Source organism: Schistocerca cancellata, chromosome 3, assembly GCF_023864275.1.
Source record: "Schistocerca cancellata isolate TAMUIC-IGC-003103 chromosome 3, iqSchCanc2.1, whole genome shotgun sequence".
Lineage (NCBI taxonomy): Eukaryota > Metazoa > Arthropoda > Insecta > Orthoptera > Acrididae > Schistocerca > Schistocerca cancellata.
In genome coordinates, this window is record NC_064628.1 from 770,806,031 (window position 1) to 770,950,209 (window position 144,179).

At 43.9% G+C, this 144,179-nt stretch overlaps 1 pseudogene; it reads left to right on the forward strand.

Moving 5' to 3' along the window:
* Positions 1-111,118: 111,118 nt before the first annotated feature.
* LOC126178708 (5S ribosomal RNA) lies at positions 111,119-111,236 on the forward strand (annotated as a pseudogene).
* Positions 111,237-144,179: the final 32,943 nt, after the last annotated feature.

The window sequence follows — 144,179 nt, forward strand, 5'->3', positions numbered from 1 at the left end:
AGGAGGCTACTGTGCCCGTGGAAAGAGGGGAACAACAGAAGATAGACTTCTATATTGTCACTGATGGTCGAGGGACTGAACCTAGTGGACTCATCACAACGATAAGTATAGGATCATATAAAGAATATCTGTGGCGACGAGAGTGCAGTCGGAAACGAGCACACGCGATGAATGACTCTACAGACAATATTAGCGAGATAAACAACAGTAGTAGAGGTGGTAGATAAGACGACATCATCACCAGCGACGACTGAGAAACATAAGATAAGAACTTAGTGTATAGTCGGCGGAGTATCACGAAGTATAGACCTATATCTCTAACGTCGATCAGCTGTAGAATTTTGGAACACGTATTATGTTCGAGTATAATGACTTTTCTGGAGACTAGACATCTACTCTGTAGGAATCAGCATAGGTTTCGAAAAAGACGGTTGTGTGAAACCCAGCTCGCACTATTCGTCCACGAGACTCAAAGGGCCATAGACACGGGTTCACAGGTAGATGCCGTGTTTCTTGACTTCCGCAAGGCGTTCGATACAGTTCCCCACAGTCGTTTAATGAACAAAGTAAGAGCATATGGACTATCAGACCAATTGTGTGATTGGATTGAAGAGTTCCTAGATAACAGAACGCAGCATGTCATTCTCAATGGAGAAAAGTCTTCTGAAATAAGAGTAATTTCAGGTGTGTCGCAGGGGAGTGTCATAGGACCGTTGCTATTCACAATATACATTAATGACCTTGTGGATGACATCGGAAGTTCACTGAGGCTTTTTGCAGATGATGCTGTGGTTTATCGAGAGGTTGTAACAATGGAAAATTGTACTGAAATGTAGGAGGATCTGCAGCGAATTGACGCATGTTGCAGGGAATGGCAATTGAATCTCAATGTAGATAAGTGTAATGTGCTGCGAATACAGAGAAACATAGATCCCTTATCATTTAGCTACAAAATAGCAGGTCAGCAACTGGAAGCAGTTAATTCCATAAATTATCTGGGAGTACGCATTATGAGTGATTTAAAATGGAATGATCATATAAAGTTGGTCGTCGGTAAAGCAGATGCCAGACTGAGATTCATTGGAAGAATCCTAAGGAAATGCAATCCGAAAACAAAGGAAGTAGGTTACACTACACTTGTTCGGCCACTGCTTGAATACTGCTCAGCAATGTGGGATCCGTACCAGATAGGGTTGATAGAAGAGATAGAGAAGATCAAACGGAGAGCAGCGCGATTCGTTACAGGATCGTTTAGTAATCGCGAAAGCGTTACGGAGACGATAGATAAACTCCAGTGCAAGACTCTGCAGGAGAGACGCTCAGTAGCTCGGTACGGGCTTTTGTTAAAGTTTCGAGAACATACCTTCACCGAAGAGTCAAGCAGTATATTGCTCCCTCCTACGTATATCTCGCGAAGAGACCATGAGGATAAAATCAGAGAGGTTAGAGCCCACACAGAATCCTTTTTTCCACGAAACAATACGAGACTGGAATAGAAGGGAGAACCGATAGAGGTACTCAGGGTACCCTCCGCCACACACCGTCAGGTGGCTTGCGGAGTATGGGTGTAGATGTAGATGAAAACCTGACGTTCATTAGACAGCAATATTAGGCTAAGAAAATGTTCCCATCTCTCGGGGTATGAGCACCCTTGAGCATAAAACTAAACCAAACTCCAACCGCACAGGCCATGAACGCCCAAAGCTACCGACTGGCCGCCGTGTCATCCTTAGCCCACAGGCGTCACTGGATGCTGGTATGGCTGGTATGGCTGGTATGGCTGGTATGGCTGGTATGTGGTCTGCACACCGCTCTCCCGGCCGCATGTCAGTTTACGAGACCGGAGCCGCTACTTCTCAATCAAGTAGCTCCTCAGTTTGCCTCGCAAGGGCTAACTGTAACCCGCTTGCCAACAGCGCTCGGCAGACCTAATGGTCATCCATCCAAGTGCTAGCTCAGCCCGACAGCACTTAACTTCGGTGGTCTGACGGGAACTAGTGTTAGCACTGCGGCAAGGCTGTTGGCACCCTGGAACATTGTCGAAAGTGATCGTTTTGTTGGTCCAGATGGTATGGAATGGGAAAGAATAATGTTACATGATCATAGTGACCTCCACTTCTTTGAAAATAGTACACTCTCCGGTCAGTGTTATTGACACAGTATATGTTCTCTATGTGCTAAAATCATTGGGGAAAGTGGCAACAAAACGACTATTCACGTTGGTGTGTAGAATATATGAGTCTGGCGATATACCATCTGACTTTCGGAAAAGCATCATCCACACAATTCCGAAGACGGCAAGAGCTGACAAGTGCGAGAATTATCGCACAATCAGCTTAACAGCTCATGCATCGAAGCTGCTTACAAGAATAATACACAGAAGAATGGAAAATAAAATTGAGAATGCGCTAGGTGACGATCAGTTTGTCTTTAGGAAAAGTAAAGGGACGAGAGAGGCAATTCTGACGTTACGGCTAATAATGGAAGCAAGGCTAAAGAAAAATCAAGACACTTTCATAGGATTTGTCGACCTGGAAAAAGCGTTCGACAATATAAAATGGTGCAAGCTGTTCGAGATTCTGAAAAAATAGGGGTAAGCTATAGGGAGAGACGGGTCATATACAATATGTACAACAACCAAGAGGGAATAATAAGAGTGGACGATCAAGAACGAAGTGCTCGTATTAAGAAGGTTGTAAGACAAGACTGTAGACTTTCGCCCCTACTCTTCAATCTGTACCTCGAGGAAGCAATGATGGAAATAAAAGAAAGGTTAAGGAGTGGAATTAAAATACAAGGTGAAAGGATATCAATGATACGATTCGCTGATGACATTGTTATTCTGAGTGAAAGTGAAGAAGAATTAAATGATCTGCTGAACGGAATGAACAGTCTAATGGGTACACAGTATGGTTTGAGAATAAATCGGAGAAAGACGAAGGTAATGAGAAGTAGTAGAAATGAGAACAGCGAGAAACTTAACATCAGGATTGATGGTCACGAAGTCAATGAAGTTAAGGAATTCTGCTACCTAGGCAGTAAAATAACCAATGACGGACGGAGCAAGGAGGACATCAAAAGCAGACTCGCTATGGCAAAAAAGGCATTTCTGGCCAAGAGAAGTCTACTAATGCCGGCCTTAATTTGAGAAAGAAATTTCTGAGGATGTACGTCTGGAGTAGAGCATTGTATGGTAGTGAAACATGGACTGTGGGAAGACGGGAACAGAAGAGAATCGAAGCATTTGAGATGTGGTGCTATAGACGAATGTTGAAAATTAGGTGGACTGATAAGGTAAGGAATGAGGAGATTCTACGCAGAATCGGAGAGGAAAGGAATATGTGGAAAACACTGATAAGGAGAAGGGACAGGATGATAGAACATCTGCTAAGACATGAGGGTATGACTTCCATGGTACTATAGGGTGCTGTAGAGGGCAAAAACTGTAGAGGAAGACAGAGATTGGAATACGTCAAGCAAATAATTGAGGATGTAGGTTGCAAGTGCTACTCTGAGATGAAGATGTTAGCACAGGAAAGGAATTCGTGGCGGGCCGCATCAAACCAGTCAGTAGACTGATGACAAAAAAAAAGTGCTTCTTTTCTGAAGTGCAGTCGGGAGTACTCTTTTATGGACGACACTGTACGGGCGCAGCGAACTGCGTAGGTGGACGAGCTCTGGGAGGGAGAGGATATTTGGCGAATGGACTGGCCTGTCCGTCCCTCGACTTCAGTCCTATCGAGCACATGAGGGATGGCGTTGTGTAGACGCAATGTCACACTTGCACATGCATCAACGACCATCCAGCAGTTGTCATCCTCGCTGGTGGAGGAACTGAACGCCCTACCACAAGAACTACTTGCCAACATTGTGCATGGGAGCACGCTGCAGATCGTGCACTGCAGTTCCCGGCGACCATACCCCATATTAAGAATCACGCCCCACCTTCTGTAATACCCAGATGAACATCATAAATCGCGGCGATTTCAATGTATCTGTTGCCTTGGAGTAAAAGTAAAGTTTTTGTTCATGTCATTACGCATTTCTTTCAGATTCCTTCTGTACTGTACTGTAGCAATTCTCTCTCTGTGTTTGGTCAAAACTTCACCCAGTTATATTAACTGGCAGCGACACATCATGTGAAAATTACTTTTCTCCTTAGGTTCCGCACACCACTGAAGTTCTAAAAATACAGCCATCTACTCACCACAGAACTCTCCATGTGAAAAATTAACATTATATTTCAAATACCCTTCATATATGGTACAGTACTTGAATACGTACAATGCGGAATATTTACAAACGCTACGCAGAACACAACCTCCTGTCTAAGAACAATAAAATCATTAGCAAATCGCGGAAACTGCTTACGGCATTCTCTGTTTCGCATTTCTTCATGTGATTCTAAAGTCAGACGCAGGACTGAAGTAGCGACGCAAAAACATTGCGTGCTCGTAGGTACCCTATTCTGTACGTACAACACTCTCTCCTAAAACAATTTTATGCTGTGAACACACGACCTGTCTTGGTTACTAGGTGACACGTCGTTTGCAAATGGCACGAAATAGAAATAAAAATAAATGTCTATGACTAGCCTTGTTTTACTAACTTCTTCACCTTTTGTTCAGTTTCTGCTAATCTATTTTCATAATTTCCAGCATTTGTTTCTTGACAGGCTGCAACCCGCTTCTCTCAGTCTATTTTCTCTCTCTCTCTCTCTCTCTCTCTCTCTACATTACTTCCAGTTCATTAATTTTCATTCTTATGATGAAGTAGTAAAGTAGTGTAGTGTGATGTGGTCTCGAGGTGCTGTTTCTCAAAGAATGAAACAAGTTCTTTTTTGTGCTATGGACTGTAATGATAAGAAAAACAACACTGAAATACGAACTGCAGTTACCACTAGGTTTGCAGGTCATATGTAGAAACATCGACAAATAAATAAAGACAATAAATAAGATACAATTACGGAAATATGGTTTTTCTTTAGTAAACACGAATTCTACTGGCTTAACTCCCAAACATGTTTCGGTAAAACTTCCTGGCAGACTAAAACTCTGTGCCGCACCGAGACTCGAACTCAGGACCTTTCCCTTTCTTGGGAAAGTGCTCTTTTTACATCTTACCCTCTGACCGAACACGCTAACGCTAACGCTAAGCTACCGTACTGACTACCGACTGAGCTGCCGAAGCACGATTCACGATCCTTCCTCACAGCTTCAGTTCTGCCAGTACCTCGTCTCCTACCTACCAAACTTCACAGAAGCTCTTCTGCCAGCCTTGCAGGATTAATACACCAGCCGGTCGTAGTGGCCGAGCAGTTCTATGCGCTTCAGTCCGGAACCGCGCGACTGCTACGGTCGCAGGTTTGAATCCTGCCTCGGGCATAGATGTGTGTGATGTCCTTAGGTTAGTTAGGTTTAAGTAGATGTATGTTCTAGGGGACTGATGACCTCAGATGTTAAGTCCCATAGTGCTCAGAGCCATTCGAACCATTTGAACTAGCACACCTGGAAGAAAGGATATTGCGAAGACACGGCTTAGCCACAGCCTAGGGATGTTTCCAGAATGAGGTTTTCACTCTGCAGTGGAGTCTGCGCTTATATGGAACTTCCTGGCGGATTACAACTGAAGGAGAGGTCGTGAGTCGTGCTTGGGTAGCTCAGATGGCTTTCGGCCGTGGAATCGTGGGGACCGGCTCCGCACGCCGGACAGCGCACCGCTGTTGTTTACTTCCGCTTCGCGGTAATTCGTGTTGTGTAGCGTCCACTACTACTGCACCTCATGGCGCACTGTTACCGCCGAGCGACACTGAAAGTAGCATTCCAAGCCGAACTTGCACGACAACACGCTTGTGAAATTGAACAATTCATTCGCGGAGAGCTACGTCTGAACCCCCCGGAAGTGATAAGTATTCACTTCTCTGTCATTGGAAGTATCGTCTACATTAAAATGACAACGGAGGAAGCATGTGCTGAGGTAGTTCCACAACATGCACACGCACTCAAGTTCAAGTATTCTGACGGGCGTATTGGAGAGGTCACGGTAGATCACGATGGATTTTGGTCTTCGTACAATTCGGGACTTTGAGCTCCCTTTCGAGGTGCCACAACACGCGGTCATAGAAGCTTTCCGACCATACGGAAATGTTGTGGGGCATATCGCGGAAAAATGACAGACTTTCACTACTACCACGTGTTGAATGGTCTTCACCAAATCAAACTCGAACTCTCCAAAGACGTACCATCCTATCTGCTGACAGGTGGCGTGCGAGTCATCGTTATGTATGATGGGCAGCCACGAATGTGTGCCGCTTGCTGACAAGAGAGCCATGTTTCGTCAGACTATTTCCGTCGACGTTAGTTCCAGGTTCCGACCAGTGACTCAGCTCCCACAGCGCCGATCATTTCTTCACTAGACAGCTACGCCACAGCCGTACGCAGCCCCAATGTGTCACTTCACTACTACCACGTGTTGAATGGTCTTCACCAAATCAAACTCGAACTCTCCAAAGACGTACCATCCTATCTGATGACAGGTGGCGTGCGAGTAATCGTTATGTATGATGGGCAGCCACGAATGTGTGCCGCTTGCTGACAAGAGAGCCATGTTTCGTCAGACTATTTCCGTCGACGTTAGTTCCAGGTTCCGACCAGTGACTCAGCTCCCACAACGCCGATCATTTCTTCACTAGACAGCTACGCCACAGCCGTACGCAACCCCAATGTGTCACTTCAGGAAGCTCCTGTTCTCCCCCCGGCACTCTCCACTGGAAATGACGGTGCTGCCACGGCCTCACTAGCACCATCTCTCCGACGGGTACGAGATCACCACCTCTCCCGAGCTAGATGAGGAGCCCGCCTACTACGATGGACATCGATGCGAGTGCAGTGCCTTCAGACGTGTGCAAACTCGGATAGTGAACGTCCACATTGTGATACAGAACAGCACCTCCGAAAGTAGCGGTCTCCTCGAAAACGGAAGAAGAGAAGTCAAACGTCATCTGACAACACACTTCTTCATGTGGTAATTATCTCCCTTCGAGTGCCCTGACAACAGGAACGGCCAGCCGGCCGGTGTGGCCGCGCGGTTCTAGGCGCTACAGTCTGGAACAGCGCGGCCGCTACGGTCGCAGGTTCGAATCCTGCCTCGGGCATGGATGTGTGTGACGTCCTTAGGTTAGTTAGGTTTAAGTAGTTCTAAGCTCTAGGGGACTGATGATCTCAGCAGTTAAGTCCCATAGTGCTCAGAGCCATTTGAACCATTTTTGAACAGGAATGGCTGCTCTTGATGTCCCATCTGAGGAACAATCTCATCCATCAACGATGTATCCCATGGAGGCAGAGTCCCTGGACCCCACAACAGCAGTGTCACCACAACACGTCCTCGATGAGTGCCACAGTCGCCTGCCACCTGGCATGCCGCTGGCTCTCCCATCAGGCACTCCCCCTTGGAGGTGCCTGACCCTCCTTCCACCCAGTGACTACGCCTACAGTGGCTGCGCCGGATGTTACATGCCAGCCAGACATCTCTGCCGGAACATCTGTGCCAATGGTGGAGCATGCCCACAATGCTACCACATTGCGACGATGAATCTGGCCACCATTTGGGCTTCCCACTGGCTACAAAGCACACATCTCCCATGATTCTGACAACTGTAGTGGAGTCGCCATCCTCCTGCGTTCTGAACTCCCTGCTAAAGATGTAGTACACCTTCCTAGTGCTAGACGTTTGACCCTCACTCTGTTCGGCGTACGCATCCTCAATGTATATGCACCGTCTGGCTCCCGTTGACGTCTTGACTGACACATCTTCTTTACTGACGAGGTAACGTCGCTTTTCGTGGGTCTTCTGGATGAAATGGTCCTCGGTAGAGATTTCAACTCCACATAAGGGCCTGATGACCAACTTCCACATCATTCCCCATGTGTGGCCTTCTCTGTCATCATCGACGGACTTCAGCTTGTTGACACGTGGACAAAGGTTCATGGTCCCTACACAGGTTTCACATACTACACGGCGCAGTCGTCCAGTCTCCTCTACCATATATACCTAACACTTTCACTTGCTGCCGGCACTCGACATGTCGAAGTAAGGCCTCTGGCTTTCTCTGACCACGATACCTACATCTGAGATGTCGTCCTCGCCCGCCAACAGGTGTGGCACAGCAGTGGCCCGTTGAAGTTTAACGTATCCCATCTGACTATTTCCGACTGCCGACGGATCCTTGAGGATGCGTGGGCCTTCTGTCGTCGACGTTGCCCTGCATACACATCCACCTTATCCTGGTGCCTATCCTGCACGAAACCATCCCTACGCAGCGCACTGAGGGGATATGCCGAAGACTTCAAAGCCTGGCAAAGGAGCACTATGGACTAGTATTACGCGGTGCTTCGTGAGTTCACTTCGATGGCATGCTCTCCTGTCTCTCAGGCGATAGTTCATCGTGCTAAAGCTCACATCACTTCACTCATGCGACGACGACTGGAAGAGGCTCTTATCAGATCCTGCGCCCATGACCATATGCCTCACGAAACACCGTCACCTCCTCAGAGAACGCCGAAGTCGTCGTCGAACTCTCATCGACGACCTCAACAAGAAGGAAGGACGACGATACCCTACTAAATGCGTCACTGGTCATGCTTTCTGTTCCTATTTCCGCCGGCTGTACGCTGCCGTCCCATATCCCCAGACCCTAACATAGGAGGTAGCAGCACTAACTGTCAACACCATGCCAGAAGATGTGCCTCAACAACTTCAGGAACAAGTTACCTTCGATGAAGCACTAGATGCTATCAAGGTGGGAGCTACCAACACGTCCCCTGGACCTGATGGCGTCCCCCTCGAATTTTACAAGTGTTTTAGCTATCATTTGATACCCACTTGGACGTCCATCTGCCCCGCGAACTGATGTCACCCACAACGACGATCCCAGCCATCTTCCTTGATAGCGTCACCCTCCTGGTCCCCGAGCCACATGGCCGATTACGGATCTGTGATTACCGGCCCCTCACTCTGCTCAACAGTGACATGAAAATTATTACCTGTTTGTTGGTCGCACGACTCAAGAAGGCAGCGAGATCACCATCCCTTGATCATACTTCCCTGTGGGGTGACAACAACATCCTGCCGTTACAGGGTCATGATCGCGCTTGCGCAATCGCAACGTTTACCTGACGCATTAGCATAGCTTGGCTTCAGTTTGGCATTCGACTGTGTCGACCATACCTATCTGAAACCAGTCCTCTAACACAGGGGTTTTCCGCCTCCTATAGTAAAAGTTGTAATGCGGCTCTTGAACGGCTCTTGAACGGCGCGGCTTCAAGAATACTCTGTAATGGTCACCTCATCGCGCATCTAGCTTCGCCTAGTGATCCTGACATAGCATGGGCACCGCTTCTGTTGCACAGCGTATGGTGAGAATCTAGTTCTCTACCTACGCAATGAAGACGATGTTCACGCAGCTCTGACTTAGGTGGCGACATGTGGGGAGGCATCAGGCAGTTTCCTAACATTTCCAAATCGAAGGTTCTGCTCATTGGTGATTGTCTCGCTGAGCGATATGTCGCTCCTCTAAGTGTGGCCACCAGCGTCCGCTGTTTGGGCATGGACTTTATGAATGACCTCCGTTGTTCAGTGACAGCCATCAGTAGACGTCTTCTCCAAACGACCAGGGCTGGTGGCCTTGTGGACCACCAGCTTAGATCCCTCGACACTGTACAGCGTGCAAAATACGTGAATGTTTACCACACCTCACGCTTCCGCTATATGGCACAAGTGTTCCCGGTCCCGATTACCCTCGCACGTCGTATGTTGATGGCACGTCTGTACCAGGATGTTACTTAAAGTTCAATATTCCTCCCTTGTCCCGCCGTGGGAGGTGGAGTGGGCTTATTTCATGTGCCAGATAGAGCTCCCAACTGGAAGTCTGGCGTCGCTGCCCGACCAGCGTGACCGGACTGCTTTTGCATGAATACGCACCAGTCTCCAAGTCAGCCCCAGTCATGTTATCAGACATTCCACCCTACTTTTATCACTTTCGGCGCTTCTTTCTTGAATTAAGTTACATCTTGCACTCCTTTCCCCATTCACATATACTCCAGACAAAGACTGTACACGACAAATTACAAATGTGTCGAACCCCCAATCCCATCGAACGCAAGTTTCGCCAGATCATATGGCATCGCGTGTGGAAAGCGGTGCATGATGGTTATCTCTACACCAGCATCCATCCACCTGGTATATCACTGTCAATGGCAAACAGGTCAACCAGTTTCGCTTGCATTGTATCCCCCTCGCTGACACAACCCTCCGTGTTCAACGTGGTGTAGAGGATACGGACGCTCATCGATTCTCATGTGGTCCATCGTCTGACGTCTGGAGACACGCGCAGCCTACCTTGGCTTTCCTAAACTGACAGACACCTCCTCAGAGCACTTTCCTGACGCTTTTATTTCCGGATGTGATACATTACCCCGCAACAAAGACGAACGCTGAGAGTTGGATACGCGGTCATATGGCCTGCTATATTTTTTGGTCCTGACGAGAAATCAGAACAGGGTCATTGGACGTACTTTAAGGATCGACACTGGGCACTTGTTCACAACCCCAGATATAAGCAGTTCTTTTCAAATTTTCTATGGAGCGCCTTTCATGACCCACCTTCCAGCTGGAACGTCCAAGCCATTAGATGATGATACTTTCTTGCTGACTTAATGTTTTGAACTCAGTATAAACGGAATCTCTATTAAATTTTCGAGAAGACACGTTTTGATGTTCTGCCACTCAGAAGGCTCTAGTGACTCCTGGAATTCTGGTACATAGACTAATTTAATTAAAACAAACTTTTAAAAAAATGAAAAATTATAAAGTAAATAAATAAAAGCCAAAAAAAAATAAGGAAAAAGAAAAGAGATGGAAGAGCACTTGCCCGCGAAAGGCAAAGTTCCGGATTTCGAATCTCGCCCGGTTCAAATGGCTCTGAGCACGATGGGACTTAAACACGTAAGGTCATCAGTCCCCTGGAACTTATAACTACTGAAACCAAACTAACCTAAGAACATCACACACATCCATACCCGAGGCAGGATTCGAACCTGCGACCATAGCAGTCGTGCGGTTCTGGACTGAAGCGCCTAGAACCGCTCATCCACAGCGGCCAGCTCTCGGTCCAGCACACAGTTTCAATCTGCCAGGAAGTTTCATATCAGTGCACACTCTGCTGCAGAGTGAAAATCTCATTGTATGTTTCGGTAAAGTTTTACCACTTTCAGTGTGTTCATTTGTCGTCTGTGGAATAACGTGTAAAGAAATCATGCATTATGATGCATATAATCTTGATATTACGGTGTTCACACTGATAAAATTGAAAATTTGTAGCTTTATCACATACTAATTTTTATGTGGCTGTCTCACATTAGCAATGCACCTGCTACTTTGCTCCAGTTTGCTGTCTGTATCTACTCATAATTTTTCAATACTTTCCAAAACATTTGGTCTAAAATGAAAGTGTTACTTTTCCTGCTTTGCTAATGTTCGATTATAATACTATCATTGTATTATATCCTTCTTGGAAACAGAGTTGTTCATTTTTCACCATGTTTTGTTAGTTGAAAGCAATAGTTCTCGAAAATGTTGTATGGATATGTAATTTTGAATTAGCTCTGTAAATTTGTAAGTTGAAGGGCCAGTTTATTTAAATTGAATGCCCTAAATTTTTTTTAAATTCCGTTTCCTCATTCCTCTACAAATTACGTAAATTGTAATTTCTAACGTGCACTGTCACTATTTGTTTTATGTTCTCTGGGTGTGAATTTAAAACGACGTAATGGCACTAGGGTTATGTGTGTGTGTGTGTGTGTGTGTGTGTGTGTGTGTGTGTGTGTGTGTGTGTGTGTGTATGTATTTTATGTGCCAGGGTTTGGTGTGTGTGTGTGTGTGTGTGTGTGTGTGTGTATTTTATGTGCCTTGATCTTCTCATAGACCTTTTGTAGCTAAGAATAGTGTTCCATTGGATAAGACTGTGTGTTTTTTCCCTTTATTTTTATTTCATCCCCTTTGCCGCATTTGGGTGGGAGGAGCGGGCGGGGGGGGGGGGCGGTGGGGGGGGTGGACTATTGGTGGTACAGTATTCTGCTTCACATCCAAGTGAATTATAAAATATAAAATGAGAAACAAAAATTGGGCCTTTTTCGTATTTTAAATTGAGAAACTAAAGACAGGCACCTGAAAAACGCAAATATGTATGCTTAAAAACATATCATGGAATGGTGAAATTCTTCTGAGGAAACTCATTGAGCACCGCAATTTCACTTAAAATCTAAAGGAACTGTATTGGGTGTGAAGTATTCTGGAGGAGAGAGTCTGTTGTTCCATAAAGTTGAGTAATGTGGGTAGAAGAGGTAGAAGCAGTTACTTAGAAAAGCCATGGAGATGAAGGTAGGGGTTCAGATGGATATTGGGAATATAGAAGGTGAGAAAGACATAACATGAGTAGGAGTATGGTGTTGGGTGGGGTAGTCGTAACAAGAGTAAAGGGTTGGGGATGCCTAGAGAGGGTAAATGAGAGGGGAGCCGTCATGTAGAGCGGGATAGATGGGAAGACTGAGGTTGGTAGGAGGGATAAATATCATAAATATCTGGGTAGATCTCATCGTCTGGGAAAAGGAGTTTGTTGAAGTTTTGATGAGATAGGATATGATGCATCTGTAGGTGTAGGCACTGTGGGATGTGTTTGCAGAGGTGCGGCAGCATACCAGCGTTAGTGATGAGATGGGCTTATTGGCATCTAGCCTGCGAATAATCTAGGAGGATCAGAGGTTTTCGATGTGGGTGGGGAGAGGTGCGAATTTGATGAGGTGGTAGAGGCTCCACGTCGGGGAAGGCAAACTGATGCAGAAAGGGAGATGAAATGCACGGCATTCAAAGATTTGGAGGGACTTATAGAAATTAGCAGAGGAGCGGTCAGATCAGGGTTTTGTAGGTATGGAGAACAATGTAGGGATTTATTCCCCAAGTTCACTTAGCAGACGAGCGGTCAGATCAGGGTTTTGTAGGTATGGAGAACAGTGTAGGGATTTATTCCCCAAGTTCTTTTTGTCTAGTGTGGGCTTGTAGTTGAATGATTAGTAGCTGATGTTATGATGATAGTTATGGTACAGGTCTACTCCGAGATATTTTAATGTGTTGGTTAACTGAATAGGAAGATCATAAATGGTAACATAAAAGTGAAGGAGACAGAATGTGTGGGTATTCTATCCTAAAACTATTGCTTAGGATTTGGAGGGGTCGACCTTGTAGTGTCATCAGTTACACGAGAAGGTAAATTAACTGAGGTGTATGTGGAGGTATAATTGGGGTTTAATATTGTGGTTTTTCCCTTTGTTGTTATTTCATTCCCCCACGTAGGGGTGGACTGGCAGCAGCAATGTAACCACTCTTCAGCCCACAGTTTCGATACATCACAGTTGTATTGAAACATAGAATGATGTGTATTGTAAACGTCCAGTGATGATGATATAGTGGAGTTTGTGTTTCATGGCGAGGGCGAGCTGCCTAGAGGGGGACTAGTTGCAGGATATGATGATGATGAGGCATGGAGGGTGAGGGATGGATGGAAGAGATTGTGGTGGCACTGAAGTTGCAGAAGAGAAGGAATGGTTGTTGGTCTGGTGTTGATGGAAGGGATCTAGAATGACATGTGGTTCAAGGGCTATTCACAGTTAGCATGGAACTCGGGAAAGAAGAAGTGAGGGTGGTTTTGGGAATATGTGGCAATGGTTTTGTATGGCATGAGCAATGAGCTGCCAGGCTGACCTAATACAGGGTATGTGAACGCTCAAATGGGTGAAAAAGGCTATATTTTTTTCTTTAAATTCACACCTGATACAGGTAGTCCAGCAGCGGCACATTACGCCGCTCTTGGGCCACAGATAAAACTAATGACACAAAAGAAGACAATCGCAGAACAGACAGGGTGTATATACAAACGTAGACATACAAAATGAAAACACACAGAGCCGTTCACGGGCGCAGAGTCCAAAATAAAAATGTTCAGACATGTGGACACACACAGAGATGACAGATGGCACACGCAAACGTTGGAGCACAAACGAGTAGCACTGGAACACTTCAACACGAATACGACGACACACACACAAACACTAGGCGATGATCTCCGGCGCGCAAAACTTTACTAGATGTGTGCGAATCTGGAGACCAGCCAAAAGACGAAAAAAGGGGGTGGAGGAGGGAGAGGGGACTGTGTGGATGCCAGTGGCAGAGAAGATGTGAGGGGGAGGAAAGAAGGTAGTGGGGGTCGGGGAATCCCGGGGGTGGAGGGAGGGAGGAAGGGAGGGAGGAGGGAGAGAAGGGAGAGAGGGTGCCGTCGGGAGAAAACACAGGGTGCGGTAGAGGAGGATCAAAGTTGGTAGGAGGGGTAGATGGAGGGGATGACGACATCTTCAGGGAAGGGGAGGAGAGGATATGGAGAGTGGATAGATGGGAGAGCAGGTGGGATGTGGGAATGCAGGTGCGGCAGCAGATGGGGATGGCAGAGGATGGGAGAGACAAGCAGGTGAGGGGGATCAAGTTTGCGAGAGGTGTAGAGGATCCGTATCCGTTCGAGGAAAAGAAGGTGGTGTGGGAACGTAATAAGGTCATAGAGGATCCGTGTGGGGGAGGGGAGACGGATGCGATAGGCGAGGCAGAGCACGTGGTGTTCTAGGATTTGAAGGGATTGGTAAAAGGTAGGAGGGGCGGAGATCCAGGCGGGATGAGAGTAGCAGAGGATAGGGAGGATAAGGAACTTTTACGTGTGGAGGATGGTGGAGGGGTCCAGACCTCATGTGCAGCCAGAAAGGAGCTTGAGGAGACGGAGTCTGGAAGGCTATACTTTTTTTTTCCTTTATTGTATTTCGATTCCCCCAGATGGGGGTGGGCTGGCAGCAGCTGATTACGCTGCTCTGCAGCCTACAGACTTTTTAAAACGTAAGAAAGAAGATAAGAAACAATAAAAGCAGGCGATAAAACGGTGACTAAAATTGTAAAACCACGGAAAATTGTGGAACGTTAAAACATAAGGCACAGGGGTGGTAAAGCTAATAAAATACACAGGAAGCAGACAGGGAACATAGTATACAGACAATTAAAAAACATGGCGACAGTCTGGTTTCTGTTCGCAAGAGATATAAAAATCACACCCAGTGACAGTATGATGTCCGTCCGCAACACGTCGGAAAAGACACACAGCACTGAACACTCACTGTAAACACTGCACTAAAATGTCGGCACAGAGAGGACACACCATAGCCTAGGGCAGACAGGGGGGTGGACCTGGACAGATGAGGGGGAAAACAAGGAGGGAGGAGAGGAAAAACGAAGGGGGAGGGAACCAAAGGGGGGGGGGTGAGGATCAGAGTTGATAGGAGGGATAAACGGAGGGAGAGAGGGCATCATCCAGGAGGGGGAGTTGATGGAAGCCACCATGGGAAAGAAGATGGTGTAGAGATGAAGGGTAGGGGGGACACAACAGTGAAGGCGTGACAGGGGGCGAGGACGGGAGAGGAGAGGAGCAACCAGGGGGTGAGGGGGATCAAGGCGGCGGGAGGTGTAGAGTATGCGGATATATTCGAGGAATAGGAGCAGATGGCGGAACGGAGTGAGGTCATAGAGGATCCGCGTGGGGGACGGGAGGCGTATACGGAAGGCGAGGCGGAGTGCATGACGCTCAAGAATCTGGAGGGACATAGCATTTGGGGGGGGGGGAGTGCAGATATCCAGGCGGGACTGACATAACAGAGGATGGGACGGATTAAGGATTTGTAGGTGTGGAGGATGGTAGAGGGGTGCAAACCCCATGTCCGGCCAGAGAGGAGTTTGAGGAGGCAGTTGTGGGCTTTGGATTGGATGGAGTGGAGATGAGGGATCCAGGTGAGGTGACGGTCAAAGGTGAGGCCAAGGTAGGTGAGGGAGGGGGAGAGGCGGACAGGACAGGCGCAGACGGTAAGGGAGAAATCCAGGAGCCGGAAGGAGCGAGTGGTACGACCTACGATGATTGCCTGGGTCTTGGAAGGATTGATTTTCAGGAGCCACTGGTTACACCATGCGGCAAAAAAGGTCAAGGTGATTCTGGAGAAGGCGTTGGGACCGTTGGAGGGTAGGAGCGAGGGCGAGGGATGCGGTGTCATCGGCATATTGCAAGAGGTGTACTGGAGGGGGGGAAGGCTAAGCACTCATTCGTTATAGTTATATTGCCAAGAAATTTTACTCCACCTGAGTACGACCCCAGTCTTCCGACATTTGTAAATTTTATTGTGTAGTTAGACCTTACGTAATGTTGAGGTCCTATCTTCCTGCGTTAGTAAAGTTACACAGTAGCAATCTCAGGGGTACGTCCGCTGCTGGAGGGGAAAGAGCAGGCAGCCGGAGAAGCTCTCGAGCAAAGCGACGTAATCATTTCCAGCGGTCGCCGCCAGGGGCAGCCGCCGCGGCGGCGCGCTATCAGGCGGCAAGACGCCGCATCCGTCTCCATTACGCGGCTACAGCGGCGTTTTGTCTGCGCGCCGGCTGGAGGACAGCGCCGGTCCGGCGGGTGGCCAAGAGGGCTACCGGTGAGGGGAGGAGGGGGGAGGGCGTGGCCGGCGGTCGGTGGGCAGCCGCTTATTGCCCTCGAGATGAATAATGCAGCACGCCGTAACTCACGAGTGTTTGTTGCGCGTGTCACCGGCAGGCGGCGGGCCGGGACGCTTTTAGGGCACGCGCTATCCCCAGGGCGCCTTCCCGCGGTTGTGCCGTGCTGTTCCGTGCTTCCCACCGGCTAACACTGTTGCCGCCGCACCTCCTCATCAGCGTCCATTCTCCCCGCGAATCCCCGGCAAAGTAAACAGCGCCCGAAACACAGCGGCCTCCTCCATTCACGGCAGCCGCTGCTTCACTTGTTGCCGCGTCCCGGTAATGACGTCTTCCCTTCCCTGATTGAGTGTCCAGCTTTTTGACATCGCGTATTTTCGTGGGCCCTCTTTACATACATGCAGGGCGTGGAAAATGTTTCTAAACGCTTTTAGTGCGTGATAAAATAGTTTGTTGCGTTTGTTATTTATTTGTTTGTTTGTTTGTTGTAGTCTTCAATCACTAACATACTTCCCCAACACCTTTATAATGCCTGAAATTATTATTCACCCGTTGTGTACGGATAGCGTATTTGACTGGTTATAAAAGTGTCCTCGTTCCGCGGTTCGAAACCCTCCACTGATTCAATTTTGAATAAAAATCTTCAGCATTGGCAGTGACTGAAGATTTCCCTGATAAAGTCACCCTCAACTTCTAACGGTCTTGACAAAAATAGAGGAGAAAAGAGTAAAGGTTCTTTCGCTCTTAGGGTGGGAAACTGCCCCTAGAAGGCCGAAGAATCAGCAAAGATCAACGGCTTTCGGATGCAGAAGGCAATGGAAACCACTGCCTCAACGACACATGACGTGTATCCGCAGGACTTGTGGCCCGTAATTGAAGAAGTATCATGATGATCTTTCCATTGGCAAAAGATTCCAGAATAGTCCTCCATTCGGATCTCCGGGAGGGGACTGCCAAGAGAGAAGTGACTATGACAAAACACTGAATAATAAACGAAAGGATAACGTTCTACTATTCGTAGCGTGGAATTTCAGAAGTTTGAACATGTTACGGAAGTTAGGAAATCTGAAAAGAGAAATCCTAAGGCGCATTCTAAATACAGTGGGGGTCAGTGAAGTGAAATGGAAAGAAGGCAAGGATTTATGATCAGAAGAGTATAGCGTAATATCAGTAGCAGCCGCAAATGATATGACGTGAAAGGGGTTCGTTATGGCTAGGAAGGTAGGGCAGTTCAGTGATTCGGTTGTTCTAATCACAATCGACTGCAAACCAACACCGACAGCCATAGTTCTGGTACACATACCGACGTCACAGTGAGAATATCAAGCGATGGAGAAAGTACATGAGCATATTGAAGGGGTAATTCGCTACATAATGAGAGATGTAATTCTAACAATCATGGGGGATTGGAATGCAGTTGTAGGGGAAGAAGTAGAAGAGCGGGTTACGGGAGAATATAGCCTTATTAGTAGCAATGGGAGAGGAAAAATACTAATTAAGATCTGCAATACGTTTCAGCTAGTAACAGCAAATACTCTGTCCAAGAATCACAAGATGAGGTGGTATACTTGGAAAAGGACGGGGTAAGGGAAAATTCTAGCTAAATTACATCATACTCAGGCAGAAATTCCGAAATCAGACACTGGAATGGAATGTGCACCCTGGAACATATAGACTCTGATCACAATTTAGTAATAATGAAGAGTAGTTATATTTAAAAGACTAGTCACGAAGAATGAGTGGGCAAAGAAGTACGGTACGGAATTACTAACAAATGAAGAGATTCGCCTGAAGTTCTCTCAGGCTAAAGAACTTGCGATAAAGAACAGCTCAGTCAGAATTTCAGTTGAAGAAGAACGGACAAATCTACAAAGGGCAATCTCGGAAGTTAGAAAGAGAACATAGGTACAAGGAAGGTAACTGCGAAAAAACCATATGCAACTGAAGAAATACATTAGTTGATCGACGAAAGAAGTAAGTACAAAAATGTTCATGGACATTCAGGAATACAGAAATACAAGTCACTTAGAAGTTAAATAAATAGGAAATGCAGGGTTGATAAGGCGAAATGGCTGCTTGAAAAAAAAAAAGTGAAGAAATCGAAAAGAAAATGATTTTCGGAAGGAGTGACTCATCATATAGAAGGTAAAAACAACCTTAGGTGGAATTAAAGACAAGGGCGGTAATATCAAAAGCGTAGTGCGAATTCCTCTTTTAAATGCAGAGGAGAGAGCGAATAGGTGGAAAGAGTACATCGAGGGCCTCTAAGAGGCGAGGGACACCTGAAATGTGATAGAAGAAGAAACAGGAGTCGACAGGGAAGAGGTAGTGCTTCCAGCATCAGAATATAAAAAGAATTTGGAAGAGTTAAGATCAAATAAGGTAGAATAGATAAATAACAATCCATCGGAATTTCTGAAATCATGGGAGGAAGTGGCAAAAGAACTGAACCTTGCTTGGTTGAAATGGCTCTGAGCACTATGAGACTTAACATCTGAGGTCATCAGTCCCCTAGAACTTAGAATTACTTAAACCTAACTAACCTAAGGACATTACACACATCCATGCCCGAGGCAGGATTCGAACCTGGGACCGTAGTGGTCGTGCGGTTCAGGACTGAAGCACCTGGAATCGCTCGGCCACGCCGGCCGTCTGTAAGCTTGCTGTGTGGAGCGTATGAGACTAGTGATATATATACACTCAAACGTTCGGGAAAACATCATCCATATAGTTCCGAAGATTGCAACAGCCGACAAGTGCGAGAATCATCGCATAATCAGCTTGACAGCTCATAGATCCAATCTGCTGACGAGTATATTATACAGAAGAGTGGAAAAAGAACAGAGGATCCGGCAGAAAACAATCTGTTTGACTTTACGAAAAATAAATAACAAGAAACTGTGGACATTAGTGACTTATGAAGGCTGCGCATAACGCATAACACTGACAGGAATGAGTATTGTATACACACTATTGTTGTTGTCGTTGTTGTTGTTGTTGTGTTTGGTGCTTATGGCCGTTCAACAGGAAGGTTATTAGCGCCCTTTCTGATATTAAAAGTACCGAATGTAGGGGAAAGTAGTACAATGTGACCATACACGTTAAGACAACGGGAAAGAATAAAAGATGGCCGGCCGCGGTGGTCTCGCGGTTCTAGGCGCTCAGTCCGGAACCGCGTGACTGCTACGGTCGCAGGTTCGAATCCTGCCTCGGGAATGGATGTGTGTGATGTCCTTGGGTTAGTTAGGTTTAAGTAGTTCTAAGTTCTAGGGGACTGATGACCACAGATGTTAAGTTCCATAGTGCTCAGAGCCATTTGAACCATTTTGAACCTGAATGAAACCCTCGTTTCCTTTAGTTCCGTGATACTTGAAAAATACTGTTCGGGATATCACAAGAATATTTTTGTAGGTTCGCATCTAAGTTTCGCATGCCATCTCTCAAGGGAAAACGCTGGGCTTGCTTTGATCACGCAAAATCTTGCAACAACCGGTTCGCGAGTGATGCGAGAGAAACTAGAAGTTTCAGTCCTTTTCTGCATGAAGTTCAGTGCGCGACCGGTCAGATTTTATCATCCATGATTGGAAAAGTTTGCTGTTTCGGTAAATGTGTTGCGCCACTTTGCAGCAGCAACAAGAGTTTTGTGAACACAGGAATGCGGCCACCATCGTTGTCACACAGCACGATAGGCGTCGCGACGATCTGGTCTGCGTCAGACAGAGAGAGAGAGAGAGAGAGAGAGAGAGAGAGTGTTTGTGTGTGTGTGTGTGTGTGTGTGTGTGTGTGTGTGTATGTCGGACAGAACAGAGACTACCCGTGTACATACACATTTCTGTGATAGCGTGACGTCTCCACGACATTTCCTTCAGCGTTGAGGCACTAATATTGTCTGAATTCCTGCGTGGATTCAATAATTTGCGAGTACGGGATTAATGGACGGGGTACGCTGCAATGCAGCGTGCAGTAAGTTGGAAATTTCGGACCGTGCCCGTATGGCAGAAGCGATTACGGAAACCGCTCATTAGCAGCGGTAAATCCGGGTGCGAGTTCGGATCCGGCAAAAATTTTCAACTTTCACCGCTGCATTTCGATAATCCCCTGTGCGGCTGGAAGTCACTAGTTTCCTCTCACACACTTTCCATTCCCTTCCCAGTCCCCTATTTCATATACAACTTTTAGGAATAGTTGTGAAGAGTACCTTTGTCCAGTACAAGGGCCTCGTGATCACTCTGCTTATCCAGCGCCTCTTCAAAAGACAAGACGACTCGCGAGTGATGGCACTGAATCAGCACACGTATGGTGGCCCGTTAAGCTACACATGCACCCCTCCTTTTTTTGACTCCACTAAGAGATGAATGGGATGGTACATTTCACCGGAGCCCCTTGCATCCCAGCGACGCCATTTAGGCCTGCTGACAGCGTCGAAGTTCTATTCCTGGGCGCACTGTCGTGTCCGCAGTAGAAGTAAACTTCCCACCAGTGTGCCGGCCGCGGTGGTCTAGTCCGGAGCCGCGTGACTGCTACGGTCGCAGGTTCGAATCCTGCCTCGGGCATGGATGTGTGTGATGTCCTTAGGTTAGTTAGGTTTAAGTAGTTCTACGTTCTATGGGACTGATGACCATAGATGTTAAGTCCCATAGTGCTCAGAGCCTTCCCAGCAGTGTCTCACTCAGGCCATTTTCGTAGGTAGCGTGTGGCACAAAAACATACTAGAATGAATACACATGAATGATCTGACAAGAGAACATAACGCATTTTCTTTATCTTTCTTCAAAACTGTTCAACCATTGCCTCACCGTCAGGGTGCGGGCATGCATCAAGCATTACTGATTGATCTGTTTCTATTGTTTATGTGATTTAAGATGACCATTTTCACCCTGTCCCTACACGTGTGTTGTCAGTATCATACGAGGGGTAGTCAAATGAAACCGCACACCTGCAGCAAGGGGTTCATGGAATAGTTCCATTCAAAAGTAGTCACCACACGCATTATCATAATTTTCCTACTGAGAGATGAGACGATCACTTCTTGTTTCCTGAACGCGGTCGGTCCACAACCACACCCGCTCTTACGTCGTCCCATTGAAGCCCACGACCACGCATGCCTTTCTTTAGGTCGCCGAAGCTGTGAAACTCACACGGTAACAGGTTCCAAGGCGTTGTAGCAGTGTTTCCCTACCAAACTACTGAAGCGTAGCTTTTGTCAAACCCGCAGCGTGGGAGCTGGATTTATCACGCAACGGGATAACTCTATGCGACAGCCCGGGGGTAAACAGCAAAGCCAACAGTGGAAACATCCCATATCTACCCGGCCAAAGAATTCCACTCATGTTCCGGTAAGAACATCATAACCTCCTTCTTCGACTACAGAGGCCATGTGCTAGTCGATTTCTTCAATCGTGGAAACACGATCAGTGTGCAGCCCTATGAACACAATTTGCAGTAGCTGTGAGGCGCCATTAAGTCACATCACCCAGTAATGGTGTCGGACAGAATTATCCTGTTGCGAGACAACGCCCGCCCCCGTACTACCAATCCCAACCAAGCAACGGCTTCAGCGATTTGGTTCGGAAACGCTGCAACATAATTCGTACAGTATGGATCTTTCACTGTATGATTTTCACATCTCTGGCGACCTGAAGTACGACATGCGTGTACGTCGGTTTCAGTCTGACGAGAAACTGCAAGAGTGGTTGCCATTGTGGATCCGTCAGCGTCCGACCGCGTTCACGAAACTACATCTACATCTACATCTACATCTACATTTATACTCCGCAAGCCACCCAACGGTGTGTGGCGGAGGGCACTTTACGTGCCACTGTCATTACCTCCCTTTCCTGTTCCAGTCGCGTATGGTTCGCGGGAAGAACGACTGTCTGAAAACCTCCGTGCGCGCTTAAATCTCTCTAATTTTACATTCGTGATCTCCTCGGGAGGTATAAGTAGGGGGAAGCAATATATTTGATACCTCATCCAGAAACGCACCCTCTCGAAACCTGGCGAGGAAGCTACACCGCGATGCAGAGCGCCTCTCTTGCAGAGTCTGCCACTTGAGTTTGTTAAACATCTCCGTAACGCTATCACGGTTACCAAATAACCCTGTGACGAAACGCGCCGCTCTTCTTTGGATCTTCTCTATCTCCTCCGTCAACCCGATCTAGTACGGATCCCACACTGATGCGCAATACTCAAGTATCGGTAGAACGAGTGTTTTGTAAGCCACCTCCTTTGTTGATGGACTACATTTTCTAAGGACTCTCCCAATGAATCTCAACCTGGTACCCGCCTTACCAACAATTAATTTTATATGAACTGGGGTTGATTGTCTCGTCTTCCAGTGGGATAAATGTCTTAACGCGTGTGCTGATTACTTTTGAATGTAATAATTTTATGGTCCCCTTGTGGCGGGTGTTCGGTTCTCATTTAACTGCCCCTTATAATACGAAACCAGTCTGTCAGTTAATTGACAGACTCCAATTGATCTCCTTCTCCTTTCATATGTGTTTCAGATTAGCTTTGTAAGATTAATCTTACCGTATCGTATTTGTTTTAACTGGTCAGAAGGTGTTCAAATGGTTCAAATGGCTCTGAGCACTATGCGACTTAACTTCTGAGGTCATCAGTCGCCTAGAACTTAGAACTAATTAAACCTCACTAACCTAAGGACATCACACACATCCATGCCCGAGGCAGGATTCGAACCTGCGACCGGAGCGGTCGCTCGGCTCCAGACTGTAGCGCCTAGAACCGCACGGCCACTCCGGCCGGCAAGGTGTTCAGAATTTAAGATAAACTTATCGTCATTACGAAAAAAATGTGAAAAAATACTTTTTTATATTATAGAAAGCTGAAGAATTGTTCTGGGTAACAGTTTCAGCATCTGGTACATTCTACTCTGGCTACAAAAGTGTCCTTCAGTGGTGCAAACAGACAATCACAGAGATATCCTTGAAGACATGTGGATAATCAAAACTTTATGTGAAGACTCTAGAAGCATCCAGTGTCATAAGGAAATGTACTGCAGTAAGCGTAAATAGGGAATATATCGTCGCCGATCAGTCTCTGAAATCACTCCAACTGAATGTCTAGAAATACAGATTCAGAATTACTTACTGTGAGATGATCAATGAGTTTAGCTGTAGTGAAGTATTCCATTCACCATGGAAGCCCTTCGTGAAAACTTAGCTTTTGACTTAGTATTCAGTACTTTTCTTCGGTTTAGAACCCGCAGCAGATTGTATTACCGAAGAAGATTCCTATATGACTCGACGACATAGCGCATAAGCATCACAGAAATTCTCAACAAATTCCAGTGGTGGGTGATAAGTGAAATACATAACACGTTAGAAAAACGCTTGCTTTCATGTTTGCAAGAGCACACCTTCTTTCCACCTATCTTCTGCAAATTAAAAATTCAGTGGGGACATCAGAGGAGCGATGAGTGAAGGTGTAAATCGCACAAATAAATCACATGCTCTCCAAAAGGCATCTATTAGAAGCTTTCGAAATACATTTTTGGATGCAGATGTATCAAAATAAACTAAATTTTTTGCACATGTTACCTAAATTTCAACTTGCAAACAGCAGAAACTGTGCAGACTAAGCAGCAGTCTTACAGTTCTACCTATTGAAGAAAATACTATGACCCTTTTCACTGAGGTGGCAAAAGTCATGGGATAGTGATATGCTCACACACACAAATGGCGGTAGTATCGCGTACATAAGGCATGAAAGGTCAGTGCATTGTCGGAGCTTATATATGCATGAAAGTGATTCATGTGAAAAGGCTTCCAACGTCTTTATGGCTGCACGACGGGAATTAACAACTATGATCGCGCAATGTTAATTGGAGCTGGACGCATGAGACACTTCGTTTCGGAAATTGGTAGGTAATACATTATTCCGAGATCCACAGTCTCAAGAGTGTGCAGAGAATACAAAATTACAGGCATTACCTCTCACCATGAACAACGCAGAAGGCAACAGCCTTCACTTAAGTACCTAGAGCAGGGGTGATAGCGCAGAGTTGTCAGTGCTAAAAGACAAGCAACATTGCGTGAAATAACTGCAGAAATCAATATGGGACGTGTGGCGAACTTGTTCGCTACGACAATGCAGGGAAATGTGGCGTTAATGGGCTATAGTAGCATACGACAGACGCGAGTGCCTTTGCTAACAGCACAACATCACCTGTAGTACATGTCCTAGGTTCGCGACCATATCGGTTGGATCCTAGACGACTGGACAACCGTGGCCTGGTCATATGAGACCGGATTTCAATTGGTAGGAGCTGATGACAGGGTTCGAGTATGGCGAAGACCCCACAAGCCAAGGCACAAGTTGTCAACAAGTTATTGTGCACGCTGGTGGCGGAACCATAATGGTGTGAGTTGTGTTTTTATGGAGTTGACTGAGTCCTCTGGTCCGACTGAACCGGTCTTTGGACACTGGATCTGCATTCGGGAGCACGACGGTTCAAATCCACGTCCGACCATCCGAATTCCTTCCTCATCCTTCCCTAATCCGATGGGACCGATGACATCGCCGATTGGTCCCCTCTCCCAAATTAACCAACCAACCAACCGATCTTTGAATAGAAATGGTTATGTTCGGCTACGTAAGACCATTTGCAGCCATTAATGGACATTACGTCCCCAAACATGTCACTGGACCACAGCTGTTCGCAAATGGTTTGAAGAACATTCAGGGACAATTCGAGAAAATGATTTGGCCAACCAGATCGTCCAACATGGGTTCCCATCTAACATTAAAGCACATAATCGGGAGGTCAGGTCGTCCACAAAATTCTGCAGCGGCAACACTTTCGCAATAGACGGCAACAGAGGCAGCATGGCTCTCTGTTTCTGGAGAGGACTTCCAACGAGTTGTGCAGTCTATACGACGTCGAGCTGCTGCACTACGTAGTGCAAAAGAAGGTCAGACACGACATTAGGAGCTATGAATATGGTTCAAATGGCTCTGAGCACTGTGGGACTTAACTGCTGCGGTCATCAGACCCCTAGAACTTAGAACCACTTAAACCTAACTAACCTAAGGACATCACACACATCCATGCCCGAGGCAGGATTCGAACCTGCGACCGTATCGGTCGCGCGGTTCCTGACTGTAGCGCCTAGAACCGCTCGGTCACTTCCGCCGGCCATTAGGAGCTATCCCATGACTTTTGCCATGTCAGTTTGTTGCATCGTTTACTAAATAAATCTGAGTAAAGTGTGCAAAATTTATGTCTAAATTTGAATAATGATTTTTTTTTTCTTTCCGACAATTTGGTTTATTGTGCTACTAAAAACAGCAGCATGATACTAACATTCCTTCCTTTAATGGTGCATTAAGAGTAATTTAAGTTTAAGAATGCACCAAAACTACTGAGTAACGCGACATTCGCCGCCTGTTTCGTGGCATGTTTAAAAGAACGGTCCATTCCGCTTCCCGACAGGGCAGTTGTTCTCGCAGAGGTCCGTGCACCAGCCGCCAACTGCGGGGCGGCCCATATAAATTTGTGCGTAATATCGAGACGACACGGAACATTGCGCTCGCCGGTCACGTATTTATTCTTCCCGCGCGTCGACAGATTTATTCGCCAGCCGCCGCTGCACTTGGCGCGCTGCCCGGACACGCGCCAGCAGCGTTCGTGGGTGGAGGGAGGGAGGGGGTTGGGCCGACGCATGCGCCGAGCGGGGGCGAGAGCGCGAGTGCCGCTAAACCGCTTCTCCAGTTCCGGCAGGGTGACTGGTGTGGGAACTCTGCTGAGCCTAGAAGAGTGCTGAGCAAGACTAGATAGTCCGCTCAGCTAGAAGCGTGTTTTGCAAGTCTTGACTCAACGCAAGATGTCACACTCAAACTGGGTTAAGGGGTTGATGGTTCCACTAATAAACGTCGGATCTAATACTGAGAGAAATGGCGTCGTCGGTCAATCGTTCAGTAGGAGGAAAGGCGCCGGTATCTTCCTGCAAATTGAAACATGAACTTTCGAATCAGAGCACTGCTTCATAAGCAACATGAGCTGTGGAAAAATTCTATCACGCTGATGTTACAAAAAATGGTAAAAATTAGACATTTAACATATGAAATGAGAACGTAGTGATATTAGTAAACCAATCGTTCCAAGGGGAGTAACGGTGAAAGGCCTCCAGCAATTAGAACGAGTACCAGAGTGGAAATATTTTTGTTAAAGCTATAATGAGACTAAGTAACATTATAGAGAATGGTAGTTGTATGGACAAAGAGGTGGAAAAGTTAGCACTTGTCAGAAAGCGTCGAGAAAATCAGGAAACAAGTCACTCAGTGACTTCTTAAATGTTAGAATGAAAGAGTCTGGGAATGGGAAACACTGACGATTGCCGAATATAAGCCGATGAACGAGTTTAAATACATGTACTTCCCAAAAACGTTTTATTCCGGTATATTACTATGTGGCTTTACTGTGATGTTTGTCCGCCACGAACTGTTTATCAGTGTGTAATGCTCGTCTCCTGAAATTAGCAGCTGAATACTGCAGACATTACCTTGAACCCATTTAAGACTGACATCCAACATGTAGGACGCTATGCACCATTTTGTTTAGAATCATGCTGTGTGATATCGTTAAGTGACCAGCTGTTGGTATCTACCGTAAGCCATCATTAGAAGTTTGAATTGGAGTAAAAAATTTGAATCCTTGCAGTAATGATTTGTATGTGTGACTGGAAAGTATTGGCAATGTTCCTGCGCTTGGAGAAATGGCAGAACACCATCGCATTGTGTATGAAACATTTGTGTAAGACGCATTAAGTTTATCTGTAATTATATTCACAACTTGGAAACAAGACCAATTGTTATGTTATGGTGTAAAACTAGTGCAATATCAGCAATGATCAACAGTTTTAAGTGTTATACAGGATGACGAAAAATGACACATTTGGAGATCGGCATGCTATTCCTCATCCAGGTTCAAGACAAAAGTTTATCTAGCAAAATCAGAGAGGTGTTGTTACCATAGAAAATTTTAATTTTTATTGTTGCTTTTGTGACCATAATAAGAGTCCAGGCTCCATAGGCAAACAGCCACCTGGCATTAAGAATTAGTCCACCAAGACGTACGGACAAGATAAGCGGCGGAGGCTGCCAAGTACGGCTTGTTGATCAAATAACTTAGTGTTTGACTTCCTGCCAGAGGAAGCAGCATGAATCAAACTTGCGCAATAGAAGACGCAAAGACCAGCGCGATAATACAGCAAGGGAGAGTGTCAGTCACGTGCGGAAAAGACTCATGTGGAACTAAATTAAGTTGTGTGCAGGTAGAAACGAAAGTGTCATGTGGAACCGAAAGCATTCTTGCACAAGCCGACCAGTTAGAAATGAAAGGGTTGTGTGAAGCAAATTAACTCGTGTGCACCCAAGTACATGAGAAACGAAATAAAAGGCCAGGCAGCGGAATAGCTAGAGGCAGAGATTCAGATGCAGATTCGGAGCCAGTGCCGGCAGTTTTGAGATTCCGCAGCGAGACACCAGCGGGGCTGAGTAGGCCCATAGCAGCCGATACAGTTGATAAAGACTTCAACTACGAGAAGACGGTGATAGACTCTGGTACACACTCAGGAACTGCAGGTCAAGTAGGGTTTTTAGAGTTTCATTGGAATGGTGTTGAACAGAGGCTGTCAGTCGTTGTCTCAATTACTTAGAGAGATTTCAGTGCTAACCAAGAATAAGTGATTGCTTTGTACTTGTTTCTTATATGTACCAGCAAGTAGCTTTGAAATAGCAAGTCCGAATAAATAGACTGAATCTTACTAAGGGGTTTATGGTCCAATACCTCACATAAGTATATGTGAGAATAAACTTGATAGAAACTAACCAATCTTTTCTGCCTATTGCAGTTCTGTAATCTATTTTCAGGAAACTTATTTTCTTCAAACCAAGGAGATTCTCTCCCTCTCATCTCCGATATAAAGGTTGACAGCAAGTTATAACTAACCCATTGTCGTTAACGTCCCGATTGCGCTAAGCAGTTCGCACTTACTTCATTCTGGTATAGTGAGGCTGTACCGGGACGCGACAGAGGGTACAGTTTTAAAACACATGCATAAAAAGGATGAGCTGGCAACGCTGTCACATCGTGAAATGCTTCAGTATGTACAGAGGAATGAGTAGCGCCCTGCAGTTCTCTAGCAGCCGTCAAAGCTCACTGACTCACGAGGAGCTATGGTTCAAATCTCGGTCAGGTTTGTTTTTCGTGTTTTGGTAGTCCGTTCCCTAGTTCTTGTCTTTTATAGGCAGGACATCATTCTGTCACATGACAACATTCTATCGTATTACAGTAGGATCCATTAAACTGCATGCACGCGTTCAACCACGCAGTCCACAACCATAACCGGTCTTGTGAAGTTCATATAGGACGGCTCGGAGAAGGAGTACACAAACGTTGAATACGTTGGCATGCTTTTGGTGCTGCTGCTGCTGCTCCTCGTGTCCTCAGAGGCACCAACCCGATAAGAATGCTTTCGTCGCCTGGAGCAACGCCTTCGAGAAACCGATAAGCTTAGTCCACAGAGGTCGTCTAAGGACTGGAGATACTTTACGAACAGAGAATGCCATTCCTGAAATCGTTCACCGATCACCTGGTGATATAACAAGGCAATTGCAGATGCCCCTAAGACTGGCTGTTGAATTGTTGCAGTATAAAGAACTATATCCATATCATTACACGTTAACTCAACACTAGCAGCAAGAAGACCGTATTTGACGAGTGTAGGTTTGTGAATGACTTTGGTACGAGATGGAAGACAACGAACATTTTATAAATAACGTGATATGCACTAGCGGATCTAGCTTCAATCGCGAAGGTATTTACAACGTCCACAACAGCCGTTATTGGTCCGAGCACGATCCACATGTCACCTATGACCGTGGATTTCAGTTTGGCAGAAATCAGTGGGCTGTCGTGGGAGGAGTGCTCTATTCTATAGGGTTTCAGTATGGATGAAGCACAGAGCACTTGGAAACGATTAATACAACGACGACGTCGCGCATGCCTGCCGCCATATTTTATTAACACCCCTTCCTCCAGTAATGCTTGTGATGTTGTGACTGATGAGGTTGCAGGCGACGAAAATATTGTAAATTTACGCAATTTATCGGGAATTCAACTGAGAACTGAAACAGAAGTGTAACTAATAATTGAAAGCGAACATACTGGAGGAGTGGGAGCAAGAGGAAAAAAGGTATGGGTAAGGAAAGGCAGACAGCATAAAAATGGTAATAGGAAGAGGAAGAAGATGTATCATTGGGAGAAATGTGATCTTACGGAGCGCAGTAATGAATGGTCTCAACAATACTATGTTCCCAACAAAAGAAGCCCTTTGCAAATATTTTGGTTATTCTTTGACGCTGATACTATTGACATTCACAGACCAGTATGATGCAAACACGATATACTAGGTGGTGTGACTTTAACTGAAATGAGATCCTTTATTGCAATACTTTTACTTAGCGGTTATGCTGAAGTACCGAGGCGGAATATGTACTGGGAAACAAGCCTGGGATGCTCATAATCTCGCTGCTGGGTAGCTTTTCCGTGATGAATTCCAATTCATGGTGTTCAACGTACACTTCTGTGACAATGGCAAGCTAAGTCAGTCAAACAGGTAAGTTTAGGCGATTATTTGACATGCTCAACATACGATTCCAGGAAAATGCACACCGTGAAAATATAGCGTTAATGAAACAATGATGCCTTACATCAGTAAACATGAATGTTAGCAGTTCATCAGGGGAAAACGGAAACAATAGAGCTACAAACTTTGGGAAGAACCTACAAGGACTGGTACATTGTATCGATAGATCCTGATTAGGGTTCGAGAACTACTACACTGGAGAATAACGAACACTTAGGCTTGGGAGAAAGTATCGTTCTGTAGTATGCCGATGTGTTTTTGAGTACGGAGATATATTTTTATCATTTGTTTTTTGACTGTTATTTCACATCATTTCGCCTCCATATAGAATTACATGATAAAGGAATAGGAGATACATTGAAAATTAGAGAAAACTGGATCTCAAAAGGCCCCCTCCCCCCCCCCCCCCCCTCCCTCCTTCCTTTCTTCTGCACAGTAAGAAGATGCAGGAATCCCCTCGGGGAATTAATTAATTCACAAGTGACACGTTTGGGAATATAGAAGTTGCAAGATGATATGGCAACAGTGTGGTCACAATAGCTTCCAACTCTATACCCGTGAAGCCACTACACACGGTAAAGCGATTTCCTCAGAGTGAGAACAAAAGTATAGCTATCAAAGAACCTTCAATGATTCATCTTCAGAATGAAAACAAAGGTGGTATTGATCAGGCTGATAAAAACATAAGCTTCTGCAGGACATAATTCAAAGGAAGAAAAATGGTACTTTAGTTTGACAGCACATTGCATTCATACAACCGAACAAAATGCTCCACAATTAAATAGGTTTGAAGACAATGAGGAAAAGGATCAGTCGCCATAATGTAACTTCCATCCTGGAAATAAATTCCCAAGCATGCAAGTTGTGTAAGGAGGCCATGAAATACGGAGCATGAAGACTTCAAATGTGAGAGAATACATCTGTAGGTAAAATGAAATGTCGTGCGGCGAGGGCTTCCCAGCGATTAGACCTGATCGTCGGGTGCCAGTCTTTTGAGGTGACGCCACTTCAGCGACTTGTGCATCGATGAGGATGAAATGATGAACACGAAGGCGAGAAGAGGAGAGGAGAAAATGGGCAGCTGAGCCGGGAATCGAACCCGAGCCCCCCGGCATGGCAAGCCTGCGCACTGTCCACTCAATTACGGTGGCGGACATCAGGTAAGTGGCTGATTGCCCGAGACAAGAATAGTCACTACACCTTCTGCGATGAAAAAACCACAACAAAGTGTGTAAAATGCGATGTTGGTTTGCATGTAAAGAGTTTCGTTACATGTCACTGCAATCAACGTTGACCTATCATAAATTTCAATGTGTGTGTCACAAATAACTTAATTATAGTATTTGGTAAACTTACTACTTGCATGACAGACGTTCGACATATAAGACCTTAATCGCGTAACAACTAGTTTTTAAGTATGAAACTACACTCCTGGAAATAGAAAAAAGAACACATTGACACCGGTGTGTCAGACCCACCATACTTGCTCCGGACACTGCGAGAGGGCTGTACAAGCAATGATCACACGCACGGCACAGCGGACACACCAGGAACCGCGGTGTTGGCCGTCGAATGGCGCTAGCTGCGCAGCATTTGTGCACCGCCGCCGTCAGTGTCAGCCAGTTTGCCGTGGCATACGGAGCTCCATCGCAGTCTTTAACACTGGTAGCATGCCGCGACAGCGTGGACGTGAACCGTATGTGCAGTTGACGGACTTTGAGCGAGGGCGTATAGTGGGCATGCGGGAGGCCGGGTGGACGTACCGCCGAATTGCTCAACACGTGGGGCGTGAGGTCTCCACAGTACATCGATGTTGTCGCCAGTGGTCGGCGGAAGGTGCACGTGCCCGTCGACCTGGGACCGGACCGCAGCGACGCACGTATGCACGCCAAGACCGTAGGATCCTACGCAGTGCCGTAGGGGACCGCACCGCCACTTCCCAGCAAATTAGGGACACTGTTGCTCCTGGGGTATCGGCGAGGACCATTCGCAACCGTCTCCATGAAGATGGACTACGGTCCCGCACACCGTTAGGCCGTCTTCCGCTCACGCCCCAACATCGTGCAGCCCGCCTCCAGTGGTGTCGCGACAGGCGTGAATGGAGGGACGAATGGAGATGTGTCGTCTTCAGCGATGAGAGTCGCTTCTGCCTTGGTGCGAATGATGGTCGTATGCGTGTTTGGCGCCGAGCAGGTGAGCGCCACAATCAGGACTGCATACGACCGTGGCACACAGGGCCAACACCCGGCATCATGGTGTGGGGAGCGATCTCCTACACTGGCCGTACACCACTGGTGATCGTCGAGGGGACACTGAATAGTGCACGGTACATCCAAACCGTCATCGAACCCATCGTTCTACCATTCCTAGACCGGCAAGGGAACTTGCTGTTCCAACAGGACAATGCACGTCCGCATGTATCCCGTGCCACCCAACGTGCTCTAGACGGTGTAAGTCAACTACCCTGGCCAGCAAGATCTCCGGATCTGTCCCCCATTGAGCATGTTTGGGACTGGATGAAGCGTTGTCTCACGCGGTCTGCACGTCCAGCACGAACGCTGGTCCAACTGAGGCGCCAGGTGGAAATGGCATGGCAAGCCGTTCCACAGGACTACATCCAGCATCTCTACGATCGTCTCCATGGGAGAATAGCAGCCTGCATTGCTGCGAAAGGTGGATATACACTGTACTAGTGCCGACATTGTGCATGCTCTGTTGCCTGTGTCTATGTGCCTGTGGTTCTGTCAGTGTGATCATGTGATGTATCTGACCTCAGGAATGTGTCAATAAAGTTTCCCCTTCCTGGGACAATGAATTCACGGTGTTCTTATTTCAATTTCCAGGAGTGTATTTACCTTAATTATTGGACACGACAGCTACGCCATGGAAATCAGAGAAAAAACTGTAACAGTGGAGAGGTACTGAACGATATCGATGAAATTAAACTCCTCCTCCCGTACAGGCCATGAAGGCCAACGGTACCGACCTGCCGCCATGTCTCCATGTCTCCCTCAGACCACCAGCGTCACTGGATGCGGATATGGAGCGGCATGTGGCCAGCACACGGCTCTCCCGGCCGTATGTCACTTTAGGAGACCGGAGCCGCTACTTCTCAATCAAGTAGCTCTTCAGTTTGCCTCATAAGGGCCGAGTGCACCCCTCTTGCTAACAGCTCTCGGTAGACTGGATGGTCACCCATCGAAGTGCTGGCCCAGCCCGACAGCGCTTAACTTAGGAGATCTGACGGGAAACGGTGTTACCACTGCGGCAAGGCCTTTAGCAGATCGATGAAATTAAGCACAATAAATTTTTAACAGAAAGCGTAGAACTGTAAAGTCTAGAAAGAGAAAGAAATGGGACGTCAAGATAGAAAACATGTATTGGAAGAGACAAAATCTCAAATTTACTAAGAAATAAAGATTATGCCACAAAAGATAGAGGACTGGCAGTAGCAACAAGGCATAACCTTTAGAAAACGATTATGGTGACCATAATTTTGAGCGTGTAAGGTTGTAGGACCACGTGATTAAACGAACACAGGGTACGTGACAAGCAACCAGGATTCAAAAACATGTAGAGTTTGGTTTTTAAATTAATAACACCAGTTACTGATACGATCAGCGCCCGCCAATCACACGTCCTCTTTTTGCGTATGCAGTAATTAAGTTCCCGCTATTCGAGCCCCACTCAACACACCTCAAGCGAAGCCTAAATTCACCGCTGTGAAAATATCTCGCAACTATTTTTCTGTCCACGAATTCGAATTTTACGTCCATTCGTGGTTCATTAGTTCGGAGCACATCCTGACTAGATTGATTTAAAACTGTTTCCTCCGCACTCAAATCAGGTCGTACATTCATGGTAATGGCTGCGGCGTTTGTTAGCGAACCCGCAGACATTAATTTCATTGGGACGAAATCGAGTGGTGATCGTCACGTGGCCGACTGTATCGTTTTACGGGCCGAGTAATTTAATTCCAGCTTTGTCAGTTGAAATCAATTACCCATGCCATGAAGTGAATTTAACTGTTTACCGTTCTTCAACACGTAGCACCACTTCGGTACACCGAAACCACGCAACGAACCGGAAAAGACATACAAGTTAACTGCTAAAGATTTGTAAAGTAAGTCCGCCCCTATCTGAAAGAAAGGACAGCAAGCTTAGGCAGAACTGAGAAGCAGCTGCGTAACAAGACAGAAGAGACAATATGTATATAATGTGATATAATAAGGGACAGTCAAATCAAAACGAAAGATCTGGGAAAAAAGTAAGCAAACTGTTTATTATTTCAATAGTAATCGGCGTAACTGTTCTACATGTGTTCCATTGTGCCTTCATGGGAATATATTTACACTCGCCATCGGAATCATGATAGTACCCCGGCATGCACCTCTTCGTCCAAAGCCACTCAGCGGCAAGTCTTTGTTAACGCTTAATTCACGAGGTGTGGTCCCTCAGACCGCGCGAAAATTTTCGAACTCGTTCTCCAAGGTCACTTCTGGCGGAATACTACTATGCTTCCCCTACGCTACTTAAATTGCCCACTCAACAATGTATTGTTGTTGGTTGCATTATCGCGGTCTTTTTGTTTGTTACCAAGACATGTTACTGACATGTCTCCTAGACTGCACCTCGTGAACTATGCACCTGTTTTCTTCAGGAGAGTACAAAATGTGTTCACAGGTACATGTCTGGTTTAACGATCCTAAGTTTGATTAAATTGTTAGTCGTTGGATGGAGAAAGATGTCAGTGATATAGTTCGAATAAATTGATGGGAAACACGACTATCTTCCAGTAGAGAACGATCACAGTTCTGCTAGTGAAGGATCATTCAGAAGAAGTAGTGCACGACAACTGTGATTTGGACCTTTCTGTTTCTCCAATAAAGTACTTGAAACGTCATTTAAAATCAAATGTGATCTCATTGATGACAAAGAAATATATACATCTTAGAACGGAATGTCAATTTTGCAGACTGTCTTTATTACCTATCGAGAGAAATTTTTACGTGTAAGTTTAAATCCTGGAATGTAGTTTTATGTGAACGTTTACTTGCTACAGAGACTTTACAATTTTTCAAAATGTAAAATTCAATTCTCTAATAGTTCGTTTATGTGTATTATTTTCAAAAAGACACAAAAGTACGCAATTTTGTGTTGTATAAATTATATTACCGCATGATTTGTTTAGTGCAATAAAACCAATAAGGAGTATTTAAACAACACTTAAATAATTGTAAAAATTACTGCCATACAATTTAAAAGTTTCAAATGATTTGCGCCTTAATCAAGCTTTAAATACAACGGTCTGAGAGACCCCACCTCGTAGTAATATTACAAAAAAACTCACCTCGTCAGTTAAGAGTTAAAGATCCCAAAAATACTAAAGCGGCATGGAGAGAGATCGGGACTTAATGAAGGAAGTGTAAGGACTTTCCCGTACAACTTCTGCAGCGCAATCGACGCAATCTGTCGACAAAATACCTGCCCATATGTTGCCAAGGCTGTATCGACTACGCAGCAAAAGTTTCGCTGAGTAGCCCTTAAGTAACCTCCGTACACTCGTGATCCATCCCGATGAGGTTTCCACATGTTTGGAGCCCTGAAGAGCGACATTCGCGGCCGCCAGTTTGAATTACACAAAGAGCTGCACGCTTGGGTAAGATCATTGTTCTGTACACAACCGGAAATATTTTTCCATGAAATTATTGGCCGTCTTGTCTCACAGTGGGATAAGTGTATTAACAGTTACGGTGACGTAATAACATTACAAAACAGACAAAGATGCACACAAGTTGGTTTTTATTTAACTGGCGATTAGTTTCGTACCCCTGTGGACCATCATGAAGCCATCCACCGAAATCCTAACGCAACATCATTATGTGTGTATGCTGGCCACATTGTTTGAGTGGCTTAGTGCAAGGTAGTATGTGCATACGACTGCCCAGTGCTTTGTAGTTATGATGATCACCTTTCAAATAACAAAGAATTTTACTTACTTTTTTCCGTCTGTCTCGTTTTCATTTGACTGCCCCCTATACGTAGTGTACGTCTCACATCCACAGCTGGATAAAGATACGCTCCAGTCGCATGTGCGGGCCGTTTCTACTCTTCGTGACGCTGGTTTGTCCTGCCGTCACGCAGTAAGAAAATACCACGTTACACCATTCCACATAGTAATTTTCATTGGGCCTCGACTAATCATGTTAATAGTGACAAGCTTTTATTGCTAGTTTCGGCTTTAAAAACTTTCAACTTCATCTCAATATCAAATATTTCCTTTTTTTTAGGTGCAAGCTAATTTTAGAACATTGCATTGTAACTAAGTGCTCCATCCACCAGAAACTTTTACGAAATTAAGGGATCTCGTCTTTGTCAACTTTTGTTCCCCAATGCAACGTAAACATGTTCGATGAATAATATGTCTTGACTGGGACCTATGATCTTTTAACATTGTGAATATATTTTAGATGTTACCTTTGTTAATTTCAATATCCACCAAGTTCAGACTCTGTTTATTATTCTTTACCAAGTAGGCTGCGCTTGATGATCAGGCTGTAGGGCGCGATACTGATTGTGTTTGAATAAAACAACAATTTTAACAGATGTTAGCGGAGTTCTTCTTTCAACATTCTCTAGACTTTTAGGTCGCCGTTTCTTGGTATCCACAAGAGACCTCCGTTTTCCTATTTCGATTTGTTAGCAGGACAATGCAACGTGTTACACAGCTCGCAGTATACGTCAGAAGTTTGAAGAACACCTGAATAACTTAACAGTAATTCCCCTGGACACAAAACTTTCCGGACTTCAAACCAATCGACAATCTGTGAAACCGCTTCGATAAGGACGTTCGCGTCATGCTTGCTCAACTGAGAATCATCACGCGGCTGGCCACCACGCTGGAGTCAGCATGACTTGTTGGTAACTTCCAGAGCCTCATTGACACTCTTCTTGTATGTGTCACAGCTGTCCATGCTTCAAGAGGTGGTTCCTCAGCCTTTTATCAAATTAATGTGAATTGACGGTAGGCGTAGAGGCTTTCTGTTGCTGATGGACGTTATAACGAAGCGGAAATTGCTTGTTAACATTTCTCCTTTGACAAAATAATTTCTGCTTACCTGAACATAGGATACAGGTTCAGGTGCAAGTCGAGAATGGAACTACACTCCTGGAAATTGAAATAAGAACACCGTGGATTCATTGTCCCAGGAAGGGGAAACTTTATTGACACATTCCTGAGGTCAGATACATCACATGATCACACTGACAGAACCACAGGCACATAGACACAGGCAACAGAGCATGCACAATGTCGGCACTAGTACAGTGTATATCCACCTTTCGCAGCAATGCAGGCTGCTATTCTCCCATGGAGACGATCGTAGAGATGCTGGATGTAGTCCTGTGGAACGGCTTGCCATGCCATTTCCACCTGGCGCCTCAGTTGGACCAGCGTTCGTGCTGGACGTGCAGACCGCGTGAGACAACGCTTCATCCAGTCCCAAACATGCTCAATGGGGGACAGATCCGGAGATCTTGCTGGCCAGGGTAGTTGACTTACACCTTCTAGAGCACGTTGGGTGGCACGGGATACATGCGGACGTGCATTGTCCTGTTGGAACAGCAAGTTCCCTTGCCGGTCTAGGAATGGTAGAACGATGGGTTCGATGACGGTTTGGATGTACCGTGCACTATTCAGTGTCCCCTCGACGATCACCAGTGGTGTACGGCCAGTGTAGGAGATCGCTCCCCACACCATGATGCCGGGTGTTGGCCCTGTGTGCCTCGGTCGTATGCAGTCCTGATTGTGGCGCTCACCTGCACGGCGCCAAACACGCATACGACCATCATTGGCACCAAGGCAGAAGCGACTCTCATCGCTGAAGACGACACGTCTCCATTCGTCCCTCCATTCACGTCTGTCGCGACACCACTGGAGGCGGGCTGCACGATATTGGGGCGTGAGCGGAAGACGGCCTAACGGTGTGCGGGACCGTAGCCCAGCTTCATGGAGACGGTTGCGAATGGTCCTCGCCGATACCCCAGGAGCAACAGTGTCCCTAATTTGCTGGGAAGTGGCGGTGCGGTCCCCTACGGCACTGCGTAGGATCCTACGGTCTTGGCGTGCATCCGTGCGTCGCTGCGGTCCGGTCCCAGGTCGACGGGCACGTGCACCTTCCGCCGACCACTGGCGACAACATCGATGTACTGTGGAGACCTCACGCCCCACGTGTTGAGCAATTCGGTGGTACGTCCACCCGGCCTCGCTCAAAGTCCGTCAACTGCACATACGGTTCACGTCCACGCTGTCGCGGCATGCTACCAGTGTTAAAGACTGCGATGGAGCTCCGTATGCCACGGCAAACTGGCTGACACTGACGGCGGCGGTGCACAAATGCTGCGCAGCTAGCGCCATTCGACGGCCAACACCGCGGTTCCTGGTGTGTCCGCTGTGCCGTGCGTGTGATCATTGCTTGTACAGCCCTCTCGCAGTGTCCGGAGCAAGTATGGTGGGTCTGACACACCGGTGTCAATGTGTTCTTTTTTCCATTTCCAGGAGTGTATACAAATGCGGAACGACTGTAAATATTACCAATGTGCCCGGTATTTACTGATTTCGAGAGAACCATGCAGAAACAGGCCACGAGAAAAAATGCATTTATTCAGGATTGTGACTATATTGAAGAATACACATATATACACTCATGTGACAAAAGTCATGCGATACTTCGTAATATCGTGTGCAGAAATACTGATCCACGCTGCCTCTATAGCCTTCCATAATTGTGGAAATGTTGTTGGTGCACGAAGTTTGTGCACGAACTGAGTTCTTGATTATCTCACACAAATCTTATATGGGATACACGTCGGGTAATCTGAGTGGTCAAATCATTCGCTCGAGTAGTCCAGAATGTTCGTCAAACTAATCGCGAACAATTGTGGCCCATTTACATGGCACATTGTCATCAATAAATGTTACATTGTTATTTGTGGACATGATATCCATGAATGTCTGCAAATGGTATCCAAATAGACGAACATAACCATTTCCAATTAATGATCGGTTCAGTTGGACGAGAGGACCCAGACCATTCCTTGTAAACGCAGCCCACACCATTATGGAGCAGCCACCTGATTGCACAGCGCCTTATTGACAACTTCGTGGTGTCTTAGTCACACTCTAACCCTACCCGCCAGCTCTTACCATCTGAAACCGCAACTTATCTGACTAGGCCACGGTACTCCAGTTGTCTAGGGTAAAACTGATACAGTCACAAATTCAGGAGAAGAAATGCAGGTGATGTGCTTTTTGCAAAGGCACTCGCGTCGGTCGTCTGCAGCCATCGCTCATCAACCCCTAATATCACCGCACTGTTCCAACGGAGACGTTCATCGTGCGTCCCACATTGTTTCTGCGGTTATTTAAAGCAGCGTTGCTTGTCTGTCAGCACTGACAACTCAACGCAAATGTTGCTGCTCTCAGTCGGTAAGTGAATGCCGTCGGCCAGTGTGTTGTCCGTGGTGAAAAGGGATGTCTGAAATTTGGTATTTTCGGTACATCCTTGACACTCTGGATTTCGGAATACTAAATTTCCTAACGATTTCGTAAGTAGAGTGCCCCGTGAGTCTAGCTGCAACTACTATTCCGCGTTCAAAGTCTGTTATATTCCGCTTTCCGGCCAGTGTCACGTCGAATGAGTCAACTGAGCACAAAAGACAGCTCCGCCAATGCAGTTCTCTGTTGTAGGAGAAGTTAATGACTTAACTGCTTAAAGCGAGACATTAAGCATAAATGATGCAATACGTACGGATAGATGCAAATACAAGTGCAAGGTAAGCAGAGATTGTGAACAATAAGACGAAAGACAAATGATTGGGAAGCGAATATAAAATGTTGGTCTATGAACGTGAAACACTTTCATGTACGAAACAGCCCCTGATGTGAAAAGAATAATCATAGATTCTAAGATGGTTTCAGAAATTTGTATATTCCACTTGGGAAGTAACAATTGTATATTTTGTATACCCAGGGGTATGAAGCCACACATAATTATCTCCTTCTCGTAAATGAAATAATAACAAAATTGGAGGCCTTAGAACGTGCAGACAGTTTTTTTTTTCTTCATGGGCAGTCAAAGACAGCTACAAAATCTGTTGTTTCAAACCATCCTTGAATTTCGCACATTAATTTGATTTGTCTGCCGCCCATGCACTATTTCCGGAAATTTATGTGCATTCTCAAATTTCACGGTCGGAACACAGTTTTCTCATTGCAACATACTTTCTTTGCATTTAGCTACAAAATAGCAAGTTTATCACAACGAAACCGCTGAGAAAATTGATTTAAAGCTGACATGGGTGGCTCATTGTAAAGCGTGCCACCAGCCCAATTAACAGTCACGCAATACGCCACTTTGTGGAAGTAGTAAATGTTTTATGTAGCCCGATGACGCATCGTTGATTAAAGTTTGACGGTTTTCATTGTAGTGGTCTAATTATCTCCTGTCTTGGAAGTCATCAGCAACTGTGGATATTCCGAAGTAAACTGGTAGTTCTACTTCGTAGGTGAAACAGTAATGTAGTGCGTTAGAAGTTCAGTACAGTAAAAGTAATCTAACTTAACGCAACCGACGCTAGCTTTCCAAAATTTTCCGTTGTTACAAATGTTACATGAAGAGTAAAACGGTACATCAGATCCCACTTTACACAATGAGTTAACATTACAGACAATAATCAATAGGACTAGATTATCCTCTTTCAATTCATTTTTGCTCTATGCTGTACAACCTAGAGAAAGTGTTGTGGTCGTCATAAGGTTTCCACTCAGCCGTTTGCTTTGGTTTGTGAAGCTGAGTTCGGCCTGTAGTTACAGACGCTCGTTACAAGAAATGCAGATTCACTTTTCGTTCATTGTTGTTGCGTCAGCACTACATACGTCTTGAAACGTCCCCTTTGAACAATTATACATGACTGTGCTTAAACTGACAATTCAGCAAGGGACTGGATAACAGCATTGCTGGTTCTAAGGACAATTCCAAAAACTTTGTGAGCGACAAGTGGTGGTTTATGGACTTGCTATATTCTCCGCAAGACTCTTCGATGGTGAATGTGCACCTGCACAGTCGCAACAGATGGCTGCTGGCCGTCTCTACATGGACTACAGTGGATCTGCATCTTTGATGACCCACCAATACCATTATTTCTATAAGGACTACAGTGGGTCTGCATCTCTGATGACCCACCAATACCATTATTTCTACAAGGACTACAGTGGGTCTGCACCTCTGGTGGCCCACCAATACCACAATCTCTACCAGGTCTACAGTGGGTCTGCTCTGTGATGACCTACCTACCAACATTCTTCAAAACGTCGAATGACTCTGCTGTGGGTTTGCTCTGTTGTGACCCATTACCTGTCAGCATGTCAAGAGTCAGCACTGTCTTTCCGTTGGAAGGACAACACTACTTCTTCAAGACTGCATGGAAATCCACTACTTCCGTGTGCATTGTCTTTTACTGCTCAGACTTTGAAAAAAAAAAAAACACTGAAATTTTACTGTGATGAACAATCTGGACTGTCTTTATGGACTGTGAGAAAATTTTAGCTTTTGACCAACATTGTATAAATAAGTGTGTGCATTTGATATCTTTGTTATTGTAATTATGAAAATTTTTTTCAAATCATTATTGGCCACTGCCCAAAACAATTTGTAAAATTTTTTGTGGGGAGCATGGGGGCTATGTAAGTAGGCTGTTTATGTTTTCTTTATGTAAGTAGGCTGTTTTTGTTTTCTTATTGGCAACGTTACGTAGCGCTCTATATGAAAATCACTGGCTGTGCTGTGTGCAGTCTGTGGCTAGTTAGCATTGTTGTCTGCCTTTGTAGTGTTGGGCAGCGGCAGCTGGATGTTAACAGCGCCTAGCGATGCGCAGTTGGAGGTGAGCCGCCAGCAGTGGTGGATGTGGGGAGAGAGATGGCGGAGTTGTGAAATTTGTTATACTGGATATTATGAACTGCTATATATATTATGACTATTAAGGTAAATACATTGTTTATTCTCTATTAAAATCTTTCATTTGCTAACTATCCCTATCAGTAGTTAGTGCCTTCCGTAGTTTGAATCTGTTATTTAGCTGGCAGTAGTGACGCTCGCTGTATTACAGTAGTTCGAGTAACGAAGATTTATGGTGAGGTAAGTGATTTGTGAAAGGTACAGGTTAATGTTAGTCAGGGCCATTCCTTTGTAGGGATTTCTGAAAGTCAGATTGCGTTGCGCTAAAAAATATTGTGTGTCAGTTTAAGCACAGTCGTGTACAAATTATTCAAAGGGGACGTTTCAGTCTCACTGCGGCAATTGTCTTCAACAGCGAATAATCCTCGTCTATGAAAATTGCTATTCGTTACGTGTCAATGTCTGCTCGCCGTCACTTCTCACGAGTCTCGTATGTCAACCTTAGTCATATGCTCTCGATGGAAATGAAACATTGGCAGCGGTAGTTACAGTGATTTTTTAAAATTTTGTACCATTCCTCTCATGCTACCGGAAGACAGACTCAGCGTCACTGCACTTACGACTGGTGAGTAAGAAGAATGTTGGGGATTCTTTTCTCTAAATTCAAATCACTGCGATTAGAAATAACGGAATCAGGGCTAATATAATCTGTCTTATCACAGTTTACATTTTATGGAACACTTAGCTTCTTAAGCCCGACACATTTCACAACAATGTTGCTATCTAGCATCTTTTAATACACTTATAACACTATGTATTTACTTGGTTACAATTACGCATTTGCCTATATTCATTTTACATTATATCTCTATGAAAAATACTAGTATCAACTACAAATTTAAGACTCTTTCTATCTCCAAGGCGAGACTTGAACCCACAATTACGAGACAGCCATGTTGCCGTGCTGAGAGCACAGTTTACCTTCTTACAATAATTACCCCAGAATGTAAGTGTTCCCTGTATTTCGATAACCAACCGTAGGTCTATGCCTTCTTCCATTCATAAATGGACGTGACAAGGGCAACTAGCCATAGGTCGCTCTTGATACAGTAGAAACTTGGCAGAGTGGTAGAAGAATGAAATTAAAGGGACGTCTACTTTGGTTTAGGTACCAACGCGCAACATATGTCTAAAAAATGATGGACAACGGTCAATGCGACTTTGTAGTGGCTAATAGCACAGTTTCGAATTTTGTGTCCCGTAATCAGGTCAACTCTTATGGTATTTTTTTTTTTCTTTTGATTCCGCTGAGGTATGTGAAGTATGCGCTAGTCCTATTGATTATCGTCTGTAATATTAATTCATTGTGAAAAGTAGGATATGATGTACCGTTGCACTCTTCATGTACCATTTGTAGCAACGGAAAATTGTGGAAAGGTAGTGTCGGTTGCGTTAAGTACTATCATTTTTTGCGATCGTGAAATACAATGGAATTAATGGCGAAAGAAACAAAGATGTCAAAGTTACTAAAAATACTTTTTACTATCAAGATTGCCACTGATTAACACCTTCCACAAAACTGCTTCTAACAATTGTTTTTGTTTGTCTTCAGGAAGTTGGTGGCAAATTCCGTCCTCAAGAAGTAAAATCCATGAAGACATAAATTAATTAATGGAACGACATCAGCAAGCACTCGCAATGCCATACAATCTGGAGACTTCACAAGAGAAACCTATTGTCTGTTTGTAGACAAAATTTTGTGACCTTACGTGAAGATGGGGGCGTTTCTGTACGTTATTGACTTCCGAAAAACCAGTCGAAAGACAAGAACGCGCAAAGTATTTCTTACTCAAGACAAACAGTTTCAACAGTCATAGATGTCATCCTCAGATCTTATACATTTTATGTAGTAAATAATGTTCATTTTACGCTGAACTTCATGCACAACACGTCAAGTGAATAAAACGCAGCATATTATAAACATTTGTCACCGCTATAATATTTAAGTATGTGTCCAACACATGCAAACAGATGTGCTATTGTGTACCCTGTTTTAATCATGTAACAACCATCTGTGAGCAATACGTATACGGACATGTCCTTTTAGACAAAGACTGTGTGTTTTTAAATATTTCAGGGATGACAAACGTTTATAACGTGCTGAGTTTTATCTACTTGACATCTTGTGCATGAGGTTCAGCGTAAAACGAACATGTTTTACTACAAAAAACCGTTTAAGAGCTAAAGGTGATACCTGACTGTTGAAACTGGTTGTCTTGAATAAAAAGTATTTTTGTGATGTTGGCTTTTGAATGGTTTCTCTCAATTAAAACAGATCGCCCTCCAATACTCTCATAAAAAGAAAATTCAACGCTATTGACTCGTGGGATGGACACAATGATTCCACTTTACACGAAGGCTCTATGGAATCGAGATACCGACATGTTCATTACTAGTAACTCCCAGCAAAGGGTGTGCAGTTATGTGAATCCTGCGACATATACTCATACTGACAGGTAAAGAATTACATTCGCCGATTACAGAAGTGCACGTATGTCATGATACAGCAAAGAGAAATACCAAGCAGAAGCGAAGCAACTGAAAGACACACCTTGATCCATAGCCAATTGCAGGCTCCAGATTTCAGAACATGCCTCGATATGCATGGATTAGCGCGAAATTAGTGCCAGATCGCGAGGTCTTTTTCCAGTGATATTCACACAAATAAATGTGACTGTCGTATATTAAGCACGTTGCTGATGGGGCAATGAATTTTTGTGCTTTGATATTTATGAATGCGTCGGTTCTCTTCAAGCATGAAAGTAAAATACAAAACAAAAATTTAAATACTAGAATTTTGTGTTTTTAATTTTCAATCACTTTGTTGTGTAAGTTTATATAAGTGTTGTGATGAAGAAATCTATTTTAATAAGATTTGAAGTTCTTGTTACTTTCGCCAATAATTCTATTGTATTTCACGAGGTCACAAAAAACATTAATTGGACACAAGCTACTTCCGTGACAACAAAAGAAAAATAAAACGTACGTTTGGATTTGAATACGGCATACGAAATTTCGTAACTGCGCTCTTAGCCCCTGCGCTACCACACCACTTGGTTTTACGAAGCGAGAGTCAACAGATGAAGTGGCACCGAATGTCCGACCGTAATTTTTATGAAATCGATTGATTTTTGGTACCTAAGTCGAACAGATGTCACTTTCACCATGTCAGGTTTCAACTGTGTCTGAGAGATACCGATGCGGCGTAAGAAACATGCCCCATAAAATATTTCTTTTAGATTGTAAGGCGTATTGTCGCATATCGCTTCGCATTTTTTGACTCCCGGTCTGAAAAAACAGAGGAAGAGGTATCCAGCGAAACACACATGACTGTTGATCAGTCACGCAAATTTAAGTCAACTTGACTGAAAGGGGATGCGAATCCGGTGCTCCCGAAAGCGTGTCTTAATTACAACCCCACCTCAATCAGTATTTCAGCAGAGCGAGGAGGAATATTTAACGTGTGAGTAAAAACAGCCATCCGGTGTGGCCGAGCGATTCTAGGCGCTTAAGTCCGGAACGGCGCTGCTGCTACGGTCGCAGGTTTGAATCCTGTCTCGGGCATGGAATTGTGTGCTGTCCTTAGTTAGGTTCAACTAGTTCTAAGTCTAGGGGACTGATGACCTCAGATGTTAAGTCCCATAGTACTCAGAGCCATTTGATACACTGCCGTTAATACCCATCGCTGAATTGCAGTTCTGCACTACCCCGTATGATGGTACTTCGATGGTACAACGTTGCTTTACGGACATACTAATTCCTCATGAGTTATCTCTCAAGCGCAGTTTCATGGTGCCATTTCTAAATACTAGATATTCATACCTTACCCATGTCTCTATGAACTGTCTCCGAGATGCCGAGGTACTCGCTTGGCGAGCAAGGTGACAAGACCTCTCATCGAAAAACATGTACGGGATCAACTTGTTCCTCAGTTATGTTCGCTGCGTCAATATCTTGGATATCAACGAACAGTTTGCAAGACCCGTTGTCCACCTTAGCTCAGGAGATGATAAAACGGGTTTATGAGACCCTTCCTAACAGAACAGCTTAGAGCCATTTGAACCATCTGAGTAATAACGGATTACGATAAACACAGTGTGCTAAACTATGAGGGATTTTCATTAAGTAAAACAACAATGAAAAAACAACGTTAGTTTTAACCAGGATTATAATGAACCATGCTATTTCCCACTATTTTGGCTACAAAACGCTATTTTTAACATAATCTCCGTTCAATGCGACGTCCTTGCGCCACATTACTGGGAGGGCCTATATGCCATCATGATACCACTCTACCGGTCGACGTCGGAACCAACGTCGTACTGCGTGAATTCAAATGGCTCTGAGCACTATGCGACTTAACTTCTGAGGTCATCAGTCGCCTAGAACTTAGAACTAATTAAACCTAACTAACCTAAGGACATCACACACATCCATGCCCGAGGCACGATTCGGACCTGCGACCGTAGCGGTCGCTAAGTTCCAGACTGTAGCGCCTAGAACCACTCGGCCACTCCAGCTGGCTACTGCATCAATTAGCTCCCATCATCCACCTACTGCTCTCCACGAAGTGCATCCTACATTGATCCAATGAAATTAAAGTCTGAAGGTTGGATAGGGAAGAACAGTACAGTGAACTATTGTGAGCCCCTCTCGGGTGTTCTGACGAGAGAGACGCCTTGAGTTGTCATGCAGAAGGAGAAGTTTTTTGTTTTTTGTTGTGACTAACACGCTGAAGTCTTTTCTTCAATTTACTGAGAGGAGTACAATACATTTCAGAGTTGATCGTGTTATCATGACGAAGGACACAAAACACAATAACCCGTCTGAAGATTTAAGCCAGGACTCTACCAGGTGAAGGTGCGACTTTGAACTTTTTTTTCGGATGACAGGTGATGCGGCACTATTCCAAGGACTGTCGTTTTGTTTCCGGTTCGAAATGCGGCGCATAGATTGTTCTTCGTTGCTCTTTTGATAACCCCATCTGGAAGACGAGGGTGTGAGCACTGCCAACAGAGACGGCCAGTTCTGCAGCTAAATGTTTGAGTGTGAAATGTGGATCACCTAGAAAGAGAGTGTCTGCACGTTCCAACATTGTAGGCGTAGCAGCTGTACGCGGCCTGCGTGTTTGCGCCAACTTCTTGCGGTGATGACAGAAGCCTCGCCCAACGACTCATCGTGGTTTTGTCCACTGCCAGGGGTCAGCAGACATTCTGCAAGTGGCTATGAATATCTGCGATGCCCTGGTTTTCTGCCAAAAGACACTCAGTGACTACTTTCAGCCTAAAACGCAACTTCGTTACAGACACCATTTTGAAGGCTATGTGTGACGCCGTCACTCATCGGAACTTCATGTAACTTACGGGCTGAAGCTGCCCTATTCCACGATGTCTCGCAACAAATTCCGCATTTCTTGAACCGAAACTGGCCGAGGAAACAAATATGTTGCATCACTTACCGAACGTCGCTCGGGGTACTAAGTCTCTCGTAATTCCGATGCATTTTTAGAACAACATAGATCAAAGTTCCTCCCATGTAGTACGTAGGTGCTGAGTAGTTTTTGCTCTTAAACGATGCGGGCCACCAAGTAAATCTAAAGTAGCTAATGAAAACACTGATATTATTTCCTTTCAGAGGCAGACTTCCCTAGCGTGATGTATGGAACAAGCGGACGGAGAAATTAAAATTCCATCTCAATTAAGAGCGGGGGCGCACTCAACATTAATTAGCGAGTCCAGCGGCGAGACAACATCTGGAACCGGCCCGCATCCGCCGGCCACGCCTGCGGGTGCAGCCCGGGGCGGCAGATTTATGTGGGAGTCCGGCGCGGCAGCAGCTGGGAGCGAGGGCGGCCGCCTTGTTTGTTTGTGGGCCTTCTGAGCGGCCGAGCTGCTGCCGAGATACCTGCGGGTCGGGGGACGCCGGAGAAGAATGGCCGCTGCCACCCCCGCCGGCCTCTCCGCAAACAGAGCAGGCCATATGTCTCTCAACTACTTTCCGGCACTTAACAACGATTACACACCGGGCGCGAGGGGAGGGGAGCTGGGAACGAAGGTCAAGTTCGCTTCAGAAGGGGGTAAAGCTACCACAGAAGCTGTTCCTGTTCTGCTCATACCAATGTAAGGATCAAGGAGTAAACTGCTGGCTACTAGAACTGCAATACCAGTGTAGCATACTGCCCATATATGCCTTATTAGGGCGAGCCTTAGCAATGTATTGCAGTGCACTAATAGCAGGCGACCATGCGATGTTGTAAATCTAATAATTCAACAAGCCCAACACAGGCGGGTTAGCTTGCTGAAGCAACGAACTCAGCGGTACTGCACAGACTAGTGTAGCAAGGGGCAAGGCAGATGTAGAGTCTTATACCATAGGAATTAAGGGAGAGGATGTTGTTTGGTGGCCGGTACCTCTTTCTAGAACACAACTGCTCGCATGTATTCACAGGGTTCGATATTTACATGAACAGGAAGCTACTTGTCTTTAAGAGAGTCCATGTACTGTGGTACAAGCTCTTCCATAAGAGTCCTCTTGCTGACAATAACGGTATTCTAGATACTACAAAGTTTACTATCATTACTGATAAAGTACAAGTCCCGCTATGTACGCTAATTTGGTCGCTATGTACCGACCGGTGCTAACTTGGAGTGCGAGTTAGTGCGCCAGTGACTGAACAGCTGAGTTAGTCGGGTTCTCCGGTCAGTGGCGGTGATCCAGATACTTGCTGTCGAGAGGGCGTTGGCGGCATATTCCTGCGAGTCTGTCTTTGGCCCCTCTGCTGATAGGCGCGCACGATCCAGAGCCTACTATCGATCTTTCTACATCTATGCAGACTGGTGTGCTGGCGACAGCCTACACCAGCACAGCCTGTGGCAGTGGTGCTTTAGGTTATGTGGCAGTAGCATAAATCCACAACAAGAGTGCTGCTGCTGACTAAGTACTGCACATTTTTGTCCTGGAAATTTTCTTAATTTCATACCTCTGCCGGAACAATGGGGCTGTATCGGCACATGGACCTGCCAATAAAAGCCACCAGTTCAAGACCACGGCAGGACAACAGCTCTATGCACTAAGTCCCCCCTCGGACTTACTGCCATCGTGCAGCATTTCATCCCAAGTCAACACCAGCAGCATGGCCACCACTCGTCAAAGGTGGCAGTGGATCACATCACATGCGCTTCAGCTGTCATCCATTGTCACAAGATAGACGTCTCATTTGTCTGGGGCCTCTAGGACTCACACCTGGCCTTCAACACCCAGTCACAGCGTCGGTTCGTAGACACCCAATCCTGCCTGGGAAATTTCAATTATTGTATGTATACTGTCCACGTTTGTTTCCTTTTGCAGACTGCCAACGATTCAGTGCCCCCTCGCTGCTTTAGAAGCGCTGTGTTGGGAGCTGATCATAGATCAATACCACCCTGACCGGCGTCTCACAGTTGGCAACAGAAATGCACGTTCCTGACAAAAGCGATAGCCGTGACCTGGTGGATCCAATGATGCGCGCCCGCTGACCCTCGCCTTCAATGGTTCTGACTATGATGGCTCTCTGTCGTTGCAATGTAGGATGGCCAGCGGCAGCTGCACGTCCAGTGGCTGTCTTTGACAGTCTTCAACCTTCGACAATTGTGGATTGGCAAGACAGCCAACCCAATATGAGGAAGCCGAAAGGCACACATTTAAGCTCACGCAGGCTGGCGTGAGGTCTGGAACAGGACACGGAAACGAGAATAGCCAAAAACGTACGTAGCTGCTGGAATACCTAACTTTAATCCATAATTGGTGAACATCGCTCTTGACGGTACATGTTTTACAGAATCAATAGTAACTAGTAATGGCGCCTTGCTAGGTCGTAGCAAATGACGTAGCTGAAGGCTATGCTAACTATCGTCTCGGCAAATGAGAGCGTAATTTGTCAGTGAACCATCGCTAGTAAAGTCGGCTGTACAACTGGGGCGAGTGCTAGGAAGTCTCTCTAGACCTGCCGTGTGGCGGCGCTCGATCTGCAATCACTGATAGTGGCGACACGTGGGTCCGACGCATACTAACGGACCACGGCCGATTTAAAGGCTACCACCTATCAAGTGTGGTGTCTGCCGGTGACACCACAGCTTGTGCATTGGTAGAGGGAGCCTCACATCGTACAATGCTCTTTAGTGTTCTTCTTGTAACATCGGACTTGACTGCTCTTTGTTCTTTGGTAAATTTTCTTCACAACGCTTGGAGAAAGCTACAAGTTAAGTGAAACTTCTATTTACTGTACTTACGGGTTCGTATCTAACTCTCTCCTGTCCAGCTTCCCTACAACAACAGCTGATGCACCATTTTGCAGCCCACCTCTCCATATTGTTGTGTATGAAGTAGTACACAACTCATCCTGTGTGTTCTCCCCTAGGGCAACTGATTCCCTACGTCTTTAGGGTGGCCGGCCGGGTGGCCGTGCGGTTCTAAGCGCGTCAGTTTGGAACCGCGTGACCGCTACGGTCGCAGGTTCGAATCCTGCCTTGGACATGCATGTGTGTGATGTCCTTAGGTTCGTTAGGTTTAAGTAGTTCTAAGTTCTAGGGGACTGATGACCTCAGTGGCCCGCATCTCGTGGTCTTGCGGGAGCGTTCTCGCTTCCCACGCCCGGGTTCCCGGGTTCGATTCCCGGCGGGGTCAGGGATTTTCTCTGCCTCGTGATGGCTGGGTGTTGTGTGCTGTCCTTAGGTTAGTTAGGTTTAAGTAGTTCTAAGTTCTAGGGGACTTATGACCACAGCAGTTGAGTCCCATAGTGCTCAGAGCCATTTGAACCTTTTTGACCACAGTAGTTAAGTCCCATAGTGCTCAGAGCCATTTGAACCATTTGTCTTTAGGGTCCACTCAGACCAGATTTTATGTACAGTTTTATTTCCTTGGCCCCTCAAGGCTACCTTGCTTGGACGACAGCATCGTGGTACCAAATGCTTTTGTCTCCAACGTTAGAGCTGCCGAACTCTTCAGCGAAAGGATGGTGTGGAAAATAAGGCGTTGGTAAGGAACAGAAGTAAAAATGATGGGTCGTTGTGAGACACATTTTGCTTCGCTCCTCTACTGAGACCTGTCCGGCTAGATTAGCCGTGCCAATAACTACACTACTGCCAGTATAGCTCTCAGCTTCATAAGAACATACTGACACTCCAGTCTCCAAGAAAGTGCTAACAGCTGGTAGCTGCCATATGTAAGCTGCACCTGCTGGACGAAGAATACAATATGCAATTCTCAATTAATGAATCGAAGATACTGGAACTTAAAGGACTGTTTATTTTAGTCAAGTAGCACCTGATGTAAATAACGGGTCACGTTGTCGAAATAATTTGCAAGAACACGCCGATATCAGGCAGAATACACGACACCCCAAATGTTAACAATCACGTGGAAAGTCTGAAGAATTACATCAATTTTAAAGGAGTTGATCCAATCACATGAGAAATTATCAATAATAGAATAATTTAACTATTTCACGGTTTTAGTTATTTAGCAAACGAAGTAAGTTACGAGTCAAATACAGTTGCTGAAACCAAACTTTATCAGTCTCAGTTTATATGGGGCACTATTAATACAACTTACACCCTTTGATTACCAATGGCTTCTGTATGAAACGCCCATTTTACTGTTTTTCTTTTTTACTTTGAAGCATCAATGGCTTTTCATGAAACCACCGATGTTTTTGCAAGGCTGAGACATCTAGTGGTACACTTAAGTACTTCTACGAATGTGTGATTGTAGTAGTCACTTACACCTTTCAGCGCAACAGTCGGTGTTGAGATTTCCTTCTTGATTGTGAAATTTGATTTTTTCTTATAATGATCATATTGAGAAACTCATTGACAATGAAAGTAAATATATATAAAAGTATTGTAACTTAAATTTGAGTTTGCAATACCGCTGTTATGAGTGGTTTCGAAATAAAACCACTGGAGCAGTATGAATTTAGAAAATTTTAGGCTCAGTTTTGCTTGTTATTCAGGACTTGTTAATGGTTCATAATGATCGGAGGTTAAGGGTGGCTTAGAAATACGAGACGAGGAAGGTGATCAACACGTAGATGATGAAATGGAAAGTGCTTTTATTCAGAACAGTCAACAGAGAATTGGAAGAAGAGAGTGACCTCTCTGATATATATTATTCTGAGATGAGTGGTCAAAACTGCCTAGTATTTCCATATTATTCAACACAATGTATAACAAAAAGCACTCTGTCTACAGGTCACAAATGGCCCATTGGGGCCATCCGACCGCCGTGTCATCCTCAGCTGAGGATGCGGATAGGAGGGGCGTGTGGTCAGCACACCGCTCTCCCGGTAGGTATACGGTCATGTACCTCCTCAATTGGCATCACGAGGCTGAGTGCACCCCGAAAAATACAACAGCGCATGGCAGCCCGGATGGTCACCAATCCAAGTGTCGGCCACAATCGAAAGCGCTGCGGACACATATGAGTTTACTGCTCTGCTTGTCGTAATGAGAGCTCTAAATTCTTCGACAGAGGCAGTCAGCATGCTACGGAGCATCGACTTCTATTTAGATACACCATTTTCTCACATTTCTATTTGTTGTTGTTGTTGTTGTGGTCTTCAGTCCTGAGACTGGTCTGATGCAGCTCTCCATGCTACCCTATACTGTGCAAGTTTCTTCATCTCCCAGTACCTACTGCAATTTAATGTATTTCAATTACCGGATTACGGTCACATGATCTACTCGGTTCTAAAAGAATATGTAAAAAACCGATTGATTTTTCGCGATAAATCGTTCTTGTGCAATGTTCTTGAATTTGTATATTCATTGCTGAGAAATATATGAAAAATTTATAGTCAGTATTGACAAAAGATGGTCAAAAACTTTTGGGGTGTGGGAACACACCCACTTCGTTATCACAGTAACTTTCGTACGTTGGTTGCCAGAGAGCAAAGAAAATCAAAGAGGAAGGCAGAACGTTAAGTGACCCTCACACACGCCATACTACTGACAGTAATATTACGTTATTATGTTTCGCACAAGAATGAGATCAAAAACAGCATAATAATACTGTGTAGTATTTACATCTGGGAAGCGTCAGTTAGAATTCTGCCTTCATAGTGACACCGAAGGTGTTCGACGGTTTGGACTCGCATATACTGTGATTGATTTGTTTGCGCCGGGCGGAGTAGCCGAGCGATTCTAGGCGCTTCAGTGTGGAACCGCGGGACCGCTACGATTGCAGGTTCGAATCCTGCCTCGGACATGGATGTGTGTGATGTCCTCAGGTTAGTTAGGTTCAAGCATTTCTAAGTTCTAGGGCACTGATGACCTCAGATGTTAGGTCCCTTAGTGCTCAGAGCCATTTGAGCTTCTACCACCTGTTTTCAGTGGAGGCAGGGAGGTTTTTGATTATCGTCCGTCGGTCAACTGAAGTGAGAGTGTCCGCACGTTCCATCACTGCAGGAGTTACAGCTGTGAGCGGGCGGCAGGCACGTGGGAGAGCGGGCACGTTTGCGCGACCTTGTTGCTACGATGGGAGACGCCTATCCAGCGACTCATCGCGCTTTCGTTCACTGCCAGGTCTCCGTAGACCTTCTGTAAGTATTTCTGAATACCGGCGATACTATGATTTCGTCCAAAAGAAACAAAGTGGCAGTTGTGTGCTTCGAAAGCACCTCCGTTACATTCGCGATTTTAAAGGTGAAGTGTAGCTCGGTCACGTATCTGAACTTCATTAAACTACAGGGGCTGCAGCGGGAATGTTCCACGATTTCTCACACCAAATTCCACATTTTTCCAACCGAAATTGGCCGACTAATACAGTGGCCTCAGTTACTTATTGAAAGCCCCTCGTACTTATAAATCTTCCGGCGCATTTTCTGATCTTTTATCATTTACTTTCTTCAGTTCCTTCAAAAATTCGTTAGAAACGAATTTCATTTCTCTCAGGCACCATCCTCACACGGAACTGTATTCTGAATTCTGAATGGGCGTCAGTATATTTAAAACTTTAGAATAGTAAGTAAACCGTTAATATCGATCGTTGACCGTCAGTATAATTGTCCAGTACTCAGTGCAACCCAATAAATATTGAGAGTGTCGGGCACCTTCACATACGAGGGTCACTTCAAAAGAAATGCACGCTATTTTGGTAAAAATACAGCTTTCATTCTGCGTGTGTGAAAGTTTATCAGTGTGTGGATACATCCTTTCCGCTTGTTTTCAAACTTAGTTCAAACTGTTCCCGTGAGTGTCGCCGTCACAGCATGTCTTCAAGATGGCTGCTACAGTTTACGTTCGTCAGAAGCAACGTGCTGTCATAGAATTCCTGTGCTGTGAAAACGAGACAGTGGGAAACATCCACAAGAGGTTGAAAAAGGTGTATGGAGATGCTGCTGCCGATCGCAGTACAGTTAGTCGGTGGACAAGCAGGTTACGTGATGAAAACGGGCACGGCAATATTCCTCCTGCTGGAAAAGTTACGGCTACGGTGTTTTTCGATTCCGAAGGACTCTTGCTTGTGAGCGTCATGTCAGGTGGAACCACCATAAATTCTGATGCATATGTGACGACACTGAAGAAACTTCAAGCTCGACTGAGTCGTGTTCGACCCCATCGGCAAAAGTAGGATGTTTTGCTGTTGCACGACAACGCACGGCTACATTTCAGTCAAAAAACCATGTAAGCGATCAGAAAACTCGGATGGACGGCACTGAAACACCCGCCTTACAGTCCTGACCTGGCTCCATGTGACTATCATCTCTTTGGGAAACTGAAAGATTCTCTTCGTGGAACAAGGTTGTGAGCGTGGGGTTGATCTGAGATTCTGTTATTCTGCGCAACGGATTAATCTGAGATGTACCCTTTACCCTGTGACTCCTGCAAGATGCAATTTCCACCCCCAAACTACTACAGAAGTCAGACAGACGCTCCTAACGTTCTAAAGAGGAATGCCTGAAAAACTTTCAGCAATAAATATCTTCTGTAGTTGTCCGCTGTAAGGAAATGACACAAAAATTCACAAAATTTCTTACATAACTAGTGGGATACTTGGGTACTGGAGTAGTGATAGTTAGTGTAAGAAAAACATGAAACTAACGAAAATTATTATTTATTTTGCAAAAATTTTGAGAAATCACAATGGCACTTTTAGTTATGAATTGAAAAAGTTATATCCTGGATCTTTTCGGAATGTGTAGTTACCTCTCAAGGATAGGATTCGCTAATGAAATTTCTATACAAAGTTTAATATTATTACTGGCTTGGCAGAATGGCTTAGAGCCGCACCTACTCAACTTGAATAATTATCCTTTAGAGTGTTGCTAGGTACGATCGAGGCTGTCGAGTGTAAAATGCAGTGAAGCGTACTGTTATGGAGGAGATATGGGGCTCGCAATAGCTGTAGCGCACAATACCGTAAGCTGCGATGGATGACTGCTGTCTGCGCCGCTCGCTGCTGACAAATAAGATAACTCTCGTTCTATCTGGATTGACCTTCGCCAATCGAGCTCTCCCTATGCCTTGATGAAGTCAAGGATTCCTATTCGACCCTGGTCTAACTATTGGCATGGTACACCGGTCAAATAACAAGTCCACAGCGATGGCACTCAAAAATTCACTTGCAGGCGTTTAACTATAACTCTGTCCATTCACACCACACAATAAGTGTGTTGGCCAACACAGTGAACAATGCTTAATCCCAAGGACTCAATATAGAGTAGCACTTCGATTCGCTCTCGACAGAGGTTCTCTCCCAGTGAGGTACTGAGGAGAGACTTGTTCCTCGCTCCAAGAGCGACAACCGAACAGTGCGTCTTCACGCCAGACGTGAAGAGGTATATCTTTCGGTCTCTAGCATTACTCCTTCAGCTCAAGTCGTCAGAAATACCGTCTGCCAATCAGCATTGCTCTTCTAAAATGGGAGAATGGCGTTTCGTTTAAGGCGACCAATCTGGAAACCTGTCGTATCTGCGTTTGGCGTTTGCTGTCTCCCTGTGAAAATCTCTGAAACTGCGTGGTATGTGTAAAGAATGTGTAGGCTGGCCGCTCCCACGCAATGTAGCGGAATTTGGTTTTAAGTCGAACACGGGGTCGTTCCCCCTTTCCCTCGGGCGAACGCTGCCCACTCCACGGGTGGCCACAGACCGAGGTAGATGGGTTGGGATTGGCCTCCTGGCGTGCGGTTGCCTCTCTCGAACTAAAAGCTCCTGTGACCGTCGTGTCTGGAATGTATGTGTGTATGCCAGCCTCGAGTATTTCAACCACGGTGCGCACTTGCGATTTATTAGTTATTTGCATATCGTTTACATGAATTCATACAACATTGACTTTACCTTATCGAGTCTGGGTTAGAATGAAGCGTCTTGATGTGCGGAATATGATTGTGATGGCGGAATATGTAAGCAATGAAGTTCAGGAGGCCACGACGTCTTACAAGGTTTGAAGATGATGACTCCCTTATCAACGCTGCCAAACAGTGGCTCTAACAGGTTGGTCCAGAATTTTACTGTGCAGGTATAAAGGAGCTGGTTCCAAGATGGCATAAGGCAGTTGAGAGGGATGGAAATTATGTGGAGAAATGAAAATATTGTTCCTACAGGTTCCGTCTACACACTGTAAAAATTGCAAACATGTAGAATAAAAGATGGATTTAAAAAAATAGTGTGCATTTCTTTTGGAGTGACCCTCGTACAAAGAGTGACACGTGGCATTCCAGTGGAGGTCCCTTCTCAAGGAGAACGTGAGTGGCTTGCAGTTGCTGGCAGACGCACGGTCAGCAACGGTCCCGCACTGCAGTGGCCCGGGGCCCGAAGAACCGGCCCACACGGCGCACGGCTGACACAGGCACCTCGCCACAGCTGGGGCCTCCTGCAACGGTGCTCCACTGGCCAGCGTCCCGTGACCGCATAAAACGCACCATTTCGGCGCCGACATGAAGACACCAGGCTGAGGCGGCAGAACGGGGGACCGACCGGAGGGGACGGCGCCACCCCTCCCCCCCCCCCGCCACTACGAGGCGGGCCGTCGCGACGCCCAGCTGACGCCGCCTTGACATTCCGCGCCACCGCCGCGGCGCCTGCCCGGCGCTAGGACTCCAGTTTTACGGCCGGCATAAAACTTGACGTGTACGCAAAGTCACTCGCGTCTGCGGCAGAGTAAAATTTTATTTCCCATCTCGCGAATGCTTCGATCGCACACTCTGAGTGCACAAGCCAGCCGTAAAGTGTGTCGCGTTGTTTATGACATATTTATGTGACAAGCTTCCTGGCCTCGCGGTTGATAACAAAATGACAAGTACCTCCTAACTGCTTCGGGGACGACGCGATTTATTTGTATCTCCTTTTAGTGCCGCTGTGGGAAGCGGATAGCGAGTAACGGAGCTAAAATTAGATCAGAAAACCAGTAGGATTCCGCAAAATTCCTTTACTGTGTGTCTGATGAAGATCTGTAGTGTTCAGCTGGTCAGAGAATACTTGATTGGAAAAATTCTCTTCTAACGACAAGAGCCTAACGTACATTAATTCGGCAAAACTCGACATCTAAGTAACAGACTCAAATTACAGAGGGAAATGAAACAACAAAATCTCATCAAATCAAGTCACTAAATAAAATTTTGGTAAACATTTTTGGAATACAGTGATCAATAGATTATTATATTTTAACTTAAGTTCAGTCTTGATCACAATACGTATGTCTCGATAACATAGCTGACCGGTTTCGGTTATATTTATATAACCATCTTCAGTCCTGTGAATAAATTTTAGAAAATACTAGAAACCATCTTAAAATAAAATGAAAAGTGTCTAATTACGACAATTTTAACAAGATAAAATAAAACTTATTATACCCATGGCTCCCTTGGGGGATGTTAGGCGGAGCTCTCCTCAGCTGCTACTAAGTCAACTGATGGTTATGAGTGCTGAGCATGAGCTTAAATATGCAGAGGCTCCGCCTACTTCCTCTCACACTACTTCACAACTGCCAATCAGCGTTCATAATATGACGCTATCGTCAATGTATAAAAATACGAAATACATTAATAATATAAAACTGATTCATTTAAAATGTCTGATTAACAGATAGTTAGTATGTGTAAAACAAAAAACGGTAAACTGTGATGTGTAATAGTTGTGCCCTCTACGGGCAATCTTAATACTATTAGTGTCAGTTAAATCAAAGATGTAGAAGTTCTTGGAGTTGTGGTATATATCGATTAAACCGAGTCGCCTACATCACAATTGCATCTTTGATAGATGTTGCAGAATCGTCTTACTTTAACTGTAGTTTTCATAGTAACATTCTTTATAACAGTAGGGTAGCAGCCAAGAATACGTTCCGCTTTATGTACGAGTATGTCTGAATGACTGATGAGACCGCTGATTAAATATTTGAAACTCATCGGTCTAATAGTTTTTATAGTAATCAATTTCAATTTAATAAAAATTTTATATGTTGTATATTTTTCATACATGGTTTTTTCCATGGGTATAACTAATCTTATATTTTAAAACAAAAGAGTAGGTGCATATTCATTATAAACTATCGTCAAAAAGGTCGTAAAAATATTTTTTGCGGAAATCTAATTGATCATTGAGCAGCACTGATGATTTGGTTTTCAAATGAGCATATATCTCGATTTCTTCTAAGATATTCGTAAGTAAGGCTTTATTTGCATAATGAAGAACTTGTAGATTCTGCTCTACTGTCCCCTCAGCATGATTATTAAATGTTATGTGATGGCCGAATACAGATTTTGTCCGTGAGGTACCCGACGTACGTTCTTTGTACCTTAGTGCAAAATTTCGACCTGTTTGGCCGATATATATTTTCTCACAGTCTCCACATTGGGTCTTATACACTCCTGATCTGGTAAATTTTTTTATTATCTTTACCTATGGTATGTCTTAATTTTTGTTGTAAGATATTGTTAGTTGTGAATGCTATTGTTATTCCAGAATTTTTGAATAAATTAGTAATTCTATTTGATATGTTTCCCATATATGTCATTTTCATATATTTTGGATTACCTATTAGTGGAAGCGATTACCCAGAAACATCAGAGAAAAATTGATTTAGTTGTAGCTAAACAACAAAATAAGCTTTTAGAAAAGGTTAATGATATACATCAATTTTATCCCAGGACAATGAATCTTACAGATATTCAGTTCACAAAGTCCGAAAACTTGACAAAGGCTTAAAATGTATTTTGTCTGGATCAAGTGGTACGTTAATGTTTACAGACAGTAGTAAACCCTCATGGTATTCCAGTGGAAATGGATTGTACAAAGTTATGTAATTCTGTTTAACGATGTTGTAAAAAACTGAACTTATAATTTATGTGTTATACACTTGGTCGCCACCCCGAAAAAAGTTAAGAACCCACCATTGTCTCGGGGAGTGTGTTTTTGTCCGGCACAACACATCCTCCATACAGTCACGACTTGGCCCCATTATACATTCATCTGTTTCCGAAACTTAAAGAACACCTTCGAAAGGTTTCACTTTGAAAGCGATGAAACGCTGAAAGCAGGCGTGAGTCTCTGGATCCGTCAACCAAGTCTAACATTCTACAGCGATGGTATCAACAAACAATTTTCTCTTTGGGGGAAATATGTTGTTCGCCAGGGTGAATTTGTCGAGAGATAAATACGTAGACATGAAGATTGAACATGTAGAATGTTAATAAGGTTTGTTTACTTAAAAATCTTGAAGAATTAAAAATATGTCTAAATGAGACTAATAAACTGCCAGAAAAAAAGAAAAGAAAGGAACGTGAAGCACACAGAAGAGGAGGAAGAATCGAAATGAAAGTTCATGGGCTGCGGGATGGGTGACGTTATTTCAGTGGTTGCAAAACTGAGACAGAATAAGTCAATTTTTCAGTATAATGGTGCATCCCACCTCTCTTCCATCATTATGTCCTTGATGCATGCACTGATTCTGTTAGGAAGGGTCTCATAAACCCGTTTTATCCTCTCCTGAGCTAAGGTGGACAACGGGTCTTGCAAACTGTTCGTTGATATCCCAGATATTGACGCAGCGAATAGAACTGAGGACCAAGTTGATCCCGTACATGTTTTTCGATGAGAGGTCTTGTCACCTTGCTCGCCAAGCGAGTCCCTCGGCATCTCGGAGACAGTTCGTAGAGACATGGGTAAGGTATGAATATCTAGTATTTAGAAATGGCACCATGAAACTGCGCTTGAGGGATAACTCATGAGGAATTAGTATGTCCGTAAAGCAACGTTGTACCATCGGAGTACCAACATACGGGGTAGTGCAGAACTGCAATTCAGCGATGGGTATTAACGGCAGTGTATCAAATGGCTCTGAGTACTATGGGACTTAACATCTGAGGTCATCAGTGCCCTAGAACGTAGAACTACTTAAACCTAAATAACCTAAGGACATCACACACATCCATGCCCGATGCAGGATTCGAACCTGCGACCGTAGCGGTCGCGCGGTTCCAAAGTGAAGAGCCTAGAACCGCTAGGCCACACCGGCCGGCGGCAGTGTATCCATGGAATGACAATTCCGTAATCCGGTTGCTGCTAGTTGCCAGTGAACTGTGCGCATTGGTTCAGAATGTTGTAAAGAACCCACTAATTTTCTCGGGTAGCAGGCACAGAACTAGAGGGCCCACGATGTTCTTGGCGTACAATACGGCGACCCTCTGTTGTGGTGGTGAAGTGATGAACCCGAACCTGGACGACGATTACGCCTGCCCTCACCTTCCCATGCAATCCAACACTAAGCCACTGTCACCTACAGATAACCCACAAACCTAGGTATTATACCATTTAGCCAGCTGGCCATATAAAGACTTCCGCAATGAGACCCCTTTCACGCTCTGTCAGTTGCTGATAATGCTGTCTCATTGGAGTTCCTGGCATCTTCAAGTGCTTCACAGTGACCGATGGACATTTAACGCTGTTCATGCTCAAACCATTACTCCTGGGTGCTTTTCTTTTTACTTTGTTTTAGTAAGCCAGTGTGTGTTAAACACCTGAAAATGATATAAAAATGGATTAAAAATAGCCTTGACCGCAATAAAAGATTTATTTACAGTGTGTAGTGGTTACGTTCAAAATTTGACCATCTTCAGACCATTTATACCATGATGGTAGGGGGTGGCGGTGAGTGGAGCAAGTATTGTGACTCCACGAACTTCAACTTCTCAAGCAGTTCGTCGAATCACGACACCTGCTTCATTCACCGTTACCCCTTACATTCATGGTATAAACGGTCTGAAAACGGTTACATTTCTACCGGAACCGCTAACCAATGTCAACAAATATTTTATTGTCAAGGCCATTTTTAACCAATTTTGAAGTATTTTCATGGCCGCTGTTTTCCTCCACGAGAAATGTCAAAAATTATCTGAAAATTAGCTGCCAGGGCACGCTATGCATCATCCTTTTATTGAAAACCACGTCTGAGAAAAAACTCCGATCTTCTTCCCTTTACATTAAACGAAATGATCTTATGGTATGGGTACCATCATTGTAGTTAGTGGAATAGAGATACAGATGTGTCCCACCTTAGTGGTGTCCTGTAGAAAGCTTTGCACCATGCTTGGAACCATATCGGAAGTAAATAAGTAACGATCATAACGACCAGCTCTTATTGCCCCGCTTCAGTCGCAATCCACGAAGCGAATTTTTTCATGTTTTTTTGTGATACTCACAGTCTGCGCCTGTCACACGAACACCAATATCTGGGGTATTACAAGTTGTCACTGTAAAGCCGCGAAATTAAATTTTTCAAAACCAGTGTAACGGAAATGAGTTTTTGGACGCGACAGAAAATGCGCAGGGATCCTGTTGCACAGCAGAAGATTAATGCGCAGTTCGCTTCATATTTCTGTTTTTATTATTTGTATTTCTATTTTAATTTGCCTTTTACAGCATACAATCTTCCGTGACTATTAGTCCTCTATGTTTCTATTTCAGAAACTAGTCTGTTCATAGCATTTGCGGAAAATTTGCGTTGATTGTTCTGTGATGTTGAAAGGTTCGTTCCACACGGAAAACTCGTGTTTGCAGATATCCATCGACCAATAAATGTAGCATATTGTTCACCATGAAGGTTAAACTGGAGAAAGGATCATTTGGGATACTACATTTGCAAATCTGCCATGAATTTACTGCAAATATAAACCATTTAAAATGTATTTAGAATGTAAATGATTTAGAGACTTAAATCCTCTTTTTAAATATTACGAAATTCCTTTTTAGCACAACCATTAGCAACAGCAAGTAAATGATTATTTGCGTAACAACTTCGCAGTGAATGATCTGTGTGATGAATAAAACGGAGAGTTAAACTCTTGAAACCAGTTGTTTCATGAATACATCGTTTAATTGTGGCTGACTGCAGTAAAATCGTAGCAGGTTCTGACAGCCAACTACTGGTTCGGTCTCCACCGCTGTTCGCTTAAACAGGGTGTTTGCAAAAATGTTTCCCGTGTACCAAATAGGAGGTGGCATAGTATTGGTCAAAACTAGAAGAAAAGTTCGTATTATTAAACAGGACGCCGAAAAATATTGTGAGAAAAGTACAAATGGTTCAAATGGCTCTGAGCACTATGGGACTTAACATCGGAAGTCATCAGTCCCCTAGAACTTAGAATTACTTAAACCTAACTAACCTAAGGACATCACACAAATCCATTCCCGAGGCAGGATTCGAACCTGCGACCGTAGCAATCGCGCGGTTCCTGACTGAAGCGCCTAGAACCGCTCGGCCAAAGCGACCGGCGAGAAAAGTACAGGGGAGGAAGTCAGCACCAAACGAAGGAATAAAAATATAGGAACTAGGGGTCGCAGTTGAAATTTACGGCCCTAAATGCGTCAGCATCACCTCCGGCTGTGTGGCGGTCTTTAAGTCTGAAACTGAAACCTGTTCACTGTAGCTAGGTGAGACCGATGTCCGGTGCAGAGCGCTGGTTTTAAGAACTCTTTTATCGTCTTCGGCGAGTGGGTAGGCGTTGTGAAGCAGGAACACAGTATTTGTTTTCACATGGAATGAGCTACGTGGCATGCAGTTGTCCTATGGCGATCCTCATGGCACCTCAAGGGCAGCTATCTACACTTTTACCCATCAAACAGTACAAGCCCTAAATAACAAATTATCGCCAGTTGGTATTTTTTGTGATCTCTCCAAGGCAATTGATTGTGTGGATCATGTCACACTCTCAGAAAAACTCAGGTTTTATGGAATTGAAGGCTTTACATACAGCTGGTTTGACTCGCACTTAATGAACAGAAAGCAAAAAGTTTTGCTGAAAAGCATAAATAATGTTGGGAGGGTGGTGAAATGTAGTGAATGAGGATTTATCACAAAGGGAATCCCACAGGGTTCAATTTTAGGTCCTCTGCTGTTCCTTATTCATGTGAATGACCTCTCACTTAACGTTCAGCAAGCGGAAGTAGTACTTTTTGCAGGTGACAGGAGTGTTATAATAAATCCCATTCCAGAAAAAGCAAGTGAAGATAAGGTTAAGGATGTCTTTCAAAGAATTATTAAGTGGTTGTCAGAAAATGGACGCTTCCTTAATTTTGAAAATGCTCACTATATCCAGTTCTGTACACTTGATAGAGTCATACTGACAGTTAACAAGGTAGATTTATCCAAATTTTTGGGTGTTCACATTGATGACAACTTGAACTGGAAGAAGCATATTACTGAGCTTCTCAAACAACTAAGTTCAGCTTCTTTTGCTCTTCGTATAATCGCTTGTCTTGATAATAAACAGATCAGCCTCCTAACGTACCTTGCATATTTCCAATCAATAATGTCTTATGGAATTGTTTTCTGAGACACTTAGACACTTAGACACAAAGCATTGATTGCACAAAAGAGATCAGTGAGAATAATTAATGGTGTTCACCCAAGGACGTCATGTAGGCACCTTTTCAAGGGGTTAGGTATTTTAACTTCACCACCAGAGTACATATATTCGCTAATGAAATTCGTTACAAATAATCCATTTCAATTTGCGAACAACAGTGATGTTCATACGTGCAACACTAGAGGGAAAAATGACCTTTCCTATCCGTTATTAAAGCTGTCAGTCGCTCAAAAAGAAGTACGTTATTCAGTAACAAAAATCTTTGATCATTTGGCTGACAACATAAAGCGTCTGGCAGGTAGCAGATCAAGTTTTAAATCTAGCTTAAAATCATATCTTTTGGACAACACCTTCTGTTCCATGGACGAGTTTCTGTTTCAGAACGGGTAAAAAAAAGTACCTCTAAATGTATTTGCATGGGTAGACCTAAAAATTTCAGTAATATTAGCACTATTCATGTGTACGAGGTGCATTCAAGTTCTAAGGCCTCCGATTTTTTTTCTCCAGACTGGAAAGAGATAGAAACATGCTCATTGTTCTAAAATGAGGCCGCGTTCATTGTCAATACATCCCAGAGATGGCAGCACCGTACAGCAGATGGAATTTTACCGCCAGCGGCGAGAATGAGAACTGTTTTAAATACTTAAAATGGCGACGTTTTCCTTACTTGAACAGCGTGCAATCGTTCGTTTTCAATTTGCGTGGTGTCAAACCAATTGAAATTCATCGACAGTTGAAGGAGACAAGTGGTGATGGAGTTATGGATGTGTCGAAAGTGCGTCCGTGGGTGCGACAGTTTAATGAAGGCAGAACATTGTGTGACAACAAACCGAAACAACCTCGGGCTCGCACAAGCCGGTCTGCCGACATGATCGAGAAAGTGGAGAGAATTGTTTTGGGGGATCGCCGAATGACTGTTGAACAGATCGCCTCCAGAGTTGGCATTTCTGTGGGTTCTGTGCACACAATCCTGCAAGACGACCTGAAAATGCGAAAAGTGTCATCCAGGTGGGTGCGACGAATGCTGACGGACGACCACACGGCTGCCGTGTGGCATGTTGCTAAGCAATGTTGACGCCAACGACAGCATGAATGGGACTTTCTTTTCGTCGGTTGTGACAATGAATGAGACGTGGATGCCATTTTTCAATCCAGAAACAAAGCGCCAGTCATCTCAATGGAAGCACACGTATTCACTGCCACCAAAAAAATTTTGGGTAACCACCAGTGCTGAAAAAATGATGGTGTCCATGTTCTGGGACAGCGAGGGCACTACGGTAATAGGTGCATCCTACGAAAATGTTTTGAAGAACAAATTCCTTCCTGCACTGCAACAAAAACGTCCGGGAAGGTCTGCGCGTGTGCTGTTTCACCAAGACAACGAACCCGCACATCGAGCTAACGTTACGCAACAGTTTCTTCGTGATAATAACTTTGAAGTGATTCCTCATGCTCCCTACTCACCTGATCTGGCTCCTAAGTAGTGACTTTTGGCTTTTTCCAACAATGAAAGACGCTCTCCGTGGCCGCACATTCACCAGCCGTGCTGCTATTGCCTCAGCGATTTTCCAGTGGTCAAAACAGACTCCTAAAGAAGCCTTCGCCGCTACCATGGAATCATGGCGTCAGCGTTGTGAAAAATGTGTACGTCTGCAGGGCGATTACGTCGAGAAGTAACGCCAGTTTCATCGATTTCGGGTGAGTAGTTAATTGGAAAAAAAAATCGGAGGCCTTAGAATTTGAATGCACCTCGTATATACATATCTTGTAATCTGACTTGTTCCACACCATATCGATAAAATATCGGGAAAATGATTTACGGAACATGACGTAACTAAAACTAAACTAAACTTATCACAAATGTTATCCACATCACAGATTTCTTTAGAAAAATAGTTCTGTGTTAATTAATTGAAGCATGAGTGAGACAGGATCTTTGCCGGCTAAGAAGCGTGATAAAAGCGGGGGACGCAATGTTCGTGCAGTTGATTTTGACGAAGACGTGTTACGTCACATAGATCAAGGACCAACGACAGGTAGCAGACACACCGCTCTTGATCTTGACGTGGGTCAGCGTCAAGTCTTCAAAGTCGTTCATTAGATTGTTCTACATCCTTTCCAGCGGCAAAAGGTACACGCTGTGGATCCGGACGGGTGTCTGGAATTTTGTTGACTGCTTCCTACAACGAGCAGCACGACAACCGCATTTCCCTGAACATGTGTTTCTTAAGGACTAGGCTTGATATACCAGCGAAGGCCGGCCGTTGTGGCCGAGCGGTTCTAGGCGCTACAGTTTGGAACCTCGTGACCACTACGGTCGCAGGTTCGAATCATGCCTCGGGCATGGATGTGTGTGATGTCCTTAGGTAAGTTAGGTTTAAGTAGGTCTAAGTTCTAGCGGACTGATGACCTCAGGAGTTAAGTCCCATAGTGCTCAGAGCCATTTGAACCATTTACCAGCGAAGGCATTTTCAAATCACACAACAGCCATGTGTGCGCACTACTGAATCCCCATGCAAAATATGACCATGGTCATCAAAACACTTCGTTGTCGACATGTGGACGGGAATTGTGAATGTCCTGCTCATTGGCCACTAGATGTTGCCTCGAGGGTTCAGTGCTCACAGTATTGCCTGCACTCGTGGAGCATGTACCGCTTGGAGTTAGGCAGAACCTTTTCTTCCAATGTGGAGGCATAACTTCTCATTTTGCACATGCCATCCGATATCACCTAGATAGGCCATTTGCTGACAGTTGGATCGGACGTTGTAGACCAAAGCGGTGAAGTCGATGTTCGCCAGGCTTGACACCGCAGAATTTTTTCTTCTGAGCTACCATGAAAGGCAGCTTGTTTGCAACACCAGTTGAGCATGAACAGGACGTGGTGGCTCGCATTATGGCAACAGCAGAAGTGATTCACAGTAGTCTTGGTATATTTCAGGGAACACACCAATCCCTGCGTCGACGCTATGCTCTATGACAGGGTGAAAACGGTAATCAGTTCGGTCATTTGCTACGACATACTTAAGCTAATTAAGTGTTGGCAAGTCTGCGTACAAGAGGATAAGAGGATACTCTGTTTTCGTTTAGTATGAACTTTCTTTTATGACATGTTGTAACACTGAACAGGGATATATAATTGTTCTCGTTTCTAAAGAAGTGCGTAAGCTAAGCCTGGCACACATATATGTGATAGATTAGGTTTTCTTGTTCTCATCGTGGCGAAGAGTTAGTCCAATCGTTTTGTTTACGGATACATTTTCTGTGAAGTACTTTTCATTTTTAGTAAATATGTCCATATTTCAATAACGTTCATGTGGAGACGAAAATATAATAGTTCCTATACTCAAATTTCTATGTCCGACGCTGCCTTACAATTTTGATCATATTGTTTTGTCTCATCCTGTATGTCCACAGACCTATACCTGTTGGGTTATGGGTGTTTTATCTGTAACGAATAGTGTGTAGTAGCCGGTGGTGTACGCTCTCATAAGAGACAGCATGGTAAAATACCAGTGAACGCACGGATGGATATCCTGGAGTAATCATGGATGTGTCCGTCCCCGGTAGCTGAGTGGTCAACGCGACAGGATGTCAATCCTAAGGGCCCGGGTTCGATTCCCTGTTGGGTCGGAGATTCTATCCGCTCAGGGACTGGGTGTTGTGTTGTCCTAACCATCATCACTTCATCCCCATCGACGTGCAAGTCGCCGAAGTGATGTCAAATCGAAGGACTTGGACCAGGCGAACGGTCTACCCGACGGGAGGCCCCAGTCGCACGACGTGGAGGTGACACATCAGGATAGTTTCAGTATAAATGTATCTGCAGGAACCGTCTGTGACATAGGGCAGTATACTTTAGCAAACATATTAGTAGGTACTGTGAGTCACCGTTTACTGCACGACGCATAAGTAGTGAAGCTGGAGAACGTTACCCTTGCAGAAAGATAAAGACTGTGAATTAAACACAACTGGCAGCCACCATGTTTCGAACAGATCGCCAGATCATACATCATCGGAAAGTTTCATGGGCAATGGATTGGTCAAGGAGGTCCGCCAGTATCATACCTGCCGGCCGGTGTGGCCGAGCGGTTCTAGGCGATTCAGTCTGGAACCGCGCGACCGCTACGGTCGCAGGTTCGAATCCTGCCTCGGGCATGGATGTGTGTGATGTCCTTACGTTAGTTAGGTTTAAGTAGTTCTAAGTTATAGGGGACTGATGACCTCAGAAGTTAAGTCCCATAGTGCTCAGAGCCATTTGAACCACTTTTAGTATCATACCATCCTCGTTCACCGGAACTGAAACCACTAGATTTCTGGCTGTAAGGAGATTCAAGGGCATTGTTGTACGCCCAAGCCATTGACAATCCACAGACGTTTGACGTTACAGGAGTATTTCCCAATGTGAGCAACGCATGCAACGCAATGCGAATGGAACTAGGTGTATTTGAAAGACTGCGTGATTCATTTCCCTGCGAAGAAGCGCTAAACAGGTCTAAAGGCTGTGTCAGCATGCGTGGTAGCCACATGCAGCGCTGCTTGGAGTGTCTACTTCAAGGTGACAGACAGGTGACTAGTAAGTAAAATACATATCTTAACATAGAGTGTTTTATGGACTTAACGTAATAGGAATTTGTAGTAGGTTTTTTTTCTCTTCCTACTTTGATAAATTAGAGGTGAGCTTTCATTTGAAAATAAAAAGGGCGACTGCTTGTCGTTCCCCTCCCTTTTTTACAATGGTACATGGATAGAGAAAAGACTTTCTCCATGCTTCTTCAAACATGCTTTTATATCTTCACAAAAGTCAAAATCATTTGCAGAACGATATTGGTTACTACATGAAATTAGGATTCTCTATTCGAAAAAACAGCACCTAAACATGATACTCTATGAGACTCATCTAGAATTGGCAAGAAACGTAGGAAAAACCACATTTTTCATGGCACTAGTAGAAAAAACTGAACACAACACATACACAGCAATGAAATATTTACAAAACAAACATAAAGAGAAGATAATGAACCCAACAGTAAAAAAGATGCAAAAATACAATTACATTTTAAATGTGAAACCACATGAACACCAACACACATTCCATCCACGCTTTGTTAACCTAACAGATACTAGACGAAAATGAAAAAATGCTCTTGGAAAAAGGTTTCAAACACTGCAGCAATAGCAAAGTGAACAATCAGTACATAGAAAATCTCATAGTAGAAACTGAACACATCCTTACACGTGAAGAACAACAAAATAATTGTGAAATAAACATAGGACTGACAAGAGAACTAGTAAAAGAAGAAATAAAAGGCATAATAAAACAAACATAGCACACACACAATAAGAACAACCAAACAGAAGCAGCCACTACGAAAAGGTTAAAACAAAAGTTAACAAACAGTAACATATTAATAACAAGAGCAGACAAGGGAAATGTAACAGTACTCATGGATAAAGAGTAATACATCACAAAAACCAAGGAATACATAAACACCAATGCCATACGAAAACTGAAGTCAGATCCAACTACACGATTCCAGGCAAATGTGAAACGAACACTGAAAAACATTGAACACACACTCACAAACAAACAGAAATACTACTTAACACAGAAAAACCCACAAGCACCAACACTCTGCAGTCAACCGAAAGTACATAAAGGCGGAATGCCAATGAGAGCTGTTATCAACTTCAAGAAAGCCCCAACATACCGCATAGCCAAACACCTGCAAAAGTTAGTTACAAAACACTATAAAGTAGAAAACAACAGAACAGTGATAAACACAGGAAACCTAATAGTAAACATACAGAACATACAGGTACCACACACAGCACAGCACTGATTTCATTCGATATAGAAAATATGTATACCTCTATCACTATCACAGAAACAATAGAAATCATAGAACAAAATCTCTCATCCCACAGCAACCTCACCACAGACACAATAAAAGAAATAACAGATATGCTCAGACTGACAACTGAACAAAACTACTTTCAGTTTGAGAAAGAATATTATCTACAAACTGATTGACTGCACATGGGATCCCCAATATCAGGAACACTAGCAAACATTTTCATCAGTCATCTAGAAAATCAGATATTTGAAAAGATAACCACAAATGAAAGTTTCAAAATCATATATTGGTACAGATACTTGGATGACATTATTTGTCTGGCAGATGAGCCAAATGATAAAATAGATGAACTACATTCAGAAATAAACAAAGCTCATCAGAACATAAAATTCACACTAGAGAAAGAAAAAGAAAATCAAATAAATTTTCTTGACATTACAATTAAAAAAGAAAATTGGAAACATACATTTAACATCTTTAGAAAACCAACAGCCACAGACACAATAATACATTCCACATCCAACCACCCCTACAGCCAGAAACTTGCAACACTAAGACACATGTTACACAGATTCAACAGAATCCCACTCAGCAAGAGAAACTATGAACACGAAATGAGTACAATTATACAAATAGCTAGGAACAACGGGTATGACACACATGTGGTACCAGGCTCAATCAAAAAATAAAAACACAACATTTCCAGAATACAAAAGAACTCACAAGCTGAAAACTTGCAAACACACTCAACAAACACACACAATGACAACACCACACAGAAAAAAACCAGATGGTACACCATGACCTACACACATAAACTAACACACAGCGTTGCAAACATCCCAAAGAGACAAGGCTTCAAAATAGCATATAAGCCTGGGCAAACCCTCCAATCACACCTAAGCCAGACAGCTACCAAGAGGGACAAATTCCAACAATCAGGAATATATAAACCTCAATGTCAAAGTTGTGATGCAGTATACATAGGCATGACATGCAGGAATTTTGGAACAAGATACAAGAACATATCAGATGTTGGAAGTATGAAACAAACCATTAAACCATTCCACATTTTCAGAGCATTTAAAACACTATCACCATCATCCTACAAACACGGAACAAGAAATGAAAATAATGATAATAAGCAACCATGACAAACAGCTTATACAAACGCAAGAAAACTTCCGCATCCAGAAAGCCATAGCAGAAAACAAACATGTGATAAATGAACAAACACACATCAGCACAGGCTACCTACTACACTTAATAAAGGAAACGATAACATAAAACAGAAAAAAACTCTTCCCGACACCATATTGACACACGCACGCGCACACACACACACACAGAAACACACACACACACACACACACACACACACACACACATGCACTCACAAAAAAAGAAAAAAAATACCACACCAAAATACACACACACACACATAAGCAGAGACAATAAAAATATACCACACCATAACACACACACACACACACACACACACACACACACACACACACACACACACACACACACGTACATACACAAACGCACACACAAATGCATACACGACAGACCACAGATACTTCAATAATTACACTCAAAAATTTGGCAATAACATTCTTTCTTCGGCAAAAACGTTTGACAGTCGGCAACAGAAACCAAACCATTGCATTAAAACAAGCGTTCAGTTCATAGTGCTGTGGAATGTGGGAAGAAAACCGTAAATTGACATTCATAAGAAGAAGAACAACACCAAAAATGCTACAGGAGCGTAATATGTAAGAAATTGTCCACGCAACCTGTAAGTACAGTTCAAAACTTTACTACTTAATAGGAAATACCAGCCACCAGAACTGTTTATAACCTATAGGCACAGTGACAAAAATGTAAATTAAGTAGCTAACATATGTACATATTTCAGGCCACTGATGATGCCTTGCAGAAAATAAAGGCGAAACGCGTATGGCACTAAAATTGTGTTTTATTCAGTCGCCGGCCGTTGTGGCCGTGCGGTTCTAGGCGCTACAGTCTGGAACCGCAAGACCGCTAGGTCGCAGGTTCGAATCGTGCCTCGGGCATGGATGTGTGTGATGTACTTAGGTTAGTTCGGTTTAAGTAATTCTAAGTTCTAGGGGACTGATGACCTCAGAAGTTGAGTCCCATAGTGCTCAGAGCGATTTTATTCACTTGCTGTCAGACGGTCCATAAGTAAAAATTATCAATATACCGTAATGCTTTTATATGTCTTACCTCACCATTGTTCCCTAGAAAACAGTAATCACACACATAACAAGGAAAAGTATATCTGCTGAACCTTCCAGCCGCAACAAATGGTAAGACAGTTGTGAGCTCTCAGATGAATCATCCTCGATTACTGTCAAGTTGCAACTTTAAATTGATGGTGTGGTTCTTAAAATCGGAGCCACACTGCTACCTGTGACGCCACTCGTGCTGGCTGATTTACCAAAACTGCATACAGACGGCTGCCGAGATGAAGACTGAGACGAAATAGCAGTGCCCGTGTTATTACGAAGTATGAAGTTTCCTCAGACACGCATGCATGTATGAAGGAACATTGCATCGTACTTTTTAATAGCACAGACACTGGTATTTATCATTTATTCGCCAGTACTAGGCCCTCAGCTGTCCGTGAGTATGTCGTTTCTGGACGGGAATGTAAGTAAAGTACGAGTGCAGAGTATAACACAAGGACGACGTTATAATTTATTAGTTCTTTACTACTACACTACTGGCCATTAAAATTGCTACACCAAGAAGAAATGCAGATGATAAACGGGTAATCATTGGACAAATATATTATACTAGAACTGACGTGTGATTACATTTTCACGCAGTTTGGGTGCATACATCCTGAGAAATCAGTACCCAGAACAACCACCTCTGGCCGTATTAACGGCCTTGATACGCCTGGCCATTGAGTCAAACAGAGTTTGGATGGCGTGTACGGGTACAGCTGACCATGCAGCTTCAACACGATACCACAGTTCATAAAGTATAGTGACTGGCGTATTGTGACGAGCCAGTTGCTCGGTCACCATTGACCAGACGTTTTCAATTGGTGAGAGATCTGGAGAATGTGCTGGCCAGGGCAGCAGTCGAACATTTTCTGTATCCAGAAAGGCCCGTACAGGACCTACAACATGCGGTCGTGCATTATCCAACTGAAATGTAGTGTTTCGCAGGGATCAAATGAAGGGTAGAGGCACGGGTCGTAACACATCTGAAATGTAACGTCTATTGTTCAAAGTGCCGTCAATGACAACAATAGGTGACCGAGATGTGTAACCAATGGCACCACATACCATCACGCCGGGTGATACACCAGTATGGCGATGACGAATACACACTTCCAATGTGCGTTCACCGCAATGTCGCCAAACACGGATGCGACCATCATGATGCTGTAGACAGAACCTGGATTTACCCGAAAAAATGACGTTTTGCCATTCGTGCACCCAGGTTCGTCATTGAGTACACCATCGCAGGCTCTCCTGTCAGCGATGCAGCGTCAAGGGTAACCGCAGCCATGGTCTCCGAGCTGATAGTCCATGCTGCGGCAAACGGCGTCGAACCGTTCGTCCAGATGGTTGTTGTCTTGCAAACGTCCCCATCTGTTGACTCAGAGATCGAGACGTGGCTGCACGATCCGTTACAGCCATGCGGATAAGATGCCTGTCATCTCGACTGCTAGTGATACGAGGCCTTTGGGATCCAGCACGGCGTTGCGTATTACCCTCCTGAACCCACCGATTCCATATTTTGCTAGCAGTCATTGCATCTCAACCAACGCGAGCAGCAATGTCGCGATACGATAAACCGCAATCGGGATAGGCTACAATCCGACCTTTATCAAAGTCGAAAACGTGATGGTACGCATTTCTCTTCCTTACACTAGGCATCACAACATCGTTTCACCAGGCAACGCCGGTCAACTGCTGTTTGTGTATGAGAAATCGGTTGAAAACTTTCCTTGTGTCTGAATGCTCTGAAAAGCTAATCATTTGCGTATCACAGCATCCTCTTCCTGCCGGATAAATTTCACGTCTGCAGCACGTCATCTTCGTGGTGTAGCAATTTTAATGTCCAGTAATGTAATTGCATTCGCAACAGACTTTACACACTGTATGCACATATACTTCTGAACGTGGAAGAAAAATTGTATCATTGGACGGTACATAGTTCGGGAGATATGACGTCATAAACATTAAGCACAAGAACAAACGCTGCGTGGTACTAACGAGGATTTTCGGGTATAAATAAATACCTGAACGACGCCGGGTTCCTCCGCTTGTGTGGTCATACAATACAAAAGCAGATGTACCAAGAACTAGTCAGAATCACATTAACCTCTCCGACTCCTTCTCTAATTAGCACAAGCACACGCTCTCTTGCATATACGACCTAGAACAGTTAAAATACTAGTTTTCTGAGCGATAAGATGGGCTGTTAAAATAAGAATACAGGACGAGAAAAGACACGAATGGTGACTGGCTGATCAAATACGTAATACCTGGATGAACCAGCCGTTCTCTACACACACTAACATCTGCCTAAAAAAATGGTTCAAACGGCTCTGAGAACTATGGGACTTAACATCTGAGGTCATCAGTCCCCTAGAACTTAGAACTACTTAAACCTAACTAACCTAAGGACAGCACACGCATCCATGCCCCAGGCAGGATTCGAACCTGCGACCGTAGCAGTCGCGCGGTTCCGGACTGAAGCGCCTAGAACCGCTCGGCCACCACGGCCGGCTAACATCTGCCTAACATTTAGGGAAGACAGTCACAATAAAAAATGTTGTAACCCGTAGGACATTCAACATATCGTCACTGAAAACTGAGAGCAACTCTGAAGATAAACCGGAGTCAGACCTCTTGTCGTGATACAAAACGCAGTAGATTGAAATGTTGTGAGCAGTAATATTTACGAAATATCATAAACAGAGGACTAAGCTTTACGTCAGGACACATTCCCGCATCGAAGACGTGTTAAACAGGCTTTGTGGCAAACGACTGGTCTGAAGCGGTAGGTAAATACTCTCACGGTAGCTTTTACTCACTATAACTCGTTATCTGTTATGATTAATCAGACCAGTTACATGTTGATTATTATGTTTTTCAGTCCCAGGTAACAAACATATCTTCGTTTTCGGTCTGGAATTCATCAGCAAGTCACCGTTGGATGACTTGCTTCCAAAAACGAAAGGGGACAGTAGCACGGGTGGAAACTAAATTACATTTCAGACTAATTTCTACACAAAACTGTATGTGTCTGAAAACTTTACATAATAACTACCAACTGAAGAGTCAGGAAGGCAGTCGTAATATAACCAATCTGCTGTATGATTGTTGGAAATGAAGTCTATGGTCAACTACGGATTAGTGTAGTGTCTGTTGAAAACAGATGCCATTAGTCAACTTGTGGAAATATTCAGTAGGTGGTTTTGCATTTTCTTAGCATCGTCCAGTCTACAACGTCATCGGTTCCTCACAATGTAATAGTGTTGCTTACCCCGTCTGATGAGTTGTTTAGGTGCAGAGTGCCCCTAAATGTTTCGTACATCGTTAGGGACATTTTCTGAGTATTTTATTGTAAAGGACCATGTGTGTCATCACTGATCGGTTTCTGCTCGGGTTTGTTTCTCCAGCAGTGTTACTTGCACGGGTACATTAACAGTGATTCATCGCAGTATGCATAGGTTTACTCAAGTAGAGCTGTCACCTTGTGTATACGTTCACTGAATCCAATGGAAGTGCTGTGTAACAGTTCTATGATAAACTGCTCAAACAGTGACGGTAAAGACATCACGGCAAACGAGTTTCCTCATACGATTCTTGCATTAATGTGTTGCAGAGTTTTACGGTTTCGTCGTTGTGTATTACAGGCTTCTTCGCTTTCTCGAAAGTACTATTACATCAACAAAGGTAATGGGGGAGGTGAGGGGATCAAACAAAATAAATAACATTTGTGTTATTAGTCCGTTACGAACCACGGGAGACCATCTTAGAACATCAACTGAGATTTTGTTGATGAAGTTCGTAATAGGCATGTACAATAAGCCCATTAGCTTTTCCACTGTGCTTACATGTCGCACATCCGATGATAATGTCGTTCTCCTTAGTGATTTATCGATCGGTATGACGTTATGGCTTTACATTATTATTTTTCGAGCCAAATACATATTTGCGAAAGTGAATTACTGGCAGACTATTACTGTGTTGGCGAAAACAAGTATTTAAATCACGAGGTACGCGTAAAGCATCGTCCGAAATTGCACTAAACTCATTATCCGAAAATTATTTTAGCAAGTAGCTCATGAGCACACTCGAATAGTAAACGGTTGTGAAAACACACTTGAACTAGCAACAAATAATCCAGTGTTAATAATGAGCATCAAAACGAATAAAAGGATTAGTGAACATAGGGTTGTCGTAGCGAGATTGAATACCGTAATTCCGAAATTTATCTAAAATAAACGAAAAACATATCTTGTCAAAAAAGCAGATAAATATTCGCTTACGCGTTCCTGAATGACAATCTGCATTCCCTCCAAATTAAAAATGTAAGTGTAGATCAGATGTGGCTTGAATACAAAAAAAGAGTATCGACAGCAATTGAGAGATTTATACCAAATAAATTAAGTGTCAGGACTAACCCTCCATAGTACACGAAACAGGTGAGAACTCTGTTGCAGAAGCAGCGAAAAAAGTATGCTAAATTCAAACGAACGCAAACCTTTAAGTTGGGAAGTATTTTACAGGAACTCGAAACTTACCCCGGATTTCGCTACGATATTCCTATTAATAGAATTCACAACGAAACTCTGCCTGAAAGTCTAGCAGAAAATCTAAGAGATCCAGTTCATACGTAAAGTATGCTACCGACAAGGCACAATCGATATTTTCTCTGCGTGATAGCAATGAAAATACTATCAATGATAGTGCTGCTAAAGCAGTGTTACTAAACACAGCCTTCGAAATTCCTTAACCAAAGAAGATGAAATAAATATCCAAGAATTCAAATAACAAAAGCAAGCCTTGCGTTCCAGATTGTGTACCAATTACGCTCCTTTCTGAGTGTGCTGGTGCAATGCCTCCAAACTTAACAATCGTTCTTAACCGATCGCTCGACGAAAGTTCCGTATCTAAAGACTGGATAGTAGCATAGGTCGCATCAATATTCAAAAAAAGGCAATACGAGTAATTCACTAAATTACAGGCCCATATCATTAACGTCGATACGCAGCAGGATTTTGGAATATATATTGGGTTCTAACATAATGAATCACCTCGAAGAGAACGGTCTATATACACATAGTCAACACGGATTTAAAAAACATACTTCTTGTGAAACGCAACTAGCACCTTATTCACATGAAGTGTTGAGTGCTATCGACGAAGGATTTCTAATTGAGTCCATATTTTTAGATTTCCAGAGGCCTTTAGACACCGTACCTCAAAAGCGGCTTGCGACCAAATTGCATGTTTATGGAATATCGTCTCACTTATACGATTGGATTCGTGATTTCCTGTTAGAGGGGTCAGATCTCGTAGCAACTGATGGAAAGTCATCAAGTGAAACACAAATGATTTCTGGCGTTCCCCATCGTATTGTTACAGGCTGTCTGTTGTTCAGTATCTACGTAAACGATTTAGAAGACAATCTGAACAGCCGTTTTACGTTGTTTGCAGATGACGCTGTCGTTTACCACCGAGTAAAGTCATTGCGAAACGTTTTACGTAAGATATCTGTAAGCTGTAAGAATTGGCTGTTGGCCCTAAATAACAAGAAGTGTGAGGCCATCCACGTGAGTGCTAAAAGGAATCCATTAAACTTCGGTTACACAGCAAATCAATCAAATCTAAAGGCCGTAAATGCAACTAAATTCCTAGGAATTATAAACAACTTAAATTGGAACCAAAGACTGCGTGCGATTGGCACAACACTTAGAAGATGCAAAGAGACTAAAGAGACTGCCTACACTACGCTTGTCCGTCTTGTTTTGAGTACTGCTGCGTGGTGTGGAATCGTTACCATAGAGGTTTAACGGAGAACATCGAGAAAGTTCAAAGAAAAGCAGCACGTCTTGTATTATCGCGAAGTAGGGGAGAGATTGTCGCTGAAGTGATACAGGATTCAGGTGGACATTGTTAAAACAGAGGCATTTCTTGTTGTTCCACATTCACCTAGTGAGATATGGGAAACCGCTTGAAAGTCATACGCAAGCTTGCTGACACATCGACCCTCGCCGTTAACCCTCAGGGTGGTTTCAGTTCGTCACTGGCAGACCTCACCGAGCCGGAAGCGGCGCTCTAGCACGCACAGCTACCAGAGCGGGTGTACAGACCACGTATCAATGTCCGCTAATAGTGGTCGGGATTCTTTTGATCACATAATGTATTTCTATACCATTACCCACTACGTCCCATTGTATCGTGTCTGTGGCAAGCTTAGCTGTGACGCTTTAAAATATTCCTCTTTTCTCACTGTTGTGGACGAGGAAGCAAGATGCGAACAGTGAGAGATTCCTGAAATATTCATCTCTAGCGGCGCACGAAGTCTCAGTGCTGCTATGAATTTCTAGCATCGCAGAAGCTGACGGGAGCAGAGGCGTAGTCCAGCGTCGCCTTCTCGGCCATATTGGACGCCGGGAGCAATAAGTCGTCCGCGGCGGGATTTTGCACGTCCGCGTTCCGCGACGTTCTGCCGAGTTCCTTCCACCGGGGCCGCGTCTCTGGCATCTCCGTTGGAGCGCGCTGGCCGCTGGAGCGAGGACGGGAGCTGGGGGTTAGAGTGTAAAGGGTGTGGGGTGGCGAGGGAAGGAGGGGAGAAAACGGCTGGGGGTTGGTTGGCAGGAAAGGCTGATGAAGGCGGGTGGAGAGAGGGGCCAGGGTGGATACAGACCCGCTGGTCACGATGAGCAAATCCGGAGAGATTGTCGCTGCGTGTGATGGGAATATTCATGACAGGTGCCAGGCAGGTCTGCCTCTGGGGTTGGGGCGGAATAACCGTTTCCAGTCAGCTTACCGCCTGAAGCGCCATCTCCGTGTTATATCGCCCTCCTTATTCGTCCAGAGCCTTCTAAAGAGTCTTAGGAGAGTAAGGGAGGTTCCCCGCATACTGATACAGGTAGCTTGTCCGGATGTCGATGGATCGGATTTGGGTCTTGTGATAAGAGGCTGCCTAATGGAGACCAATTAAAAGAGTGAATTAAATGAAAGATATTCAAGCCAACGATTTAGATTGTTCAGTAAGAATATCAGAAGCAACAGCACTGGAAAGTCCAAAATACAGGATCATTAGACAATGTATAAAGCGCGCAAGATAAAAAATGAAAAGTGCCAATTATCTTGTTGCAAAACTGCCGGCCGGAGTGGCCGAGCGCTTCTAGGCGCTTCAGTCTGGAACCACGCGACCGCTACGGTCATAGGTTCGAATCCTGCCTAGGGCATGAATGTGTATGATGTCCTTAGGTTAATTAGGTTTAAGTAGATCTAAGTTCTAGGGGACGGATGACCTCAGATGGGAAGTCCAATGGTGCTCAGAGCCATTTGAATAATGTCCATTTTTTGTTGCAAAACTGACCATCAAGACGCCGTCTAACGCTCATCTTGATCACTTCTCATCTTCAGTGCCTCTTCATGCGTCATACTTTAAAAGTAGAAGATATGTGCTCGGGGAAGGCATTTGAGGATACGTGGCTCACGTGTCTGAGAAGTGCAATTAAACGAAACAATTTATCTTTAAAATTCTGTGAAAAAATCATTACTAAATTTTTTTTTAAATATAATCAACCACAACTTAGAGTAATGAAAAATATTTGTCCCATAACACGAAACGAACATGAGCAGGCACAGCAACTGATTGTAAGTTACCACAGTCAGCGCTAAATGAAGGGGTGACACTGTGGTAAGACGTCACAGAGTTTAGTGCTAATCTACCAAACTTGTACAACAAATTTATGAATAAAAAGTATTCCTTTGAACAGGTCGTCTCCTCGAATGTGTCAGCGTAAAATGTCTCCGATCTGCAGGATTTAGTGATGTGATCCCTTTCATACAAAAAGCACAGACGTTGTGAGGTGACAATATCTGCTGAAACATGTGGTACCATCTTAAACTACATTCAGTGACAAATAAACTTGGAATATGTAACTTAATATGCCAATTAACTCTGAACTCACATCACAGGGTAAGAAGCAATTTGATTATAAAAAAGCACTCAGAAAACTAAATTATTAAAAGAGCTTTATCTTACCATTATTTAATGCATACGTGCATTCCCATCAAGCATTTAGGCCAAGTATTACGCACATTTATGCGATCGGGAATGCTCATTAGCAGCCAGGCTACATGTGCATCTGACAATTACGCGTCAGCAAGGAGCATTAATGAAAATAACATAGGAGTCAATGTTGTGCAACGTTATTAGGGACAAGACCCGACTATTCGGAAGTAGGATCTTACTCCGAGACAAACTTGCGTCACAATGTACGCAAACGTGACGTCAGATCCGCCTGGCAACAGCGATCTAAACGCCCATTGGCTGAAAGTTTGGATATATATATATATATATATATATATATATATATATATATATATATATATATATATATACAGGGTGAGTCACCTAACGTTACCGCTGGATATATTTCGTAAACCACATCAAATACTGACGAACCGATTCCACAGACCGAACGTAAGGAGAGGGGCTAGTGTAATTGTTTAATACAAACCATACTAAAATGCACGGAAGTATGTTTTTTAACACAAACCTACGTTTTTTTAAATGGAACCCCGTTAGTTTTGTTAGCACATTTGAACATATAAACAAATACGTAATCAGTGCCGTTTGTTGTATTGTAAAATGTTAATTACATCCGGAGATATTGTAACCTAAAGTTGACGCTTGAGTACCACTCCTCCGCTGTTCGATCGTGTGTATCGGAGAGCACCGAACTACGTAGGGATCCAAAGGGAACGGTGATGGACCTTAGGTACAGAAGAGACTGGAACAGCACATTACGTCCACATGCAAACACCTTTTTATTGGTCTTTTTCACTGACGCACATGTGCATTACCATGAGGGGTGAGGTACACGTACACACGTGGTTTCCGTTTTCAATTACGGAGTGGAATAGAGTGTGTCCCGACATGTCAGGCCAATAGGTGTTCAATGTGGTGGCCATCATTTGCTGCACACAATTGCAATCTCTGGCGTAATGAATGTCGTACACGCCGCAGTACATCTGGTGTAATGTCGCCGCAGGCTGCCACAATACGTTGTTTCATATCCTCTGGGGTTGTAGGCACATCACGGTACACATTCTCCTTTAACGTACCCCACAGAAAGAAGTCCTGAGGTGTAAGATCAGGAGAACGGGCTGGCCAATTTATGCGTCTTCCACGTCCTACGAAACGCCCGTCTAACATCCTTTCAAGGGCCAGCCTAGTGTTAATTGCAGAATGTGCAGGTGCACCATCATGCTGATACCACATACGTCGACGCGTTTCCAGTGGGGCATTTTTGAGCAACGTTGGCAGATCATTCTGTAGAAACGCGATGTACACTCTTGGAAATGGAAAAAAAGAACACATTGACACCGGTGTGTCAGACCCACCATACTTGCTCCGGACACTGCGAGAGGGCTGTACAAGCAATGATCACACGCACGGCACAGCGGACACACCAGGAACCGCGGTGTTGGCCGTCGAATGGCGCTAGCTGCGCAGCATTTGTGCACCGCCGCCGTCAGTGTCAGCCAGTTTGCCGTGGCATACGGAGCTCCATCGCAGTCTTTAACACTGGTAGCATGCCGCGACAGCGTGGACGTGAACCGTATGTGCAGTTGACGGACTTTGAGCGAGGGCGTATAGTGGGCATGCGGGAGGCCGGGTGGACGTACCGCCGAATTGCTCAACACGTGGGGCGTAAGGTCTCCACAGTACATCGATGTTGTCGCCAGTGGTCGGCGGAAGGTGCACGTGCCCGTCGACCTGGGACCGGACCGCAGCGACGCACGGATGCACGCCAAGACCGTAGGATCCTACGCAGTGCCGTAGGGGACCGCACCGCCACTTCCCAGCAAATTAGGGACACTGTTGCTCCTGGGGCATCGGCGAGGACCATTCGCAACCGTCTCCATGAAGCTGGGCTACGGTCCCGCACACCGTTAGGCCGTCTTCCGCTCACGCCCCAACATCGTGCAGCCCGCCTCCAGTGGTGTCGCGACAGGCGTGAATGGAGGGACGAATGGAGACGTGTCGTCTTCAGCGATGAGAGTCGCCTCTGCCTTGGTGCCAATGATGGTCGTATGCGTGTTTGGCACCGTGCAGGTGAGCGCCACAATCAGGACTGCATACGACCGAGGCACACAGGGCCAACACCCGGCATCATGGTGTGGGGAGCGATCTCCTACACTGGCCGTACACCACTGGTGATCGTCGAGGGGACACTGAATAGTGCACGGTATATCCAAACCGTCATCGAACCCATCGTTCTACCATTCCTAGACCGGCAAGGGAACGTGCTGTTCCAACAGGACAATGCACGTCCGCATGTATCCCTTGCCACCCAACGTGCTCTAGAAGGTGTAAGTCAACTACCCTGGCCAGCAAGATCTCCGGATCTGTCCCCCATTGAGCATGTTTGGGACTGGATGAAGCGTCATCTCACGCGGTCTGCACGTCCAGCACGAACGCTGGTCCAACTGAGGCGCCAGGTGGAAATGGCATGGCAAGCCGTTCCACAGGACTACATCCAGCATCTCTACGATCGTCTCCATGGGAGAATAGCAGCCTGCATTGCTGCGAAAGGTGGATATACACTGTACTAGTGCCGACATTGTGCATGCTCTGTTGCCTGTGTCTATGTGCCTGTGGTTCTGTCAGTGTGATCATGTGATGTATCTGACCCCAGGACTGTGTCAATAAAGTTTCCCCTTCCTGGGACAATGAATTCACGGTGTTCTTATTTCAATTTCCACGAGTGTATGTTGCAGTGCTCTCCGATACACACGATCGAACAGCGGAGGAGTGGTACTCAAGCGTCAACTTTAGGTTACAATATCTCCGTATGTAATTAACATTTTACGATGCAACAAACGTCACTGATTACGTATTTGTTTATATGTTCAGATGTGCTAACAAAACTAACGGGGTTCCATTTAAAAAAACGTAGGTTTGTGTTAAAAAACATACTTCCGTGCATTTTTGTATGGTCTGTATTAAACAATTACACTAGCCCCTCTCCTCACGTTCGGTCTGTGGAATCGGTTCGTCAGTATTTGATGTGGTTTACGAAATATATCCAGCGGTAACGTAAGGTGACTCACCCTGTATAGGAAACGAGTGTGTGTGTCCTTGTTGGCTGAGGGAGAAAGGTGGGGTCTCTCTTGTCCGTCGGAAGAGAGGGCGAGTTAGTAGCGAGGTGCCACTCAAAACGCTCGGTCGAGTAGCCGGGGCCGGCTCCAAAAGAACGGTCGCGAGTAAATATTCCAGCTGTTAAACATGAGATAAAGTGACGGTTAGTTATCAGTGAACGCATCGTGTCGTGGGCAGTGTGTATCACGATTGTGGAAAGTCAGAAATGTGTTAATGTGTTGTAAAGGGTTGAATATAACGGCGTAGCCAAGAGTCGCCATACTGAAAATTTTTTGACGTGTGCCCCAAACTATTGTTTATTAAAACGAGCATAGTACAAAACGTTGTTGACATTTAACAACTTTCATCCCGAAGCACCCCACTTCGGCAGGATCACAAACCTACATGGAACCTAGCGCCTGAGCGCTACTACGAGGTGCATTCAAGTTCTAAGGCCACCGATTTTTTTTTCTAATTAACTACTCACCCGAAATCGATGAAACTGGCGTTACTTCTCATCGTAATCGCCCTGCAGACGTACACATTTTTCACAACGCTGACGCCATGATTCCATGGCAGCGACGAAGGCTTCTTTAGGAATCTGTTTTGACCACTGGAAAATCGCTGAGGCAATAGCAGCACGGCTGGTGAATGTGCGGCACGGAGAGTGTCTTTCATTGTTGGAAAAAGCCAAAAGTCACAAGGAGCCAGGTCAGGTGAGTAGGGAGCATGAGGAATCACTTCAAAGTTGTTATCACGAAGAAACTGTTGCGTAACGTTATCTCGATGTGCGGGTGCGTTGTCTTGGTGAAACAGCACACGCGCAGCCCTTCCCGGACGTTTTTGTTGCAGTACAGGAAGGAATTTGTTGTTCAAAACATTTTCGTTGGATGCACCTGTTACCGTAGCGCCCTTTGGAACGCAACGGGTAAGAATTACGCCCTCGCTGTCCCAGAACATGGACACCATCATTTTTTCAGCACTGACGGTTACCCGAAATTTTTTTGGTGGCGGTGAATCTGTGTGCTTCCATTGAGCTGACTGGCGCTTTGTTTCTGGATTGAAAAATGGCATCCACGTCTCATCCATTGTCACAACCGACGAAAAGAAAGTCCCATTCATGCTGTCGTTGCGCGTCATCATAGCTTGGCAACATGCCACACGGCAGCCGTGTGGTCGTCCGTCAGCATTCGTCGCACCCACCTGGATGACACTTTTCGCATTTTCAGGTCGTCTTGCAGGATTGTGTGCACAGAACCCACAGAAATGCCAACTCGGGAGGCGATCTGTTCAACAGTCATTCGGCGATCCCCCAAAACAATTCTCTCCACTTTCTCGATCATGTCGGCAGACCGGCTTGTGCGAGCCTGAGGTTGTTAAGTTTGTTGTCACACAATGTACTGCCTTCATTAAACTCTCGTACCCACGAACGCACTTTCGACACATCCATAACTCCATCACCACATATCTCCTTCAACTGTCAATGAATTTCAATGGGTTTCACACCACCCAAATTCAGAAAACGAATGATTGCACGCTGTTCAAGTAAGGAAAACGTCGCCATTTTAAGTATTTAAAACAGTTCTCATTCTCGCCGCTGGCGGTAAAGTTCCATCTGCCGTACGGTGCTGCCATCTCTGGGACATATTGACAATGAACGCGGCCTCATTTTAAAACGATGTGCATGTTTCTATCTCTTTCCAGTCCGGAGAAAAAACTCGTAGGCATTAGAATTTGAATGCACCTCGTACTGTGTGACGAGGGACTACTGAAGGCAGCAAGACACCAGGCTAGTGATACACAAACTAGAAAAGTCAGTCAGAGTCTCTTCCTTCTTGCTACAATGCCACAGAGGGCATTGTAATTAGATTATGTGAAACCCTTAGTCTAGTAAGTGGAAACCATCACACATGACGCCAAGTGGACGCTGCGGCGACGAGACGTGCTTAGGGGACAGACCGGTGCCCTATGCTAATGAAGGCGAGTTATCTGAATAAATCGTGAGATAATTACTAGTTTTGAAACAGAATACCGAGGGCAGAAGGTAATGGTGAATACTGAATTACAGTACTTGACCAAATATATTTTTGGCGTAGTTTTACTCTGTGAAAATACGTGTTGCAGTACGTGGTGTATGATGACAGTAGCAGTGGAAATAATAAGTGACAACGCAAAAGGAGTGACTGTAAATCGTTCTTATTTAAATAACTCATTTGCTTACAATTCATTCCAGTTAAGAATTGACATACTCCACTGACACTGAACGTCATCTTATGGAAACAAAGAACAAAATTTTAATTGTATGATTTGAAGCATAGTTCCTCAGATAAAGAAGATTAATTTTTAAGATAACGCAAATATCAGAGTCGCTAAATAACTTCATAAACGCAAAGAGATCAAAAAATTTGGGCACATGATACAAATTGCATTGCACAGAAATATTAACGTATCGGTTAGACAAGCAATACGCAGTATGCTCTGCAAGTCTTTGGGGACCCGCAAAATAACATCAACCTAACGAACAAACGATATCAAGTCATCACACACTGAGAAAACTACTCATAAATATCGTATCAATGTTGGTTTTATAAAAGTTATTTTTTTCTCTCAATGTGCAAAAGCTGAAAATGAGCCGACAAGTAGCATAATAAATCTACAATAATCCTACGATCATAAACATTACACACAAAGGCATTTAGCATGTACTATTGGCTATGTGGCGACTCAATACTCGCCGCTACACATACTTACAGCGGCTGTGCTGGCGCTTTCTCCCTCTTCCCCTCTCTCGCTGCTCACTGTCTCACCTGCACATGCTACCATCATTTCAATACGATCTCCCCATTTCTCTCTCCACCACAAACACATCAAACAATCTCGAAGGGCTTCATCAAACGCACGCCCTTCACCATAAGGTGCAGCTCCTACTCACGTTTACGGTTCCACATCCAGGCCAACTAAGCACCGCGGGTTCACACACAGCCCTCGAGCCGCAGCTATTTCGATACGTGTTTGTTATTGACTACAGTTACAACATTCCATAACATCTGACGATATTTTTCCCATGATAAAGATACCATGAGGTATTCGCTTAAAAGTGTTGCAACAAAATCTTGCATCGAAAGTTCAAAGGTGATTCACCTGAAAGCCGCGGCATCAGCCTCAAAGATTTCAGGTCAAGACAGTGAGATTCAAGAAGGTAATGTAACAAGCTCAATGGTTTCAGGTACTAAGATATTAATGACTCACAGAAGGTGAAAAAAATCAAGTGTGATGAATCTTACATTAGTTTCGGATGTCTCGATTATAACGTCTCTCCTTTCCGCATGTTATGTAGCAATCTACATTTGAATAGTTCCATGGTACCTGTTGAGATGCCTCAACATTTGGAATCTACACAGCACCATTGCTAAGACGAAAACGAAGAATTTTATATAAGTAAGTAAGAACAGTTATTAAAAAGTCAAAAGCAATGAAGTCTGAGACCCAAGCCGTGAATGAGTAAGTCACAGATGCATCGTATTTGGTCAGCTATCTCACTGCACAAGCGGACGAAGTGCACGTTATCGATGAATATTTAATAAAACCATGTGCGGCAGACGCAACACTGTATATGGTACTTTTCAATTCAATAAATTCCAATCGCTGTGCAACAGATTCCACGAAAACGTGGTGTCACGTTTTCGTTGAATCTGTTGCACAACGATTGGGATTCACGGTATCCAGATTTATGGCGCTATACGATAAGCTCGTTGATTCAAAAAACGCGTATTGGGCATGAAGACGGCAAAATGATTTGCCGAAACTGGTTGCGCTCGAAATAAAATAAAATAACCAAAAGTATACGGCTGTTTTAGAGTTTATTGAATTGAAAAGTACGTACCAACCGATGTCCTCCGGCCATAATGGACTGTCAGAGACCCAATGTATGGTAGGTAAAAATCTGCACAAATACTTTAAACAGCGCCGCTTTGGAAGAATACTGTTTTGCATCGAATTAAAGAGGTTGCTAGCTATATCAGTCAAAAGTAGTTGATCGACTTCGTCCTGCAAATGGGTGAGTGGAATGATACTGCTGGTCTGGCCGTCTTGCTGATAAGTGTACGATATCCACACAAACATTCACTCAAACAAGAATTACTTACGTGTACATAGCTCTCAACCAACGAATAACAGTATCGGAAAATAAATTTTAAGATGATTAAGGATTTTTTCGATATAAACCATCTCGAGTCCAAAGATAGTATCGATATTTGTACAGATGGGGACAAGGCAACGACTGGCAAAACACCAGAAGCTGTGTAACTCGTAAATGCTGTAGTCCCAGCCATTGTATCCTACACAGACAATCACTTGCGATTACAAAGATGCCGCCAAATCTGATTCTTGCTGAAGGAACAGAAACAATCAGTTACCTTAAATAACGGCCTCTTCAGCGTCGATTGATTTCAATGTAGCGTGAATGTTATGTGAGGAAATATGAAACACTACTGCTCCACATCGACGTCAGATGGTTATTTTGGGGTAAGACTGTTAGAACTAAGAGCTGACCCACAAGAGTTTATGACTGACATTTAAATTAAAAGAACGTTAAAGTGATGTGACTTCAATCGGAAAATCACTACATCACTAGCAGAAAGAGTTCAAACCTTGTAACCAGTTAACGGAGAAGATAACATCTTACAATTCGTAGACTGAACACTTTTTTGTGATAATGAGACTTATCTTTTATCTGTATGTCTCATAATCGAGATTTGGTGTTGTTGTACGCCAGGTAGTGTGTGCTTCATTTCTTGACATGCCACATTTTCTGTATTTATGAAGTATCAATTTTCTTTAAATTTTGTACTCACAACTTCATAACATTTAGTAAGAATTTGTCATTACTGAACTTTGATTCTAGTTTCAAAAGAAGAGAAGTAGTCGCTTTTAAGGTAACCATCTGTTTCAGGCATCTCTTTGAAGAAATAGCGTACTTTGTAGCTGTATGATCAACAGTCTTACAGTAGTATACTTCATCACTTTTTCTGTTGATGAAAATAAATTATAATCGTGGGTGACGAATTATGTAAGCCAGGTCAAATGGGGAATAACGAAAGCTGTTGGCTCGTAGGTAGTTTCATCCATCACCTACGGCTCTCATTTGTCATCCGCATAAAAACAGCTTTAATTGCATTATACTAATGCGCTTAACAAATATATATTAAAATCAGTTGTGCTGTGTTTTAAAGTACTCTTGAACAGTTTTAAAATGTAAGGAGAATGATTATGGAAATGTGACTGTCTGATAGATTTGTACTATAAATAAAATAAATCTTTCTTGAAAAAAAGTAGCTTGATAAATAATTGCCCACAAAGGAAAAGGTTCCGGGTTCGAGTCCCGGTTTTAATGTGTGTCGGAGTTTCAAAACAGCGCACACTCAACTGAAGATAGAGAAATCCATACTGGATGATGATTTTTGTTTGCACCGACATGACATAATCGTGCAAATCACAAATTCATGGCTGATTCTGGTTCTACTGGTGAACGAAATCACTGGATCGACACCAACTTGGAGCTGTGTTTTGAAGAAATTGTTGTTCATTTATTGTAGTCTACGACACTAATTAACTGCATTAACTCTTCCAACATGAGACTCTTCTGTTTCCCTAAGATTTGTTGCGTCCTCAACGTCTGATGGTGTAACCCCATACGCCTTAGAATATGTTGGCAGTGCTGGACTGTAGCTCCCCCACTGTCACCATTAGCCGGGCTATAAACGAAGCAGACATCGCTGAGCTCAGTCCGTGTGAAGCGATCAATGTTTCACATTGGAAACGCACACAATACTGGCAACCGCAGAATATCGGTGGCCGAATAGCTATGAAAGCATTTCGGGTTTCCGACCGCCCTAATTCGCAGGATATCCGCAACGTTTCGAAATGACGCTATTGGAGCCCCGAGAGGTTTCTGTAGCAACAACACGTTGCGGAAACAATCATCCCCACAAATTTCTGTACAGACTACGATTTGCAAGTACATAAGGTGTCAAGGATACATGTTAATTGGGGAAACACTACTTTTTTGTAATGTTACATAGTTGCTGTTATATAGTAGAGGAAATATTCACTCTTTAGTCGTTTCCGTCGTTTTCAGTAGTTGATAATCGAACAACAATATTTCAGTCCAGACACACGCATTTTTGCTGAACTTTGTTTACCTCGAATATTCTTCGCTCAAGTTTATGGATGTAATTGCTATGCCATTTATGTTTTGATTAAGGTATAATATATCCTGTGTTATATTCACAGAAAGTAACGTAAGTTTGCGATATTTGTGAAATGTACTATTATTTATGCATCGGACGGTGCAAGTCTAGATGAGGACGGTAAAAAATGCTGTACTTAAGACTGTCTACTTACCATGTATCAGTTATCCAAAGGCAATCAGACTTGCGTGGTCATTCGCCAGTATCTGGAAAAGGCAAAACAGAACTATTACTACTACTTTTTGTATTGTTACATAGTTGCTGTCATATAGTAGAGGAAATATTCACTCTTTAGTCGTTTCCGTCGTTTTACTGATTATATTTCTCTGCCCTATACTGACGCTTGATGTATCGCATCTCTTAAACTTACAACTTAAACATATTATCACTGCCTACATCAATATGTTATACTAGATCAAATAAAGGCACTTAATGGTAACTTCGCAGTTATATTTGCTTTCTTAGACAGTAGATTCGGTTGCAAATGGTTCACATGCTTTAGCTAGAATGTAGTAGCATCTCGGTCTAGGTCAGTTCCTCTTATAATAAAATTCACTAAGGCAATGATGTTAAGACTGATGCTAAAAGTCAACAAATGGGATAGTGGTGTTTAAAGTCAATAGATCGAGATTAATTGGGTAACTTCAATCGAATGCAAGTTCCACCCAAAGAACCTAAGAATAGTAGATGATGAGTGAAGAGTTCAGATAGCAAGGCTGTACGATACGAAATAACGTTCCACAGACATGTATCAGGTCACGCAATGTACGAGTAGACGCTAGCTAGCATTTGTGGTGTAACGGAAATTACCGGCAGTTACACCGGGACTCTTACTGTCCCAGGGTGTGCGGATGAAAAGATAATGGTACGACAGCTGTTAACTTAGTGGAGCCGAATTTGTTTTCCTATCTTAATACGTTGTTCCAATTATTCTTGTACATAAATGTTTGTTTTTGTTTGTCTTATATCTTAAAGAAGAGTATCACAATGCGCTGACGACGCATTTTCGTCGCTGCCACCAGATCTAATAAGCCGACCATGCCACACAGTAACCGACAGCCACAGCGGAGAAAAAGATCTGCCACCGACTGCTGCCGATTTTCTCTTCAGTTGAATTACTTGCGAAAAATATTAGAATTGATAAACAAATGAATATCGTTGATTTAACTGACTGACCCGCAATGAAATTATGAATCAATATGCTGACTGACGGCTAAGTGTTCAGAACTATCATGTATTTGTGAAGTAATGAAGGACACAAGAAGTGAAAATTGGTAGTTAAATTTATAATTCAAGAAGCATACAGAGACTGAGTATTTATAATACCAAATAGAAAGTTATTATAACTGTGTTGATCGAAAAGTACAGTGTAGAACTGAAAATAGTTTGAGATAGATGACACCTCAGCCAGTGATCAGTTAGTTCGCTGCCCATTACAGAGTATGCTCCATCAATGGCAACTTTCGGTGAAGTTAGCATTTGTACTAGGACAGTTGAAAGTGGTTTTGTTCAAGATAGAGTCATTACACGTTCGAATCTGCAAACTGCTTATGAGAAAACATCAAAAATTTAGTTTTGTTTTGCAGCCGAACACGGTCAACAAAGATTAAATCAAATAGATAGTGCTAGGCTGATTAATTGGAAACTGAACCTCTGCTGTGCTTATGGATCGGAAAACGGGGCTGTAATGCACCTAATTGATGTACTGAGGTCAGTAACTATAGCTGATTTTACTACCACGACAGCCTTAAGAAGACCTAGTTTTGATATTAGCGGATAGCAGATCATTACTGTCAGTGATACTATAGGGTAATGCTTTTCTATGGCGGTATTCAGTACGGCCAAGAAACCACCGATCAATTCTCAGGTAGTCCACATGTAGATGATACAATAGTTTTACAGTACGTCCATCGAATGTAGCAAGCAGTGTAACCTTATGCGAATAAAGGCTGGTCATTATTCTGAAATACCTGTGTAGCTCAATTGCCCTTGATTTTGAACGTACGTATTATGCCATGCAGTGTTAAAATTACTACTGCGGTGAAACTTCGCTATCTATGGAGAGAGCGTGGATCAGTACGTGTTTGAATTTGTTCTCGTGCTCTTCTTGGAGCACAGCGCGTGGCGTTCCTTTGCATCAGGCTAACGACCGACCACGCATGCTGCAAGCGCATCATCATTAAAATGTGAAACTCCGTTAAGCTCGTCTTTTACGGCCTTCAGCAACTGAATCAGAGATTATCTGTTGAAGGGACAGCGCTTTTATGTCCCACCGAATAGAACATCTGCACCTCTCACCTCGCTGAGATAATCTCATACATTTTACTCACCGTTGGGTGTAACAGCTGAGTACTGAATGGGAAGATATCACACAACTCCACGGATTACCCTGGCACGCCTCCTTTATCAATCCAAATTCTCACCGCCGCCCCAGTCTACTGTAAATTTCCCCTTACAAATGAACAGAATTGCCGAGGCTCTCCATGTTATGGAATAGCGACTCCACGGCGAACGCAAATGGGGGATCCAGCCTGAAGCTCAGGAGCAGATACTTAAGCAATTGAAGTGACACAGTTTCAGAGTCTCTACTAGTCTGACACAAGTGCAATTTTACATATATGGACTGAAACGGCGAGTGAAAATTTGTTCCAAGGCCAGAAATCGAACCTGGGTCTCCTCGTTATTAGTCAGGCAAGTTAGCCACAAAGTTACCTTGGCAAAGCGGTTTACACAGCTGCACGGATTCCTGGCACGCCTCTTTCCTCCATCCAATTTCGTATCGGTATGAGACTAGTACAGGGTACAGGGACACAGTGCTAGAAGTGGCTAAAGAATGTCTTGAAACAGTAGTGTGTAAAAGTAGGATGAAGCAAACAGCTTGGTGGAATGATACAGTGAAGGCAGCCTGTAAAAGGAAAACGAAGACGTATCAAAAATGGCTACATACCAGAACCCAGGTAGACAGAGAAAGTTATGTTGAAGAAAGAAACAAAGCCAAACAGATAATTGCAACATCCAAGAAGAAATCGTGGGAAGACTTTGGAAACAGGTTGGAGACTATGGGTCAAGCTGCTGGAAAACCATTCTGGAGTGTAATTAGCAGTCTTCGAAAGGGAGGTAAGAAGGAAATGACAAGTATTTTGGACAGGTCAAGAAAACTGCTGGTGAATCCTGTGGATGCCTTGGGCAGATGGAGGGAATATTTTGAAGAGTTGCTCAATGTAGGTGAAAATGCGATCAGTAATGTTTCAGATTTCGAGGTAGAATGGGATAGGAATGATGATGGAAATAGGATCACATTTGAGGAAGTGGAAAAAATGGTCAATAGATTGCAGTGCAATAAAGCGGCTGGGGTGGATGAAATTAAGTCGGAACTCATCAAATACAGTGGAATGTCAGGTCTTAAATGGCTACACAGGATAATTGAAATGGCCTGGGAGTCGGGACAGGTTCCATCAGACTGGACAAAAGCAGTAATCACACCAATCTTTAAACATGGATACAGAAAAGATTGTAACAACTACAGAGGTATCTCTTTAATCAGCGTTGTGGGTAAAATATTGTCAGGTATTGTTGAAAGGAAAGTGCGAGTATTAGTTGAGGACCAATTGGATGAAAAGCAGTGTGGGTTTAGGCCTCTTAGAGGTTGTCAGGACCAGATCTTTAGCTTACGGCAAATAATGGAGAATTGTTATGAGTGGAACAGGGAATTGTATCTATGCTTTATAGATCTAGAAAAGGCATATGACCGGGTTCCTAGGAGGAAGTTATTGTCTGTTCTACAAGATTATGGAATAGGAGGCAAACTTTTGCAAGCAATTAAAGGTCTTTACATGGATAGTCAGGCAGCAGTTAGAGTTGACGGTAAATTGAGTTCATGGTTCAGAGTACTCTCAGGGGTAAGACAAGGCTGCAACCTGTCTCCACTGTTGTTCATATTATTTATGGATCATATGTTGAAAACAATAGACTGGCTGGGTGAGATTAAGATATGTGAACACAAAATAAGCAGTCTTGCATATGCGGATGAATGCGGATGACTTAGTTGCGATGGCAGATTCGATTGAAAGTTTGCAAAGTAATATTTCAGAGCTAGATCAAAAATGTAAGGACTATGGTATGAAGATTAGCATCTCCAAAACGAAAGTAATGTCAGTGGGAAAGAAATATAAACGGATTGAGTGCCAAATAGGAGGAACAAAGTTAGAACAGGTGGACGGTTTCAAGTACTTAGGATGCATATTCTCACAGGATGGCAACATAGTGAAAGAACTGGAAGCGACATGTAGCAAAGCTAATGCAGCGAGCGCTCAGCTACGATCTACTCTCTTCTGCAAGAAGGCAGTCAGTACCAAGACTAAGTTATCTGTGCACCGTTCAATCTTTCGACCAACTTTGTTGTATGGGAGCGAAAGCTGGGTGGATTCAGATTACCTTATCAACAAGGTCGAGGATACGGATATGAAAGTAGCTGGGATGATTGTAGGTACTAGTAGATGGGAACAATGGCAGGAGGGTGTCCACAATGAGGAAATCAAAGAAAAACTGGGAATGAACTCTATAGATGTAGCAGTCATGGCGAACAGGCTTAGATGGTGGGGCCATGTTACACGCATGGGAGAAGCAAGGTTACCCAAGAGACTCATGGATTCAGCAGTAGAGGGTAGGAGGAGTCGGGGCAGACCGAGAAGAAGGTACCTGGAATCGGTTAAGAATGATTTTGAAGTAATAGGTTTAACATCAGAAGAGACACCAATGTTAGCACTGAATAGGGGATCATGGAGGAACTGTATAAGGGGGGCTATGCTCCAGACTGAACGCTGAAAGGCATAATCAGTCTTAAATGATGATGATGATGATGAGACTAGTAAGGTCTTTGAAACTGTGTCATTTCAATTGCATGAGTAACTGTCCATGGGTTTCAGGCTGGATCCCCCATTTTCGTTCGACGCCGAGCTGCTATTCCAGAACATAGAGAGTGGCAGCAATTCTGTTCGTCTGTTAGGGGGAATTTAAAGTGGACTGGGGTGGCATTGAGAACTTGGATCGAGGAAGGAGCTCTGGCAGGGTAATCCGTGCAGTCATGGGAATCGATGTGCCAAAGTGGCTTAGTGGCTAACGCACCTGCTCAGTATGCAGGAGATGTGGTTTCGATTCCCGGCATTCGTACAAATTTTTACACACACACACACACACACACACACAAAGTGGTGAGAATATTTGGGACCTACGAAGCTGACGGCGTAAGTTTCTGCTTCGGTGCCTCCTTGCCAGGCTACTAACGTAACCAGTCTGTAGGTTTTAGAATATGCAACTTTAGATTCTACCAACATACACTGTGAATAACATCGTAGACGTGTAGAGGAGTCGGGTGTGAATTTTACCCTGTTCAGAATTGTAAATGCAATAGTCTAACATTTCGAAAGCCCTGAACTTGAAAGCGGAGAGTCTAGCGCTGAGAGGAGGGAGAGGAAACGAGATGTGGGTTTGTGAGGTTCCTAGCCGTTGAGACGGAGAGGGCGCATGAGTGGAGTGAGAGTGCGTTTGCTCGCCGGCTGAACTGGTACGTGCCCGGGAACTCGCAGAGAGGACTAGGCCCGCAGCCGGTCTGAGCTGCGAGCGCGGCGCGACGAGGCTTCCAGTCTGCGGTGCCAGCAGCCCCCACACACGAGACACTCTGATCGCCCTCAGGACCACTGGCAAGGTGGGTAGCACTAGTGCATTAATAGATTAGGCAACAAAGCGAGAAGAGTATGAGGCGCAAATAATGCAGAAACTTCCATAAAATTGAAGTTATACACTTCACAGAGGGTTGAATACTCTTGAAACACGTGAACTGCTGACCCAAAAAGTGACCATGGTCAACCACGAGATTATATCTGGCCTTATGGCGTTGAGAGTGCGTGATGTGGTAAGAGTAGTACTAGAGGAGTTCCTTAACTAACGCAACAAATTCTTTTACTGAAGGCAGGTTTTATTCACACCAGATTATTCCTGACTCTTTTGTCTACAATTTTTTTTTCTTTTCCAAACTAGTCCCCGTTCAATGCGGCAGCCTTACTCCCCCTTACTGTGAGGTCCTCTATGTCCGCATGGTACCACTCAGCTAGTGAACCTTCCCATCATCCTCGTAGCGCTTCCCAAGGAGCGCATCCTTCATTGGGCCTTACAGATGGAAGGCGTGTGATCGGAGCTGTTGAGTGGACGAGGAAGAAGAGTCCTATGAAGTTTTGTGAGTTCCTCTCGCATGCACTGACTTGTGTGAGGCCTTGCATTGTCATGGAGAAGGAGAAGTTCGTTTGCATTTGTGTGGCGACGAACACGCTGAAGCGGTTCCAGCATCACAGGAGTCGCAGCTGTGTGCTGCCGGCCAGTACGACAGAAGGGGTTGGCGCGAACCTGTCGCGATGAAGACAGACGCCTCACCCAACGACTCACCGTGCTTTTGTTCACTGCCAGGTCACCGTAGACATTCTTCAAGTGTTAATGAATATTTGCGATGAACCTGTTTCCGCCAAAAGAAACTCAATGACAGCTTCCTACTTGCAAAGCACCTCCGTTACAGACGCCGTTTTGAAGGTTACCTTTAGCACTGCCACCTATCGGAACTTCGTGAAACTATAGAAGCTGAAGTGAGAATATTCCACGTTGTCACACAACAAATTTGTTTCAACCGAAAGTGGCAGATAAAAAAAAACTTTTACTTTAATTACTGAACTCCGGTCGTATACCAGTGATCAGTGGAGCAGAGACGAATGGAGACCCATTCAGGCGGCGGTAGATGTCGCAAATGATGAAACACACTAACATAAACGACTGTGACAAATGGCACATTTTTAAGTCTCGTCACCTGTCAACGAGTACTAGGGAATCGATGAAGCTGGTCGACTGTTCGCGAGCTACTGTCGTGCGCGTGTATGTACTGGCGTTGAAGGGCGGTAGGCGATAAGGTGTTAGACATACGAACCTTATCGCGAATTGTGGATTTCGGAGACTTTCCCGCTCTGTAAAGGAAGATAGGCGGTGATGTGTGGTAGATCGGAAGATGGAATATAATGGTGGTGCGGGCACAAATGTTCCGGAACACATCAGCCGACTCCGCATGTTCGTATGTTGACCTAACGACTGTAGTGGCCACGATATCGTCGGGATTTAACTACCGACCAACCGAGATGCGCCACCTGGTTGTACAACTCACGACTCGTGTTTCTTGTAACGCCATGTTGACAGTGGTGTCCGGATATGCCATCATTCAGGCAAACGGCTGCTCGAAATGTGCACCAGGCCACCGACGGAGGCCAGTGGGGACGATATTTACTATGGGGATTACATGGGACCTATAATACTAACTGAGGACATGTCGCAGAAAGAGAACCAACAAAAGGCCAGAAATGTGCTAAAGAGGTTTTAGAAGCATAACAATGAATTCTTGGCTCAAATGGCTCTGAGCACTACGGGACTTAACTTCTGAGGTCATCAGTCCCCTAGAACTGAGAACTACTTAAACCTAACCAACCTAAGGACATCACATACATCCATGCCCGAGGCAGGATTCGAACCTGCGACCGTAGCGTAACAATGAATCCTCGTTGATGTCCTGACCACTAAATCCGCCTGATGTCAACCTGGTGCATCACATCTCGGACACTACTTGGAGCCAGCTCAGTGTTCACTACTAATGGCCCGTAATTTGAGGTAAGTGCACACCTCTGGAAACCTTCCAGGGACTTGACGAATACCTGTCATTCTGAACTAGTGCTCTATTGGTTTACAAAATGTGGACCAGCAGCCTGCTTCATAGGTGCCTACAATGTTGTCGCTTAGAAGCACATGTGGAGTTTCTTCCTACTACCCATACTAATAATATACTCTGAAGAGCCGAAGAAACTGGTATAACCTCCTAATATCGTTTAAGGCATCCGCGAGCACGCAGAAATGTCACAACACTACGTGGCATGATCTCGACTAATGTCTGAAGTAGTGCTGGAGGGAACTGACAGCATGAATCCTGCGGGCTGTCCATAAAACTGCAAGAGTACGAGGGAATCGACACCTCTTCCGAACAGCACGTTGCAAGGCGTCTCAGAAATGCTCAATAATGTTCATGTCTGGGGAGTCTGGTGGCCAGCGGAAGTGTTTAAATTCAGAAGAGTGTTCCTGGAACCGCTCTATAGCAGTTCTGAACGTGTGGGGTGTAGCATTGTCCTGCTGGAATTGCGTGATTCCGTCGGCATGCACAGTGGGCTTGAATGGATGAAGGTGATCAGACAGGATTGTTACGAACGCATCACCTGTCAGTGTCGTATCTAGATGTATCAGGTGTCCCATATCACTCCAACCGCGCACGCCCCACACCATTACAGCTTGAACAGTCCCCTGCTGACATTCAGTGTCTATGGATTCAGGAGGTTGTCTCCATACCGGTACACGTGCATACTTTCGATGCAATTTGAAACGAGACTCGTCCGACAAGGCAACTTGTTTCCAGACATCAACAGCTCAACGGCGGTGTTGATGGGCTTAGGCGAGGCGTAAAACTTTGTGTCGTGCAGTCATCAAGGGTACACGAATTGGTCTTCCGCTCCAAAAGAACATATCGATGATGTTTCGTTGAAAGCTTCGCACGCTGACACTTGTTGACAGCTCAGAATTGAAATCTGCAGTAATTTGCGGAAGGGTTGCACTTCTGTCACGTTGAACGATTCTCTTCGGTCGTCGTTCGTCTCGTTCCTGCAGGATCTTTTTCCGGCAGCAGCGATGTCGGAGATTTGATGTTTTACCGGATTACTGGTATTCACGGTACGCTCGTGAAGTGGTCGTACTGGAAAATCCCAACCTCATCTCTACCTCGGAGATGCTGTGTCCCACCAAGTACTCAGCAGTGATGCTGCGTGTTTTATCGCATCGTGTGCTGGGCCAGTAGCAGTGGGCGGTTGCGCACATCATGAGCTATGGTTGCCTCAACACAGAGAAACATGAGTGCAGCTGACCTTATGGCACATGCTATGGCTTACTTACTCATCATAACAAAACTACTGATATGCAAGTGCAGTTGCAGTAACGGTTATCTGTGTTACTAAACGGCTGAAGTGCTGTACTATCACAATTTCTGGTTCCTTATCTAAGGCTTGCAAAGGTAGCAAGATTTGATTTTCGAGGTCTTCAAGTAAAACAGAGGAGATATCACTCCTCTGTTGTTCCTTATCTATATAAACTATTTAGAAGACAATATTAGCAGCCGTCTTATGTTGTATGCAGATGATGGTTTCGTTTACCGTCTAGTAAAGTCATCAGAAGATCAAAACAAATTTCGAAACTAATTAAAAAAGATACCTGTATAGTGCAAAAATTGGCAGTTGACCACAAATAATGAGAAGTATGATGTCTTCCACATGAGTGCTAAAATGAATCCATTGAACATTGGTTACACGATAAATGAGTCAAATCTAAAGGCCGTAAATTCAACTAAATATCTAGGAATTACAATTACGATTAACTTACATTCGGAAGAACATATAGAAAATGTTATCGCCACTTTCACGAATGATGATGAAATGATGAAGTCAACAGGAACACCCATCTCGGTCGGGAATCGAACCCAGGACCCCGTGATCCAGAGGCAGCAACGCTAAAAATGTTATGGGAAGGCGAACCAAAGACTGCGTTTTATTGGCAGAACACATAGAACATACAGCAGATCTATTCAAGACAGTGTCTACACGACGTTGCCCGTCCTCTTTTGGAGTACTGCTGCGAGGTGTCGGATTAACAGAGTACATCGAGAAAGTTGAAAGAAGAGCAGCACGTTTTGTATTGTCGAGAAAGAGGGGAGAGGGTGTTTCGGACATGATACAGTGTTTGGGGTGGACTTCATCAAAACAAAGGCGTTTCTCGCTGCGGCGGGATCTTCTTACGAAATTTAAATCTCCAACTTTATCCACCGCATGCGAAAGGCGTTTGTTGGAGAAGCGATCATCATAATAAAATAAGGGAAATCAGTGATTGTACGGAAAGATACAAGTGTTCGTTTTTACGGCGCGCTGTGCGCGAGCGGAATAGAAGAGAATTATTTTGATCGTGTTTCGATGAACCCTCCGGAAGGCATTTAAGTGTGATTTGCAGAGCATACATGTACATGTAGATGTTCAACGATTCGTAGAATTCTTGGCTGGATTTAAAAATTTAAAATGCTGTCATCACTACTTATTAATAGAGATAACCTTTCGTTAAATGTTGAACACAGTACGTCAACTATTAAAGTTAGAAACTGTGTACTTGTCTTGGAGCAGTCTTAGTCACAGCACACCAATTATCCAATATTATGGAATGAGAGCACTTAACGATTTGCAGTGAACTTAGTATATAATTTCGAACGTTTCTGAAACACTTTCTCGCTAACTTCTCCCACAGAATAATGACTAATGAGTAAGTTACGTATCTTTTCTGAACTGTGATACTAACGATTATGTTTAGTTTCATCCACTGAGAAGGAAAGACGGTATATCTACTTTTTCTGCTGTACGTAAAACAAAAGTGGAAGGATTAAGTTTTGTTGTATGACATGTAAGTTATTTATTACCTTTGTACTACTGAAATCTCCATGCAGTCTGTCATGTTCTTTGAGGACTGCAGCATGATCTTTGAAAACTGTGTTTGTTAAGTGCAAACAACGTGTGGGAGATTCTTGATTGTGAGGTCATGTGAGAAAAAATCCATAAAATTCACGTGTATACTAAACGTTTAAAAAATGTCAACATGTATTCTTTTATAATTACATGTATGTAGGGTGACCAGACGTCCGGATTAATCCGGACATGTTCTCCTTATTAGCTCTTTGTCTGGGGTCCGGGCGGATTTTTTTTTGTGTCCGGCTTTTTCGCAAAGTTAACCGTAATAGAGTTAAATTTACAATTCGTCCTGTTCTATTGCTCTTTTCTTAAATACTTATATTGGCACAGCCTTCGTGATAAACACCCACGAAGCCGGTGTTAGTAGGTGGCACCAGAATCGTCGATGTTATCGTTGATCTGTTTGTAAGCGAATGGAAATATCGATTATTTAAGATTTTCGTTTCGTATCTTCGCTTTGTTTTGGCTTGGCTTCCTGTAGTGTACGTGTGATTTGTGAGTGTAATTTTTAACCGAGTGAGTAACGTAAAATATTCGACTACGCCTAAACAAAAGTGTACATTTTCTGATGTCCTATGCTACAAATATCCGGCTTTAACAAAGGGAGAAATGAATTTGAAGCGGAATGTAAGATTTGTGGAGCTGGAACATACGTCTCAGTGGCCAATAAAGGTAAGAAATAACTCGACAGATTAACTGCCATGGTTTTATTTCATTGTTTCATAATCATTCAATTTATTTATATTCGGAAGGTTAAAGTGCAGTTTACATATCGTCAGCTGCTGCTTGAATTGTAGATGTTGGTAGCGGTGCGTCGTATGAAGGGAGGTGAGTGGTCTTACGTTTTTCGCTTCGTAAACAATTCCGTGATGTTGCCATAACCAATTTTTTTTTTTTTTTTACATTGCCTAGTTAACCACCACCTGATCATCAGTAACGAAATGGTTCAAATGGCTCTGAGCACTATGCGACTTAACTTCTGAGGTCATCAGTCGCCTAGAACTTAGAACTAATTAAACCTAACTAACCTAAGGACATCACACACATCCATGCCCGAGGCAGGATTCGAACCTGCGACCGTACCGATCGCTCGTCTCCAGACTGTAGCGCCTAGAACCGCACGGCCATTCCGGCCGGCTCATCAGTAACAATTAACTACTAGTTTTACCGGTAATTCCTGGCAGTCACGTGACTTGTCCAAAACTGACGGGTGGTATCCACATCTGCAGTTGACCCGTTTGATGTGTCCTCTTTTTCCTTATTTTGTCCTCCTTGAAGCTCTGGTCACCCTATATGTATCTACGAGGACAATTTCTAAAATAGCAATTAAGAATGCACTGTAACTCCTGCGGATATGACTTACTGGCGTGATGGTATCCTTACATAAAATCTGAAGCCATGATGATGAAACAGTGACTTATAAATGTACACTGGACTGGTATACATGGCAGCTGAAAGGACAAGAAGAGGATTTTGATACTAGAAGCATTACCATTGCACTGTCAGACGAGGGAGGAGATGTAACAGGTATGAGCAGAGCCCAGTGACGTGTAGGCCTACCAGCAGACAGGCCGCGGCTGGGAGGGCTGGTGCAGCGCGGCAGCCGCCACTGACAGCTGCTGATGGACGCCCCTCACCAGTCCTGCTGACAGTTCGACCCATCACCAGCAGCGGTGAGTGAGCGCTGCCAGTCCGCCTCACCTGTGGCCTGCTACGCAACAGACTCGAGTATCGCTCGAAGCACTAGGCTCACATCGATTGCCACTCAACCGCAATGGCTTTCTTGCGGAGGAAAATAGTTAGTAAATAGTCTGGTGGGGGTAAAATCTAAATAAATGAAATTCTCGATATGTTGTTTAAAAAATTACATAGTTTTAGGGAATTCGTCAGTTTCAGATTTGAGGATGATCACATACTCGTCAAGACACCGCGAAAATATCATATAGGGTGACTAGTCGATGTGTACAGAAACTTCGTCTGGGGAAGAACACTTGTGTGCAAAACGTACAGATGACCGTGGCTTTCGTATAATTTGTTGCTGCAGCCCCGGATCTACGATATTTCTCCGAAAGGTGGCAAAGCTTCACAGAGGCGCCCCCTGCACCCTGCTAGTGTTAGAGATAGCCGTCAAAAATTTAAACTATCGGTCATTCAGAATTGTGTTCATTTTGTGTAGCACATATTTCTCAAGAGTTTGATGCCACGTTATTTGGTCTGAAGTGTGTCAAAGTACAGTGCCACGCCTCTTCACACAGTATTTTTCCATCGCACGTCACTGTATTTCGTTCTGTGGAATTCAAACGTGTGTATTTCATAATGCATGCCATCAAGCCTATATTCATAGCAGTGAAAATTAAGCTGTCCAATGGTGTCCCTCCTGCTCCCAGTCGGCCAGTTTGACATCCTACCACCTCCCCCCCCCCCCCCCCCCACTTAAAAAAATATATAATCTCACACTTAATACTGAGTGCGTTTATTCGTGACAGGGAGAATAAGAACTCTCCAGAAAATTTGCACTCTTTACTGCCTATTAGCTAATAACTTTCTCTTTTGCCTGACAAAAAATTAAATTTGGGAAACATAAAACTAGTAAAGACAAGAGACAACCAAGACAGTACACATTTCTTCAATCCTTAGGTCCCAGCATTTTTTCTCTCTATTCTTGCTACAGCCTTGCATAAGCGTGCTTTCCTTTCTGCGAAAGAATCTGTTACCTCATCAAAGTTTGTCAAATGTTTTGCTACATGAAAAATCAAAATATCGTTGTCTAATACTGTAAAGTGTGCTAACAGGAACAGTACCCAGGACTGGTGTGGTTTCTCCATTTCATTGCGTCTATTTTGTCAGTGTCTGCTAGATACAGATAAAACAAAACAGTCCTTTCTAGTATTTGCAACAATTGTAACACACGCCAAAAAAGCGAGAGTGTTTTGGCACAAATGGTCATTTTTATGTACCTAATTTACGTACATAACACGACAGAATGTAGTTCACGAAGTACCAATATAAAGTGCGTATTACGCTGACTACAAGCAAAAATTTTTATGTTAGTAAATGGTTTCCCATTTCATTCATATGCTCCAGTTTCTCAAGAATGAGATCGGAAAGTAGAAGTACGAAATTTCTACATAAATTTGAAATAGTCATATTCTTCCATGTAATTTGTGTGATGTCCCCGTTTCTTCTTTCCTCGTTCTAACAAACAATCTCGTCATCACTAATTCTGAACTATTCCTGCCATTGTCAAAGCTTATCCTCCGATTAAGCTTCCTAAACTTGCCAGAATCACCGGTTCCTTTAACCCCCGTTTATTCTCCTGCTAGCCGTTGTGACGTATTCACACAACGCGTTTTTCTCGCTATTCCGAGAATAGAACATAAGCGGTTGCTAATCAGGGACTGCACAACTGGCCATTAGTGGTGTAGGTTTCTATCGAAATTTTCTGTCAAAATTCCATTTTCCTGGATACACCGAGAAGTTAACATGTGCTCTTTCTTGCTTGTTATTTCTGTTAGTCGTTTATTTCCACTTTGGTAGTCTGAATCTACGGATATCGCTAATTATTATAAGAAGGTTGTTCATTTGCACCCCCAATCAACCACATAAACAAACATCGATTTGCGTTCACCCATTCGGGTTTATTTGGCTCAGATCGTATACCCCTGTCCCCTTTTGTCTGCGGGAAATTTTTAATTTCTAGATGCGATGGGGATTCCCCTGGCAGAGATGCCACGTACATTATTCACGCAATCAAAAATAAAATTAAGATTCTTTCAGAAACCAACTCAGAATGTGTTCAGAAATGTTCAAAAACCAGCAGAGATGCGTTTCATAATCATATGATTAATCGATAGACCAATTGGTATTGGATCGTAGACGACTTGTGAAACAAGGTTTTTTTCTTCCAGGATGTGAATTTGGTGCCTCCTGAAACTGCCGCCCGTGATAGATACCCCGGTTTGCACCACCCGTAGACCCGGGTCTACGTTACTGCCAACTGATGTAGTTCGATGAAACATGGACTATACATGTAGAGAATTTCTGTATTATAGTGAAAGTATCATGGAAAAAATTATCTTAAAAGTGAAAGTATGTAACCAAAATTGTTCCCTTTTTAATTAGTGAAAGTATCAATGATAACATTGTTCCAAATTAATTATTCAACAAACCTGCATCTGACTGCGTCTGCGAACTTGTTTCTTGCACTCCTCCATTTTTGCCATTAATGAAACATGTATTTGACTCAGCATTCAAGTTTAAGAGAATAATGCCGTTTGTGCAATGGCATTAATATGGTACAGAAAAATTAGCTCTAGGCCCTGATGTTTACTTAATGAAATTATATCTTGCCTTGACTAATGCCAGTTGTGTAAATGGCATAAAATTAGTTATTTGAAATAACTTTGCTCTGATAACTTTAGTTATACCAAAACCGATTTCAAACCATATATTGCATAGATGCCTCATTTTCTTTAGGTTATTTCATTGGTGGGTAACTTTACTTTACTATTCATTTTCATATTCAAGACAAGCAAAGGATGTGGATGATTCAGTCTGTGAGATTTAAGCACAATGTTGGTCTCAATATATATATTGTTAAAATTTTAAGTAGTACACAAAACTACCATTCCCAACATTTTTGTAGCACGAATCACCCTTACAAAAAATTTTACAAAACGCTTACTGCGTCAAACCTTGGACATACAAATCTTAACTCTGAACATTATCTAACAAACTCCATTTTGAAATTATTATATGTCTCCTCTCATTTACGTGCTTAAGTTTGCTCAGTGTTATTTCGCAGCTCGATTCCTTACCAGAAAGCTGTCACCACACGTCAGCTTCCTCCGGGCACCTAGCTGCGACTCCCGAGTTTTTAACTGCGCGCGCTCGGCTCTCTTAACCATCAAAGATCCTCCTCCTCAAAAATATTATACTCATTCCACTTTGTGGTTGGCAACTTCCAACTTGATTTTCTGGTTCTACCCTGATCAGACCTTAGCACATACCTTTCAATACTACAGAAAGTACTTGAAAGAATACGAAATGAGACGATGAGAAAAGACACTTTTATTAAAAGACAATAATCACACTGCAATAACTCGTACTCAACCTCCAGACATGTCTCAGTTCAGCAGGTGATTCCATTGATGATGATATAAAGGGCCTACAGTATAACTGGCCACGCTTTCCCACGCGAATCTTACCATAATTAAGTCATTCCGTCCTTGCCCTGACTAAGTGAGCAGCCGCGTAGTTTTATGTACCCTTAGAGAGCCGTAGAGCGCCGTCGGATTCTGAAAGTACAATACCACTGTCAATGTTTTACATAAATAAGCCGGGAAGAATTTTTTTGCGCATATAACTTTTACAGAGGGTGCTGTTATAGTGCGTTTATTTAAGAAACACTGTAAAACGAACTTGTTCACAGGGACTAAAGCTGTTAACGGTACGAGAGCAAGGTCTACCGTATGAGTAGATCGAAAAGCATCCTATCGACGACTGCCGACCATGGTGCACAGTCTCCAACGTGAGCGTACAGTTGGCATAGTTCGTATTGAGACCGCACATCTTCGGTTATGCCAAAGTTATTCATGTATTTATTAATACTCACGTTTCCTGGAATTGAAAAATTACTGAAAGATAGTATTTATAACCCTTAGACTCCTGATATCTGAATAGCAAAAGGGAACTTTTGTTAACAAGTATTTATTAATAACAGTTACTTGATTCGCGCCAGAACGAATGTACATACTTTCCCTACGTATCTCTTCGCTGACGTCACGAGCGACTTCTGCTTCGGCACCTCATCCCACTGTCTCTGAAAGCGCCAGATGGCCAGATGCCTCTGCCAGCCAGTCTAGGAACCTACCGCTCGCACCTTGCTCCAGAAATAGTGCATAGCTGATACAGTCACTTCACGTACGTGAAATAGCAAAACTGGAAATTAAGTAAAATGCGCTGTTACCTGCAGGTAAGGGATACGTTACAACACTGAGGTCAGCACGATTTATAATATTCCTCCAGACATTACTTAGGTAGGACATGGTTATTAACACGGTGTGTGATCACCACAGACGGCATCACATGCTCTGCACGTGCTCCCACGCTGGTCACCAAATCGGCAAGAAATTTTTCAGTTAGGGTGTTTCATTCTTCCATCAACACCGTTGACAACTGCTGGATGCTCTCTGGTGCACATGGAGCACAGTGTCAGAGTAATGTTGACCTATCAGTCTATCGTCTTCAAAGGTTTGTGACGGTGCCAACAGCATAGGGATTGGACAGAAGAGGATTGGAGGTAGCGTGCTTTCTTATCGGACGATTAGTGATTATGAACGTGCCCCGATAAGACTGGGCAACACGTAATGCACCCAGATAGATTATCGCCTTGATCGTTTTGGTGGTCTAGGTGTTGTGGAGTGGCGAGGCATAAATCTGGATGGGCGTATTGACTTCCCAGTCTTTGAATACGGCTCACTCACTGGTCGACGCTGTTGTATACCTCAATTCAAAATGGTTCAAATGGCTCTGAGCCCTATGGGACTTAACATCTATGGTCATCAGTCCCCCAGAACTTAGAACTACGTGATCGTTTTGGTGGTCTAGGTGTTGTGGTGTGGGGAGGCATAAATCTGGATGGGCGTATTGACTTCCCAGTCTTTGAATACGGCTCACTCACTGGTCGACGCTGTTGTATACCTCAATTCAAAATGGTTCAAATGGCTCTGAGCCCTATGGGACTTAACATCTATGGTCATCAGTCCCCCATAACTTAGAACTACGTGATCGTTTTGGTGGTCTAGGTGTTGTGGAGTGGGGAGGCATAAATCTGGATGGGCGTATTGACTTCCCAGTCTTTGAATACGGCTCACTCACTGGTCAACGCTGTTGTATACCTCAATTCAAAATAGTTCAAATGGCTCTGAGCCCTATGGGACTTAACATCTATGGTCATCAGTCCCCCAGAACTTAGAACTACGTGATCGTTTTGGTGGTCTAGGTGTTGTGGTGTGGGGAGGCATAAATCTGGATGGGCGTATTGACTTCCCAGTCTTTCAATACGGCTCACTCACTGGTCGACGCTGTTGTATACCTCAATTCAAAATGGTTCAAATGGCTCTGAGCCCTATGGGACTTAACATCTATGGTCATCAGTCCCCCAGAACTTAGAACTACGTGATCGTTTTGGTGGTCTAGGTGTTGTGGAGTGGGGAGGCATAAATCTGGATGGGCGTATTGACTTCCCAGTCTTTGAATACGGCTCACTCACTGGTCGACGCTGTTGTATACCTCAATTCAAAATGGTTCAAATGGCTCTGAGCCCTATGGGACTTAACATCTATGGTCATAAGTCCCCCAGAACTTAGAACTACGTGATCGTTTTGGTGGTCTAGGTGTTGTGGAGTGGGGAGGTATAAATCTGGATGGGCGTATTGACTTCCCAGTCTTTGAATACGGCTCACTCACTGGTCGACGCTGTTGTATACCTCAATTCAAAATGGTTCAAATGGCTCTGAGCCCTATGGGACTTAACATCTATGGTCATCAGTCCCCCAGAACTTAGAACTACGTGATCGTTTTGGTGGTCTAGGTGTTGTGGAGTGGGGAGGCATAAATCTGGATGGGCGTATTGACTTCCCAGTCTTTCAATACGGCTCACTCACTGGTCGACGCTGTTGTATACCTCAATTCAAAATGGTTCAAATGGCTCTGAGCCCTATGGGACTTAACATCTATGGTCATCAGTCCCCCAGAACTTAGAACTACGTGATCGTTTTGGTGGTCTAAGTGTTGTGGAGTGGGGAGGCATAAATCTGGATGGGCGTATTGACTTCCCAGTCTTTGAATACGGCTCACTCACTGGTCGACGCTGTTGTATACCTCAATTCAAAATGGTTCAAATGGCTCTGAGCCCTATGGGACTTAACATCTATGGTCATAAGTCCCCCAGAACTTAGAACTACGTGATCGTTTTGGTGGTCTAGGTGTTGTGGAGTGGGGAGGCATAAATCTGGATGGGCGTATTGACTTCCCAGTCTTTGAATACGGCTCACTCACTGGTCGACGCTGTTGTATACCTCAATTCAAAATGGTTCAAATGGCTCTGAGCCCTATGGGACTTAACATCTATGGTCATCAGTCCCCCAGAACTTAGAACTACGTGATCGTTTTGGTGGTCTAGGTGTTGTGGAGTGGGGAGGCATAAATCTGGATGGGCGTATTGACTTCCCAGTCTTTGAATACGGCTCACTCACTGGTCGACGCTGTTGTATACCTCAATTCAAAATGGTTCAAATGGCTCTGAGCCCTATGGGACTTAACATCTATGGTCATCAGTCCCCCATAACTTAGAACTACGTGATCGTTTTGGTGGTCTAGGTGTTGTGGAGTGGGGAGGCATAAATCTGGATGGGCGTATTGACTTCCCAGTCTTTGAATACGGCTCACTCACTGGTCGACGCTGTTGTATACCTCAATTCAAAATGGTTCAAATGGCTCTGAGCCCTATGGGACTTAACATCTATGGTCATCAGTCCCCCAGAACTTAGAACTACGTGATCGTTTTGGTGGTCTAGGTGTTGTGGTGTGGGGAGGCATAAATCTGGATGGGCGTATTGACTTCCCAGTCTTTGAATACGGCTCACTCACTGGTCGACGCTGTTGTATACCTCAATTCAAAATGGTTCAAATGGCTCTGAGCCCTATGGGACTTAACATCTATGGTCATCAGTCCCCCAGAACTTAGAACTACGTGATCGTTTTGGTGGTCTAGGTGTTGTGGAGTGGGGAGGCATAAATCTGGATGGGCGTATTGACTTCCCAGTCTTTGAATACGGCTCACTCACTGGTCAACGCTGTTGTATACCTCAATTCAAAATGGTTCAAATGGCTCTGAGCCCTATGGGACTTAACATCTATGGTCATCAGTCCCCCAGAACTTAGAACTACGTGATCGTTTTGGTGGTCTAGGTGTTGTGGTGTGGGGAGGCATAAATCTGGATGGGCGTATTGACTTCCCAGTCTTTGAATACGGCTCACTCACTGGTCGACGCTGTTGTATACCTCAATTCAAAATGGTTCAAATGGCTCTGAGCCCTATGGGACTTAACATCTATGGTCATCAGTCCCCCAGAACTTAGAACTACGTGATCGTTTTGGTGGTCTAGGTGTTGTGGAGTGGGGAGGCATAAATCTGGATGGGCGTATTGACTTCCCAGTCTTTGAATACGGCTCACTCACTGGTCGACGCTGTTGTATACCTCAATTCAAAATGGTTCAAATGGCTCTGAGCCCTATGGGACTTAACATCTATGGTCATAAGTCCCCCAGAACTTAGAACTACGTGATCGTTTTGGTGGTCTAGGTGTTGTGGAGTGGGGAGGCATAAATCTGGATGGGCGTATTGACTTCCCAGTCTTTGAATACGGCTCACTCACTGGTCGACGCTGTTGTATACCTCAATTCAAAATGGTTCAAATGGCTCTGAGCCCTATGGGACTTAACATCTATGGTCATCAGTCCCCCAGAACTTAGAACTACGTGATCGTTTTGGTGGTCTAAGTGTTGTGGAGTGGGGAGGCATAAATCTGGATGGGCGTATTGACTTCCCAGTCTTTGAATACGGCTCACTCACTGGTCGACGCTGTTGTATACCTCAATTCAAAATGGTTCAAATGGCTCTGAGCCCTATGGGACTTAACATCTATGGTCATAAGTCCCCCAGAACTTAGAACTACGTGATCGTTTTGGTGGTCTAGGTGTTGTGGAGTGGGGAGGCATAAATCTGGATGGGCGTATTGACTTCCCAGTCTTTGAATACGGCTCACTCACTGGTCGACGCTGTTGTATACCTCAATTCAAAATGGTTCAAATGGCTCTGAACCCTATGGGACTTAACATCTATGGTCATCAGTCCCCCAGAACTTAGAACTACGTGATCGTTTTGGTGGTCTAGGTGTTGTGGAGTGGGGAGGCATAAATCTGGATGGGCGTATTGACTTCCCAGTCTTTGAATACGGCTCACTCACTGGTCGACGCTGTTGTATACCTCAATTCAAAATGGTTCAAATGGCTCTGAGCCCTATGGGACTTAACATCTATGGTCATAAGTCCCCCAGAACTTAGAACTACGTGATCGTTTTGGTGGTCTAGGTGTTGTGGAGTGGGGAGGCATAAATCTGGATGGGCGTATTGACTTCCCAGTCTTTGAATACGGCTCACTCACTGGTCGACGCTGTTGTATACCTCAATTCAAAATGGTTCAAATGGCTCTGAACCCTATGGGACTTAACATCTATGGTCATCAGTCCCCCAGAACTTAGAACTACGTGATCGTTTTGGTGGTCTAGGTGTTGTGGAGTGGGGAGGCATAAATCTGGATGGGCGTATTGACTTCCCAGTCTTTGAATACGGCTCACTCACTGGTCGACGCTGTTGTATACCTCAATTCAAAATGGTTCAAATGGCTCTGAGCCCTATGGGACTTAACATCTATGGTCATAAGTCCCCCAGAACTTAGAACGACTTAAACCTAACTAACCTAAGGACAGCACACAACACCCAGTCATCAATACCTCAATTCCTTCCAGATTTTTCGAGGGGCGCATTCGGCCCAGACTTCATTCTTATGGATGAGAATGCACGAACGCGTCTAACTGAGCAGGCGCACGTGCTCTTGGGACGAGAGGAGACTCACTGAATGGACAGGACTGCCCCCCCCCCCCGCTCGACTTAAATCACATCGAACACTATGCAGTGCGTTAGGGAGACGTGCATTACCGAGGGCTATAGGTTTACAGAAATTATGATTTGTACAAGGTAATTTATAGTTTGTAGCGTTACGGTTTAGCCAACGGCCTTGCCGCAGTGTTAACACCGGTTCCCGTCAGATCACCGAAGTTAAGCGCTGTCGGGCTGGGCTAGCACTTGGATGGGTGACCATCCGGGCGGCCCAGAGCTGTTGGCAAGCGGGGTACAAATGGTCCAAATGGCTCTGAGCACTATGGGACTTAACTGCTGAGGTCATCAGTCCCCTAGAACTTAGAACTAATTAAACCTAACTAACCTAAGGACATCACGCACATCCATGCCCGAGGCTGGATTCGAACCTGCGACCGTAGCAGTCGCGCGGTTCCAGACTGTAGCGCCTAGAACCGCTCGGCCACTCCGGGCGGCAAGCGGGGTACACGCAGCCCTTGTGAGGCAAACTGAGGAGATACTTGACTGAGAAGTAGCGGCTTCGGTCTCGTCAAATGACATACGACTGGGATAGCGGTGTGCTGATCACATGCCTCTCCATACCCGCATCCAGAGACGACTGGGGGCTGAGGCTGATACGGCGGCCGTTCGATACCGTCGGGCCCTCCAAGCAATGTTCGGACGCAGAGAGTTTCGGTTTCCAGTATCATTTTTATATATACTTTGCGTGGTCACGAAATCATTATTAATTTTATTCCATTGTCAGCTATATCATCGTTATATCAAGAATTGGACCGTTTAAAATTAAGATCGTTACTTAATTGAACACAAAACTAAATGCATTTTTTGCAAACGAGACATGGCAAACACTTCACAACTCCTACTGGAAAAACTAATTGAACAAGCATTGTCCGTTAATTTCCTCTATCTGTTCTGCTCAGTGTGGTTTCACTAAAGATCGGGTGTTTATACAGCCGAAAAGTCGCTTGAATGATGAAAACAAAAAGGAAACCTTGTAAATTATTGCAGACATTTCATTCATTTACAAAGAAAATTGAATGGATATTTAAAGACATTATAAACGAACGTACAAGTTGTTTGTTGTTGTGGTCTTCAGTCCTGAGACTGGTTTGATGCAGCTCTCCATGCTACTCTAACCCATGCAAGATTCTTCATCTCCCAGTACCTACTGCAACCTACATCCTTCTGAATCTGCTTAGTGTATTCATCTCTTGGTCTCCCCCTACCATTTTTACCCTCCACGCTGCCCTCCAATACTAAATTGGTCGTCCCTTGATGCCTCAGAACATGTCCTACCAACCGATCCCTTCTTCTGGTCAAGTTGTGCCACAAACTTCTCTTCTCCCCAATCCTATTCAATACTTCCTCATTAGTTATGTGATCTACCCATCTAATCTTCAGCATTCTTCTGTAGCACCACATTTCGAAAACTTCTATTCTCTTCTTGTCCAAACTATTTACCGTCCATGTCTCACTTCCATACATGGCTACACTCCATACAAATACTTTCAGAAATGACTTACTCACACTTAAATCTATACTCGACGTTAACAAATTTCTCTTCTTCAGAAACGCTTTCCTTGCCATTGCCATTCTACATTTTATATCCTCTCTACTTCGACCATCATCAGTTATTTTGCTCCCCAAATAGCAAAACTCCTTTACTACATTAAGTGTCTCATTTCCTAATCTAATACCCTCAACATCACCCGACTTAATTCGACTACATTCCATTATCCTCGTTTTGCTTTTGTTGATGTTCACCTTATATCCTCCCTTCAAGACACCATCCATTCCGTTCAGCTGCTCTTCCAAGTCCTTTGTTGTCTCTGACAGAATTACAACGTCATCGGCGAACCTCAACGTTTTTATTTCTTCTCCATGGATTTTAATACCTACTCCAAATTTTTCTTTTGTTTCCCTTACTGCTTGCTCAATATACAGATTGAATAACATTGGGGAGAAGTTGCAACCCTGTCTCACTCCCTTCCCAACCGCTGCTTCCCTCTCATGCCCCTCGACTCTTATAACTGCCATCTGGTTTCTGTACAAATTGTAAATAGCCTTTCGCTTCCTGTATTTTACCCCTGCCACCTTTAGAATTTGAAAGGGAGTATTCCAGTCAACATTGTCAAAAGCTTTCTCTAAGTCTACAAATGCTAGAAACGTAGGTTTGCCTTTCCTTAATCTTTCTTCTAAGATAAGTCGTAAGGTCAGTATTGCCTCACGTGTTCCAACATTTCTATGGAATCCAAACTGATCTTCCCCGAGGTCGGCTTCTACTAGTTTTTTCCATTCGTCTGTAAAGAATTCGTGTTAGTATTTTGGAGCTGTGGCTTATTAAACTGATTGTTCGGTAATTTTCACATCTGTCCACACCTGCTTTCTTTGGGATTGGAATTATTATATTCTTCTTGAAGTCTGAGGGTATTTCGTCTGTTTCATACATCTTGCTCACCAGATGGTAGAGTTTTGTCAATGACTGGCTCTCCCAAGGCCGTCAGTAGCTCCAATGGAATGTTGTCTACTCCGGGGGCCTTGTTTCGACTCAGGTCTTTCAGTACTCTGTCAAACTCTTCACGCAGTATCGTATCTCCCATTTCATCTTCATCTACATCCTCTTCCATTTCCACAATATTGTCCTCAAGTGCATCGCCCTTGTATAGACCCTCTATATACTCCTTCCACCTTTCTGCTTTCCCTTCTTTGCTTAGAACTGGGTTTCCATCTGAGCTCTTGATGTTCACACAAGTGGTTCTCTTATCTCCAAAGGTCTCTTTAATTTTCCTGTAGGCAGTATCTATCATACCCCTTGTCAGATAAGCCTCTACATCCTTACATTTGTCCTCTAGCCATGCCTGCTTAGCCATTTTGCACTTCCTGTCGATATCATTTTTGAGACGTTTGTATTCCTTTTTGCGTGCTTCACTTACTGCATTTTTATATTTTCTCCTTTCATCAATTAAATTTAATATTTCTTCTGTTACCCAAGGATTTCTACTAGCCCTCTTCTTTTTACCTACTTGATCCTCTGCTGCCTTCACTACTTTATCCCTCAAAGCTACCCATTCTTCTTCTACTGTATTTCTTTCCCCCATTCCTGTCAATCGTTTCCTTATGCTCTCCCTGAAACTCTGTACAGCCTCTGGTTTAGTCAGTTTATCCAGGTCCCATCTCCTTAAATTTCCACCTACAAGTTAGTTAAGATATTTTAGAAATAAGATAGGAGATGGATCACAGTGGTGCGTTTTAGTTCTAAATATGGGCAGAAATATCACAATGCTAAAAACTGTTCTGAGCAAGATGAGCGGCAGCAAACTCCTTTCCCCGCTGATTCAACCGCTGCCCCCTCGTGCTCCGCGTAACAGGGCAGCAGCAGACGTTCGCTGCTCTCGCTACTGGGTGTGCAGATTATCTCTTCTCGATGAGAATGAGCCGGCGAGAACTTCCGCAATATAATCCTCCGGCGAGAAGCCCTCTTTGTTCACCGAGCAAAGTTTGGACTAACGTTAACATTACCGAAACACGCTCGCGGCGGAAAATATCCACCCGGCAGCAGGCGCTGAGGGTGAAATATGGAGGAATACGTCTGTAGCCAACTAAATGCAGCACTCCAGCTTCCAAAGGGGTAATTTTCTGAAAAGCGAAGAACCATTACAGAAATTCGGACCATCCAACTTGCATTTAAAAGCCTTTCCTTGTAAATGGTGGGTGTGGCATACGCAGAGGACAGAACAAAAACTTTTGCTGCAGAAATATAATGTACTTTTTTTTTAGCATGCGCTGCAGGCCGTTAAGCCATACTGGAGGTTCTTTGCCGAACGGGCACATAGTGTCATCAATTAAGCTGCTTCTATCATTTTTTCTAGAGGTATTGTGGCAATGTAAGCGGCCTAGAGAAACTCTAGAGGTCTTGCCAAAGTCAAAATTCACAAATAACCAGATATAACCCGCATCATATTACGGCATACGCAACGGACACAGTTCATTATGTGCCAGTAGTTCCACAAGCAGGGATACAACAAAACACAGATAGTATTGTAAATGTAAGTTCATACCTACGATGCTGACTAAAGATGTATTATGAAGAACGTAGCACCGAGAGGCATCAACCTGATGACACACAGTGATAAATTATTCCTTTCTCACTCTTCAGTAATCTGATCAATGTTGTTATAGTCCATTGTGGTTCATAACTGATAGTAAAACGACTGTTCCTTTCCATGTGTTTGTTAGCAACAAATGTAACTGCAGTAACATCTGAAAGAAGATGGTTGAAAGGGCTCTGAGCACTATGGGACTCAACTTCTGAGGTCATCAGTCCCCTAGAACTTAGAACTATTTAAACCTAACTAACCTAAGGACATCACACACATCCATGCCCGAGGCAGGATTCGAAACTGCGACCGTAGCGGTCGCGCGGTTCTAGACTGAAGCGCCTAGAACCGCTCGGCCACTCCGGCCGACTTCTGAAAGAAGAAATTAACAACATGCTTAAGTACATAAATTAGTGAATTACATGAAAACGGTAACCGCAAGAAGTGAAATTTTATTTCGTTCTGTTGGCCGGACGTTATTGATGGGTCCTCCTACTAAGTTCTTGTAACGTGCTAACAAGCAGTTACAAAATTTATTAGTGAAAACCATAGCTATGCTTCAGCAGGTGTATCGAGAGGAAGGGTTCGTGCTCTCGCATCATTACCACGACCAATTTATTCAAGTATGTTGCACTTTTAAATTATTTTTCACTACATTTGTTATTTTTCAGCGCTATTTAGATATGAGACCCCTACTGTCTTTCTTTCGCGTCTCGATGCGCTACGTTATCTGATAAATTCTGCAGATTGCGCTGTTAAATTTTTGTCCCATGGTGTGTGCCCATTTAACTTCTGTTCTTCCACACGATCAGTACTGAGATAAGTCAACGACATCTATGCAGTATCTAGCAGTGTCGGAGTGTCTTCGATCAAACTGCGATATACTGCAATCCTGTGCATATAATAGCTTGAATTTTGTTTTGTGCATCTGCCGTAATGCGTTCCTTTGAAGTAATGGAGAGTTCGTCAGTTTTAAAATAAATCTTGTAACAAACGATGTGATGGTGAAATGAAAGCGAATCACTACAGGAGAATACATGACAATAATGAATAATTTATAATTTTTTGCAATACTGCTGAAAGTAAACCTTAGTCAATGTCTGTGGGGTATGAAAAAAATTGAAAATATGAGGAATTCATTTCTAGTGATGTTTCTAATAGATTTCCCTCGCCTAAAGCGGGGTTGCTTTATCGAGCTCCACGTTTTCTTTCGGTTTAACTGACGAATATTTACGGTGTGCATTGACTTGATGTGACGTTATATGCAACACAAAGTATTACGAATCTTTATATTTCTGTCGCGCATATCGAAAAACCAAATTACGACACGTAATACATTTATAAAAATGTGAGTAAAGGAAGTGAGGGGTTTCCTGGAATAACGTTCACATCTGGGGAGTCTGGTGGCTAGCAGAAGTGTTTGACTCAGAAAATGTTCCTTCAGCCACTCTGTATCAATTCTGGACGGGTGGGTTATCGCATTGTCCAGCTGGAACTGCCTAAGCCCGTCGGAATGCACAATGGACATGAATGGATGCAGGTATCAGACAGGATGCTTACGTTCGTGTCACATGTCAGAGTCATATCTAGACGTATCAGGCGTCCCATATCACTCACGCCCCACACCATTACAGAGCCTCCACCAGCTTTAATAGTCCCCTGTTGACTTGTAGGGCCTGTGGATTCATGAGGTTGTCTCCATACCCGTACACGCCCATCCGCTCGATACAATTTTAAACTAGGCTCGTCTGATCAGGCAACATGTTTGCAGTGATCAACAGTCCAGTGTCGGTGTTGACGAGCCCAGGCGATACGTAAAGCTGTGTCATGCAGTCATCAAGAAAACCCCATATTGGCACTTGTTGATGGCCCAGCATTGAAATCTACAGCAATTTGAGGAAGGGTTGCACTTCTGTACGCTGAACGATTCTCTTCAGTTGTCGTTGGTACCATTCTTGCAGGATCTTTTTCCGGCCGCAGTTATGCCGGAGATTTGGTATTTTACTGGATTCCTGGTATTTACGCTACACTCATGAAGTGGTCGTACAGGAAAATCCCTACTTCGTCACTATCTCAGAGATGTTATGTCCCATCCCTCGTGCAACGACTGTAACACCACGTTTAAACTCACTTAAATCTTGATAACCTGCCATTGTAGCAGCAGTAACCGATCTAACAACTGCGCCAGACATTTATTGTTTTATATAGGGATTGACGACCGCAGCGCCATGCTGTGTCTGTTTACATATCTCTGTATTTGAATATGCATGCCTATACCATTTTCTTTGACGCTTCAGTGTAATTCTAACATGATGAACTGTTTATTTAGAATAAGCTCTAAGGACGGGTTACTTTAAAATTGCGCTTCATCACTCTGCCATCGACCAGATAACAGAATGGAAGATATTTAAATTAGCATCTAGAAGGACTTCCGAGTTTCCTATAGTAAACTGAAGGATTATTTTTCGATACATGTGGGTCGATACTTTCTTGCAAGTATAGTTCGACGCTATGTCGTGCTGCTCATTCCTTTGATATTTAAAAAAAAAAATTTGTTTTTCCCAAAGGCAAACCCAAGTTCCCACATTTTTACATTTTTTTCTGTAATTTCTGCACTGCACGCGTCGAGGATTGTTATTTCTGCACTGCTCAGCGTGTGCAGTTCTGCGGAAACAAACACGAAGTGTTTATCACAAAATTATATTTTGGTTCACATTGAACATCTCCTAAAATTACCTATCTTTACAACGTTAATACGTGAATATAGTTTACTGGAACCTTCAGACCACAGTCAGGATACGCGTGGTTTAGCGGTTCCTTTACTGTAGCTCCTCGTCAGGGAGTGTGTTCTCTTATACAAGTTGATATCTTTCTGAAGCATATTAACAGACGATGGCAGCACTGAAGAAGAAAGAAAATGTTCAGCAAGAACAGCTTTTTTGTAAAGAAAAAAGTATGTTAACATAAAAAATACAAATTAAAGTGTGCTCACTGTATGATCATAAATGTCCGATCGACTGTTAGTAGACATTAATTAGCATTTGTTCACCCTTCGGCATTACCACGGCTAGGACTCTTCTCGAGACACTTCAAACCTGGTGCTTGAATGCCTGTGGAGGAGTGGCAGCCCATTCTTTCTCAGGGGTCGAAACCAGATAAATAAATGATGTTGGACGCCAGAGTCTGGACTAAACTAGATGTTCTAACTCATTCCAGAGGTATTTTCTTGGGTCTAGATCGGGACTCTCAGCAGATGCGTCCATTCCAGGGGTTTTATTGTCCACAAACCATTGTGTTGCTGATGGTGCTTTATGAGGGTACATTGTCATGCTGAAACGAACAATCATCCTTTCCGAGCTTTTCCATCATCGTAAGGAGTAAACAATGATGTAAAGATGTAAAGCGTCTTCATTTCCGTCACAATTAGCGTTTTCTGAAGCACAACGAGGGACGCCACCGCAATTACTAAAACGAACCCCATACCGTGATACCCCCTCCTCGGAACTTCACTGTTCGCACTACCGTAACAGCAGGTACCCTGCTCCAAACATACACCAAACCCAAATACTCCCACCGGATTGACACGGGCAATAGCGTGATTCATCACACCCAAATCACCCGTTTTCAGTCATCCACTCTCCAGTAATGACGCTGTTTACAGCACCTCAAGCGATGCTTTTATCTGCATCTCGTGACGCCTCGTGTTCAGTTCCGTATTACAAGAGGTGTGCGGATAGTTTAGCGAATTGTCTGAAACTATTTGTAATGTATAGTTGCACGAAAGAGAAATTTGGACGTTAAATACGAGTAGTACAGCCAATAAACAATATAAGCTTTCAAAATGTGTTTAAAACTAATTCTGAAGATTAGATGTGTATATCATATAAAAAATGAAGAATACACACCCTGAACCATCAGAGAGTACTTGCTTGGGTAACAGCGCACTATTCGGGAATAAAATTTGTAGTCAGTGTCCAAGATTTTAAGGTTCAGGTGGTTGCGTAGATGAAGACGTTTGTACAGGATAATCTAGCGAAAGGAACTGCGTCAAACTAATCTTTGAAATGATGCCCACTAATAAAGAAAACAACAACAATAGAACTAATATAGATTACTGTTCAACGTCACATCAACATTTTGTATTAGTGCAAGAAATGAAGTTCGGATTGAGAAGCCAGGTGTGATCATCTGAAACGAATCATTCTTATTTTCCACAACAGATTTAGAAAAACTGCGTGAAGCTTAAATACGTATCGCCAGACGTGGATATGACCCGCTCTGCTCTAGATTACATATCCAGTCTCTTACCGCAGCACCAATCCGGTCGCTAACAACAATAATTTTGTTATCAATAATAATTCTTCAGTAATATTCAGAGATTTGACACGGATTATAAAGTGTGTTACATTACGAAGCATAAGGAAAATGGTTTTCTTTTATACCGGCAATCACTATAATACCGCTGTGTGTGTGTGTGTGTGGTGTGTGTGTGTGTGTGTGTGTGTGTGTGTGTGAGTGAGAGAGGAAGAAAGAGACCGAGAATGAAGAGTAGGACTGAAAAAAAAAGAGATCGGACATCATAAATCATAAGTAGCTGTCAACGAAAGATAGAGTCCGCCCCAGGTAGCTGAGTGGTCAGCGTGACAGACTGTCAATCCTAAGGGTCCGGGTTCGATTCCCGGCTGGGTCGGAGATTTTTCTCCGCTCAGGGACTGGGTGTTGTGTTGTTCTAATCATCATCATCATTTCATCCTCATCGACGCGCAGGTCGCCGAAGTGGTGTCAACTCGAAAGACTTGCACCAGGCGAACGGTCTACCCGACGGGAGGCCCTAGCCACACGACATTTCATTTCAACGAAAGATAAAAGAAACATGCTTCTCTCTTCTTTTGTTTCGTTCTTTGTAATAAAGGCCACGAATGATATACGTAGGTTTCCCTCTAAACATTTACTAACTTTTCATATCGGGAGTATTGTCCCGTCATTTACTTTAATTGGCGAACTATACATTCTAGCAGTAAAAACTTTAGAAAGTACTCCTTTGGGCTAATTCCCGGGCAAATGCCCATCTACATATTCCCTGCCCAATGGGCATTCCCCGGCCCACATCATTAATAGGACAGTTGCATGAGTCATATCACTTCGTCATGCGATTGCGCGGGAGCTAACTTGCAGATCAACAGCAAGAACATTAATTTCACCTTCTTCTGTCGCCACTTGCCTCCTTCTGTTACGCTGTCTAGGTGTTGAAGAGATCAGTTTCACTTACCTTGTTGACGTCTATGGGGGTATCTTGCCACATACAACATAACAAGAGTGAACTGCATTCTTCCTACGCTCTCCATACACCATGAGCATGTCGGCTGTTTATGCATTGGTAATCACATCGTCCTCTCACGACCTACTGCTGGGACTGTCACACACTGACTAGCAAGTCGCAGTGCCCTCAACAAACACACGATCTAACTGTAAGCAGACATAACAACATCGTCCCTAGCAACCACGCAGGTTTGAATGTCACAAACAAATGTCTCTGTGGGAACCTTTCAAAATACGATATCTTGTAAACGACTCACACTAGAATCCTGCAAAAAACCACAGATATTTTAATTTATTCTACTTTCACTTTGTTAATGACAATTTTCATTAATCCCTTTAAAGAAGTACGTTTGTAATAATACTGAAACGGTACAGTAGTTTCCGCTCTATGAGCAGCAGGTTTCGCTGCTCGCTCGCACCGGGAAATAGAAACAGAGGCCGCTCCGCAGCCAATTTTATTACACGACGCGGCCGGCAGCGGGTGCAACAGAACCCATGTGGACGGGTGGAAAGAAATGTGTCAGGCTTCATAATGCGTTTTTATATGTGTCGTGTATTATGCATTTCTTGTACGTGAATGTGAATCTGCACATCAACTTTCCTAATCCTCCTCACACCTTTCCGTAAAGGGTGGCCAAATCTTTGTTGGGAAGTAGTTCTGTAGTATAGTAGTGCCAACCTTACTCCCTGGTAGGGGATCAGAGAGACAGCACAGGCAGGTAAAAGTCAAAGACTTTCCAGTGTCACAAGATTTGGGGTGGAGTGGTTGGTCACAGCCAAGTGGTCCGACCACCCCCTCCACCGGGGCCCAGGAACACCTCCGGGTGCCCACCATATTATGGGAGTGTTACAGAAGACGGGTAAGTGAGCAGACGTGCCCTCAGTGCGTCTGTCTCAATGTTCACGCATGGAAGAGAGGTATTTGAATATTTGTACTAATTCTTTTATTTCCAGCTTCGGATTGTGTAAGGAAATGAATGTGCTCGTTTAATTCCGGATATTGACCCTCTGTGTTAAAGTATCTGGTCCCCAGTTTGCCCGTAATCCTCCTCACATAGTGAATGTCCTAGGCATAATATTGGGAGACTTTGGTGGTATACATTTGGCCAACGCAATTCCGTCTTGCCCGTAGAAATGTGCGTGCAGGTTAGTATATAATATACCCGAGCTATAAGTTGTAAAATTGTAATATCTGTAAACTGAAACAGTTGCTGCAATCGCTGTAAAGTCGAGTGATAATGTTTAAAATAAATAGGTAATCAACTGTCATCAATCTTTAGCATACCTTAAAATTCACAAAAAAGTCAAGTTAAAGGAATTTATTTAAAATAAAAGCTATAGAATGCAGGGACCCACACATCAGCGTGTGAGCCCTCCTATCGTACAGAAAGGGCACGCTCTCTAGCTAGCGCTCCACCCCAGCTCCTCGCCAGTTATCCGTTGCGCAATTTTGATTCAGGGCTTGACGACATCAACTTTCATCTGGCGTCCCTAGGCAAGGAGGTTAGACGGTAAGCTTTCAATACTTGAAAGCGTATTTTTTTGTTCAATCTGTTAACTGGCTAACAATACGAGCTCCTGACTACCAATCCATTCTGTGAAAACTACACATCAATAGCATTTTTCCATTTCCGTAATATCTGCGGTGCAAGTTTTAGGTGATTCACACTGTATTTCTGTTTCTGTGTAATCTGAGTGTTCTGTATGTCGGTTTTCCGTGTATTGCCCGCAGAAGACGCAATGTGTACCGAGGAACCTTCTTCGTCGACCCTTGTATGACAATAGGACACTTTGAACTGGTGGTTTTCGAGAACCCGGGCGTGTGCGCAAGTCTTTTGGCGCCAGTGAGCGATGGCAGCGCCGCAGCTGGCGGCGGGCCTGGAGTTAGCGGTCCCCACCCCCTCGCCATCACACCCCTGCACCCCCTCCCTTCAGCCCTGACGCGGCTGCAGTTCTGATTAAAGCTGGCTCGCAGCTGGCGCCTACCGTCTATCCGCCACGTGCGACGTCCCACCTGATACGGTTGATGAAAACGAGCTCCCAGCTATTGTTTGTGACAACAACACTCTGTCCGCTGCCAGTCGCCGTGCGGAAACTCTAGCATTGTCACCGCGGACAACTTCCTAATGGGACTGGTCGGAAATTGCCTTCCTCGAATCGAATGGCCATCTATCGCGTCTGTCCTCTCTGCGACACAGTGGCTGTTCGGCACAGTGAACCGTGTTCCAGTATGCGTCAATGCAGATTATAAGATCTACGTTCCCGCCGCTATTTGGCGAGGAACGTTGCGTGTGCGCTAACCAACTGAACAAACAATCGTCAGCCGAGTGAGGTGGAGCGGTGGTTGATATGCGATACTCGCTGTCCGAAGTGACGGCGTCTATGCAGGGTGTTTAACACGTTGCCTATCCCGCTTCACTCTGTTTAGCTCACTACACAGAATGTTTCAGTCATTACATCAAGGTGATAGTTCCAGTCATGGGGAACAACGTTTGTTTGGGACAAAATGATCGCTGACGCTTTCCAGAGACTCTAGGCCCCCTTTAGTATTTCCCGGCCCTTGGATCACGAGATTTCACCGAAAGGGCAGGGTCTAGCATCCAGGCGAGCAGCATACTAAAGGATAGCTTTAGTTATAGTGCAGCTACTCATGAGGGTCTGGTGTGGGCTATAAATGAGAAGTGTTTGAGGGAAACCATGTGAGTGCCAGAATTACTCATTTTCGAAATTTTTGAAATTGTTCTACGTATTGCTGCTAATACTGTAGGCAATAATTCAAGTGCCATGCCATTCCCATTTAGTTCAAAGGATAGTCCTAAGATGGCACCTGGGGTATTTACATAACACTGTCCATGGAGACCGATGTAACTGCCTACACAGACTGTCAGTGTAGTAGCTTTCTCTGTGCTTTATCAAAAAATCAAAATGGTTCTGAGCACTATGGGACTTAACATCTTAGGTCATCAGTCCCCTAGAACTTAGAACTACTTAAACCTAACTAACCTAAGGACATCACACACATCCATGCCCGAGGCAGGATTCGAACCTGCGACCGTAGCAGTCGCACGTTTCCGGACTGAGCGCCTAGAACCGCGAGACCACCGCGGCCGGCTATGCTTTATCCATGGACCTAAATATACGAGGGTTGACTGAAAAGTAATGCCTCCACCTTCGTAACTCCTCAACAGTTGGCAGCTTTGGTATGCGGCAGGTACTGGCTTCTCTACAGCTCCAGTTGGCGGGAAGCCTTAGCATTGAACAGTTGTGTTGTTACATTGTAAAGTATGGAACCCTGTGCAGACGGTTGGTCAGTGCGACTTAAGCACCGTGCAGTCATTGAGTTCTTGACAGCAGAAGGTGTCGCCCCAAGGGGGATTCGTCAGAGAATGAAAGCAGTTTATGGTGATTATGTTGATGAGAGTACTGTACGTCGCTGGGCGAGTAAGTTTAAAGACGCTGAGACTGGAACATTTGACCTGCGTGACAAACTGAGTGGACGTCCTGTGACATCAACCACTGAGTTTCACCAGCAAAATGTTTACAGATTGCTTCAGGAAGATCGTCGTATCACTCAGAGAGAAATTGCCTGTGCAATCGGCATTTCACAAGGACGTGTGGGTCACATTATTCCTCTGCTTGGCTATCGGAAGATCTGTGCACGATGGGTACCCCGGATGGTGACTTCTGAACTAAAGGGCACAGACTTGAAATTTGTCAGGAACTCCTCTCGTATTACGAGCATGAACGTGGCGCCTTTCTCCATTCAATTGTGACATGAGACAAAACGTGGGTACACCATTACGATCCGGAGACGAATCGTCAGTCTATGGAATATCGACGCAAAGACTCGCTCCATAAAAACAAATTCAATACGCAGCCACCAGCTGGAAAAATCATGGCCACAGTGTTCTGGGACGCAGGTGGTGTTATCCATGTTGATTTCATTGGTCATGGGACAACAATAAATTCATAGCGTTACGTCACAACGCTGCGAACTCTAAATCGATGGCTAACAAGGGCCCGAAAGGGAATTGTTTTCCTGCGCCATGACAATGCTAAACCACACACTTCACGTGCCACCACAGCTGAACTTCAGAGACTGAATCTCATCACCGTACAGCATCCGCCATGCAGTCCAGATTTAGCACTGTCTGACTTCCATCTGTTCCCGATGTTGAAAGACGATCTGCGGGCACATTATTATGCTTCTGATGAAGACGTTGAGAGAACTGTGAGACTAAGGTTGCGGAAACAGAGTGTCGACTTCTTCCATGACGGCTTCAAAAAACTTGTTCATCGTTGGCAGAAATGTATCCAGTTGGCTGGTGATTATGTGGAAAAGTGAATATTGGTATTAAAGATCATATTCTAAGGATTATTTCTGTGTCTGATTTATTAAAATATTCCCATCCAGACCCAATTAACGAAGGTGGACGCATTACCTTTCATTTAACCCTAGTAGAAATGGTTCAAATGGCTCTGAGCACTATGGGACTTAACAACTTAGGTCATCAGTCCCCTAGAACTTAGAACTACTTAAACCTAAGGACATCACACAACACCCAGCCATCACCCCTAGTAGATTGTAGTACTGTAAGGAAGAAAGCAGATGCTAGGAAACAATTGTACGTTCATAAGAAGGAGTACACTACATCAGTGGGGATAAATAAACCAGCAAAGTGCAGACCTATGGTTCCTGAAGAAGTTTAGTAACTGGTCAGGTCAGTTAGACAGAAACAGAACTTCACAATCATTAGACTTTTTTTGATATGGGTGCACTAGCGGATCAGCACATCAGTACATTCCAACTACAGTGAGTAATTATAATAAAATTCTGGTTAAGGGAACCTTCAGTGAAATTGAGGAATGCAGTGTTTGCTCAATCTTCAATTAAGGTTATACACTGCAAAACGTGACACTTCTGCAGGATCTTCCTCAGTTAAATCCATCACCTCAAATAAGTACCGAAAAAAGGAAAGACATTTTGTCTATGTTTCCTTACAAACATAAAGAATACCGCGTGTTTGATAGAAACATTTGTCAATGAAGCAACGGATTTAACCTGACAGTTACAATTAAATTTCAACACACTTAACTTTTCCGTATTCGTTATTTGAAAGCTTTTCTCGAAAGTTTTCCTTTTCAGTATTAGTCATATTAGCATTTATGATAGAATAGGACAATTATTAGTGACAAACACACCTTACATAACATTTCAGATGTTTTTCTTTCCATTTACTGAAAAAGATACCATTTGGCATTTGTACCGTTTCCCACAAACACTCCTCACCATATGTCAGGGAACTTAATACATACGCTAATGCGATAATGCGGAACCGATTTATGCCAGCGAGTGTTAATTCCGATTTTCGCAACCAGGTGCAAATCTAGCGCTGTGAATGCAAGGAAGGTGTATAGAAATGTTTCCATGTGTAATGGATTAGGAATGGGAAGTAGGTAGATAAGGCCTACGAAGTGAGAAAGGCGTAATGTTGATTTTATTATTAGCCGCCACCTACACGGTTTGCTCAGTATGAGTACAGGAGACGTCGAAGAGATACTGCATCCGTACCACCACTTTAACGTTTCTCAGTTTTAATAAAAAAATAAAGCCTGTAACAAGAATTATAGTGTCCAACCTCCAGAATCCAAGGCCAGTCCATTTAAAATTGCGCTACCTCATTCTGTTTACCCCTAGTGTACAATTCTGTTTTGGAAACAAGTTATTTAGCTATGTAAAACGCTAGAGTGTACTGTTTATTCAACTCTCACTCCTTCGCACTGCACACACTACATATATTCTGTTTCATAATGTTGGACTACACACTCTACCTGCTATCGTCAGGAGTGTGGTGGCGATGTCTGGTCTCCAGTTTGCTTGCCGCAACGCCCCATTTACTAGCCTGAAACACTGAGTCAGGGTCGCAGTGTGATGAGGAGCTCTTGAGCTCAGAAGGAGGGTGAATGAGGTATTAGTAATATAAAATGCATAGCGTTGGACGTAAGATTTTCCAAAAGAGAAAAAAGAAAGAAGATAAAAGGAAGGAAAAAAAATATGTGAAAATTTTACGTAAAATGATAGAAGTTTTACTACCGTTTTCTAAGTAATATTTTACTGTATAGTATGCATCGATTAACAGGTATGTTAAGGAACAAGAGTTTTGGTCAGGTGAATACATGGTTATAAATACAAAATCAAATGTGGGTAATACAGGAGTAGGTTTAATAATGAATAAAAAAGTAGGAGTGCGGGTGAGTTACTACAAATAGCACAGTGAACGCATTATTGTGGCCAAGATGGACACAAAGCCCACGCCTACTACAATAGTACAAGTTTATATGCCAACTAGCTCTGCAGATGATGAAGAAATTGATGAAATGTATGATCAGATAAAAGAAATTATTCAGGTAGTGAAGGGAGACGAAAATTTAATAGTGATGGGTGACTGGAATTCGACAGTAGGAAAAGGAAGAGAAGGAAACGTAGTAGGTGAATATGATTTGGGGCTAAGAAATGCAAGAGGAAGCCGCCTGGTAGAATTTTGCACAGAGCATAACCAAATCGTAGCTAACACTTGGTTCAAGATTCATAAAAGAAGACTGTATACATGGAAGAAGCCTGGAGATACTGACCGGTTTCAGATAGATTATATAATGGTAAGACAGAGATTTAGGAACCAGGTTTTAAATTGTAAGACATTTCCAGGGGCAGGTGTGGACTCTGACTACAATCTATTGATTATGAACTGTAGAATAAAACTGAAGAAACTGCAAAAAGGTGGGAATTTAAGGAGATGGGACCTGGATAAACTGACTAAACGAGAGGTTGTACAGAGTTTCGGGGAGAGCATAAGGGAACAATTGACAAGAACTGGGGAAAGAAATACAGTAGAAGAAGAATGGGTAGCTTTGAGGGATGAAGTGGTGAAGGCAGCAGAGGAACAAGTAGGTAAAAAGACGAGGGCTAGTAGAGATCCTTGGGTGACAGAAGAAATATTGAATTTAACTGATGAAAGAAGAAAATATAAAAATGCAGTAAACGAAGCAGGCAAAAAGGAATACAAACGTCTCAAAAATGATATTGACAGGAAGTGCAAAATGGTTAAGCAGCCATGGCTAGAGGACAAATGTAAGGATGTAGAGGCTTATCTGACTAGGAGTAAGATAGATACTGCCGACAGGAAAGTTAAAGAGACCTTTGGAGAAAAGAGAACCACTTGCATGAATATCAAGAGCTCAGATGGAAACCCAGTTCTAAGCAAAGAAGGGAAAGCAGAAAGGTGGAAGGAGTACATAGAGTGTCTCTACAAGGGCGATGTACTTCAGGGCAATATTATGGAAATGGAAGAGGATGTAGATGAAGGTAAAATGGGAGATATGATACTGCGTGAAGAGTTTGACAGAGCACTGAAAGACCTGAGTCGAAACAAGGCCCCGGGAATAGACAACTTTCCTTTAGAATTACCGACGGCCTTTGGAGAGCCAGTCCTGACAAAACTCTACCATCTGCTGAGCAAGATGTATGAGACAGGCGAAATACCCTCAGACTTTAAGAAGAATATAATAATTCCAATCCCAAAGAAAGCAGGTGTGGACAGATGTGAAAATTACCGAACAATCAGTTTAATAAGTCACGGCTGCAAAATACTAACGCGAATTCTTTACAGACGAATGGAAAAACTGGTAGAAGCTGAGCTCGGGGAAGATCAGTTTGGATTCCGTAGAAATATTGGAACACGTGAGGCAATACTGACCCTACAACTTAACTTAGAAAATAGATTAAGAAAAGGCAAACCTAAGTTTATATTATTTGTAGACTTAGAGAAAGCTTTTGACAATGTTGACTGTTTCAAATTCTGAAGGTGGCAGGGGTAAAATACAGGGAGCGAAAGGCTATTTACAATTTGTACAGAAACCAGATGGCAGTTATAAGAGTCGAGGGACATGAAAGGGAAGCAGTGGTTGGGAAGGGAGTGAGACAGGGTTGTAGCCTCTCCCCAATGTTATTCAATCTGTATATTGAGCAATCAGTAAAGGAAACAAATGTCATTCTGTGGTAAATATGATGCTTTCAAGTTTATGGTTTATATAAGTTCAATCTACATCTTCTTACAAGGTCATGAATTTTTGCAGTAACCATCAATGTTACTTCTGATGTGCAGAACAAACTGGTAACTTCCCTCCTATGGAGAAGTTAAAAAAGCCAATGCTTTGGTTGGTTGGTTGGTTTGAGGAAGGAGACCAGACAGCGTGGTCATCGGTCTCATCGGATTAGGGAAGGACTGGGAAGGAAGTCGGCCGTGCCCTTTCAGAGGAACCATCCCGGCATTTGCCTGGAGTGATTTAGGGAAATCACGGAAAACCTAAATATGGATGGCCGGACGCGGGATTGAACCGTCGTCCTCCCGAATGCGAGTCCAGTGTCTAACCACGAAAGCCAATGCTTTGAACAGATCCTTACAAGGAGATGGATTACTATTTTTGGTTATTATCTTATGGCCCTTTTTTTTAGTTTGGAAACTGTGCCCATGTTTTACATATCATTATTGAAATAAATTACACAGTTGTGTATACATCAGGATGTCTTATCCACATTGGTCTCCGCCAAAATAATAAAAATTGGGTGTATGGCATCAGGAAAAAACGTAGGTGTGCCATCGCAGTCGTATGGTAAACTCTATGGACGCCTTGGTCCTGGAACTGACGTCGGAGGGCTAATGTCATTCGGACACAGTGCCGTGACACTTGCTATCCGTTGTAGTAAAGCTTTCAGAACGTCGGTGGGCAAGTGGGAGAGCTAGTACAGGGGCGCTCGCCGGACACACGGTGGTAAACGCGGCGCTGCGACGTAATTGAGTTTGTTGTGTCGCGGAAGGCGGCACTTGTTTAACATTTCCGCGGCGCGGCTTCGATTTATCCTGGCGCTGTTTGTCCTGCGGTAATTAAGCCCGCGCGTGCCCCGGCGGCGCCGGGACAGCACGGGACGCCACTGCAGGGAACGGGCCGCGCCCCGCCCCAGCGGCACTTGTGTTCTCTGCAAACAGACGCCAAGTTCCGCTCACCGCGCCCCCTGCAATATTTACTTCCCCGGCAAAGTTGCCCCGAGACAAGATGCAGCGCTGCCGGCTGACTTACGGTTATGAGCTGCGAAAGGCGCTCCCCCCGCCCCCCCCCCCCTCCAGACCCACTCTTCACTCGGGCAGCCCTACCATACCTCAGGCTCACCGCAGCAGAGGCATGTGCCGCGGCGGCAACATTCGTATGCCTTGCTCACGGTATGCGAAGGGTGGAGAGACTCACCAGCCTCGGTTAAAGTGGAGGGAACATTAGCGAACTTGTACCGACGGAAGGTGCCGCGTAAGTTCACTGCCGCCCACTTATGCCCAAGGATGCACTGGAGGGACTGAAGAAAGCACGAGGCAGCGTGTATCAAAGCATACGGACACTACGAATGTCCCATTATATTTTATCAATGGTAAAACATTTTACATGCATGTTTACTCGAACATAGTCATCATTTGTACTGTGGGAACTCACTTTCAGAGGATTGAATGGCGTGAATCAACTAAACTTAGCCGTGCGGGATTAGCCGAGCGGCCTTGGGCACTGTAGTCATGGACTGTGCGGCTGGACCTGGCGGAGTTTCGAGTCCTCCCTCGGGAATGGGGGTGTGTGTGTTTGTCCTTAGGATAATTTAGCGTAAGTAGTGTGTAAGCTTAGGGACTGATGACCTTAGCAGTTAAGTCCCATAAGAAAGGTAGGAGACGAGATACTGGCAGAAGTAAATCTGTGAGTACCGGGCCTGAGTCGTGCTTCGGTAGCTCAGATGGTAGAGCACTTGCCTGCGAAAGGCAAAGGTCCCGAGTTCGAGTCTCGGTCGGGCACACAGTTTTAATCTGCCAGGAAGTTTCAAGTCCCATAAGTTTTCACACACATTTGAACATTTTTTTAACTCATCTTAGTCCATAGTTCGTGGTTTTTGTGGTGTCGGCACGGTAGCTCACAATAAGAGCACGACAAGTGCTGTAATCATATTTCTCAGAAATATCGCTCAGTGGAAGGCGAACCAAAATAGGGAACATTTATCCCGGGTTGTGCATAGATATTCAACCGTTTCTGAGATAACGACCATTTTAATATGCGACCTAATTTTGGTGACTTTTAGCCGATGTTAAGCTCAGTCAAACTGGTGAAATAGTGGCTCCCGTGGCAGCCTCTAATTTTTTTGCATCCCATGTTCGAAACACGATTAATGTTTTTATTTATTTTTTCATTTGTTTGCCCATATCCATAGAAGGCTCCTACATGAATGCTTCTCATCAAGTAAGGCATAACATTATAACTGGGGTTCACCATAAGTGTCATATATATATATAAACGTATCAAGTATGGATTCAAGTAACGACATAAGAATAAAATACAAGATAATGAAAATTTAAAAGTTTGTAACCTCTGAAAGTAGACACACACACACACACACACACACACACACACACATATATATATATATATATATATATATATATATATATATATATATATCTGTGTGTGTGTGTGTGTGTGTGTGTGTGTGTGTGTGTGTGTGTGTACTTTCAGGGGCTACAAACTTTTAAATTTTCAGTATCTTATCGTATGCCGTTACTTGAATCCATACTTGATACTCACGTTTATTCTTCAATTAGATTTGATGCATTCTCTTGGATGATACCAATCTTGGAAACACTCCAAGCATAGAGTTTCCGAACATCATGATACCCGCACGAAGTCAAGATTGCCAGAAAGACATTTCTTCGCATGAAATTCACCCGGGAAAGAAACAATAATTTCGCAGCAACCACCGCAAAATGGATCATTTTTCCGAAAAATTGCCCTTGCAAATAATTATAAATCAAGATGCAATACGGGAAATACAACGAATACAACGAAAAGGATTTCAAATAATTTTTGCTTTCTTTTATGTTTCCTTTTCTTTCCTTCATCAAACATGCAATTAGTAGACGAATAAGGACAACGTTATTTCAACGTTTATAGGGAAAAATTTATGTAGTCGTCTTCTACAGGCACAGGTAAGGATACGAAGAAACAAAAATAAAAAGTAAAAATAATAATCAGGTTTCGAACACGGGACGGGACGCAAAAATGTGAAGCCGCGACCATAGCCACTCTTCCATCACTTCTGTTGGACTGTCTCTTTGGCAAAAGGTATGTAAAGTACATCGCAAACTTTGACAATCGTTTTCTCAGGAAAGACAGAATACATACGGATAAGCCGAGACACGTGTTTGCTTGACAATTCTTCCACTGAGCGACGTTTCTGGGATATGAGGTTACGGCACTTGCTGTGTTCTTCTCGTCAGCGTTTTGGGTCAGTGGAATGTCCACTCCTGTGTTCTCCTCGTCAGCGTTTTGGGTCAGTGGAATGTCCACTCTGTTGCATCAGGTTTACATCGATGGAATTCCAGACGTGTCACATCCGCACACATCTGCTTACCAAGAAATACAAAGAATCAACAGAAAAAATTAAAAGAAACTGAAAGGGGCTAGTGTCGCTGCCTATGGTCTGCGGGTGCTGGGCTTGATTCACGACCGGGTCGGAAATTTTCTTCGCATGGGTGACTGAGTGTTTGTGTTGTACTAAACACCATACCTTGATCAACGTGCAAGTTGACGAAGTGGCTTCAGGTAGTAATACTCACACAAGGTGATCAAATCGGGTCTTTCGACTAATAATGCCGTACGATTATTCCACATAAAATTTGCATACATTTTATTTCGGGGACCGTACAAAATGTCGGAAAGACTTTCACCAAGTGACAGAGACCGCTCGGCTAATCCCGCGGGGCCACACTTTTACTTTCTAATACTGCTATCAACCAATATGCTGAATTAGATGTCATTATTTAAATGGAATTATCTACTTTTTGTAAAAGTACTCTGAAACTTTTGAAAATACGACTACAGTACAGTAACGGTTGTTTCTATGGCGTTCAAACTTTTCTCTCGAGATTAAATCCGACAGACGGATTAAAACTTACAGGTAAATCAGCAGGGATCGCCCATTGCGGTGTAAATACCGCCAAGTGCGGCTCTCATGCTAGAATCATCCGTTATATGCAGTTACAAGGAGTGCAAGTGTTACGCATTTCACCCTGTGAAGGGTAATCCGCTATACAGGGTGTTCAACGAGGGATCCATACAGATCATGAAAATTGATGTACATGAGTGTATGTATGGATGTATGTACTCGTGTACATATGTTTCCTCATCTTTTCCTTAACTACTCGATTTTAACCAAACTTGTTACAAATACCATTTACTGGCGGGAAAGAATCACTGTGGTGGTTATAAACACTCACCCATCAAAGGGATGAGGGAGGTTGTGATAAAAGCAGTGTAGCCCACGAGTACACAAACATCAGTCTTTCATTATTTTAGACTGAGACTTGCAACAAGCTTTACACCTTATTTCAGACCTTTGCGAAACTTTTTGACGCTGACGACCCCAAAAGAATGATGAAAAGAAAAAAAAAACGTTTATCGCTTGCTACATTTTCGCCGTTTATGCAGTAAAACTGCCACAAGAAACATGACGTTTTAATTTATTATTCTCTGCTACTAACTCTATTCGTAACATTTTTCACAAACAATAGCAACATATACAACAGAATGTAATTGCAAAATAATAAGTAATATCATTTTCAGCACATACTTCAGGACATAAGACGTCATAAATATTGAGCTCAGTGCAAATCGAACTTGAGACGGAAATTCACTAGATATACAGGTGTCAAAATACGAATGAATTATGTTAAATAAGTGTGAAACATATTTGACAATTGTGGATGCGAGCAAAGCCACAGATGAAAAGCTCATCCTAAACCCCTCGAGCGATTTCAATCAAATTTGGTACACATAATAGTTACCGTCTGGAAGGGGTAAGAGCCAACAACCTCTCCTATGTGGGTGAGTCTGATAATGTGGAGAAGGAATGGCGGATGAGGAGATAGAAAACGTGCAGGAAGTTGGAAATAAGCATAGATAGGAGGAGGAGGAGGAGACAGAACTAGGAGAGGGGGAAATGGGCACAGAAAGGAAAGAGGAGGAGATGGACAGAGAAACTAAAAGCGATGAGATGGGCAGAGGCTGGGGGAGGAAGAGTTAACAGACAGGGAGGAGGAGTAAACGGGCAGAGAAAGCGAAGAGGAGGATATGGGCAGAGGGAGGGCAGAGGAGGAGATGTATGAAGAAAGGAAAGGAAAGAAGATGAAAAGGTAGAGGGTTGAGTAGGAGGTATGCAGAGAGAGGAGGGAGGGGATTATCGACAGATAGATGGGGAAGAGGAGACTGACAAAGAGAGGGGAGGAGGAGATGAAATTAGATGGGAGATGAAGAGATGGATAGAGGGGAAGGACCAAATTGACAGAGGGGTGATGAGCAAATTTACTGATGGATGACAAGCAGACTGACAGAAAGAGGGCGATAAACTAATTCCAGTGAAAATTCCGTATAACTGCTTCCTGCTGCCGCCTGTGACGCTCCAGTAGAATATTAAATTAAGTATTTAGCTTTTTATCTGTTTCTCTGTAGTTTAGTTCTTAACGTCCGTTTGTGTCGTTTTTGAGAGGTGTAAACTCGCGTTTTAATAACTGTGAAGTGTACTTACAATTTGCAGGGTAGGTGACACTTTCTTTGAACAGCCACACAGCATCGTATGGTGTCCAGGGCCGGAAAAAAATCCAGTGTCCGCTCGGTACGTCTCTTCCAAGAAGTGGAGGAAGTCCTTCCTGTGGCTAACGAGAGTGCAAGGTGCAATATTTTGGAATTGTGGCTATGTCGGCACCAATGCCGTCTGTTGCTAGGGTTTTAAGGCCTTCGTCAAATCATTTGGGTGGCTGTCCAAAATGTTGAAGACTGCTGACATCGCATGGGGGGGGGGGGGAGAGGGAGATTCATGCAGAGCTCACAAATTGCAGCATCGTTGCAAAAACTGATAAGAGTTCTCCGGTCCGTCGATTTTGAGACCGTCTTGGCTGCAGATTTTTGGACATGTGTTATGGGGTGGAGAATTGTAGGACTCCCCTCGACTTGTCAGGGGGTACACTACAGAAAGGAAGCAGCTACATGGGTAGTAAAGTTTTTTTTTAGGTAAGGCGGTAGTTTGAGGTGAGGTCCTCTGATGAATGTTCGCCAGTAGATACCCAGAGAGCATACATAATAGAGACACATCAGTTGTCAAAATTTTAAGAATAAAATATTGAAGTAGTCGCAAACAATATTCCTGAATTCACTGTTCTCCAGGAAAGTTATCAAATTACTGATGGAACCGAGAGCTGGCTGACGCCCGAAGTAGAGAGCTGCGAATTATTTAGTGGGGCATGCAACGTATGTCAGAAATACAAATCAGATGCCATACGTGGCGGAATGTTCTTTCCAGCCAGCGAAAGGATTAAGTCTGTCGAAATCGAAATTGAGTCTGGTTGTGAAGCTCTCTGGATTCATGTAACAGGTCTAGGTTAATTCGGTTTAGTTTTGGGATGTGTTTAAAGGCCACCCTATTTCGTCATGACAGTTTAAGAACAATTCAAATCAAGTTTACGGTCTGATTATGCAATTTAAATTGGAGGCAAATTTAACATACCGAATACAGACTGGGGCGCCTATGAATTCACTGTAATATAGACCGTCAGTCTTCTGAAGTACTTTTGAACACGTTTTCCGCAAACTGTCTTAAACAGCTAGTTCGACAGCCCACAAACGATGGAAATATTTAGGGCTGGTAGCTTCAAACAAACCTGACCTTATCAACGGTGCCAGTATAGGGGTGGATTAATGATTGCAATATCACCATTGCGACGATGCCTATTCAGGTTAATAAATCCATCAAGAAGGTTAGGACAGTATGTTTGTTTGAAAGAGTAGAAATGACTGGACGTCACTTAGTTCCAGTATGATGGATACAGAGGAATTAAGGGCAAAGTTTTAAAGAGATTGCGAAAGGTAACTTGGAGAAGTATGTGCTGAACAAGCGGATGAGGGACGGAAGAGACTCAACGTGATTTAATAACAAAATAAGGAAATTTATGAGAAGATAGAGAGAGAGAGAGGCGCTCTCAGTTCAATGCCGGCCGCGGTGGTCTAGCGGTTCTGGCGCTGCAGTCCGGAACCGCGGGACTGCTACGGTCGCAGGTTCGAATCCTGCCTCGGGCATGGGTGTGTGTGATGTCCTTAGGTTAGTTAGGTTTAAGTAGTTCTAAGTTCTAGGGGACTTATGACCTAAGATGTTGAGTCCCATTGTGCTCAGAGCCACTCTCAGTTCAAAACGGAATGCGCAAATGACGACAGGCAAAAGTTGTTGGAAATCCGTGTATCTGTAAAAAAATCGATGCCAGAAGCGTACAACAACTGATACCGTCTTGGCGAGAACCCGAGAAACTTCTGGGTATATGGGAAATCGCGAACCGGGCAGAAGGCTTCTATGGAGTCACTCGTTGACCAGTTCGGTGTAGCAATAGAAGGCAGTAAAAGAGAAGCCCAAGTTTTAAATCTCGCTCTTAAGAAATCTTTCACCCAGGAAGATCATATAAACATAGCGTCGTTTGACCGTCGTACGGGCTCCCGTAAGTACGACATAGTAATAGGCATCCCTGGCGTACAAAAGTACCTGGAAGAGTTGAAAAAAAAATAATTAGTCGTCAGACACCGTTGGAATCACATTTCGATTTTACGGTGAGTACTCTTCAGCACTCGCCCCTCATCTAGCTTGTATCTATAGAGAATCACTCGCCCAGAACAAAGTCCTAGGCGACAGGAAGAAAGCGCAGGTCTGTCCTATACATAAGAAGGGTGAAAACATTACTGATGAATATTCTTAACTTCGGTTTGCAGCAGAATTTCTGAACATGTCTTCAGTTCGAATATACACAGAAGCGCCAAATAAACTGGTACAGGCATGCGTATTCAAATACAGAGATATGTAAACATGCACAATTCAACGCTGCGATAGGCTCAAATTGTTCAAATGGCTCTGAGCACTATGGGACTTAACTTCTGAGGTCATCAGTGCCCTAGACTTAGAACTACTTAAACCTAACTAACCTAAGGATATCACACATATCCATGCCTCAGGCAGGATTCGAACCTGCGACCGTAGCGGTCTCACGGTTCTAGCCTGTAGCGCCTAGAACCGCTCGGCCACTCTGGCTGGCGCTGCGATAGGCAACGCCTACATCCGACAACAAGTGTCTGGCGCAGTTGTTAGAGCGGTTTCTGCTGCTACAATGGCAGGTTATCAAGATTAAAAGTGAGTCTGAGTTTGGGCGTTGTGTAATAGTCGGGGCACGAGCTGTGGGACACAGCATGTCCGAGGTAGCGATGAAGTGTGGACTGTTCCGCACGACCATTGCAAGAGTATACCGTGAGTATCAGGAATCCGGTAAAACATTAAATCTCCGACATCGCTACGGCCGGAAAAAGATCCCGAAAGAACAGAACCAACGGCGACTGATGAGAATCGTTCAACGTGACAGAAGTGCAACCCATCCACAAATTGCTGCAGATTTCAGTGCTGGACCATCAACAAGTGTCAGCGTGAGAACCATCCAACGAAACTTCATCGATATGAGCTTTCGGAGTGGAAGGCCAACTCATGTACCCTTGATGACTGCACGACAAAGTTTTACGCCTCGACTGGGCCCACCAACCCCGATGTTGGACTGTTGATGACTGGAAACAAGTTGCCTGGTCGGACGTCTCGTTTCAGATTGTATCGAAAGGATGGACGTGTATGGGTGTGGAGACAACCTCATGAATCCATGTCAGCAGGGGACTGTTCAAGCTAGTGGAGGCTCTGTAATGGTGTGGGGCGTGTGCGGTTGGAGTGATATGTGAATTGTGCATTCCGACGGACTTGGGAAATTCCAGCAGGACAAAGCGACACCCCACACGTCCAGAACTGCTCCAGAGTGGATCCAGGAACACTCTTCTTTGTTTAAACACTTCCTCTTGTCACTAAACTCCCGAGACATGAACATCATTTAGCATTTCTGAGATGCCTTGCTACGTGCTGTTCAGAAGAGGTCTCGATTCCTTCGCACTCTTGCGGATTTATGGACAACCCGCCGGGATACATTCTGTCAGTTCACTCCAGAACTACTTGAGACATTAGTCGAGTTAATGCTACGTCGTGTTGCGGCACTACTGCGTACTTGCGGGGGCCCTACACGATGCTAGGCAGCTGTGCCAGTTGGATTGGGTTGTTTCGGGGAAGAGACCAAACAGCGAGGTCATCGGTCTCATCGGATTAGGGAAGGATGGGGAAGGAAGTCGGCCGTGCCCTTTCAGAGGAACCATCTCGGCATTTGTCTGGAGCGATTTAGGGAAATCACGAAAAACCTAAATCAGGATGGCCGGACGCGGGATTGAACCGTCGTCCTCCAGAATGCTGTGTCAGTTTTTTTGGCTCTTCAGTGTAGGGTCTTTCCTTGATACGGAAGAGTTTCTGTCTACAAATCAGCACTGTTTCAGAAAGCATTGCTCTTGTGAATCTCAGCTTGATGTTTTCTCATATTGTACCCTGTTAGCCATGGATGAAGGCACTAGGCAAATTCCACGTCCCTGCACTTACGAAAAGCGTTTAACACGGTGCCCCACTGGAAACTGCTAACTAAGGCACTAATATAAGGAGTTGTTTCCCATATAAGAACTTAAAAACATGACCGGCTTCAAAAAACAGTTAATGACGTATCTACTTAAGCAACAGTGATGCCTTCCTCTGTACATGAGTGCACTTCACCTCATTACTTCCCTCTGTCCCCCTCCTTAAACCTCCCTTACCCAAAACTCGCTATACTAGTAAACATCTACTTTACACACCAAGATATTAATGTACATCTGCACAAACCTTCATTACTATTGCCAATCTTTCTCATGTTTGTCATTATTATCGGATTTTTTTACTGTTATTATTATTGCTTTCACCACAAACTGTATGTATAGCACCTGACGTAAAAATACTGCCAGCATTTACTTTATTAGGTCTTAGTCACTACTCTTTATTCATATTTTCACTAGAGTAAGCTAATTTTCTCATTTAAACTATGTTCATGATGTAACTTTGATGTGTGAAATGCTGCATGTGTGAACACTGGTCCGATGTAAGAGAGGGCCTGATGGCCCTAATCTGATCAGGTTAAATAAATAAATAAATATAAGAGTGTCTCGAAGAGTTCTTAAGTAATAGAACCCAGTACGTTGTCTCTGACGACACGTGTTCATCAGAGACAAGGGTATCGTCAATAGTGCCCCAGGGAAGTGTGACAGAACCTCTAATTATCTATATGAGTAAATGATCTGAGGGACAGTCTGACCAACAATCTGCGGCAGTTTTCTGATGATGCTATGGTGTACGGGATGGTGTCTTAGTTGAGTGACTGTATAAGGATACAAGCCGACTTATACAAAATTTATAGTTGATGAGATGCATGCTAGGTCATTGTAAATGTACAACAAAGTAAATTAATTAAGACGAGTAGGCAAAACAATTCGTAATGTTCGAGTACAGTATTAGCAGTGTACTTCTTGATACAGTCACAACTACTAAATACCTAGGCGCAGCGTTGTAGTGCGATATGAAATGGAACGAGCACGTAAGGACGGCAGCAGAAAGGTGAGTTTGAAGAACGTGTGTTTTATCTGTAAAAGCGACCACGTATAGGACACCAGGCTGATCTATTCTTTCGTACTGCTGGAGGTCGGATTAAAGGAGGTCAGCGAAGCAATTCTGAAGTGGGCTGCTGGATTTGTTACCTGTAGATCCGATCAAAACACGAGTATCACGAAGCTGCTTCGTAAATTTAAGTGGGAATCCCCAGAAGGAAGACGACGTTCCTTTCGCGGAACACTTTTGAGAAAATTTAGAGAACCGACAATTGGAGCTAACTGTAGAACGATTCTACTACCGCCAACGCCAATTTCATTCAAGGACTACGAGGATCAAATAAGAGAAATTAGGGCTCGTAACCGTCGTTTTCCCCTCATTCTGTCTGGAAGTGGATAGGATAGGAAATGACTGTTAGTTGTACAAGGTATCGTCCACAACGCACCGTACGATGGCTTCCAAACTATATATGTAAATGTAGATAACATGTGTCCAGTATTTGTTGATTACAGCGATACGCTCTTAGAATATAACCCAAACAAATAATCACAGAAGGAGTTAAGCAAATGTATGTGACTAAATTTCAAGTTTGTTTTCACAAATTACACTGCAATGAACAACACCACGTGTAGATTTTCTGAGGTTGTCTTTGGATTCTTTTACAAGGACAGCACTGATCGTAATCCCAACGATCAACTTGGCTCTTGTGTTTAGTTCCTCTCCGTAGACTTCACGTTTAAGCCATCACCACCAGCAAAAATCGCAAGGGGTCAAGTCGCGGGACCTTGGTAACAAAGAAAGGTCACATTTTGCCGACCCGTTGATCGGGTAATGTTAGGTTCAGATGATGTCACCTAGCGCGTAGAATGAGCAGGGGCCCTGTAATACTGCGAGAATATACCGATTCCTCTAGGGAAAGGAACCTCTACAATCAAACACAAAACTATAAAAGTTTTAAAAAATGACTTTAAAACTTTTGAAACATTTTGTAAAAAATCTCGCAATCGCTTTCAATACTGAAATATTTTGACCAGTTTCAGTAGCTTCACTGCCATCTTCAGATTTGACAAACCAGAAGAAAAATTGCCATAAGTAACAAGTTACGTAAAAATTGCTGTTAGCTTACTTTAAAAAGAAGAATATAACAGATTTCAACTGAATATATAAAGTAAAAATATTATGCAGGATGCTAGGTGTTGTACACTGGTATCTCCATTTGTAATACTACAAGTTGTACTTTAATTCCCCGTAAATTTACTAATTGTACGTACAGGAATTTTTTTCATATTTTTAAAATGTGTTGTAGGAAATTTTTAAAGTCTTGTAATTTTCCGTTTGGTTATCTGCTTACGATCTCTTTCTCCTATCCCGGCAGTGTCAGATCTATTCAACAAAGGAACCTCTTCCATTAATGCCGGATGCTCGTTTTCAAGAAAGTCCAGGTAACCGAGTCCTGGAGGGAGACATGGTTATACAGGGCGAATCAGCTGACATTCTATTATACCACAACACACATTTAGAGGAAAGCGTTCTGGATAATGGGTCATGTGCTTGATTTCTGGGCCATCGATGTGAGTTAACGGTGTTAACCGAGACGTGAAGTGACACATCACTATCAATAAGCCTGACATTCCTGGAAGCTGATTAGGCAGACATGATCATCACGTTTGACGGTTATGGAAGTTCTGTGAACTCACATTTTGCTTAACTCCTTCCGTTCCCTGTACATACTTATCGCCCATGTTTCACTGATTGCAACATTACATTCTGTGGTTTGTAGGGCCAAGTAGTGCATGTATTGTAACAAGATTGAGTGCAGTTATTTGTTTATGGGGTATCGTTGACTGATGAACTCACATATGGCTGCTACTGTATATTACAAAGCAATAATTTATCAGCTTATAAAACGGAAAATACATAATTAACAAAATATAAACTTGCATTAAGCTGTCTTCAACGATCTGTACGTACTACAAGACAAAGAAAAAAATTGCTCTTTGTATTCCATTTGTCTTCCATTGAGGTGTGATCAGGTAGACGCTGTGAAAATTCGATGAAATGAATATTGTATATGATACTGTTATTTTCGTTGGACGAGAGAACCATGTAAAAATAAATATCAAGAATTTCACAGTAACTGAGAATTGCGAAAAGTACGATTTCGATTCCGGGATGTTGAGAAGCTCCATTTAGCTAAATACAAAATACTTAAAGCGCTAGTCTTCGAGTATCGTTGCTAGATCGTATCGTGGATATACTAGATGTGATGAATGAGCATGGTTATAAAATTAAAACGTGCCACTGCAAGATGCATCTGCGAATTTGTGGCTCAAATGGCTTTAAGCACTATGGGACTTAACACCTGAGGTCATCAGTCCCCTAGACGTAGAACTACTTCAACCCAGCTAACCTAAGGACATCACAAACATCCATGCCCGAGGCAGGATTCGAACCCGCGACCGTAGCAGTAGCGGGGTTCCGGACTGAAGCGCCTAGAACCGCTCGGTCACAGCGGCCGGCTAAGAATGTATGCGTGATGCACTATCCACAATCTTCGTTGGATAGTTGTATAATTTGATATATATATATATATATATATATATATATATATATATATATATATATATATATATATATATATATATATATATATATAACCAATGAAAAAGTTAAAAATACAAATATTTATCATTTGTTACTAGCATCACGTTCAAGTGTCCTTGCACTGATTTTAAATTTTTTACCCTTCACTACTACGATAGCTGGTATGTCGGTGCCAAAATTTACCATAAACTTTGATATAATTATAAGGAATCTCATTTTCTCGTTTTATTTCTCCCTTTATCTTTTACTGAATAATAAAATATGAAGGTAGAAATAAACAGAGAAAATTGAATAATAAAATATGAATGGAGAAATAAACGGAGAAAATTGAATACCTAATAAAACGTGAAGAGAGAAACAAATAGAGGAAAATGTGATTCCTTATTGTTATATCTAAGTTTATGGCAAACTTTAGTACCGGCACATCAGCTATTGAAGTGGTGAAGCCTAAATAATTAAGGATAAGTGTCCAATCTTCTTGCAAGGACACTTTAACATTTAGGTCATTTGTGATGCGAATGACAAACGATAAATATTTGTATTTTTAACCTTTTTTATCGGTTGTTTATCGAATTATATCGTTTAAGAACGCTACCTGTACCTTTCATGGTATAATACCGTCCGTAGATCAATGGTTCGTGAAATAATCGTATACGATTTAAGGCGTTGCGTCGTTTATTAAATTTACCAATTGCTAGTTGATTCCCCTGAACACTAGAACATTTGCTACAGGAATACGTTATTATCCCTATATGTAGGTTATGGACATCGGATGGAATGAATGAAAAATTAATGGATTAGTGTCAACCAAAGCTGCACTTAGGATGTGATTTAATTGCTAAGATATGTTTATAAAAGCATTTAGAAGAAATGTAAACGTAGAACTAATGGTGTATACGAACCGGTAAATCATATTTCATTATTGCAATATCCACTGTTTTTCTAGCGAAAATAATACTAAATTCAGAATTTTTGCAGCACCTTTATAACTTTTTTTTTTTTTTTTGTTTCCAGTCGGCTGGCACAACGAACCAATTAGTGCAGGAGGGAAAGCGAGCGCGCAGCCTAAATTGCAGCTCCGCTAATCCCTCGCCTGCCGGCGTTCGTGGATACGCGTTTGCGAATCATTAATAGCACGTACTCATTTAAATTTTTAAATTATAATGAGACTAAACTTAGTTACACAAGCTGTTGAAAATTCTCTCCATTAGCAGTGATACGAGGACTGGCTGATAAATCTGGTAAATTTCCTGTGTAAAATGGGAACTTTTATTGAGCTGCGTGATGACCGATGCTCGTGATTGGTGCAACAGGCCTGTTGAAATTATGAGATAGATCATACGCGTGGTTGTTTGTTCTCAGCAACCTTTACTAATCGATGTCGCACGTCTTGTAACAACGAATCAAGACGCTGAATCCGCACTAGCAATGGGCAGCGATAGTATTTTACCACTAATTAGACCAATGAGTGACCAAATTTGCGAGTCAGTTTTTTATGTGATGCGGCGACGTGCGAGAGAGGATACGTAGATAACGATGATACACTACTGGCTATTAAAATTGCTACACCACGAAGATGACGTGCTACAGACGCGAAATTTCTCCGACGGGAAGAAGATGCTGTGATATGGAAATGATTAGCTTTTCAGAGCATTCACACATGGCTGGCGCCAGTGGCGAGACCTACAACGTGCTGACATGAGGAAAGTTTCCAGCTGATTTCTCATATAAAAACCGCAGTTTATCGGCTTTGCCTGGTGAAACGTTGTTGTGATGCCTCGTGTAAGGAGGGGAAGTGCGTACCATCACGTTTCCGAATTTGATAAAGGTCGTATTGTAGCCAATCGCGATTGGGGTTTATCATATCGTGACATTGCTGCTCGCGTTCGTCGAGTTCCAGTGACTGTTAGCAGAATATGGAATCGGTGGGTTCAGGAGGGTAAAAGGGAACACCGTGCTAAATCCCAACGGCCTCGTATCACTAGCAGCAGAGAAGACAGCCATCTTATCCGCATGGCTGTAACGGATCGTGCAGCCACGTCTCGATCCCTGAGTCAGCAGATGGGGACGTTTGCAAGACAACAACATTCTGCACGAACACTTCGACGACATTTGCAGCAGCATTGATTATCAGCTCGGAGACCATGGTTGCGGTTATCCTTGATGCTGCATCATAGACACGAGCGCCTGCGATGGTGTACTCAACGAGGAACCTCGGTGCACGAATAGGAAAACGTCATTTTTTCGGAAGAATCCAGGTTCAGTTTACAGCATCATGATGGTCGCATCGGTGTTTAGTGACATCGCGGTGAACGCACATTGGAAGCGTGTATTATCCGGTGTGATGGTATGGGGTGCCGTTGGTTACACGACTCGGTCACCTCTTGCACGCATTGACGGCACTTTGAACAGTGGACGTTACAATTCAGATGTGTTACGACCCGTGGCCCTATCCTTCATTCGATCCCTGCGAAAACCTACATTTCAGCAGGATAATGCACGACCGCATGTTGCA